At 40.2% G+C, this 144,179-nt stretch overlaps 3 protein-coding genes across 9 annotated transcripts; 2 read left to right on the forward strand and 1 right to left on the reverse strand.

Moving 5' to 3' along the window:
• Nucleotides 1-30,377: 30,377 nt before the first annotated feature.
• Nucleotides 30,378-44,090, reverse strand: LOC128611039 (coagulation factor XIII A chain-like). Its single transcript, XM_053630300.1, has 14 exons — nucleotides 43,612-44,090; nucleotides 41,623-41,950; nucleotides 41,398-41,516; nucleotides 41,147-41,254; nucleotides 40,849-41,026; nucleotides 38,621-38,756; nucleotides 38,027-38,130; nucleotides 35,462-35,550; nucleotides 35,157-35,310; nucleotides 34,613-34,648; nucleotides 32,246-32,440; nucleotides 31,794-31,954; nucleotides 30,822-30,958; nucleotides 30,378-30,547 (listed from the first exon to the last, which is right to left on the reverse strand). The coding sequence occupies exons 1-14, from the start codon at nucleotides 43,951-43,953 to the stop codon at nucleotides 30,397-30,399; spliced, it is 2,238 nt and encodes a 745-aa protein (XP_053486275.1). The 5' UTR covers nucleotides 43,954-44,090; the 3' UTR covers nucleotides 30,378-30,396.
• Nucleotides 44,091-52,415: 8,325 nt separating this feature from the next.
• ly86 (lymphocyte antigen 86) lies at nucleotides 52,416-55,397 on the forward strand. Its single transcript, XM_053636211.1, has 5 exons — nucleotides 52,416-52,792; nucleotides 54,147-54,230; nucleotides 54,313-54,441; nucleotides 55,024-55,073; nucleotides 55,217-55,397. The coding sequence occupies exons 1-5, from the start codon at nucleotides 52,663-52,665 to the stop codon at nucleotides 55,298-55,300; spliced, it is 477 nt and encodes a 158-aa protein (XP_053492186.1). The 5' UTR covers nucleotides 52,416-52,662; the 3' UTR covers nucleotides 55,301-55,397.
• A 3,187-nt stretch (nucleotides 55,398-58,584) lies between these two features.
• Nucleotides 58,585-119,060, forward strand: rreb1a (ras responsive element binding protein 1a). Of its 7 annotated transcripts, XM_053636175.1 has the most exons (13): nucleotides 60,413-60,496; nucleotides 83,464-83,530; nucleotides 97,079-97,180; nucleotides 98,009-98,229; nucleotides 102,602-102,691; nucleotides 102,858-103,021; nucleotides 108,054-108,207; nucleotides 108,526-108,671; nucleotides 110,920-111,109; nucleotides 111,234-113,775; nucleotides 113,919-114,083; nucleotides 114,627-115,379; nucleotides 115,475-119,048. In XM_053636175.1, the coding sequence occupies exons 3-13, from the start codon at nucleotides 97,081-97,083 to the stop codon at nucleotides 115,939-115,941; spliced, it is 4,992 nt and encodes a 1,663-aa protein (XP_053492150.1). In that variant the 5' UTR covers nucleotides 60,413-60,496; nucleotides 83,464-83,530; nucleotides 97,079-97,080; the 3' UTR covers nucleotides 115,942-119,048. The 7 variants fall into 7 exon arrangements, with proteins under 7 accessions (XP_053492117.1, XP_053492107.1, XP_053492127.1 ...); XM_053636132.1 differs by lacking the exon at nucleotides 83,464-83,530 and having other exon boundaries at nucleotides 59,966-60,496; nucleotides 108,529-108,671; nucleotides 115,475-119,049; XM_053636152.1 differs by lacking the exon at nucleotides 83,464-83,530 and having other exon boundaries at nucleotides 60,125-60,496; nucleotides 115,475-119,053.
• The last annotated feature ends 25,119 nt before the right edge of the window (nucleotides 119,061-144,179 follow it).

The following is a 144,179-nucleotide window of genomic DNA, read 5'->3' on the forward strand; positions in this document are numbered from 1 at the left end:
TATTAGTTGTAGTGAAACAAATTTGCATTGTTTTCTACTATCAGAATGTGCTATAAGCTATTCTCAACTTGACCTTCCAGCATGTCCTCCAGAAAATTCACTTCACCTGGAGGTCATCAACGTCATAATGACCATATAAAGTGTTTCTGCCTGGAATTTGCTGCTTGGATTGAATTGAGCATAATGTGCAGTTTTGTAAGCATTGTGGGTCAGCAATAGTGTCACATCCTAAATCCTGCACTCAGGTTGCTGTCTATTCAATTCAATTCAATTCAATTTTATTTGTATAGTGCTTTTAACAATGGACATGGTCTCAAAGCAGCTTTACAAAAAGATATAAACACAGGATACAGATTTTAAGTGTGTGAATTTATCCCTAATGAGCAAGACGGTGGTGACGGTGGCGAGGAAAAACTCCCTAAGAGGATATGAGGAAGAAACCTTAAGAGGAACCAGACTCAGAATGGACGCCATCCTCATCTGGGTAACAACGGATAGTGTGAAAGTAAAGGGAAGTTCATTATGATTTTTACATGAAGTCTGTTTGTTGAAATAGTCCACTGTTCACTAAAGGAGACTTGAGTGCAAAATTGTATGTGGTAATTGCAGTCCTAAGGCCATAGCAACAACTGTAGTCCCAGCAACCACCGCGAGAATGTCCATGTGGAATTGAGGTCCAAAACCATTTCCATGATACTTCATGCAGCACCATGGGCGACTGTGGTTCAGGTGGTAGAGCGGGTTGTCCACTAATCGTAGGGTTGGCGGTTCAGTTCCCGGCCCACATGACTCCACATGCCGAAGTGTCCTTGGGCCAAACACTGAAACCCAAGTTGCTCCCGATGGCAAGTTAGCACCTTGCATGGCAGCTCTGCTACCATTGGTGTGTGAGTGTGTGTGTGTGAATGGGTGAATGAGACACAGTGTAAAGCGCTTTGGATAAAAGCACTATATAAGTGCAGACCATTTACCATTTACCATCCTCAGCAATCTCCAGGCTGCACTGCTTGAGGTCATCCTCAGTGGCAGAATGTAGCCGCCAGGTGATGAGAGCTCCATCCAGAGGTAGGGCATCAGGATGGATCAGGCAGGTCTGGAGAGCAGAAAGGATCAGGATCACTGGCATCTCCATAATATCATGTGTGGCTCAACAGAAGGAGAGAGGGAGGTAAAGAGAGGGAGAGTTCATTAGGTATGCTTACTATCCTGTAATGGGTAAACTTGAGTAAACAAAATAAGTTTTCAGCCTAGACTTGTGTGAGTAGACTGAGACTGTGTGTGAGTCCCGAACACTAATCGGAAGGCTGTTCCATAACTGCAGGCTTCGTAAGAGAAAGCTCTTCCCCCTGCTGTAGCCTTCATTATTCGAGGTACCAACAAATAGCCTGCACCTTTATATCTAAGTAGGCGTGGCGGATCATAAAAGGCAAAAAAAATTGCTCAGGTACTGTGGCGCGAGACCGTTTAGTGCTTTATAGGTCAGTAGTAGTATTTTATAATCAATGTGAAATTTCACTGGGAGCCAATGCAGTGTGCATAAGATAGAGGTGATGTGGTCATACTTTCTGGTTCTAGTAAGGACTCTTGCAGCTGCATTCTGGACTAACTGGAGCTTGTTTATGCTCCTACTGGAATATCCAGACAGCAAGGCATTGCAGTAATCCAGCCTAGAGATGACGAAAGCATGAACAAATTTTTCTGTTGTAATGATATTGTATTTCTTATCTTAGCAATATTTATGCGATGAAAGAAGGCTATTCTAGTAATATTATCTACATGATAATCAGTCAATAATCAAACCAAGGTCTTTTACTGCTGCACATGATGACACAGAAAGTCCATCCAGAGTTACTACGTGATCAGAAAGCTTACTTCTAGCTATACGTGGTCCTACTACAAGTACTTTTGTCTTGTCAGAATTAAGTAAAAGGAAGTTAATAAGCATCCAATGTCTAATGTCCTTTACACATTCCTCAACTTTATTAAGCTGTTGTCTGTTGTCTGGCTTTGCTGAAACATACAGCTATGTATCATCAGCATAACAGTGGAAGCTATCTGTTTCACTCCATGTCTGAGTTCTCCAGGTTCTCTGGTTTTCAGTAAGTTTTTACTTACTGAAGTGTGTCACCTCACACCTTAGATTTAGAAAGTACTTAGTGTACTTAATCCAGCATGACCCTGACCAGGATACATCGGTAAATGAAAATGAATAAAATGTTAACAGGGTGCACTTTGATCTTATGACATCTGACTTAGACTCAATTGCTATAATATTTAGGGTGTATGTTGAAACAGGGTTTCAGTGGTAATTTATTAACCAGTAGTGTGCATTTTTGACCACTACACAGGTGCATGTTCTGTATATATGAAGTCCTTTGTGGTTTCTTATACTGGCCACTAGAGGGCACAAACTTTTAAATAATCCTTAAATCCTTTTTCTAAGAGTATCACCTGAAAATAAATATTCATAAGAGTAATGAATGCCTACACGAAAGGTGTCAAAGGATAGATTGATGGACTTTATTGATCTTCCTAAAAGGAAATTTGAAAAAACTGGGAGCTAAACAGGGCACAGATATTATGCCTGTTTATCTGAAATGTATTCCAACCGCAAAGCCTTTTGTAATATCTGCTAATGAAGTGGTTTTCAGTCTTGGAGTTTAGAATATTTTACTGTTTTTGCTCTGAGTCACACACTTAGGGTGACTCATAAATTATTGGATTGTGTGTCTTTAAATATGCAAAACAGCTGAACTCCAGGACCAAGACTGGAAATTCTACTAATCTTTATAAATATGATTGTAAATTTTCCAGCTACATAATAGCTTTACATACTTTCACTGCATATTCATACAAACCTTATACAAACAACTGAAAAAAATGCATATGGCAAAAAAAAACAAAACAAAACACAACAAAAAATCACCTAAGGGCAGTTTGCCCTGGTGTATAACAAGAAGAGTCCACTGTGACAAGTCAGTAAAACAGATTTTAGCATGAAGAAGGAAGTGGAACTTGGCCATACTTCACATTATTATAGAAACTGAACCAAAATAGGAAGTTTCGCATCCTTGTTCATTTTGTACCATTTCCTGTTCAAAATAAACTGGAGTGAGGAGAGATCTATGCTTTGAACTGATTTACAAACACACTAAAAGGTGAATGTTTTAATATGAATTTATACAGTGTTGTAGTGATCCTGAGCATGTTACATCTACCTTCACGGGACACAGGAAGACTATTGGCCTGATCTGAAAGGCAAATACTGAAACACTTAGCGAGCCATGATAGACCATGATGTTTGTCTTAGGAAAACAGGAAGTTTGTTCAGTTCAGTCTTACAGCCTTAACTAATCCAGTCATTAACAAAGACATGATTTAGGCCATGTACATTTCCTCTAAAGTTTTTTTTTTTTTTTTCTAGTTTTCGTCCCTCACTTGTCATCACTTTCAGAATAAAGGTACCCAACTACACCACTGCTTCTTACTGAACAGTCTTACATTTTACCTTTTAGAATATGTTTTCACCTAGGAACGTGAAGGTAGTGTATCTTAACTAATTTAATGTACATAATTAAACCATTGCCACCTCACAGCTTCAGGTTCCTGGTTCAATCCTGAGCTCAGGCTATGTACTGGTCTGTGTGGAGTTTCTGTCCATGTTCTCCCCATTGTGTGGAGTTTCTGTACAGGTTCTCCCCATGTCTGTGTGGGTTTTCTTTGGGTTCTCCATGTTCCAAACTCAAACGGGTAAGTGGACTGGCTATTCTAAAGTGCCCCTAGGTATAAATGTGTGTGTGCATAGTGCCCTGTGATGAACCCCAGTCCCATGCACACAGTCACCTAACATCCAATGTTCCGGGGATAGGCTCTGGATCCACCGTGACCCTGATAAGGATAAAATAGTAACTGTGGATGGATGGATGGATGGATGGGTGGCTGAATGAATGAAGGACACTCAGATGAGTTACAAATAGAACCCTTAAATATCTAATATACCCTTTCCCTAAAAGTTTTTCTATTATTGCAAGCTACCGATGTAAACTAAAATATGAATTCATTATAATACACACCAAAAAAAGAAAACATGTTCTCAAAATCTGGAATGATCTGAACCATTAATACAATGGGTCGTGTTATGATATAATATTGTTTATTACCACTATATTGTATTTATATTTTTCACTAACTCACATCAAGTGATTGTTTATTAACAGAATGGCAGTTTAAGTACAAGTATTAAAATTCATCTCAACTTAATTCATCTCAAACAACGTAGTGATCATCTGATGACTCAAATTAGCAGAGAGAAGCCAAACTTCTTTACTTGACAACACTCGCTTTAAAGATTTAGATTTATCCGACTTTGTCCTTCCAGACCCCTTACAGGATGTAGGCTTCTCGCTCAGCTCCTGTACAGACATACGGACACAGCCATATATCAAAGCATCTTTTCTCCTGAGTGAGTTCACTTGCATCCATGCATTCAGAATTACAGAGGATTTTATCTTTGTGAGAAACTAAAGTTGATGTGTGATCTATAGGGCAATCCACTGATGAACTTTATATATCTATGGTTGTGTTTCACAATGGACTAAACATGTTCCACATGGACGAGCCCATCTGCTTACCCAATTTCCCTCGTTTCACCTTCTGTGGCAACAGGAGAGGAGGTAAGAGTCAGTTTCTTGTGATATATGTAAAGAAGAATACTTTTAATCATACTTTTTGGGACAAAAAGGCAACAAACTATACATGCGGTGGGGTTTTGGGGCATGCTCAAGGGTATGTTGTTTCACCCTTTGTACCTTTAATATATTTCTTTCTCCAGGGAAGGTGTGAAATGTATCACCATTAAAGCAGATTTAATGTACAAGTATAAGGCTTTATACCAGCTGTAGCTATTATTTAAATATCCAGTTTACTCAGCCTGCAGCAAGGTGTTTTTGTTTACATTCTTGTGTAATTGGGCTTGCAGTGAAGACATAATGTAGGTGATATAAACAAAAACCTAAATTTTAAAAGACTTCCAAAGTGTCCATCATTAATGCTATAATGGATTTAAATGTTGCTTCAGAAATGCCTTTTTCTTTTATTTCTTCATTCATGACCCAGCACTTAGTAGGAGCTCAGTATAATAAAAAAAAAATGCAATTTTCAATAGAAAAAGTTTAAAGGACACAGAAAATAGTTTCTGTCATTGCTTATTGGTGCTGTGACTTTTTCATATTTCAGAAATGGTTACTATTCAGACGTCTTTGCCAGGACTGAAGTATCCACTAAAGGTCTGTTTAGTTTTAACGACAAAGACTTTTGTATAGAATATCTCTCTCTCTCGCTCCCTTTCTCTCATTATTCCCCTGACTTTCTCTCCTTTTGTCTCTCTGCAGGGTTCCTACAACATACATACTCCATGGCATAAAACAGAATGGCTTCCAAATTGGTTGTGTGAATGCCTCAGCTAAATTTCAGTGACATCTACAAAAGAACGAATAGTTAAAAGTGTATATTATTTGGAGTTTGTTCACAAAATGCTGTCCTGACCTTAATAAATAACTTAAATAAAAGCTGTTTAATAATAATATTGGATTGGAGTGAATTGCAGCGTTACTGATCTTTACAAGAGATGGCACCACTAACCCCTTAGTCTTTGCTTTCTGTGGTTAATTTTAACACTCCCCTTTCTCTTATTTAGCATGCACACCCAGGGTCTCTGATACGGATCAGTCTATTTTTCAACAGGCTTCATTTTCACGCTCTTTTCTGACTTTCTTAGCAAACAATTTTCATTTGGGTTAACTAGTTATATTAGCCAATCCCTCTGGCTGCTAACTGATTACCCTAACGAAGTTCATTCATTCATTTTCATTATTTTCTTTATCCTATCCTCACAAATATACATTCGACACAATATTTTCACAAAGTTTACTAAACTGATGCAAAAATGTAATAGGGAAGAATTGCTTTACTGTTTTTTTTTTTTTTTTTAATATGCCTTGATTATTTTGTTCAAATGTTAAATTCAAATGACTGAAATGCTGAATACTCCAATCCACAGTTATGTGTTTGTCCCACTAAATCGTTCAACAACAGCTTTTATACAGTACACTATGTAGCACAGCATATGTTGAATCGTAAGCCACTTTGGGATTCTAAAGGCTTTCTAAACTTTTCAACTAACAGCACTTAAGAATTGCTGAGAGTTGAGGCGATGGATGAAACCTAGAAATGAGTTTTTGCGACTCTGCTCTAACGTGGGATGCTCTCAGAGTTTGCTCTACCCTGTGAGAGGTAGCTGCTCTTTCAGCCTCAGTTCATGGAGGATAAAGGAAACCTTTTGTTCCTGTGAAGGGTTGTTCCTTAGCAACAGCGTTGCATTTGGGAGCCGTGGCAACAGGTCAATAAATAACATCACTCTCAAGTTTCCCTCTCGGTCTTAGACATTCATCACGTCTTGTTACTTTACAGGACCTTATTGGAATTGTAGCATGGTGTTATTAGTGGTTGTATTTTTTCTTACCTTTCTATGGTGCTGCTGATGGTATAAATACCAAACTGTGAAGTTACTACAAGAGCTCCACTAAACGTCACATTGGAAATAGAGATCACTAATTTTATGCTGCATTCAGTCTTCAGTGTTCATTAGCCATCACTAAAATAACTTTCAATAGTAGAATTAGACTGGAGGTTTGGGTAAAACGGTGCATATAATGTGCACAAATAAGTTACTCATTGACTCAAATAGTCTAGACTGATCTTAACTGTGTCCTTTGCTGTGTGAATAACCTCTATGAATTTTACTGATGATGTTTTGACATCATTAATGATAGATAATACAGAGCTGATGCACAGCTGAAGAAAGGACTTTTATCCAAAACCTTTTGATTCTCTGAAAAACTTTATGTGCCACACTTAATTCTCACCACATTCACCATGTTTACTGAAGTACAGTGCATTTACTTTACTTAATGACCACTCATGACTTTATTTCTAAATTCTTGCTTTAGTTTTTCCACAGTGTTTAACAGTGAAAGCATCTTTGAGTCTCAAAACTGGTTGGTAAAGTGGCAAACAGAATAAAAATATATGATGAACTATATCATGGTCACAATATGGAAGTGCATTAAAATGGAAACTAAATGGAGCTAGGCATCCAGGGTTTCATCTAATCAACTATCATGCAAGAATCTCCACAGTCCATTAGGGTGTTGATAAGCTGGTAGGTTTCTTCTTAGCACATTATAGACAAGTGGGAACCTAATTTCAGTGAACAGAACTAATACTTAATGACTTAATCGTTGACAATGCATTGTCATTTTCCAGCTTGTAGGCCTACTCATACTAAAATGTACACATACACCTCATTATTTACATAATAGACAAGTAGGATAAAATATGCTCTGTATAGGCTTTAAAATACAATCACCTACTTTATCATGTCAGTGAATTTAGACTATTCAATCACAGATAAATAGGCCTTGTTTGGACTGTGTAAACAGGGATTAGTAAACTGAAATAGGTGCTAAATGCGTTTTGTTTCATCTAGTTGAAGTGTAAACAAATTTCAAACATTTTTTTTCTAAAGTTTGTGTGAGCATCTGATAAAATGGCCTCTAGTGGAACCTGTTTGGTCCTGTAGGCTCAGGTAGGGAGAGCTGCCAGCGTCGGAGATGGAAGAAGAAAAGAAGGAGCATAGCTCAGCTCTCATGGTTGGCAGATGTAGCCTTTTTAATCCTTGTTGCTTTATGTTTTGCCCTCTTTCAAGTTGTAAATAGTCTTCTACAGGTAGACATGAACTTTGCTTATGTGTAGCTCAGATGGAGTGACTTGCTTTGAAAACCATGTGCATGGGGAAGAATCATGGCGCATCTGGCAATGGCATCTCAGTGGCTTATAAAAAAAAAAATATATATATATATATATATATATATATATATATATATATATATATATATATATAAAAATCTAGATCGATAGATCTTTTTTTATTACTTGTTTTTTTTTAAAATAACATGACTTTTATAAACTATGTAACATACAGGTATGGAACATAAATGATCAAAAATGTTTCTGAACACTATTTTCAAACTTGCATACTACTATAAAATGACTTTGAACAAGAGAACTAGGTTGTAATAACGTGTACTATTGTAATAAACCTCTCTCTCTCTCTCTCTCTCTCTCTCTCTCTCTCTCTATATATATATATATATATATATATATATATATATATATATATATTTTAAGAGGTTTAACCATATTTATGGAGAACAGAGGGTACGTCACACCACCACGACTTTATAGAAAAATATTACTTTATTAACAATTAAAAAAAGAAAAAATAACCATTAAAACATTAAAGAAAAGTTCAAACATTTACTTTGTACACACTCACTAGGCCAACCAGCAATACACAACTGAAACTCTAACTCTGCACTGCACTCTTGTGGTTATTACATGGCACAATAGAAATTGTGAAAAACACTAATCAGTGTGAAAAAATCAGCCCTTCCCCAGTCTAGCGTACATGGAGTAACATGTTCATATAATCTTTAAAACTCACAACCACAACATACACATAACAGAAAATTAAAATATAAAGCATGTGCTCTGGAGACTGCAGTTGTTGGTCTGACTCCCTTTCATTGTTGGTAGTGTTGAGTGGAAAAAAGGGGTAGGTGTATTCCATCATAAATGGACAGAGAATTACAGGAACATAAAGAGCTGGTGGCTCAACTTAGGGCTGACAATGAGAGATTGCAACAGAAAAGAGCATCTGAATCACCAGGGGCTGGTGTTGCTGGACCTAGTACCTCTGTTACAGTCAATGCTTCCATATTGCCACCAGTGACTAGCAGAGCTACTCCAGTAAGTGATAGGTTTGTATTCGTGCCTGGAGATAGGAGGTGCCCAAAATTTAGTGGTAGGTCTGGGGTGAGGTTTAATGAATGGGTTAAGGAAGCTAAAGCATGTATGAGAACCCGTTATTTATCCCCTGCAGATCAGGCCTTCTTTCTTTTTGATCACTTGGAAGGACAGATACTAGAAGAGATACAATATCGTTCAGCTGAGGAGCATGGGGACCCTGAGAAAATTATTGGAGCATTGCATGAGTTGTATGGGTGCCCATTGTCATATGTGGCCTTGCAGTAAGCTTTCTTCTCCCGGAAGCACCAAGAGGGGGAAATGCTCTTGGAGTTTTCTCTCATCTTGATGAGCCTCCAGAGAAGGTTAAGCAACAGTCGCCAAATGTTATGGTAAATGCTGAAACCGTGCTTCGTGATCAATTTGTTGAACATGTGAATGGCAGTACTTTGAGACGAGAGCTTAAACAGCTGGTGCGCTGACAGCCTAATTCCACTTTGCTAGAAGCACGGAGTGAAACCCTTCGATGGGAGCTGGAAGGCAGGCTGGGGGGTGCTAGGGCTCGAAGTTTATCTGTCCTGTTGGCACATGGGATTCAGTATGGTGTTCATGGGGATTCGTCCTTCGTTTTAAATGTCTGAATTGAGTGAATTGAGGATAATGTTGGTACAGCAGGATCAACTAAATCAGCTCATGCAAAGCTTTGTTCGATTGCAAAGCCCAAAAATGCGTAGTCGAGTTCCTCGTAATGGGCCCATAATTTGTAGATGGTGTCAAAAGCCAGGCCTTTTTGCCCGAGAGTGCGATAGGGAGCAGGTTCCCCAGCACACCCCACATTCCCTTATACCTTTTGCTGGGGGTAAGCAGTCTTCCACTTCTGCGCACCCAGAAAACTAGTGCCCACCGGGCTTCAGAGCCACAGCTCGGTTGGGGGTTTTATCGGCTTTGTATTGTCAAAAGTTTGGGTTTCAGCGTCTCATTTGATGTCTTCCTGTCCTCATCTTGTTGGGTCTATAGGTGGAGTGCCGGTGCCGTGTTTGAGTGATATAGGCTCGATGGTCTCCACCATTACGGAAAGTTGTTTTCTGTGGCATTTTGAACCATGGGGTCAGGAGCAGCTTAGGTCATGTCAGTGGCTAAAGCTTCGTGCTGCCAGTGGTCTGTCCATTCCTTATCTTGGTTACATGGAGCTGGACACTGAGCTCTGTGGCCAAGTCATTTCAAATTGCAGGGTGCTTGTTGTAAAGACCCTCCTGGTGGCGTGTGAGACTGGATTCCGGGGATTCTCGGAATGAATCTTCTGAATCGATGTTACCAGGAGCTCTTTTGGTTGACGTCAGCCTTCGCACCAGATTGTCGTGCGAGTTAACCTTTTGCCAGGTGTTAAAGCAATGGGCTTTGTACGTGAGCACCCTGTCCAGTGCGATCCCCAGATATCTTGGGTGAGGGCAGTGCTCAATTGCTACACCATTCCAGGTGACACTCAGGGCTCTCCTCGCTTGGTGGTTGCGCAGGTGAAATGCGCAAGTCTGCGTCTTTGAGGGGTTATGCCTGAGGCAATTGGCCTCATAGTACTGTCCTAGATGTTTCAAGGCCTCAGACAAGGTCGACGCTACATCTTCGAAAGAACTGCTCTGCCCTGCTTAGGCCAAGTCGTCTGCATACAAGAAATGTTGTCTGGGGCGGACATTCGTATAGATATTGAACAGGGTCGGGGCCAGGACGCTACCCTGTGGAAGACCATTTTTCTGACATCGCCAGTGACTCTTCCCCATTTGGAGATGGACTTGGAATCTGCGGTTGTGGAGCAGCTCGTTGAGAATTTTCATGAAGCCTCTCTCCTTGGTAATATTTGTGACTTTCGTAAGCAGTCCCTTGATGTTTACCGTGTCGTAGGCAACAGATAGGTCGACAAATGCCACGCCCGTAATCATACAGAATTCGAATTTCCCATGATATTACCTTGTTGGAAGAGACTCCAATTAGGCAGCGTTTTTGGTGGATACCCCATCAGAGTACGAGGTAGTAAAGGCCCATATAAATCAGTTGTTTGAAGCTGAGATCATTAGAGAAAGCTGCAGTCCATATGCTTTGCCGATTGTGTTGGTTAAAAAGAAAGATTGAAGTCTGTACATGTGGGTAGACTACCATCAACTAGGAATGCTAGAACTAGGAAAGACCCGTTTCCTTTGCCCCGAATTGATGAGTCCCTGGGCTCCCTGAGTGGTACTTGTTGGTTTACGACTGTAGATTTGGCCAGTGGGTATAATCAGGTTCCAGTCACAGAGAATGATCGGTTTAAGACAACTTTCTTTACACCTTTTGGACTCTGAGTGGAACCATATGCCCTTTGGCCTGTGTAAATACCTCAGACACTTTTCAGGAGGTTAATGGAGACTTTGTTCAGGGACCAACAGTGCCGATACCTGGATGACGTGATAGTATTTTCTGCTTCTGTAGCTCAACACCTGGAGCGCTTGGAGGTAGTACTGAGCTGGTTAAAATGCAAAGGACTTAAGGTCAAGTTAAATAAGTGTGCATTCTTCTAAAGGGAAGTGAAGTATTTGGGCCATGTCATATCAGCTGAAGGGGTTGAACTTATGGGCCATGGACATATCAGATGAACTGATCATGCAAAGATTGAGGCTGTAGCTGAATGGCAAAGTCCATCCAATGTGTCAGAGTTATGGTCAGTTTCTGGGTTTCGCCAGCTGTTATCTGCACTTTGTGAAGGAGTTTGCCAGATTGGCGGGCCCCATGCATAAGCTGGTTGCGGCATGTGCTGGATGGGGACCCCGAAACTGAACCAACCAGGGGTTTTTGGAGGCTTGGACAGAGCAGTGTCAGGTGAGCTTTGAGGGACTGAAGAACAGGCTTTCTACAGCCTCAGTGTTGGCATATGCTGACTTCTCCCAGCCCTTTATCCTAGAGGTGGATGCTGGCCATAGTGGGCTTGGCACAGTCCTCTCACACAAGCAAGGAGGTAAGGTGTGCCCTATTGCGTATGCCAGCCGCAGTCTTTGCCCACTGAGCGCAATATGACCAACTATAGTACCATGAAACTGGAGTTTGTGGAGCTCAAGAGGGTAATGACCGAGAAGTTGAGGGAGTACCTGCTGGGCCAGAAGTGCATTGTCTATACAGATAATAATCCTCTTAGCCACCTGGCATCTGCTAAACTGGGAGCTACTGAGCAACGTTGGGCTGCTCAGATGGCCTCATTTGACTTTGAGGTTCGGTATCATTCTGGGAGGAGCAACTGGAACGCTGATGCTCTCTCTAGACAGAATCAGTTTTGTCAAGTGACACGGGAGAGTTTCTTACCAGGGACTGTAAGAAACTGGGACTCACCAGCAGTGGTGAGGCAGGCAGTGTAGGCAGAACCAGTAGTACAGGTTGATCATGCAGTGATTACAGAATTGCCCAGCTTTTCCTGTGAGGACCTGAGTTTGCTACAGGAGGTGGATCCTGATATTCAGAGGGTTTGGGCATTTCCCCAAGTCTGTGTTGACTTTGCTTCGACAATGGGATTGTCTCTTAAAAAAGGATGGAGTCCTTTATTGCTGCATGTCATGCTCTGATGGGGGTGAGGAGGTGCTACAGTTGATTTTGAATGTGGCTTTAAAATGTGACGTACTGACCCAGTTGCATCAACACTATGGACATCAGGGTGTTGAGCGTACTACTGAACTAATATGTCAGCGGTGTTATTGGCCAGGGATGTCTGCAGAAGTGGCACAGTGGTGTCGGGAATACGAGCAATGTCAACTGGCTAAAGACACACAATCACTTGCCCCAGGCTTTATGGGTCATGTCTAAGCTTCTAAGCCCAATGAGATCTTAGCTTTTGATTTTTACGATGCTTGAGCCTTCTCGTTCTGGGCATGAGAATGTTTTAATGTTAACAGACATGTTCAGTAAATATATGCTGGATGTCCTGACTAGAGATCAGTGGGATGAGATGTAGTACAAGCGTTGTGGTTTTTTAGGTTCTGGGTCCCAGGTCGTATCCACTCTGACCAGGGCCAGAATTTTTAGTCTGCCCTTATGAAACAACTCCGTAGGTTTTATGGGATGGAAAAATCTCGTACAATGCCCTATCATCCGGCTGGTAACGGCCAATGTGAACGGTTCAACCTAACCCTTCATAACCTTCTGTGCACTCTGCAAGCTTCCAGGAAGCAGGATTGGGCATCTTGCCTCCCGCAGATCTTGTTCTGCTATAACATCACTCCTCACCAGTCCACAGGTGAGTCTCCATATCTCCTGATGTTTGGTCAGGAACCTAGACTCCCTGTTGACTTCCTGTTGGGTAGGGTTCAGGAACCTGGCGGGGGGGGGGGGGTGTTCATGAGTGTATTGTAGAGCATCAAGCAAGGATGCATGTGGCATTTGAGGGGGCACAGGAATGCTTGAAGGTTGCTGCTGAACATCGTAAGAAGCAACATGACCAACACGTTCGTGATCCACCACTGAGGGAGGGTCAACTGGTTTACCTCCAGGATCATAACGTGAGGGGTTATCATAAAATCCAGGACCTGTGGAGCCCAGTGGTGTATCAGGTTGTGCGGGCACCAAAAGATGGAGGGTCTGTGTATGCCGTTGCACCTGTAGATGATCTGGGTAGGATTAAGCATGTCATCGTACTCTGATGAAGACTTGAATTCATCAAGGTTCCCCAATTGTTGTTCCTCCTGAAAGCCCCCCAGTTAGACATAAGTCTTCATCAGGGGACCTGGAAGAACTGGACCTTTAGGTGGCCATTCCAGACGAGTCTCAGGTCAGGTCAGGTCGAATTGTGGTTCCAGAAGCAGCAGTGCCACCTCCTTCAGAAGTAGTAGGGCCCTCTGATGTAGTATCTCTGCCCGAGGTATACAATGAGTTGATCTGGGTCCCACGGGTACATCTCTTTTTGTCCCCCGAGGCCGGTCTAGGGATGGTGTTGGAGCTATGCGAAGAACGAGATGAGACAACATTCTAATTTCCACCATCTTCCATGAGCAGTGGAGAATGTAAGGGATCTTTCATTCCAGGGTCTTTATCTAGTTATAAATTCTGGGTTGTTTAGGCCTTGGGACTGATGCCAGTGGTTTGTAACCCATCGTCAGGGTGACGATACAAAAATAGGGGGTAGAATGTAGTGAGGTGTGTGCCGTGATTAAAATGTCACCATTATTAAATATGTGGCCAATGAGCTATCACCCTACCACAGTGTATAAGCTGTTTATGCCTCACGGAGTGCATCATGGTCGAAAACCCGCCCCTTCCTTTTGTTGCTACGGGCTATGGAGGCATGTTGCTTAGCTGTTTGATGCTAAATGTTGTCCAGTCATATCATGCAATTTACTTGTTTAGTGTGACGTTGGGCTACCGAGACTGTGCCGCTCACTCAGTATGGTGTGCCGTCAGGGCTTCGATCTGTGTAGCATGGCAGTTTAATGTATCCCCAGTCGGAGCGCCAGCTGTTGCTGTCACAACTATTAAAGAAGCGATCATATGATTTTCTTATGTGCTGTCGCGAGATTATGTCATCAGATCACGGTAGGTAAATTGTTCAGTTCTATTATAAGAGCTAAATGATCTCATATGCTTTCCAAATTGAGGTTGTAACACCTGTTTGTTGTTCTTAGGGTCCTTTATTCTGCATGTGTTAAGGAAGGCTGAGTGAGTTCGGTTGCTTTGCTTTAGCTCCTCCCCCTCACTCTTTGAGCCACGTTGCTGCTTTTTGGTGTCCAGTCAGGTCTCTGTCTAATACGCAAGTGACTATCTTAATATTTTTCCAATCTTAATATTTTTTTCTTTGCATGTTGGAACTTTAGAACACTATCACTAGGTGAACGCTTGATATTAACAGTAAGCAAGCTGTGATAATAGTTTTATTTCTTGCTGCGGGGAGCTGTTGATCTCGTGGTGGAGTGTAGGGATGGCAGCTCACCTGAGCGGTGGAGCCAAGCCTCTCTCACTCAGTCACAGGGTGAGGTGTGAGGTGAGTTCCGAGATCATGGTGGAGCAGGTGCTATTGGCAGTAGGAGAGTGTATTGGATGTGAAAACATTGTGTCGGTATCTCGAATGAATAAAGCTGTGGTGGTGTTTGTAGAGAGGGAGCTCATGCACCATCTGATTGAAGATGGAATAAAGGTAAGTGGAGAGCTTTGTTCCGTCATGCTGCTGGGTGAAACAACAATAAATGCTACAGTGTCAAACATTCCTCCATTCATTCTTAATGAGGATATCGAGCAGGAGTTGTCTCTCTTTGGTAAAATAGTGAGCAGTATGAGAATGGTTCCGCTAAACTGTAAAAACACTGCGCTGAAGCACGTCATCTCTTTCAGGCACACAGTGCTCATGTTTTTTAATGAAACCACACTAGACATTTCATTCAGAGTATGGCATGAGGGAAAATCTTATATGCTGTATACCAACACTGGGAGTATGAGGTGCTTCGAATGCTGGGACATTGGGCACAAAAAGTTTGTCTGCTCACTGAGAGGAAGCCAGGCCTAGCGGTGTCGGGGTGGAGAGGCAGGCTAAATTGAGCCGCAATGTGGAGCAGTCAGAGACTGATGGAAGGCAGGATGCTGACCAAACCACTGCAGGGGCAATTGCACCAAACAGTAGTGAACAGACAAGGGAGGAACAGGTAGCTGATGAATGAGAAGGTATAAAAGAAAGTGAGGAACTAAAAGATGGGTGGGAGAGGCACAGAAGTGGAAAGGACAATCCATGGCACAGGCACACAAGGAGCAGAATGGGGGGGCCAATGTAGTGGGAAGGGAAAATTTTCCAGAACTATGGAACCAATGTCAGTGCTGGAGTAGCAATACTTTTTTAACAAAATACTAAGGGCAACCAACAAATAACAGAGATAGAGCGGGGTAGGGTCTTAATGGTGCAGGAAGAAAAAGGGAACAGAGTTCGTTTTCATAAACGTTTATATCCCCAACAATGGTAGTGAGAGGGTACAGCTATATCAACAAAAAATGCACTACAACAAAGTGGTAGTAAACCTTTAGTGATATTGGGAGGGGATTGGAACTGCACCATAGATTTTACCCTAGACAGGAACAGGGAGGAACCACACCAACAATTTGATAAGGCACTTGAGGGGCTTTTCAGTCAGTGTGGCTTGCTTGATGTGTGGAGGGAGAGAAACCAGGGAATTAAACAATACACATGGTTCAAAGTTACGGACACAATGATCACTGCAGCAAGACTGAACAGGTTTTACGTTACCAAAACAAATGGAAATAGATTCTATAAAGCAGTCAGGAGCCCTACCAGGTTTTGGGATCACCATTTAATTACAATAGACCTAATGATGTTTCATAAAAAGGCATAGACCATAATGGCACTTTAACACAAAACTGCTTCAGGATGAGGGATTCTGTGGAAAACTCAATGTTTTTTGGGATGAGTAGAGAAAAACAAAAGGATTTTAACAGTTTGGTTTCCTGGAGAGAGGTGGGGAAAACACAAATTAAAGTTTTTTGTCAGAAACACACAGCACACACAGCAGAGGCAATAAAAGGTAAAATTCAAGAACTCGAGGCAGATAGGACTTTAATAGAAAGTAAAATGATTTGTAGGAAAGACCCAAAGTTTACTGGAGTAAACTTTGGGTTTACTGGAGTAAACTTTGGGTAAAGTTTACTTTTTTTTTTACAGAGTAGTTTACTGGAAGGAAGGAGAAAGTTTTTAACTTCTCTTCTTCATGAACAAGACAAAACAGCCCTAATAAGATCCTGCATCTACAGTATCAAGGACATGGACACCCCTAGTGCCTTTTTTTTTTTCCAACTTATCCAGGAAGGTAAAATTACAGAACCAGATGATGTACCTCAGACGAGTAGACGGAACCATAATAACAGATAGCCGAAATGAGGAGAGAAGCCACAGAATTTTACACGGACCTCTACAGTGCTGAGACCTGCAATCCATCCATCCATCATATTCAGGGAGCTGCCCAAACTGACTCTGGAACAGAGCATTTTGCTGGATGCAGGTCTTGATCCGCAGGAAGTGACCACTGCTGTTCAGCAGCTAACAGAGGGACGTGCATCTGGAATTGGACTACCAAATGAATTGTACAAACATTTTTGGGGACTCTTAGGAGTGGATTTATTTGAGGGTTTCAAGTGTTCTTTTAGCATTGGAAGGCTACTAGTGAGTTGCACAAGAGCGGCATTGTCATTACTTCCAAAAAAAGGAGACTTGGGATGCTTGAAGAACTGGAGACCTGTGGCACTTCTATGTGGTGACTATAAAATCTGGTCAAATGCCTTGCAAATAGACTAAAACAGTGCATGCACACAATAGTGCACAAAAGCCAGTCACACTGTATACCAGACCGCATGATAAGGGACAATATCTTTCTTGTCAGAGATGTAATTGAATTATGCAAACTGAATTCATGTGAATTAGGTCCATCACTAGATCAAGAAAAAGCTTTTGACAGGGTTGATCACGATTATTTCAGGCACATGAAGCCTTCGGTGTGGGAAGAAACTTTTTATTGTGGCTGAAACTGTTATATTCTGAGCCCTGTTTTACACTCAAGGTTGGAGGTGGTCTTAGCTGTCCAGTCAGAATGGGAAGAGGAATGAGACAGGGGTGCCCGTTATCTGGACAACTTTATAGTCTGGCGATAGAACCACTACCATGTCGGCTCAGAGCAGAATTACAGGGACTGTCAGTGAGAGGAGTGCAGGAAAAGCTGGTGTTGTCAGCATAAGCAGATGACATTAAAGTTTTTATCAAAAACCAGAGTGACATTCAAACACTGACTCACAGCCTAGCTGTTTATACAGGAGCTTCTTCAGCATGCATCAAGTGGGGTAAATGTGTGAGATTTTTAATAGGACAGTGGCAGGAACAAGGCTATCCCACTCTACCAGGCAATCTCCAGTGGGGAAAGTTGGGCTGAAATATCTGGGAGGTGTTTTTTTTTTTTTTTAGTTTATTTATTTATTTATTTTTAGGAACAACAGATTTTCAAAACAGGAACTGGGAGAGTGTAGTGGAGAAGGTGTGTGCCATGATGTCTCAATGGACCTGGGTCCAGCCCCAGTTGTCCTATAGGGGGAGAGTACTGGTTGTCAAGAACCTGATTGCCTGCATGCTGTCACATCATTTGACTGTTCTCGAGCGTCTAGAGACATTGATCAAAATAAGTCCAGAAGAGGATTGTGAACTTCTTCTGGGCTGGACAGCACTGGACTCATGCCCCTTTTCTCTACTTGCTGCTGCAGGAGGGGGGGCAGGGCTTGAATGACTTATGTCGGATCAGAACTTTCCGCCTGCAGACGGCACAGAGGCTACTCTATGGGGAAGGGATGGCATGGGCCGGCACAGCCTGTGCCTTAATTCAGTGCAATGAAGATCTGACTTACGACAAACATCTGTTTCTGTTGAATTTGAGGGAAATGGACTTATCAGCAACAACAACGTTCTACCAGTCAGTACTGAGAGCCTGGTCTTCAGTGCTGAACATAAGCAGGACCAGCACACAACCTTTTCCAAGTACCGAAGAAGAGCTGTTGTTCCATAACCCATTGATACAGTCAAAAATGCTATCATCCTCATACATCTGACAATGCGTACAGAGAGCAGGACTCACTAAAATTAAGGAACTCAGGTCACAGAGGCTCTCTGGCTGGACTGAAGGAGCCATACTGGTCAGAACTGTTGGCACCGGACTCTTCCTCACGAGAATGCTGGAGGTCCCTGTACAAACCGCCGATAGAGAAGCGCACAGCTGATCTTTAATGGCAGATAGTGCATGGGGCCAGGGCCGGGGCCATGGCCACGAACATACATGTGGCACACATCGACCCAACTAGGGGCAGGGAATGCATCTTCTGTGGTAAGGAGGAACTGAAACTGTAGACCACTTGTTTTTGCATTGTGGAAGACTACACAGGTTGTTCTCACTACTTAGAGCTTGGTGCTGATGATTGGGAATCACATGGGGCAGAACACCTTTATGTATGTGGGCCAAAATAGGTCCCAAAGCAAAAAATACATGGTTTTACTAAACTTCATAATAGGTCAGGCCAAGCCTGCTGTCTGGCTCGCTAGGAAAAACTAAATGTACGGGGGAGGCACTCAGGAGGCAGAAAAAAAAATCTAACAGCATTAGTCAAAACTAGACTTAAAGTTGAAAATGCTTTTCTTGAAATGACTCGAAGGTTGCAAGAATTTTGTGAAGTACGGGCATTGGGTGACGTTTTATGCTCTGTAGATGCAGAAGTTTTAATATTTTAAAAAGAAGAAAAAAAGAGGGGGAAGTAAATGCAAGTTATTTTATTACCTCTGCTTTGTTTCATACACACTTTATCTATCCACTATGTTTCACTAGTTTTGGAGGAATCTAAATGATTAATAAAAGGAAAATTTAAAAGTCTCTCTCTCTCTCTCCCCATCTCTCTCTGTCTGCTTATCTCTCTCTGCCTGTCTGTCTCTCTCTCTCTCTCTGTCTCTCTCTAAAAAGATCCCCATCTAAAAATATTGTGCTGTCTAATGTCCCTCCTTTTATCTCTGATGAGATAATCTCCAAGGAACTGTCTAGGTACAGGTGACTGGTCTCCCCATAAAGAAAATCCCCCTTGGCTGTAAGTCCCCACTGGTTAAACACCTGCTGTCTTTTAGGAGAATGGTTTTCATGATTCTTAAGGATGGAGCAGAAGAACTAAACCTAGTGTTTAAATTCAGTGTTGATGGCTACGATTACAGCATATTTGTATCTTCGGATGCAGATATATAACGTCTTAAGTGTGGTAAAACAGGGCATCTTGTCCGGGTCAGTCCTGAGAGACAGAGTGACCCTGGTGTTTCTGAGCAACCAGGGCAGGACGTAGCTGGGCCCACTGGAGCCGTTCCCCCTACAGCTGTTGCTCAGCCCACTGCTGAAAGCCCCGGAGATGCTGCGACATCAGAGCCCAGTGAGAGAACTTCAAGCCCAGCCTGCTGCCAAGGAGCCCACGAGGGCTACACCAACACCAGAGAAGCCCTGCTTGTCTGAACTGGCTCCGGAGAAGCATTGCTTGGTTGAACTGGCTTCGGAGAGGCCTTGCTTGGTCGAACTGGACCAGGAGAAACCTTGCGTGGCAAATAAAGATGCAGTGGATTCTGACGCAGTGCTGGAGATACCCAAGCTGGCAGAGGCAGGTACATGGGTGCAGAGCAGTCACTCAGAAGCACCAGTCACTACGCCGAGGCAGGGGGATGGGGGAGATGCGGAGATGGAGGACGAACCCATGTTTAAAGTGCCAAGTAAGAGGAAAAAACGAGATAAGAGACAAGGGAGCAAACAGCCCAAAAAAGACATTAAAGTAGATGAAATAGAATCAGACAGTGATGATTATGTGTCAGAATACACTGGATTCCTCAAAGTGTCCTTCATCTACCCAAGGAGGAGGGAAGGCAGGGGCTGGTCCACGTAGCCAGCAGAACTGCAACCTTTCGACTCCAGTTCATCCAGAGACTCCTCACTGGACCCAGGAGTTTGGTATGGAGAGCAGCAGCTGTTGCAGTTTGCAGGCTGTTGCACACGGTAGGAGCACTGGGGTTGGACAGAACTTTGTTTTTAACGGACACAAGAACACTAGACGTTGCCGAATTACCAGTTTGTTTAAATTTTTTTTTATCATGGGCTTTTTAAAATATGGAACCTTTTTAAAAAACAAAGCAAGGGGTGCAGAACATCACACTGGCTGCTTGAGGAACCCCTGGTTCATGCTGGGTGATTGGACATCTCTGGTGTGACCACTGCTTCACTATCCAGGGTTCTGGTCTCCTCAGGGATTGTTGCACTCTGGCAGCTGGTGAACATCACAGGTACGGACCCGTCACAGGCAGAGGACTTAGCAGCGCGCCTGGGACTATGGTCCCTATATGTTGTAAATAAGCTCCTACATCACTGGAGGTCCACCCTAAAATCAGAGGAGCGTGCTCAGCTGATGGACCACAAAACAAGCAAGACTGGTCTTACAGAGGAAGAACCTTTTCCCCAGCTGGGCATTGCTCCAGACCTAGATGGGTGTTCAGGCCCCCTCCTGCAGTTCAGAGGTGACATGAACATTGAGACAGTGTCCGGTAAGCTTCTGTACAAAGCCTGTGTGAATGTTTTAAATAATAAAAAACTGAATGGGATAGTGGACACCCCATGGTGAAGTGTACTGGATTTTAATGATATTAAACCAGAGTGGAGGGCAATATACAAACCACCGTTAACCCAAAAATTTGCTGACCGCCAATGGAAGATTTTACATGGAATTGTCTGCAAATTCTTTTATCTCCATTTTAAACCCTGAAGTCACACAGGAATGTCCATTTGGTTTAAAAAGAGAGACTGTTTTTCCATGCTTTTATACATTGCTCCAGGTTGCAGTCATTGTGTTTTTTGAAAACAACTTGGTCATTTTATGTGGATTTTACTTTTCAGATTTTTATCTTTGGTTTTATGTATGTCAGAAGAAACAGGTTCAAGTGTCAGCTGATCAATTTTATCTTTGGCCAGGCCAAATGGCGATCTACCTGAGCAGGAAAAACAAAAGTAGCACAAAACACAGACTGCAATGCCATAGGAGTTCTCTCCAGACAGGAGTATGGGGGATGTTCAAGGCAGTGTGGTGTTGTGAGGAGGCTCTGTGTTCTGCAGTGGAGGGAGAACTTTGTTTTGCCCCAGCATTAGACTGATAATGTTCATAACTGTTCGTTGTTGCATTGACCTATATGTTTTTTTAATGCTCCTTTAAATAATATTTATTTATTTATATATTGAGTCACCTTGACTTTAATGTGCATAATGTGACTTTGTTAAATAAATTATTGTAAAGTTAAAAAAAAAAAAAAAGTCATCTCTCTCTGTGTTGCATGCTGGAAGTTGCTGGGTGAGAGTAGCGTGGGGAGCGTGTGAGAGCGACCGTCACAAACTTTTTGTCTTTGGTTTTCTTACCTATTCGGGGTCACTTTTGCGTATTATATTATATTATATTATATTATATATATATATATATATATATATATATATATATATATATATATATATATATATACACATATACACACACACACACACACACACACATACATACACACACACAGTATCACACAAAAGTGAGTACACCCCTCACATTTTTGTAAATATTTGATTATATCTTTTCATGCGACAACACTAAAGGAATGATACTTTGCTACAATATAAAGTCGTGAGTGTACAGCTTGTATAACAGTGTAAATTTGCTGTCCCCTCAAAATAACTCAACACAGCCATTAATGTCTAAATCGCTGGCAACAAAAGTGAGAACACCCCAAGTGAAAATGTCCAAATTGGGCCCAATTAGCCATTTTCCATCCCCGGTGTCATGTGACTTGTTAGTGTTACAAGGTCTCAGGTGTGAATGGGGAGCAGGTGTGTTAAATTTGGTGTCATCGCTCTCACACTCCCTCATACTGGTCACTGGAAGTTCAACATGGCACCTCGTGGCAAAGAACTCTCTGAGGATCTGAAAAAAGAACTGTTGCTCTACATAAAGATGGCCTAGGCTATAAGAAGATTGCCAAGACCCTGACACTGAGCTGCAGCACGGTGGCCAAGACCATACAGCGGTTTAACAGGACAGGTTCCACTCAGAACAGGCCTCGCCATGGTCGACCAAAGAAGTTGAGTGCACGTGCTCAGTTTCATATCCAGAGGTTGTCTTTGGGAAATAGACGTATGAGTGCTGCCAGCATTGCTGCAGAGGTTGAAGGGGTGGGGGGGTCAGCCTGTCAATGCTCAGACCATACGCTGCACACTGCATCAAATTGGTCTGCATGGCTGTCGTCCCAGAAGGAAGCCTCTTCTAATGATGATGCACAAGAAAGCCCGCAAACAGTTTGCTGAAGACAAGCAGACTAACGACATGGATTACTGGAACCATGTCCTGTGGTCTGATGAGAACAAAATAAACTTATTTGGTTCAGATGGTGTCAAGCGTGTGTGGCGGCAACCAGGTGAGGAGTACAAAGACAAGTGTGTCTTGCCTACAAGCATGTTGGTGGGAGTGTCATGGTCTGGGGCTGCATGAGTGCTGCCGGCACTGGGGAGCTACAGTTCAGTGAGAGAACCATGAATGCCAACATGTACTGTGACATACTGAAGCAGAGCATGATCCCAGCATGTATTCCAGCATGATAATGACCCTATACACACCTCCAAGACAACTACTGCCTGGCTAAAGAAGCTGAGGGTGAAGGTGATGGACTAGCCAAGCATGTCTCCAGACCTAAACCCTATTGAGCATCTGTGGGGCATCCTCAAACGGAAGGTGGAGGAGCACAGGGTCTCGAACATCCACCAGCTCCGTGATGTCGTCATGGAGGAGTGGAAGAGGGCTCCAGTGGGAACCTGTGAAGCTCTGGTGAACTCCATGCCCAAGTGAGTTAAGGCAGTGCTGGAAAATAATGGTGGCCACACAAAATATTGACACTTTGGGCCCAATTTGGACATTTTTACTTAGGGGTGTGTACTCACTTTTGTTGCCAGTGGTTTAGACATGAATGGCTGTGTGTTGAGTTATTTTGAGGGGACAGCAAATTTACACTGTTATACAAGCTGTACATTCACTACTTTGCTACAGTGTAAAGTGTCATTTCTTCAGTGTTGTCACATGAAAAGATGTAATCAAATATTTACAAAAATGTAAGGGGTATACTCACTTTTGTGAGATACTGTATATATTGTAGGGAATTTAGCCAGCGGTGGGACGAGCACAGACACACAGGAGGCCGTTTTAGGCTCCGGGGGGGCGGAGCTTTCACTCGCGTCGAGTTCATCTGGAACAAACAGAAAAAAAACACACAGCAGCGGTTAGCGGACATGCACGTGTCGCAAAATATCGCCCAACACACGCCAGCTACTTGCGCACACGTTCAGAGATCCTCCTCTTCTGTTGTGAGTGGAATACCGCCCTTTTATATCCTCCCTTCGCCTGCTGGATGGTGGAATTCTTTCCGTGCGGTGCACCATTCACGAGCCGTGGGTGTGTCTGCGGCCCCGCCGCCACGTACTCTCTGGCCGTCCAAAACTTTGGTGGCGCTCAAGCGGCACTGTCTCTTCAGCGCCACCGCGGCAGTCGCGGGAGGAGCGATCTTTGTTTCCTGTGCGCCAGCCACCGGCCCGTCGCCACAATATATAAAATAAAAAAAGTGGGGGAGAAAAACAAACTCTCTCCGTTGGGAGAGGAAGGCCCGTGGGGGTGAGATGGCGGCGAGGCCCAGGGACACGCTGTGCGGTGAGCCCCAAGGTTATGGTGGAGCAGGTGCTAGTGGCTGTAGGTGAGTTGGCGGGATTCACAAATATAATGTTGGCTTCACGGATGAACCAGGCCGTCGTGGTGTTTGTAAAAGAAAAAGCAATGGTAGACCAACTAATTGAGTATGGAATCTCACTAAGTGGAGAATTTTTTTTGTTTTCACCGCTGGCTTCCATAATTAGCAGTGTTACTATATCAAATGTCCCACCATTTATAGCTAACGAGGATATAGAGCACGAACTTTCTCGGTTTGGAAAGTTAGCAAACGGCAGTAAAATGGTGCCACTAAATTGTAAACACACGGAGCCATGTCTTTCAGGTAGCACGTGGTGATGTTTCTGAAGAAGCCCTCATTAGAGATCTCCTTCAGAATTAGACATGGAGGTAAATGCTGTATGCAAGCACCAGGAACATGAAATGCTTTGAATGTGGAGACATCAGGCACAAAAGGCTTAGCTGCCCACACAAAGCACAGGCTAATGAGGAAGCAGGGCCGAGCAGTGTGAAGGTGAAGCCGGCAGCATAGAAGGAGAACACCAGCAGACCGGGGTCAGTGCAGGGGGCATGGCTACTGCTCAATCTGCTGCTCCTGCTGAGAGTAGTACTGAGAATGAACAGTCAGGAGAAAATAATGAACCTGAACCTATGTGTGAAGCAAATTCTGCTGAGGCAGCTGGAGGACAGCGTAGTTGAATGTGGTGAAGTGGGTACACCGAGTGGTGACGTGGTAGAGGGAAATGGAGTAGGTGCTACATTAATTGAGAATAGTAGTGTGGTATTAGAGAATGATGGTTTAAGTGCATAAAATGAGGAGGGCAGTGAAATGATTAGGGAGGATACTGAAAGTGTCATAGAGAACACTGGTGTGGTCAGTGGAACTGTTATGGGAATTGGTGATGTGGTTATGGAGGATGATGAAAATGTTACAGATGTCGATAAGGAGCATGGTGTTGTCTAGGCAGGGAGTAACACAAGCATTGCTGGTCCTTTAAATGTACTCACTAGATGAGATGAATAATTTCTTAGAGGAGACTTTTGGAAAGGTTGAAGACGTAGCAGACTTTTTTCCAGATACAGATAAATTTTTACTAATCAGTATCAAAAGGTACAAAAAGATGCCACCTTTAAGGAATTGAGTCAACAAAAGAGATACTGCTTGCAAAAAATGGCAACAAAGCTACAGAAAGAAAAGAAGAAAACTATTTTAAAAGCTCAATAAATAATGGCTAAGTCAAATCACATGCATCCCTATGGTTTCTGTACAACTGTCCTCACTTGCTGTCTTTTCCTCCTCTTATTCCTTTTTATGGAGAAGCTGAGAGTAGGAACTCTTAGTATTAATGGGGCAGGGACAGGAATAAACAAGCTGTAGTCAGAGAATTTATTAAATATAAAAACATTGACATGGTTTTTCTACAAGAAACACAGTGACAAAGAAAACAAGACAGAATTGGGGATGTGATGGGTAGATCAATTCTTTCTTAGTCATGGAACTAATTTTAGTGCCGGAGTAGTAATTTTATTTTCAAAAAGATTAAAAGCAACTATTATACAGCATATTGAGCTAGACTGGACTGACATGGACTACTACAGCCTGTCTACTCTTGCATCGAGTAGAGAACATGGGATATGACAGACATTTGTTTATCCTGAACCCAAGTGAGGTGGATGTGTCAAGGACAACTGTGTTTTATCAATCAGTTCAAGAGCATGGTACTCTCTTTTAAAGGTAAACAGGACAGGCAACCAACCATGTTACTGTGTAAATGGGGAGCCCTTATTTAACAATCCACTGATCTCAGCACAAATCCTGACATCGAGGAGCATTCGCCAGCACCTTCACAAAGTTGGACTAACCACCCTTGGAGGATTTAGGGCTGGCGAAGCTTGGAAGTCTCCCACCGTACTCAGTGAGGAGACAGGAATCCAGTCCCGTCGTCTGCTACAGGGGATGCTGAGAGAAGTGATCCTAGCACTGCTTCCAGAGTTTAGGGAGGCTCTGGAGGAGACTGACAATGCTTCCCCTACCTCTCCATTTCTGCAGCAGTTGAACAGCAGGAGGAAGAAGACAGAAAACTACTCTACAGCACAGCTGACGGACATTGAAAATGCTTTCAAAAGGACCTCTCTGGCTGGCGTGAAGGAGTCGAGGTGGTCAGACCTACTAGTGCCAGGCTCTTCCCCATGAGGCTGCTGGAGGTCCCTGTACAAGCCCCCTATAGAGAAGCATACAGCTGATCTACAGTGGAGTGCTGTAGCAAATCCTTTGCAAATGCTTCTGGAACATGTAGCACTGCTAAATACCCGCCACCATTATCTAACTATACAAATACAATCTATCTAGCTATCTTTGTTGCCACACAAAGCCTAATGGTCTCCAGAAACACAAAGCATCCCAATCTTCCCCTGAGCGCAAAAAGCCAGTCACATTTCCCAGCCAAGACAATCTCCTCTTACTTCTTGTCCCTTAATTATCCCACACTCCAGGTGAGTTTGATCATTCCTGCCTTCAGTCAATGGGAAGAAAACATGCTGTAGAAAGGTTCAGATAGGCGGGGCCAATGCCAAACAAAAAAAAAGACAACCCCCCCAGCATTCATCACACTATTTTACATGTAAAACATGTTAATTCATCTTGCATTCTAAAAACATTCGCATACGAATTATGTAAACTGGGACGAAGTGCGCGTCATGTTGGCCATGACATTGTTAAATCTCCAGCTCTCAGCCACTCATTGAACAGAGCAGATGTAGAGTGAGGGGTGAATGCAGTGGGAAAGCAAGACCTTGCGCTTGCAGGACAGTACTGGCGACATTTGGAAAGTTGTTAAGGTTTGTCCAAAAAGTCGCTAGATTTGTCACTAGGCATTTTTTTTTTTTTTTTTTTTTTTTTGCCAAAAAAAAAAAGGCACTACAGGGGTCTGAAAAGTCGCTAAGTTGGAAACGCTGGTCTGCCCTGATAGCTCGATAAAAGGCAGGCTAAGCTCTGCCTCTCCTCAGAAGAAGCTTTGCTTCTTTCCCTCCTCTCTATATCTCCTTCTCTCTCTTTCTCCTTTCTTTCCTTAACCCATCATCACTCCTTCACTCAGTCCCACACTCCCTAATCACACCACCATCTCCATCATCATCCTCATCCTCATGTCTCGGCGAAAGCACCCAAGCCCCAACAAAGTCAAGCGTAAGTTACAGCACTTATTTATTTCTCTTTCATGCGCTGATCATCACATCCGTGTGATTGTTGCAATGTATCATTGCGTGCTTTGGTTTTTAAGTATAGAGTTGAAAATGCAGAAAAGTTATCTTGAGCGCTCTCTCTCTTTCTCTCTCTCTCTCTCTCTCTCTCTCTCTGCGCATGTGCGGTGGAGGAGCGAGCGTGGTGCATAGAGCGCGTGAGCAGTTTGGCGTCATGGCAAAGTTTTCTGCAAGTTTGTCTTTTTTGCTTTCTTTCATTCAATTATTGAATGTTTAAGTTATAAGTGAGTATCAGTGACCGGTAAAAGTGTGTGCTGGAGAACGGAGAACAGGTGGAGGAGGTGCTGCTAGTGGTCGGAAAGCAGGTAGGGTGCGAGAACATCTACTCTGCATCCCGAATGAACAAAGTGCTGGTGGCTTTACTAAAAAAAGGAAAGATTCATCAATACGCTGATTGAAAAAGGAATATGGCTAAAAGGTGTATCTCTCTCTCTCTCACACACACACACGCGCACTCTGGTGCTTCACGCTCATATAGCGTGGTTGACGTTTTCTCATTTGCTAGACAAGGCTGACCCGACTCCCCCTCTAGCACAGCGAGCTAAAAGCGAAGGGGAATGACTACGCTCGTACCATCCGAACGCACACTGTAACGACATAGAGACCACCGTGACCGCACACCTGTGTGTGAGACCTTCAATGCTCCTTCCAAAGCCCATACAACACTACCGCATGCTATACTGTATACCAAAACTTAGACTACTTAGATCACCTATGGCAATTAACGGATTGCAGAAAGGACTGCAGCATCAATATATGCTTATCTATGCTTAGGACGTGTCCTATAAGTAAAACAAGCATATGGAGATGCATCACTCAGTCTCCGTCCCAAACCGCATCATTTCTAAATTGCAGTACTTTTCTTTAAACAGGATGAGGTTTGGGATGGCAAGAGTAAATGTCTGGACGTGTAATTACGGATGGATTTATAAAGCAGTAATCATTACTCAAGCATTCACATACCTTGTCTTGATTTTCAGGATGAAGGACGCTGGCCAGGACGCACCGAGTGCACAGATCTAGTTAGGTTATAATGTAGATCTACTAAACGTGAAATGTTGAGTGGATTTAGTTATATTTAGATTAAGCCTTTTAGATTGTATTAACTTTCCACACCGATTCATTCCACTGCGTTGAACAGTAATCAATCATTGCTATCTACAGTTCTAACAATCTAATACATAATATATATATATATATATATATATATATATATATATATATATATATATATATATATATATATATATATGGAAAAGTTATGAAAAAATAGGAACTCAACCTGGCAACAAAGACTGTCCAAAAAAACATCTACTATTCACAGGTATCCATAATTCCATGTAGCATGTTATACTTATTTATCAAGTTATATAGCCCGACTAGTTTGGTTTAAATATACTTTTATAAACGATTTAAACCATGAAAAGGCAACTATGTTCACAACTAGGGCGAGCTGGTCTCAGGGAAGACTTTGTAATGTAAACCCCCAGGCTTTTTCAGCAGCATAGCACTTCAGCAATTTAGTTTTTGGATGAAATGTTCATCCATCATCATCCTGGATAAGACTTCCTCGTGTCGAAAGGGCTTCCGTAGCATTGTTTATGTTTGGTAATATTTATAATAGATGGTGGGAGGGGAAACGGTGTTGCTGCTTTTATTAGACACAATATACATTTTAAATGCGTTCATGTGCTCAGTGTTTACACCCTCTAGTGGTGAGAATTTGCAATGACAAAGTTTTTGTGGTAATGTCAAATCACTGTAAGCATGATGACAAACATTTGTCTCCAAATTGCTATGAAAAGATATGATATGGTGTGGAGAGTGAAATATATATGCTGTCAGGTATGAGCTTGTCAAAACCCAGCAGACAGGATGAAAGGACTTTTATTCACGAAGCACAGACAGCAGGCACAAACTGGGGCTGTTGTGTAAGGGAACTCATCAGGGTGATGAAAGCTCTAGCATCCTCAAACTATTTGATATTGATTAGTGATTAAAGCTTAACCTCCAGACAAAAGCAAGACAACCCCAAGTGTGCAAAAACAGAAATTAGTGATTATAAGGGATGATATTCATGAGAATCAAGGACAAATGAAGGGCACTGGCTCATCACAGATTTGCAGATGTGTAAATATATTCCAGCATTCAATAATACAGGCTCTGTCTCTGTTCTCATATGGACATGTGGGCATGTCACAGAGTGTGTATATGGAAATGAAAGCAGATATTATTATTATATTTTATATTATTACTTTTATGTCAGTTTTATAGATTGCATTTTATTTTGTCTACCTTTTGTTTCTTTCTATTTTTTTTAATCACACTGCAAAGCACTTTGATGGTAAATGTTGGAAATGTGCTATTTAAATAAAGTTATTATTATTATTATTATTGATACTACTACTATTTATTATTATTATTATTATTATTATTATTATTACTTCATTGGTAATGCACACAGACTTGGCATCAATATTCAGGTGTTCACAATTACAACAGAAGATTTGCTTTATGCCTGAAATTTATTGTCAGTATGCATTAGTAAACATAAAACAGCAGTAGAAGTGTGTAAAATTAATGCAGCGTCTTCATTCATTAAGTGTAATAACATATCAAATAGTAATTGTGCATTCTTAATTAACAATTTACTTAATTGGGTGTCATAGCAATTTAATATAGAATAATTATGCAGACATTTCTGAATAACAATTTTTTTTTCACTGAAACATTCTGTAAGCAATCTCCACAAGTAATTGGTATGATATTCATTTAGATCAATACTGATGATTAGCGGATTAGATGAACAAAAAAAGAAAGAAAAAAACATTTTGGGGAAAAAGACTTATTGTTTACCGACACCCAGTGTCTCTCTGTCTCTCTCTCTCTCTCTCTCTCTCTCTCTCTCTCTCTCTCTCTCTCTCTCTCTCTCTCTCTCTCTCTCTCTCCCTCCCTCCCTCCCCTGGGTGTGCATCTTCCTGTTTAGTTGTTTTCAGGCTGTATGGTGATGTCCAAGTGTCCACACACGTTTCTCAGAGTAGTACAATCCAAGCAGGCCACTAGCGTCATGGTGCCGGTCAGCTGAGGCTTGAACGACTCAATCCATTTTATTTTAGAACCTCGTTGAATGATGCTAAACACAGGCAACACACACTATGTATTATATTACACTTGGTATACCACAGCACTGTTGAATGTTCTGTATTGGAAAATTGCTGTGGTATAAGTGGGACATGCTGTAATAGGAAAATAATCAACTCCGGGGTGCTACCAGTAACTCCACCTTACTTCTGGTTGCATCACACCACCCCATTATTTCCCTATAACAGCATGCCCCAAGTATTTTATTACTTACATAATCAATATTCTCTTCATCAATTTTTTTTCACCTGTCAATGAGTTGTTACCTGTACTTTTTGGTTTTCACAGGAAAGAGGTTCATTCCCTCCATGCGCACAGTGACCTCGGTAAGGTCGTAGCCAACTGTGTTAGTGAAGCCCACGATTGCAAACATATCCTTTCCAACCTGGGACAGTTTGCTCACCTGAAGGTCAGTAAGTATAATTACAATCAAAATAATTGTAAAAGCATTCTTTAGGGCAGTGGCCAACAACCCTGTTCCTGGAGACCAACCATAATCGTGCCCACCTGACCATCTAATCATTGATTTTAAGAAGTTCTTCAACAACTAAAACAGGTGTGTTAGATTTTGGTTGGTGATGAAACCTGCAAGAAGGTAGATCTCCAGGAAAAGAGTTGGTGACCACTGCTTTAGAGCCACGGCTCTACACATTACAGAGGTTTGCCATAATACTTTTGTTAATACTGCTGCCACATATAGTGTTGCAATGTCCAATACCTTGATGATACTATGGTTAAAAAATAAACCACATGATCATTGATAACGTTTTATATTATATCATATATTATATGGTTAATTGTAATGCCAAGGTCAGTTGCAAATCCTAGAGGACACAAGGAAGAAGTACAGCGGTATATACAGGTGCATCTCAACAAATTAGAATATCATGGAAAATAATTTTTTCCCATAATTTAATTCAGAAATTGGAACTTTCATATATTCTAGAATCATTACACAGAAATTGAAATATTTCAAGCCTTTTTTGTTTTAATTGTGATAATTATGACATACAGCTCATGGATTATAAATTATACATTGTTTATTCTAATATTTTGAGATACTGGATTTCCATGTAAGCCATAATCATCAAGATTAAAACAAAAAAGGCTTGAAATATTTCATGTGTAATGAATCTAGAATATATGAAAGTTCCACTTTTGAATTAAACTTTTCTATGATATTCTAATTTTTTTTTAGATGCACCTGTATGTATGTATGTATGTATGTATGTATGTACCTCAAGGAGAAGTTCCGGGGTGCCCAGATGGATTGGTTCCATGGCAGAGAGAGACATGGTGGTCTCGTTAATGAAGCCATACACAAGAAAGCACAGGAAAGACTGGCCTATGATGATGTTCTTGTACTCATCTGCTGCCACCATGATGACCTCCTGCTTAGCTATGTAATACACACACAGAAACACAGTCTCAGAAGCTTTATCTCATAAATAACACACTTGATCAATCAATCATGCTTCCACATAAAATAGTAAACTGTTATGTTGTTAATAAATGCATTTTAAAATATTCCAGCAGTCTCTTTAACAGAATAATATTAATTAATATCATCTGCTTTTAATTATCACTGACACACAGCGAAGTAGTGAAAACCAGTATTGCTCTGTTTCTGAGAAATCATGAATTTTTCATTATGTTTTTCATATTGTTTGGGTATCATAATCTGACTCACATTCCAAAGGCTGGAGAGCCATCTCATGGGTGAGGAACATGAACTGGGTCCGGGTGGCTCCAGTGTAGAATTCCACTTTGCCAGTGATTTTGCAGGTGATGGTGCGGGGCTCATTGCTCAGGTTGTTAAATGTCATGGTTAACATTATGCCCTTGTTGTTTTTGGTGGCCTGGGTGTACAGCTGCACATCAGGGTCTAGCAGTATGGAGCAATAGAGTACACAGGTGAAAGGCTTACTTTACTTACTGCCATATTGTTTAAAGATTTATATAAATTATGACAACAAAAGGAACTAGAAACTCCAAGTTTAGTCATATCAATCCATTATATACATAATATAAACTGACCAAGAAAAAAAAACTGCCAAGGTTCACATAGCATAAGCAGGAAGTTTTTACTATCATGCAAATTAGTCAGATATAAAAGTAAGACAATGTTCATTAATGTGAATGTGAACAATGCATGTACAATGATACATTTACATCACGTGTTCATTCATTCATCCTTACTAGATTTGTTTATATTTTGGGAAAATAAACTAAATCAGTTGTGCAAGCATGATTAAAAAAAAACACAGTTCTGCAAACCTACACGAATATTTGGAGCACTAAATAACATACTTCACTTACATTTTGTTCATAAGAACAATTGTGGCACATTAGGTTTTGTGTTGTTTTAGGTTTGATACAGGTTTTTATTTTCTTAGGATAAATTTACATTAAATAAATGGTAGATTTCACTGTGAGATTTAGCTAATTAACCATGCAGACATTAAAAAAAATATCTTTATAATGGGTGCCAATAATTCAGACACATATATATTCATATATACATAACTAGGAGATTTTGGAGCAATGTATCTCCAGCGACTTGCAGAATCTATGCCTAGGAATATTGAAGCTGTGCAGGAGGCCCATGGCCTTTCTAAAACACTTTCTGTGATTTTTTTTTCTTTTCATTTTTCACCTATCAACTGCTCGGCTTATACATTCTCCAAATGACCTGCAAGAGACGTTCCAACTTTCCGTGTGTTTCTAAACAATTCATAATAAATAATTGGTGCTTATTCTGAACATTAAACTATGGGAGAGAGGTGTAAAATAGTGTGATAGATTAGTTTGATTTCCATTAATTGCTCTGCACATTAATAAAGAAACAAATCCAATCCAAACTTGTTTTCCTCTCTCTAAAGGAGCTATCTTCTTTCAGCAGGTGCTGGTAGCATCTGATACTCCTGATTTGTCACATAATGCCCAAAGGGGAGAGGAAGAAAGAATGTGAGCTAGGACAACATCGAATCATTTTGGTTTTCCAGATGCTGAAGATGATAAATGAACCTCGAGGGATGAGCTAAACTGCTTGAATTAATATTTGATTAGACTTAAAAGCCAAAGTGAGAAAAAAGGAGAGTGCAGTGAGAGCTGGAACTGGTCCTGTTACCAACACTAGACAATGAACTCCAGTGATCTAACAGAAAAGTAAGCTCCCCCCTTGAGCCCTCACTGATTTGTTGAAAGTATAGTCTCTAACAGCATACAACAACTCTAAGTGCAATATTCCTGCATTATAACACAGTGCTGTTGAATTCAAGAATATGATTGGACAGAGGGTGTTGAATAATTTTCTAGAACAGCAGCTTTGACATTAGTGCCGGCTGTAATTTAGTTCACAGGTATATAGTAATTTTCTCAATCTAATACAGTTTCGTTTTTATAGTAACAGCTCATTCACATGGACTTGTATGATGGATATTCCACATGATCTAAAACTAACAATGGACAAATAAAAAACAAACAAACTTTTGGTGAAGCTTTCCATAAGGAGATGATTATTTAACATTTTTTGGAAGGAGTCTCCAGTGTCAGCACTTTGTAACAAAGGTAAAACTGTTCCTTTAAGTTATGATTTCTTCCTGACAAGCTGCATGTTTTTATTGTTAACTTCAAGAGACAGAAAAAAAGAGAGGCCTGTGATGGAGTCATCATTTATAGCTCCTTGTTATGGCTACACTGGATTCAGCATTACTCCACATCCCATAATACCATACAGCCTACAAACATGGACTCCAACTCCCAGCACACATGTTCAAGTTCACCTGATTACTGATCACAGTCACCAGGACTCTCGTTTCCACTCACTGACTGCGAAGTATATGCTCAGTGTTTTCATGCCTATTGTTAGTAAGCGTTGCACTCAATTAAAGTCTACCTGGTTTTTGATTTTGTTTCTTATTTTTTGGTTTCCCAATGTTAGTCTTTGTCTACTTCAAGTTGTTTGCTGATCACCTGACCCTAACCTGTTTCCTGTGTACGAGTTTGCCTATCGATTTTGTGTTGTTGTTAAGCTTTACTAATAATGTGGTCTTACCCTGCACTTGCATCTGTGTCTGCCGCCGTGACATGCCTGTAACGTAAATGATGACAAATTGTTTCATAGACATTTCACAATATCAGTATATATGTAGCTATTAACGGGTAAAAAGTATATGTTGTTCATTAATAAATTAAATAATAATAATAATAATAATAATAGACACATTGTTATAGTATAAGAGGAATAAAAAGCAAACTATAACAAACTGTTATAGAAAAAAATCTCTCTTTTTTTCTCATAAGCTCAGATAGTTTGTTTCATTGAAAGACCATTTTATTTACATCTTTTTGTCACTGGGAATGCTTGGGTGGCATGAGAGCATGAGGCATGACCTTAAAGAGTGTGTTTCTTGACCAAAAGCATGAGTTTGCAACCCTGCTGATATCTCTACAGATATCATTATTACTGTATTATCTACTATTACTATATCACTATTGCTATACTATATGTAGTATGAGAGGTTTGGGTTAGGACTAATAATTTCCTCAACTGGTCAATACAGTAATAATCATAAATGTGAAAGAACAACGCAACTTACTCTTAGTATATTTGTAAGAGTTTGTGATGTCGTTATAATCATTGGAGCCAATCATTTTGGTCAAAACCAACTTTCCGACATAGGTTTTGTCCACATAGATGACATTCAGGTTTTTGTACTTGTCTCTTTTATAGTAAACCACATCACTGTTGACCTGGTGGTGAGAAAATATTTGACAAGATCAGGCGTGCATATAATGCTTCTTGGAGATATTATATTATAAAATAGTTCCTTGTGAATAAATGTCATAACACAAACTATGAACTTCAATAAGTCAACGCACATAGAGCTGATATACTGCTCACCTCAGAAAACACAAATTGTGCATCAAACGCATATCCCAGATGGTCATTGTGGATGGCTTCAGCAGCTGCAGGACCACAGCGGTAATAACCTAGCTTAAACAAAAAGAGTTAAACATTTGTATTACATCTGATGTTATAAGAACATATACAACACTTTTTGTATTTTGTGTTCATTATTTTATCACATTTTAGTTTTCAAAGCTTTTTCACCAAAAAAAATTATAGACCCAACCCTTTGGTAGACACTTTTAAAAAGTGCTCTTTTTAAAAAAAAACAAAAAAAAACATTGAATGATCATAGGTCAAAAACCAGCTCGGACACTAGTGTCATCTGTAATTCAGTTCACAGGGTTTATATTTATTTATGCACTCTTTCTAATACATTTCTATGGCAACAGCTCATTTACAGGGACTTGTATGACAGATGTGCCACATAATATAAGATATAATAATAAGCCAATAAAAAAAAAAAAACATTTTATTTAACAAATGAAAATGTCTAATCATTGATACAGTGAAGCTTTCTGTAAAGAGTCTCCAGTGTCAGCACTTTGAAACAGATAGAGATAAAACTGCTCGTTTAAGTTAAACAACTACCGGAAAATCTTCTGGATGACATTGTTTGCATTTTGCACTTTCTCAGTAAGATGACAAGCTGCATTTTATTATATTGCTAACTTCAAAAGAGAGGAAAATGAGAGGTTGGTGAGGGAATGGGGAACTTGCTTTGTTGACATTCTACAACATTAGACTAAATGTGTAAAAAGATATACACTGGGGGAAATAAGTATTGAACTCTTTTTTCAGTAAATATATTTCCAATGAGGTTATTCACATGAAATTTTCACCAGACTTTGGTATTAACTCAAGAAATCCATAAATATAAAGAAATCCAAACATTAAAGTCCATAAATAAAGTTATGTGCAATAAAGTGGAATGGTTTACACAGGAAAAAAGTATTGAATACACTAACTGAAATATATTTAATACTTAGTGGAGAAGCCTTTGTTTGTAATGACAGCTTCAAGGCGCTTCCTGTATGAAGAAATTAATCGGCCGCAGTATTCAGGTGTGATTTTGGTCCATTATTCTAAAAATATTGTCTTTAAATCTTGTTCAGTTGGATTCAAGTCAGGTGATTGCCTGGATCATTGTCCTGCTGGAAGGTCCACCCACATCTCATCTTCATCATCCTGGTGGATGGCAGCAGATTCTTCTCAAGAATCTTCCGCTAAAGGGCTCCATTCATCATTCCTTCAATTATATGATGTCTGCCAGACACATGCAATGAAAAGCAGCCCCACACCATGATGCTTCCACCTCCAAACTTCACTGTTGGTATAGTGTTTTAAGGGTGATGTGCAGTGCCATTTCTTCTCCAAACATGGTGTGTAGTATAATAGCCAAAAAGTACAATTTTGCTCTCATCTGACCAGACTATGACCTCCAAGTATTTCATAGGCTTGTCCAAATGAGTTGTAGCAAACTTTAAATGAGCTTCGACATGCCTTTTCTTTAGTAATGGAGTCTTGTGGGGTGAGCGTGAACAGTAGAATGCATTGCCTATTGTTTTCTCTGTGATGATGGTACCTGCTGCCTCCAAGTGTTTCTGGAGCTCTGTCCGAGTGGTCCTTGGCTCTTGGGCTACTCTTCTGACTATTCTTCTGACTCCCTGGTCAGAAATCTTGCGAGGAGCTGCTGTGCATGGCCGGTTGATGACGGAGTGATGCTGCTTCCACTTGTGGATAATGGCCCCAATGGTGCTTACTGGAAGATTCAGAAGTTTTGAAATACGTCTGTATCCGATTCCATCAATATGTTTGGTAACGAAAATCCTTTTATAGACCATCAGTTTACTAACCAGCTGATATTAATTTGCACAGATAGGGGGTATAATTACTTATGGATTTCAGTTGGTTCCTTGTCTGACCTTGCATTGGAGAACTGCTTTTTCTTAACGTGTTCAGTACTTTTTTTCCTGTGCCATTCCACTTTATTGCACATAACTTTATTTATGGACTTTAATGTTGTGAATCCTTTATATTTCTGGATTTCTTGAGTTAATACTGAGGTCTGGTGAAAATTTCATGTGAATAACCTCATTGGAAATGTATTTACTGAAAAAAATGTTGACATGTTACATACTTATTTCCCCTACTGTAAATAAATATAGGTAAAAATGGTTGAATTTATAGCTGTACTGTCTGTTTAACAGATGAATCAAACACCTATAAAATATAAACTTGGTAACAGCAACAGGGTGGTAACAGGCCTCCTTATTATGTGATATTTTTTTTATAGAAGGTATTGAAAATTAACACGATTAAGAAAATATTTTATAAATTGGTTATTATAAAAACTGCAAAAAAAAAAAAAAACAATTATAAAAACTGCTCAGTGTTTTTTAAACGTTGAATGTTTAGTGGAGACTCTGCCTGATTCATTTTTGCACATGGCTTAAAATCAATAGAGATCTGTAGTGAGAGTTGTTGATTTGTAGATTTGCATGTTTGTATCGAATTTCTCCATTGGAAATGTGTGACTGAAAATGGGTGAAGTCCTACCCTCGCTGATTTCCTGAGGAGTGGAGTCCACCACCTGCCAGCCTGAGTACTTTTCATGCATGTCATGCCTCTTCAAAAACACCTCATTCCAGCAGTGAAAGTTCCTGCAAAGACAAATTATGTTCCATATCATAAATGAACTAGCCAGACTAAGTGATTTTCTTGGCACCACCACCACCAGCAGCATAAAGTATGGACAATATAGCAAAAGGGCTACAATGTTTCATGCAACAACCCATGATACTCAGCCCTCAACCTCATCACATTACCTCCAGTAAAGCATCTATTCCCACTCAGTTACTTGATTGCTAATAATATTCACTTGCAATAACGCTACTCGCTTTAAATAACCCAGACTCTCAGTGTTACCTCATAAAGTGTCATCCCAGCTTTGCGTCGGTAATCAGTCTAAGTTTTGCCTGGATTTATTTATTTATTTATTTATTTTAAATTTACTTGACTATGCGTCACATTACTGATTTATTTTAGTCTAATTTATGTCTGTTTGCTGTTCGCCTGACCTTGTGCCTGTTTCACATTTCTGAGTGTTGACTAAGTAAAACCAAGAAACCTCCACTCATCATATTATCTCACCAAATGGTGTCTGAGACTTCTCTGTCCAGACTCCCATCCTCGTTTAGCACAATGTTAGCCTGCAGGTTACCATTGTTGTCATGCGCAGAGCAGTAGTTGGTAATCACCCTCGCAGGAAGGCCAAGGCACCGTAGGACTGCAAGCAACATTGGGTTAAAAAACAGCTCAAGCATCATACAGTATGAGACTTCGGTCTACATCATACAGTGTAAAATATTGGTGTATGTCTGGTGTATAAGTATGTTCCACGTCTAGTGGTCTATCTTCTACTACACAGAGAATAACAGTTTGGTCTATGGCCTACATGATAAAGTATAAGACAATATCTGTTGGTCTAGACACTGTTGCATACAATATCCATGTCTAGTGAACCAATAACTTTGTAGCAACACTGAAGCAAACCCTTAGCAGAATAGAAGATTTGCCAGGAACATCATGATGGACACCGATACAATAACAACTATTCACCACTTAACTTCAGTGTTGTGGACTCAAGTCACATGACATGGACTCGACTTGGACTCAAGTCACAGATTTGCTAACTTTTGACTCGACTTGACATTATCAAAGAAGACTTGGGACTTGACTTTTACATCAATGACTTCTAAACCAAAAATCAAAAACTAAACATTTAACAGTTGATCGACTACTTTCAATTAATTACAATTAATTTTCAGTAAATTGGCATCAATCTTCATTTCCAAAGTCAATGTTCAACCAGCCAGACAGCCCATCAATTTGCACTAGAAAATGACTAGATTGAAAGATTCCCCAACTTCAGAGGCACTTTGTGGTAGCCATGCTCTTGATGTTAGTAGACTTCACCTAAAAAGATTGTGTTGTTGTCAACAACACAATGGTGGCAACATGTTGAACCAGTGGTTCTGGAATATCAGATGTAATAGCAACAATTTAAAATTTTGTTCATCATTTGAAGTTGCACAAAGCAAATCCCAAAGCGAAGCTAAATTGATCTGAGAGAGATGGGTACCCTCAGTGAATAGTCGACACCTCATCTTATGTGAAATGGAACTGAAATATTCCGCTTTTATAGTTATGGGTCTTCTAAAATACCCATATATTTCGACTGAATTATAAAGTTCAGCTAGAAAGTGATGAGCACCAATTTTTAAATCGCTTGCACAATTTGGGTAAAATTTACCATACTAATTATTACTCTTGCTTAAAAATGTTGATAAAGAGCACATTATGACTTGTTTAGGACTCAAAACTTAAAGTTAAGGACTTGTAACTTGACTCAGACTTATCATTCTTAATTTGGGATTTGTCTTGTGATTTGAATTCAAAGACTTGAGACTTACTTGTGACTTGCAAGACAATGACATGTTCCTTGCCCCTCTGTATAAGTTATCTAGTTATTCACTTTAAGGCATTTATTTTTATTGTAACATCTAATTCACAGGGATTTGTACGCAGACAATCGACATGAAATGTGCAGTCACTTAACAAATGAAAACATCATTGATATGTTAAAAGAGGAATAAAACATAGGTGTGCTATTATAGGAAAATAATCATATTTGTGGTAGTAACACACGCTACATGGCCGAAAGTTTGTGTATTGACCAATCACACTCTTCTGGGGTTTTCCACTAGATTTTGAAGCTTGGCTGTGGAGATTTGTGCTCATTCAGTAACAACAGTATTAGTGAGGTCAGGCAATGAGGAGGTGAGGTCAGGGTGAGGAGGTCTGGGGTGCAGTCGGTGCTCCAGTTCATCCAAAAGGTGTTCAGTGGGGTTGAGGTCAGGGCTCTGTGCAGGACACTCGATTTCTGACACTCAAACCTTAACACACCATGTCTTCATGTAGCTCATTTTGTGTACAGGGGCATTGTCATACTGGACCAGGTTTAGTTCCAGTGAAGGAAAATTATAATGCTACAGCATACAAAGCCATTCTATACAATTGTGTGTTTCCAATTTATGGCAACAGTTTGGGGAAATAGTTTACATGTGGGTGTGATGGTCAGTTGTCCACAAACATTTGAGCATAAAGTGTATCATCACTACACCCTGTCATTGATTAACAGTATGCCCCTTGTGTTTTAATCTTTACTTCATGACTACTATAAATTATTCGATAACCACAGTGAAACTAATAGGAATGGTTTGTATTTGCCAAATTGATGCATGTAATTCTGATCTGCTGTTGTGGAAGTTTAAAGGGTTAGCCTATACAATATATGAGTTCATATGTGCTATACTTACAAGTGTTGAACACTCCAGCATACACCCAACATTGGCCAAACTTGACAGGCACACCGCCTTCCGAATAATACTGGTGCAGAATCTCTACACTGCCTGTCCAGGCTGTGGGCGCAGTACCAAACATGAAGTCACCACTCCAGCTACCTACTAGGACTCCATCATCATCTTGGGAGTTGATCTGAAAATGTATAGACAAAAGTATAAATGGTAAGCAATGTTAGAATGTTAACCAGCAACTGTGTTTTCAATCTAAAAACTGGATGGAAATAATGGGAACTTGTTTTACTAAATGTTATACCATAGCTGAGGCTTTCCGAACCACTTTTACAGCATCATCTCTGTACTGGAGGGGCATTTTCCCAAAATCCAGGATGAAGATGCAAGCTTCCAGAATTCCACTCTGAAACTACAGGACAAGGTATCTGTTAGATAAATACAACAATTGCTATGTATATGTACAGTATATGAAATTTAGGTTAGTGATGTCCAAACCCAGCAGACTGCAAGAGTATTTCCATTGTAATGTTTCTGAACAGTGTAACTTCTTGCCTGTCCATAATTCCATGGTCGGCTGCCAATATTATTATAGTATCCGTTGAAGATCATTCCCACGTCATTCAGCACATACTCCTGCCGCTCTTCCTCATTGCCCAGGTAAACCTGATCCTCTGTGAGGCATCAAGCACACAAATCAGCATTGATATTTTCAGCTAAATTGGATAAATGAGAATTAAGTTGAACTTCATCATAAAATGCTAAGACAGTTGTGCTTACTCTGCGCCCAGGGGTTGAACAGCACGTAGAAGTCTGTTGTCTGATTTCTTTGAGAGCGTTGTTTTCCAGCATTGGTTATAACAGTTACATAAGTGCTATACAGACCCACAATGCAGTCAGCGGCTGGTGTGATGCCCAACTTAGTCTCAGTGTTAATGGTCTCCACCACACGGATGCCCCAATTACTGATCGGGTTATTTTCACCAGGGGTCAAGCTGATTAACGTCTTTTGGGTACGGATGGGGTTCATGCCTATAAGACAAATGCAACACACAATGTTTCGGACTGAAGAGCCAACACTGTAAAACAATCTTATTATACTCAAACATTTTCAACTCCTTTGAGTAATTACAGAGAAAGGAATCTACCAATGACAACAAAATTCCATGCTCACATTTCTACTCCTCCAAAGACTTTAACTTCTACTACTTATACTACTCAGCATCCTCATCATTTTGTTGTGCTTCACCTCAAACACCCTCATATTTGACATATTTTATGTCCTTATTTGTACTTTTGCTTTAGATGATATGGGTTTATATAAAGGGTTTCTGACTCATTCTGTTTCCCAAATCAGACCAACCTTATAAGATCAACCTGAGGATCCCTATATCCCTGTAAAACAAACCAAATGTTTTTATAAATGTTAATTAGGAATAGTAGAACTCAATGCTAATGGTGTCGTCTGAGATGCCTCTGATGCAAACAAATTTAGTCCCTCTTGTTACTAATTTGTACTAAAATACTCTTCAAATATACCTTTACCAATGGATCAATGCCAAAATGTATTTAGTTTATATGGCGGTAGCATGGATCTGTCCACACAAATCCTACATTTAACCCCTATTTTTGAGATATTGCACTAACAATCAATGGACTGACATACAAATAGTAAAAATCATAGATAGCCAGAAATTGGAGTTGAGTTCCTGAATATGAATATGTAAGTAACATCTTTGTATAACAAACAGGAAGCATTCTACTGAAGAAAAACAGTTTCAAACGGTTGACTGTTGATCTTGCCGTGACATTGACCCTGTTCAAGGTCAACTCCAAAATATATTTAGATCATCTCCTGCTTTCAATAATAATTCAATATAAATCCTACACACATTTAACCACTTGTTCCTTTGATATAGTGCTACCGAGAATCTTGGACAGATGCACTGCTGGAAGCACAACCTTGTAACAGAGGCATGAAAATGGCTGCACAGAACCTGTCTATTATCATCTACTTATAATGTGACCCTATAAATACATGCATTTTATTTATTCTTCAAATGATTAATGCTAAAAAATTAAATAAATAAATAAATAACGCTCACCTTCACAGAGGGTATGTGGTGGTTGTTCTGATGTGTGTGGCTGTTTTTGACTGCTAGCTGACTTTTATCTAATGACAAGCTGGTCCATTGTAGACATGGTTAGCTAGCTAGTAACATTATTTATTTTAATCAGTTTTGATTTGAGTTTTGATTTGATAAGGCACATGGCTTGAATCTTCACAGACTCCAATTATAATAATTACCGTTAACACTTTATTATAAAGTCCAAAAATACACATATATTAATATTTAACTATATGATCATAATGAAGCATATACATTAACAGCCAACTGAACTGTACGTATATATGAATAGCCTTTAGTAATGGTAGTTAAGTACTGACATTTTATTAGCTCATCCTGTTAATTAATATCATGACTTACACAGTAAATAAAAATAATTTACTTTGCCTTCTTGTACACAATGAGGGTAACCAAAACTTTAAGTTATTTAAGTAACTTTGGATAATCGAAATAAAAAGCCAACACCACTTAGAAGTTGCTTCAAGACCACATATTAAACCAGTTTATCAATGTGATGTTAGAAAAATGGTTATGATGTGATTTTCTTCAGGAGGTTGATCCATTTAAAAACACATTGTTATTGTGATTTGCACACCTTATAATAAAGTGTAATCCAAATGCATTCTATAATAATAGAGACTCCTTTATCCTTTTCATTTGAGAACAACAGGGGCACTGTTTCATATTTTATATAAACAGAAAGTAGAGGCTCACCAATCAGGAACTCAATAAAAAACAAGTCTGTTTTCGGGTCAAATTGGCGATTGAAGACAATGCCCATGATGAACTCTTGACCCCGACGGATGATCAGTTTGCTGAGCTTATATGCATCAGTGTGATGGGCAATCCTGTTTATTTCCTCATCCATGTTAATATTCATCACAGCGAGATTTCCTGAAAAAACACACACATGCAATGCTTTGAATAACAAATACTCAATAAATTCAATTAGCAGACAAATACCATCATTGTAGGTTAACATAACTTCACTTCACTACTCTTATCTACCCTTAACCTTAGTAAACCCCCCACACACACACACACACACTTTATACCATACCACCAGTAGGCATGGGGGCCCGAGGTGTTGCTTCTTCAAACATTTCAAATGCAGGCATGATTTTGTTCTCTCCATTGCTGCAGGAAATTGGACGGTTCAACCGGCCTCGGTTTTTCTCACATGTGTCGAATATCGGCATGTTGTCAGTACGCAGGTGGTCTTCACTCTGTCCTGTGCTCAGATTCAGAGATTGTAGTAGTAGTAATAATAATAATAATAATAATAATAATAATAATAATAATAATAGGAATACAGTTATTAAGAAGAGAAGAGGTCTATGAGCAAGAGGACTTTTTGTAGGTTCTGGTTATGGATTGGTTTCATTCCAAAAATTTTTATATTCGTGAAACAACCTCACTTGTGTAATTGGCTAAATGAGATCAAAAACTGCAGTAAAATACCTACTGTGCATCCATTATTGTCTTTGAGATGGTGAGTGTATAGGAAGAACTGTATTGGATTCTACATTGGTGAACAAAGCTCATCACTGAAAACAGTTCTACAACTCTACACCAAACTAACACAGAAGAACAATGGCACAAAAATGCAAACAGTATCTGAGCAGTCATCATGTTTGATCTAAATAATATTTAAAATATCCAATTTCTTCTTCTATTAAACCTGGCATCAGGTGGAAAGAGAAAAAAGTGCATTTTACTCTAGTTTTCTTTAACTAATACATTGCGAAAGTACTTTTTTTTTTACTTTCTACTCTACATCACAACATTTCTCTATAATCATATATTTGTAAAATCATAACTGGACTTCTTAGCATCAGACAGCTTCAAGGAGTTGATCTGAATTCTTAACAAATCTAAACTTTATCAGATGTGACAGCAAGAATGAGACCTAATACCTGTCTCTATAATCTGTCTGCTGCAACATACACTTTGTATTTGTATTGTGGCAGATTGCTATTAGTATTAAGTTAGTTTGTATGGTCAGAGCTATTATGATGCAAGCTAAATCTGCAATATCAGGAATAAAGCTGGCGTTGGCTTAATGTGTACTTGGTTCCCTGGTGAAAGAGACACTAATTTACGGTAATTTTCTAAAATTATTGTGTGATTTTACTTCTTTTCCTTTTGTGAATCTTTGTTGTACTTTTACTTTCAAACTTATACAAATACCTTTCTACTTTACTTCAGCATTTCTACTGTACTTCAGTATTTATCTACATGGGTAGCTGCACTTTTACTACAGTTAACAATCTGAGTACTTTTAACACCTCTGTCTAATATACAGCACTCCTTTATTGACTCAGGTAAGACAGGGCTCTGTTTCAAAAACATATTCACATGGGACACTAGTCTGATTCAGTGCCAGAGCACCAAATATCACTTTAAAATGAATACAACCTCAGTAACAGCAATAAAATATTAATAGGAAATCACAGACTCACCCTTCTTGCTGAACTGTATAATGCTCTGTTAAGGATGCTGTGCGGAGCTGTACCAAACAGACCGCATGCCCAGTTATATAGGGTACAAACACACTCCTCCCCTCATGCAAATGCACAGTTCTTAGGGGGGAAAAATGAAGAAATGCAGAGTCAGACTTCTGAGGAAAGCAAAAAAAGTTTATTTATGTGGTTGAATGGACATGTAATCTAGTGATGTTTCTTCTAAAATATTACTTTTTTGGACTCCATCAGTCAGGTTCAACACTCTCAGCGGATCTAATACTTCAATCATAAAGTAAACAGCACTTGTTGCTGCTTTCAGTTAAAATGATGAAATGTTACAGACTACATAAAAATAAAAATGACATGCTCATAATTTTATAACACTGACCATGTGTGAGGAGAACAAAATATCTCAAATGTTACAACCCAAGCTCAGAGTTAGCACTTTAATGTGATTACATTTTTGGGAGTAAATTTAAGTATGCTTCAGGGTTGGGGGGGGGGGGGGGGGGGATGTTATAAAGTTTATATTGCTATGACCGTTTAAAAGGGATCACACTATAGAATAGGCTAATCAGTTAAACCTTTCTGTGTGAATAATTATTGCACACCTACAGTGAGGGAAAGAAGTATTTGATCCCCTGCTGATTTTGTACGTTTGCCCACTGACAAAGAAATGATCAGTCTATAATTTTAATGGTAGGTTTATTTGAACAGTGAGAGACAGAATAACAACAAGAAAATCCAGAAAAACGCATGTCAAAAATGTTATAAATTGATTTGCATTTTAATGAGGGAAATAAGTATTTGACCCCCTCTCAATCAGAAAGATTTCTGGCTCCCAGGTGTCTTTTATACAGGTAACGAACTGAGATTCTTAAAGGGAGTGCTCCTAATCTCAGCTTGTTACCTGTATAAAAGACACCTGTCCACAGAAGCAATCAATCAATCAGATTCCAAACTCTCCACCATGGCCAAGACCAAAGAGCACTCCAAGGATGTCAGGGACAAGATTGTAGACCTACACAAGTCTGGAATGGGCTACAAGACCATTGCCAAGCAGCTTGGTGAGAAGGTGACAACAGTTGGTGCGATTATTCGCAAATGGAAGAAACACAAAAGAACTGTCAATCTCCCTCAGCCTGGGGCTCCATGCAAGATCTCACCTCGTGGAGTTGCAATGATCATGAGAACAGTGAGGAATCAGCCCAGAAGTACACGGGAGGATCTTGTCAATGATCTCAAGGCAGCTGGGACCATAGTCACCAAGAAAACAATTGGTAACACACTACGCCGTGAAGGACTGAAATCCTGCAGCGCCCGCAAGGTCCCCCTGCTCAAGAAACCACATATACATGCCCGTCTGAAGTTTGCCACTGAACATATGAATGATTCAGAGGAAAACTGGGTGAAAGTGTTGTGGTCAGATGAGACCAAAATGGAGCTCTTTGGCATCAACTCAACTCGCCGTGTTTGGAGGAGGAGGAATGCTGCCTATGACCCCAAGAACACCATCCCCACCGTCAAACATGGAGGTGGAAACATTATGCTTTGGGGGTGTTTTTCTGCTAAGGGGACAGGACAACTTCACCGCATCAAAGGGACGATGGACGGGGCCATGTACCTTCAAATCTTGGGTGAGAACCTCCTTCCCTCAGCCAGGGCATTGAAAATGGGTCGTGGATGGGTATTCCAGCATGACAATGACCCAAAACACAGGGCCAAGGCAACAAAGGAGTGGCTCAAGAAGAAGCACATCAAGGTCCTGGAGTGGCCTAGCCAGTCTCCAGACCTTAATCCCATAGAAAATCTGTGGAGGGAGCTGAAGGTTCGAGTTGCCAAACGTCAGCCTCGAAACCTTAATGACTTGGAGAAGATCTGCAAAGAGAAGTGGGACAAAATCCCTCCTAAGATGTGTGCAAACCTGGTGGCCAACTACAAGAAACGTCTGACCTCTGTGATTGCCAACAAGGGTTTTGCCACCAAGTACTAAGTCATGGTTTGCAGAGGGGTCAAATACTTATTTCCCTCATTAAAATGCAAATCAATTTATAACATTTTTGACATGCGTTTTTCTGGATTTTTTTGTTGTTGTTCTGTCTCTCACTGTTCAAATAGATCTACCATTAAAATTATAGACTGATCATTTCTTTGTCAGTGGGCAAACGTACAAAATCAGCAGGGGATCAAATACTTTTTTCCCTCACTGTATATTTAACAAAGATATATTATTTGATAAACCTGTGTTTTGTTAGCAACTGTTAGATATATGAAAGCAGAGTATTTTTGTGATTTTTTTTAAACAAAATATCAAAAGTTAAACAATAAAGACATTTTTTCACAGCCTTCTTTGCTCATATTTACTGAGGGTGCCAATATTAGTGGAAGGCACTGTAATTTTGCCTCTTTTTAGAAATAAATACTTAAAATTGGCAAAATTTTCTGTCAATAGAACAGGACTATTTCAAACTTGAAATGATTACAAATGGCTTGAAATAGGTTTAATAATCTTATATTTAATTTATTTTAATCTTATAATAGGAAATACTAGATAAACTTAGCTATATTCAAGGTATTTCCACTTGATGTAATTTTATTGCATTGTATACTTTATTTTTTTTTTTAATTCTTTTATTATTATCACTGTCTGATGGTATTCATTCATTATAACTACTGTATGGCTTAGAGGGCTTAATCGCAATTTTATTGATTTACATTTGTTAGCAATTAAAATGGCAAATCTTCCACATTATTCAAAGCATGTATGGACATTCTATGTTATTCATTAAAAAAATGTTTTAAATGCTTATAAGGGTTTATTTGACAATTCCATTCCATGTATTTTTGAAGTTTTAAACAGTACAATTTGTTGTTAAACCTGGCATGTAAATAACAATATTCAAAATGTTAACTCAATTGTAAAGGAAAAACAAAGTATAGAGAGAATTATAATCCCAGTGTATCATTATTATTATTATTATTATTATTATTATTATTATTATTATCATTATCTGCTATCAACATAACACACATGTTGTTCAGGTAACATAATAATCTCTCTTTTTGTTTTGTGTTAATATAATATTTGGGTTTTGGTGAACTCAAGAGTTATTAACACAAGATTAATTAAATGTAAGCTTTAGATATATTGTTCTTACAGTGTTGTGGTTACCTAGTTTTTGGACTTGACTGATTTTATGATTACTCTCTCTCTCTCTCTCTCTCTCTCTCTCTCTCTCTCACACACACACACACACACACACACACACACACACACACACACACTCTCACTCTCACTCTCTGTGTATGTGTGTGTGTTGTGAAATGACCCATCAGGTCACTGTGACATGTGTTGTCTTAAGCAGTGATGGAAATATGACTTCCCCTAAAAAACGTTGCAAAGCCATGTCACTGAATTAAGTGTCAGCAAAATCGTTTCAGGGACTGAACATGTATATTATCCATAAAAACTCAGTTTTTCCAATGTCTTATTATATAAACACTCATATATAAAATTTTATATGCTGCATTTTAACCTGATTGTTTCATCAAATACTGTATGCTACAGAGCAAAATATGAAGAAGAAGCCTTTATTTGTCACATATTCATTACAGCACAGTGAAATGCTCTTTTCACATATCCCAGCTTGTTAGGAAGTTGGGGTCAGAGCACATGGTCAGCCATGATACAGTGTCCCTGGAGCAGAGAGGTTTAAGGGCCTTGCTCAAGGGCCCAACAGTAGGAGCTTGGTGGTGCTGGGGCTTGAACCCCCGACCTTCTGATCAGTAACCCGGTGACTTAACCTTTGAGAAAAACTGCATTTATTGTCCAATTACAGTTGGACAGTGCTGTATCTATATGCAGAGCCGTTTCTAGCAATATAAGCAATATTAGCAGTTGCTTTTATAAGGATAAGGGCTACCAAAGGTTCACAAACAGCCCCTCTCTGTGCTTGGGCCTCAAAAAATTTGGTTGTAGTATTTCTTTTTTTTTACAATAAACAAAGCACAGTAATAAAATAACTTTCTAGAAAAGTAAACACTTAATGAGCAAACTAAGGATGACAGCAGCAAGGAAAAAAACTCTCTGAGATGGCTTGAGAGAGAAAGCTTGAGAAGAACACCTGTAAGTCTCTCTGTACATGTTGTCCTTGGTCAGTAATACTGTATTTTTTTTTTTTCAGCTAATCGGCTTTTCATGTTCACTGTAATTTTACCTTCAGTCCTCATTTTGCAGTTATGAGTTGCACTGAAACAAATTTGCATTGTTTTTTACTATCAGAATGTGCTATAAGCTATTCTCAACTTGACCTTCCAGCATGTCCTCCAGAAAATTCACTTCACCTGGAAGTAGAGTCAAAATCTCAGTCCTCTCAGCAGGGTAATGATACATCAACGTCATAATGACCATATAAAGTGTTTCTGCCTAGAATTTGCTGCTTGGATTGGATTGAGCATAATGTGCAGTTTGGGCAGAATTATGGCTCAGCAATCATGTCACATCCTAAATGGTGCACTCTAGTTGCTGTCTGTTCAATTCAGTTCAATTCAATTTTATTTGTATAGTGCTTTTAACAATGTACATTGTCTCAAAGCAGCTTTACAGAAATATATGAACACAGGATACAGATTTTAAGTCTGTGAATTTATCCCTATTGAGCAAGCTGGTGGCGACGGTGGCAAGCAAAAACTCCCTAAGATGATATGAGGGAGAAACCTTGAGAGGAACCAGACTGGGAACCAGAATCCAGACTAAAGGAGACTTGAGTGCAAAACTGCATGTGGTAATTGCAGCCCTAAGGCCATAGCAGCAACTGTAGTCCCAGCAACCACAGCGAGAATGCCCATGTGGAACTAAGGTCCAAAACCACTTCAAGCAGCACCATCCTCTGCAATCTCCAGGCTACACTGTTTGAGGTCATCCTCAGTGGCAGAATGTAGCCTCCAGTTGATGAGAGCTCCATCCAGAGGTAGGGCATCAGGATGGGTCATGCAGGTCTGGAGAGCAGAAAGGGTCAGGATCACTGGCATCTCCATAAAATCATGTGTGGCTCGACAGAAGGAGAGAGAGAGAGAGGGAGAGGGAGGTAAAGAGAGGGAGAGATTATTATTTATGTTTACTGTCTCCTATTACCTCAGTGGATAAGACTGTGTACTTTGAATAAAAGAAAGTCTATTCATGGTAAGCTTGAGTAAACAAATATGTTTTCAGCCTTAGACTTAAACACTTAGACTGTGTCTGAGTCCCGAACACTAATTGGAAGGCTGTTCCATAACTGCGGGACTTTGTAAGAGAAAGCTCTTCCCCCTGCTGTAGCCTTCACTATTCGAGGTACCAACAAATAGCCTGCACCTTTTGATCTAAGTAGGTGTTGCGTATCATAAAAGACCAAAAGTTTGCCCAGGTACCCTGGCATGAGACCGTTTAGTGCTTTATAGGTCAGTAGTAGTATTTTATAATCAATGCAAAATTTTACTTGGAGCTAATGCAGTGCGGTTAAGATAGGGGTGATGTGGTCATACTTTCTGGTTCTAGTAAGGACTCTTGCAGATGCATTCTGGACTAACTGGAGCTTGTTAATGTTCCTAATGGAACATCCAGACAGGAAGGCATTACAGTAATCCAGCCCAGAGATGACGAAAGCATGAACTAATATTTCTGCATCATGTAGTGATATTATATTTTTTATCTTAGCAATATTTCTGAGATGAAAGAAGGCTATCCTAGTAATATTATCTACATGAGCATCAAATGAAACACTGGGGTCAATAATCATACCAAGGACTTTTACTGCTGCACCTGATGAAACAGTAAGTCCATCCAGAGTTACTACATGATCAGAAAGCTTACTTCTAGCTGCAAGTGGTCCTAATACAAGTACTTCTGTCTTGTCAGAATTAAGTAAAAGGGAGTTAATAAGCATCCAATGTCTAATGTCATTAACACATTCCTCAACTTTATTAAGCTGCAGTCTGTTGTCTGGCTTTGCTGAAATATGCAGCTGTGTATCATCAGCATAACAGTGGAAGCTGTCTGTTTCACTCCATGTCCAAGTTCTCCAGGTTCTCCAATGCTAGTAAATGGATTGACTATGCCAAATTGCACTTACATATGAATGAGTATGTGAATGTCACCCCATCCAGGGTGTATTCCCTCCTCAATCTGTGATCTCAGGACAGGCTCCAGATCCACTGAAACACTTACACCTTAGATTTAGAGTACTTAGTTTACTTAATCCAGTGTGACCCTGACCAGGATACATCGGTAAATGAAAATGAATAAAATGTTAACAGGGTGCACTTTGATCTTATGACATCTGACTTAGACTCAATTGCTATAATATTTAGGGTGTATGTTGAAACAGGGTTTCAGTGGTAATTTATTAACCAGTAGTGTGCATTTTTGACCACTACACAGGTGCATGTTCTGTATATATGAAGTCCTTTGTGGTTTCTTATACTGGCCACTAGAGGGCACAAACTTTTAAATAATCCTTAAATCCTTTTTCTAAGAGTATCACCTGAAAATAAATATTCATAAGAGTAATGAATGCCTACACTAAAGGTGTCAAAGGATAGATTGATGAACTTTATTGATCTTCCTAAAAGGAAATTTGAAAAAACTGGGGGCTAAACAGGGCACAGATATTATGCCTGTTTATCTGAAATGTATTCCAACCGCAAAGCCTTTTGTAATACCTGCTAATGAAGTGGTTTTCAGTCTTGGAGTTTAGAATATTTTACTGTTTTTGCTCTGAGTCACACACTTAGTGTGACTCATAAATTATTGGATTGTGTGTCTTTAAATATGCAAAACAGCTGAACTCCAGGACCAAGACTGGAAATTCTACTAATCTTTATAAATATTATTGTAAATTTTCCAGCTACGTAATAGCTTTACATACTTTCACTGCATATTCATACAAACCTTATACAAACAACTGAAAAAATATGCATATGGCAACAACAAAAAAAAAAAACTAAGGGCAGTTTGCCCTGGTGTATAACAAGAAGAGTCCACTGTGACAAGTCAATTGAACAGATTTTAGCATGAAGAAGGAAGTGGAACTTGGCCATACTTCACATTATTGTAGAAACTGAACCAAAATAGGAAGTTTCGCATCCTTGTTCATTTTGTACCATTTCCTGTTCAAAATAAACTGGAGTGAGGAAAGATCTATGCTTTGAACTGATTTACGAACACACTAAAAGGTGAATGTTTTAATATGAAGTTATACAGTGTTGTAGTGATCCTGAGCATGTTACATCTACCTTCAGGGGACACACAGGAAGACTATTGGCCTGTTCACACTGCGTGCGACTCAGACAAGATCCAAGTGATATACAGGAGCTGCGGTGAGATCAAATGCGTACATATGGAATTGCACATTGTGTGTGTGTGTGTGTGTGTGTGTGTGTGTGTGTGTGCATTCAGTGATTGAAAAAATAAAACCCTTAAACCTATTTCTTGAGCTGAATTATGTAATATACAATTATTCTGATCAAACATATCCCAAAATACGGGAATAGTATTGAATTATTGGATTTGAAGTTGGTTTAAGTGTTATGCAATGATCTGAAAGGCAAATACTGAAACACTTAGCGAGCCATGATAGACCATGATGTTCGTCTTAGGAAAACAGGAAGTTTCTTCAGTTCAGTCTTACAGCCTTAACTAATCCAGGCATTAACAAAGACATGATTTAGGCCATGTACATTTCCTCTAAAGTTATTTTTTTCTAGTTTTCGTCCCTCACTTGTCATCACTTTCAGAATAAAGGTACTTAACTACACCACTGCTTCTTACTGAACAGTCTTACATTTTACCTTTTAGAATATGTTTTCACCTAGGAACGTGAAGGTAGTGTATCTTAATTAATTTAATGTACATAATTAAACCATTGCCACCTCACAGCTTCAGGTTCCTGGTTCAATCCTGAGCTCAGGCTATGTACTGGTCTGTGTGGAGTTTCTGTCCATGTTCTCCCCATTGTGTGGAGTTTCTGTACAGGTTCTCCCCATGTCTGTGTGGGTTTTCTTTGGGTTCTCCATGTTCCAAACTCAAACGGGTAAGTGGACTGGCTATTCTAAAGTGCCCCTAGGTATAAATGTGTGTGTGCATAGTGCTCTGTGATGAACCCCAGTCCCATGCACACAGTCACCTAACATCCAATGTTCCGGGGATAGGCTCTGGATCCACCGTGACCCTGATAAGTATAAAATAGTAACTGTGGATGGATGGATGGATGGATGGGTGCGTGGCTGAATGAATGAATGAAGGACACTCAAATGACTTACAAATAGAACCCTTAAATATCTAATATACCCTTTCCCTAGAAGAATCTATTTATCTATTATTGCAAGCTACCGATGTAAACTAAAATATGTATTCATTATAATATACACTAAAAAAAGAAAACATGTTCTCAAAATCTGGAATGATCTGAACCATTAATACAATGGGTCGTGTTATGATATAATATTGTTTATTACCACTATATTGTATTTATATTTTTCACTAACTCACATCAAGTGATTGTTTATTAACAGAATGGCAGTTTAAGTACAAGTATTAAAATTCATCTCAACTTAATTCATCTCAAACAACGTAGTGATCATCTGATGACTCAGATTAGCAGAGGAAAGCCAAACTTCTTTACTTGACAACACTCGCTTTAAAGATTTAGATTTATCCGACTTTGTCTTCCAGACCCCATACAGGATGTAGGCTTCTCGCTCAGCTCCTGTACAGACATACGGACACAGCCATATGTCAAAGCATCTTTTCTCCTGAGTGAGTTCACTCGCATCTGTGCATTCAGCATTACAGAGGATTTTATCTTTGTGAGAAACTAAAGTTGATGTGTGATCTATAGGGCAATCCATTGATGAACTTTATATATCTGTGGTTGTGTTTCACAATGGACTAAACGTGTTCCACATGGACGAGCCCATCTGTTTACCCAATTTCCCTCGTTTCACCTTCTGTGGCAACAGGAGAGGGGGTAAGAGTCAGTTTCTTGTGATATATGTAAAGAAGAATACTTTTAATCATGCTTTTTGGAACAACAAGGCAGCAAACTATACATAGGGGTTGAGAGGGGGGTTGGGGCATGCTGAGGGGTATGTTGTTTCACCCTTTGTACCTTTAATATATTTCTTTCTCCAGGGAAGGTGTGAAATGTATCACCATTAAAGCAGATTTAATGTACAGGTATAAGGCTTTATACCAGCTGTAGCTATTATTTAAATATCCAGTTTACTCAGCCTGCAGCAAGGTGTTTTTGTTTACATTCTTGTGTAATTGGGCTTGCAGTGAAGACATAATGTAGGTGATATAAACAAAAACCTAAATTACTAAAATACTTCCAAAGTGTCCATCATTAATGCGATAATGGATTTAAATGTTGCTTCAGAAATGCCTTTTTCTTTTATTTCTTCATTCATGACCCAGCACTTTTACAAATAATGTGTCCTGGAGCTCACTATCATAAAAAAAATGCAATTTTCAATAGAAAAGGTTTAAAGGACACAGAAAATAGTTTCTGTCATCGCTTATTGGTGCTGTGACTTTTTTTATATTTCAGAAATGGTTACTATTCAGACGTCTTTGCCAGGACTGAAGTATCCACTAAAGGTCTGTTTGGTTTTAACGACAAAGACTTATGTATAGAATCTCTCTCTCTCTCTCTCTCTCTCTCTCTCTCTCTCTCTCTCTCTCTCTCTCACTCCCTCTCTCTCATTATTCCCCTGACTTTCTCTCCTTTTGTCTCTCTGCAGGGTTCCTACGACATACATGTCCATGGCATAAACCAAAATGGCTTCCAAATTGGTTGTGTGAATGCCACGGCTACTTTTCTGTGACATCTGAAAAAGAATGAATAGTTAAAAGTGTATATTATTTGGAGTTTGTTCACAAAATGCTGTCCTGAGCTTAACAAATGACTTAAATAAAAGCTGTTTAATAATAATAATATTGGATTGTTATGGATTGGATTGGATTGCAGCGTTACTAATCTTTACCAAAAGATGGCACCACTAACCCCTTAGTCATTGCTTTCTGTGGTTGATTTTAACACTCCCCTTTCTCTTATTTAGCATGCACACCCAGGGTCTCTGATACAGATCAGTCTATTTTTCAACAGGCTTCATTTTCATGCTCTTTTCTGACTTTCTTAGTAAGCAATGTTCATTTGGGTTAACTAGTTATATTAGCCTATCCCTCTGGCTGCTAAGTGATTACCCTAATGAAGTTCATTCATTCATTCATTTGTTTATTCATTCATTCATCTTCATTAATTTCTTTATCCTGTCCTAATACGCCAATCTTGGCAACACAGACAGGATGGGATTTCAGTCTATCAAAGAGATCACACACACACACACACACACACACACACACACACACATTGAGTGTGAGTATAATCATAATCATGATCTAATGATCTTAACATGTTCTGCAACACTCTTTCTATTTGGAAATACATCACAGTGACACATTCCCACTGGTTCACCACCTACTCTGTTTGGTCTTGATTGATTTAATTTTCCTATTTCAACAAACAACAACACACAATTACAACACAACAGTCTATTATGTCGATTATATTCTGACTTACGTATTCTCAGAACCACACATGCACATACCCGCACACCAACTGCTTATTATTTGTGATTGATGAGCATACTAAACACGCTCAGCAACCAAGCTTGTTGGACAGAATTCATGTGATGTGAAATAGTACAGTACATTCTCTCTCTCTCTCTCTCTCTCTCTCTCTCTCTCTCTCTTTAAACAATGTGTTTTCAGTGGAGAATATGTCCTTGTTTGTCTAATTGCTACAACATTTCAGATATGGAGCAAAATTGTACATTAATCCTCATCTAGCAATGATGTTAAATGGGGTAATGATGCCTAAATATCTCAACCCATTGAGTCAGGAGAGAAAAAAAGTGAATGTGCATTATCTGACCACTGAGTTGACCGAGTAACAAAAATGTAAATAAAGCAATACGCTTCAGTAGGTGGAGTGTAGCAAGTTACTCAGTAATCATACTTAGCAATCATTCTTTTGAGGGTGCTTTGACTGTAGGCCTATACACCTATTCAGAGGAAAATATAAAATATAGAGGATTATATGGAAGTTGTTCATCTTAAATTGGCTTAAGATTTTTTTTTTTTTTTAAAAGTGAAAAGCAATATGACCCAATTCAGTGAGTTTTCCTCAGTTCTCTCCTTTTCAAGACATCTCTGGGTTACTACTTCTAAGCTGGAACTTATATTTCTTACATTTTACTTTTTTTTAACACAAAGCTTTCTGCCAAATATTAGCATTATAGAGAGTAACAGAAACATTTTAAACCATTTAAAACATTCACTACATTATGTATTTCTAGACTGAGTCCTCTACAGAGCTGGCAATGAGCAAATGTAGCCTGAAGCCACTGTAAGACACAACATGTTAAAAACTTTGTACAAATTTATTTATATGTAGACACTATAAATCACGGTTACTGGATTATATTATATCAAGCTTGTGCATTATAAAGGGACCTGCATGATCATGTGCACTTAGGAGGTAAACAGCTGTGTTTAGGAGTTGTGTTGTGCAGCTACATGGTGAAGGGCTGCAAGGCAAAACACATGGAGACAAACCGGTTTATGTGCCCCCCCCCCCCCCCACCCACACACACACACACACACACACACACTTTCTTAGGACTTTAGTTCCCCGAACTAGAGCATACTACTCATTTGTTGTTACAGCAGGAGAGTTTTATCTAATTTGACACATTATATTTCACAAATATACATTTGACACAGTATTTTCACAAAGTTTACCAAGCTGATGCATAAATGTAATAGGGAAGAATTGCTTTACTGTTTTTTTTAAATATGCCTTGATTATTTTGTTTATCTGCCCAGACTGATTGACAAATTTTGAATTCAAATGACTGAAATGCTGAATACTCCAATCCACAGTTATGTGTTTGACCCACTAAATCATTCAACAACAGCTTTTATACAGTACACTATGTAGCACAGCATATGTTGAATAGTAAGCCACTTTGGGATTCTAAAGGCTTTCTAAACTTTTCAACTAACAGCACTTAAGAGTTGCTGAAAGACTTGAGGCGATGGATGAAACCTAGAAACGAGTTTTTGCGACTCTGCTCTAACGTGGGATGCTCTCAGAGTTTGCTCTACCCTGTGAGAGGTAGCTGCTCTTTCAGCCTCAGTTCATGGAGGATAAAGGAAACCTTTTGTTCCTGTGAAGGGTTGTTCCTTAGCAACAGCGTTGCATTTGGGAGCCGTGGCAACAGGTCAATAAATAACATCACTCTCAAGTTTCCCTCTCGGTCTCGGACATTCATCACGTCTTGTTACTTTACAGGACCTTTTTGGAATTGTAGTATGGTATTATTAGTGGTTGTATTTTTTCTTACCTTTCTATGGTGCTGCTGATGGTATAAATACCAAACTGTGAAGTTACTACAAGAGCTCCACTAAACGTCACATTGGAAATAGAGATCACTAATTTTATGCTGCATTCAGTCTTCAGTGTTCATTAGCCATCACTAAAATAACTTTCAATAGTAGAATTAGACTGGAGGTTTGTGTAAAACGGTGCATATAATGTGCACAAATAAGTTACTCATTGACTCAAATAGTCTAGACTGATCTTAACTGTGTCCTTTGCTGTGTGAATAACCTCTATGAATTTTACTGACGATGTTTTGACCTCATTAATGACAGATAATACAGAGCTGATGCACAGCTGAAGAAAGGACTTTTATCCAAAACCTTTCGATTCTCTGAAAAACTTTATGTGCCACACTTAATTTTCACCGCATCCACCATGTTTACTGAAGCACATTGCATTTACTTTACTTAATGACCACTCATGACTTTATTTCTAAATTCTTGCTTTAGTTTTTCCATAGTGTTTAACAGTGAAAGCATCTCATGCATTGAGTCTCAAAACCGGTTGGTAAAGTGGCAAACAAAATATAAACACATGATGAACTATATGGTAAATGGTCTGCACTTATATAGCACTTTTTTAACCTTAGTGGTTCCAAAGCAGTTTACACTGGTTCTCATTCACCCATTCACACACACACCAATGGTTGCAGAGCTGCCATGCAAGGCGCTAACTTGCCATCAGGAGCAACTTGGGGTTCAGTGTCTTGCCCAAGGACACTTCGGCATGTGGAGTCATGTGGGCCGGGAATCAAACCACCAACCCTACGATTAATGGACAACCCACTCTACCACCTGAGCTATATATCATGATCACAATATGGAAGTGCATTAAAATGGAAACTAAATGGTGCTAGGCATCCAGGGTTTAATCTAATCAACTATCATGCAAGAATCTCCACAGTCTGTTGAGTGTTGATAAGCTGGTAGGTTTCTTCATAGCACATTATAGACAAGTGGGAACCTAATTTCAATGAAAAGAACTAATACTTAATGACTTAATCGTCGACAGTGCATTCTCATTTTCAGCTTGTAAGCCTACACATACTAAAATATACACATACACCTACTCATTATATACATAATAGACAATTAGGATAAAATATGCTCTGTATATGCTTTAAAATACAATCATCTTTATCATGTCAGTGAATTTAAATGATTCAATCACAGATAAATAGGCCTTGTATGGACTGTGTAAACAGGGATTAGTAAACTGAAATAGGTGCTAAATGCTGCTCTGGATGAGGGATTTTTGTTTCATCTTAGTTGAAGTGTAAACAATTAAAAAAACAAATCCTCTAAAGTTTGTGTGAGCATCTGATAAAATGGCCTCTTGTGGAACCTGTTTGGTCCTGTAGGTTCAGGTAGGGAGAGCTGCCAACGTCGGAGATGGAAGAAGAAAAGGAGGGGGAGGATTGGCATGGCTCAGCTCTCATGGTTGCCAGATTTCGCCTTTTTAAATTCTTGTTGCTTTATGTTTAGCTCTCTTTCAAGTTGTAAATAGTCTCGTACAGGTAACCGCGAACTTTGCTTAGGTGTAGCTCGGATTGAGTGGTATGGGGGATTAGTTTTGTAATACGTGTGCGAGAGATGGGGAACAGTCATGGCGCATCTGGCAACCAGGGTCTTAGTGGCTTTTAGCCTAGTTGATGAGCTGTTAGACACGTGGATGGATGGGGGGCTGTATCGTGCTTTGAAATGGAAATTTGAACATTGGGGTCTGAACAATCCAGCGTTTAAAAAGTTTTAATTTTATTTACTTGAGTGACATATTCACATGCATTTATTTCGTCAAATGAACTGCATTATAAACCGACCTCGTGGCAACCTTGTGCACATCATCACGTTTCTATCCATCCAAAATGAGTGCGTAAAATATGAGTGCGTTTGATCAATATTTTACGTGCGAACTCTTTATTTGTCATATTGACCAAATATTTTGGCTCACAAGTTATATAAATGTTAATAGGGCATAATGCAGAGAGGGTAGATTAGATGCCACAGGTGGGTTTCCTCTTTTTATTGTTTGAACAAGTTGAGTTTTCTTTTCGAGAGAGAGAGAGAGAGAGAGAGAGAGAGAGAGCGAGAGATGCTTGGAGCAGCCTCGGTCCCCTTGGAGACTCCGGCAGGAGCGCAACACGTGATGAGAGAGAGACACCGAGAGAGAGAGCGAGAGAGAGAGAGCTGAAGAGGACGCGCGGAGAGAGAAGAGAAGAGAAGTGAGGAGAGGAGAGGGGAAAAAACCGACTCGGAGTGCGTTTTCCTCTCCTCCCACCCTGACACATCTCGATCTCGTCCTGTGGGGGGGATTCAGAAGAAGAGGAGGAGAGAAAACACGGACTTAACGAACTTTTTGCACATCCTCGGGAAACGCCATTTTGATTCCTCTCCGGAACAGCTTTGCTTCTTTCCCCCCTCTCTATATCTCCTTCTCTCTTTCTCTCCCTCTTTCCCTAACTCATCATCACTCCCAGTCCCACACTCCCTAACCATCATCATCATCATCCTCATCCTCCTCCTCCTCATCATCATCATGTCTCGGCGAAAGCAGCCAAACCCCAACAAAGTCAAGCGTAAGTTACAGCACTTATTTATTTCTCTTTCATTCGCTGATGATCACATCCGTGTGATTGTTACAATGTAGCATTGCGTGCTTTGGTTTTTAAGTATCGAGTTGAAAACGCGGAAAAGTTCTCTCTCTCTCTCTCTCTCTCTCACTCTCTCTCTCTCTCACTCTCTCTCTCTCTCTCTCTCTCGTTTGACTTCCTCGTTTCGCCGAGGACCTGATGCTCATCTGCAAACCTGTCCACATCACTTGTGTATACACATACACTAATTTTATTTAACACCATTTGAAAACTTTCCAGGCCGTGTGTGTGTGTGTGTGTGTAAGTTTGAACGGAAGGATGGCGGGGGGTTCAAAGTCTGTTAGTTAGCCGCTGCTAACCGAGTGGAGCATCCGTATCTCTGTACGCCTTGCACTTTGATCCGACACTTTTACTATTTATTATTTGTGTTTTTTTTCCACTTTTATCGACGTTTACATGTTTATTCAGCAGCCGTTAAAAAACACGACCCGTGTTTTAATTTGTCTTTTTTTTTTTTAATAAAAACTTTATTCCGCGTGTCATTATTTCACCTCAGGAGTTTGGACGCCAGGTCGGTTTGTTTATCATTTATGTATTTATTTATTCAAAGTTTTTTTTTTTTGTGTGTGTGTATGATTAGTTTACTCCTCGGATAAATGTGTGGTGTTTATTTGGTGAGATGACTGTTTTATTTGGATGCCGAAAACTTGTTTTTAATTTAAAATATCGCCTTGTTTTTGTTTGTTGTAGTAGCTTCCTTAAAAAAAAGTTACTGTTAGTTTAAAGGAATGGATGAGGCTACGTTCTAAATCCCACACTAGCGCACTAAGTAGCACGTCCTTACTAGGTGGAGTACTATTCTAACGTTGGCTACTATTCAGTACTGTAGTGTGCGGTTTGGGACGTGGCCTGTGGTCTCTGGGGAAACGGCATCGCCTGAGCTCATTTCTGGATGCGTCGTTGCTAAGTGTGGAACATTGCGGGTTCAAAACGACAACAGAGGGTGTTTTTTCAAGTGCTGTTGCTGGAGATGAGGCGATTCGGCGATGTTGTAAGGTTTACTGGAGAAACCGGTCGTTTAGTTGGCCACTTTGGGAGGAGGAGGAGGTGGTGGGAGGAGGAGGTGGTGGGAGGAGGAGGACAGATCCGGATGAGCAGTTCACATTCCATTACGAAATTCAACACTGCATGAGAGAGCAGGCCTTTAGCAGAAGTGCGCACACGTTATGCATAGAGCAAGCACACCATGAGCACTTTCTGTGTTTTCTTCCCAACTTCTTCTCATTTAGTCTCCCTGCGTGCTACACTGTAATGTTTTCCCTGCTCCAACACACCTGACTCAACATATCAGCTCATTCCTGGAGGCTCCATGATGTTAAAGTGTGTGTGTGTGAGAGAGAGAGAGAGCAAGAGCATCAGCACACCTATTAGTCTGAATCAACCCGAAATAATGCTTTTGGTTGGTTGGTTTGTTATTTGGTTTCATCATTTAAAGAACCAAAAAAAAAAAAAAGCATCGGTTGTTGGGAAGAGTTCTTGTAAAATTATTTCATTCACTTCTCAGAAATATAGTGATGAGGGGGGGAAAAACGCTAACAACTGAATCACAAAAGCACTGGAAACACTTATCTCAATCAATAATATTAATCAATAATTATATAAAAAAATTCCAGTGTGGTCCAAATATGCAGAACACTGCATTTCTGCGGTGCAACAGCTCTTGTCATTTGGCTCAGTTCGTGCCTCGTGGTTTCAGTTTCGCGGCGCACATCAAGAGAAAAATGTCACCCGCAACCCAAAATGCTTGGCATGTGCTTGGGTTCACTTCATGTGTTCAGCTCAATAAGAGTCTAATTGCATTCTCACTGCAACCAAACCAAACCACTCTAGCGGTACTCTATATGTATTTGAAAGCACCTTAATATGTGCATGTATCGAGAAACACCACTCTGTAGGATGACGTGTGGCACTTCTCAGAGGCTAGAAATGAAAAAGATCCTCGCTCTTAACGTGTTTTGTTAAACCAGTAGCTTCGAAAGACTGAAAAGACAGGTCCAACTCTGTGTTTCCTAACCTTGCTTGTGAATTTGCTTCTGTAACACACCCTTTTTTTTTTAACCTCGTGAAGCGCGGATGAGTCGCGTCAGGTGTGTTAGCTTGCTGATCGATCCGGTACTCGTGGATAATGTGCAAAGGCAGATGTTTTAGGTTTTTTTTTTTTTTTTTTAAATAAACCTCTTGCACATGTTTGTTTTGAGCCCCTGCAGCAGTGCTCAAGTGAGGACATGCAAATTTGAACTTAAGTGACAGGAGTAAGAGACTCTAATGTAGTTCCTGTATTATAGAAAAAAAACCCCACTGTGATGGAAAACAATAGGCGCTAAAAACCGAAACCCGTACTCCAGATCTAGCCTTGATGCAGAGACGTGTGTCTTTGATTGCAGTTGTTTGTGATCCCAGTGGCCTCTGGTGCTGTTAAAATAGTCTAGATAGCAGCTTTTTGTTGTTGTTAAACTTTAGCTGTTTTCATCCCATAGAAAAGGTTTTTTTTTTTTTTTTTTTTTCTTTTCGTTGCTGCCTGGGAGCTGCTGGCTCTCCGTTTTTGTAATTGCGAGCTGTGTTTGGGTGTGCAGGCCTAGGCTGGATGTGGCCTGCTCCATTGTGAGGTCTGTTGACAAAATATACAAATCGCAGGTTTCTGCTGAGAAGAACAATACCACTGTAGCTGAGTGAGAGTTCAACTCAAAATCCTCCTCATGCGTCCTTAAATAGGCAATTAGGAGAGGGCCAGAACGAACTTGTAAATATTTATCGTACGATTTAGATGCACAGGTGATGCCAAGATGAGACGGCTGCATTAACAAAACCGCAGGATGAATATTTAAGCCGAGCTACAGCTACAACTACAAATTTGATGTCTGGAAGAGCGTTTCAATGCCAGAAATGCTGTATACACGCGCTGGAATTTCTCTTCAGTGTTTCTGTGATTTGAAAGAGAAACGTGTTGAGTTGTGTAGTGTATGATGTCTAAAGGATCTCTGTCTCCTTTTGGCTTAGACTAGTTAATTAAATACACCTCTCCCCTGTTGGGATTCAGAATTACCCAGGGTACTGGCATTAGCAATTACTAATTCATTTAAAGTCCAATCCCCAGACGCCCAGGCTACTTACCCAACCCCCTTTTTTTAGGCAGCCAAACAATTGCTGGATATCACTTTGCATCTGCGTATTATATTCAAGCACAGGATTTACATGGAATGTTTGCTTTGTTATTTATTTATTTTTTCCTTTTTTGCATCTGAAAACAAATTCAGTTTATACACCTATCGAAGAGTGATTTGTCAGTCTGATTATTTCATTTTAAAAAAGGAAATGAGATTAAAATGATCCTCTCAACGAAACTTGGGAACAAATCAGAAAGTTTCCGATTGTATAACTCTTCTCTTTAGGGTTTTGGTGGGTCTGATGCAGAAGGTCCTGTATTACCCCCGGGGTATTGATGAGCTGGCCCTTTGGCTCCCAGGCTATATTTATCTTGCCTTTTTTAGATAAGATTATATTCCTTCTCACTGACGGCGGAGAGCGGATGCAGGGACTGAGTTTGTGTGTGCAGTGGGAGAACGTGGGATGGAATGGGCTGATAAATCAAAAAAGTAGACACTATTGAGCTTCAATCTTTGTATTTATTTGCTGATAAGGTGGCTGTCTTTCTGGTAAACCATAAAAATTATGAAAATTTTAGTGCCGGTTGATTGTTGAATTTATGTTCAAAAGTTAAAGAGTCTTGCTTCAGCCTTGAGGTGTAATATGCAAGCTGTTAGAAGAAACGCTGTAGTCAAAGCGGTGATGAATTGCTCATTGGTGTTCATTTGAATGCACACAATGGATTAACGTATACTCTGTTCATCTCATGTAGCCTGTTGATGAACTGAAAAGATGATTCATTTGTGTATGTCAATTTCACAGCAAAACCAATGCTCAGAAACCTATGAAATAAGCATGCTAGATACCCAGAGTATGCTTTTAAGAGGGGTTAATAATAAGTCTTGTTATAAAGACAGTTGCGAATGAGGATAAAATAGAGTGAATGTGAGCTGCAACTGGAAAAAAAGTTAAAATAAAAATGTGCTGCAGCATGGTTTGTGGCCAGACCACTCTGGGGGTCCTCACAAGAATAGTGCTGGACGCAGACATTATGGCAATGGCTATATTTGTGGTTGTCCCTGATGGCTTCTTGTGGCCTGCACTTCATCATTGGTAATGTATAAATCAGGTCACATGATGGCTTGCTTTCTCAATAACTCTTATTGGTATTAGTTTAGTTGTGTAAGGACATGGGTTTCACTTTGATGTTATTTCTAACATATTCCATTTAATTGTGGTGAAAAAGTCACATGTTGTCGCCTACTTCAAATTTAAACTGTGGCCTGTTTGAACATGTTGTTTGTACCACAGTTGCTTGCTTGATGCCACATCATTTTTTTTTTTTTTTTTTTAGATACTTCTCATTCTGTTTTTGAGGCTTTTTGGCCATTCTTTGTTCCCCTCTTTTCATTAAACTCTCTCAATACTTTTGCTGCCATAATTTGATGCGCAAAGCATCTTGTTTTGAGGAACTGTATGCAGAAAACCTTTCATTATGACCGTGACTTAATCATCTGCCGTTGAGCAGTCAGCAGACCGAACTGATGTGCTCATCTTGATGGCTCATCAGCTTAGTTTTTGACGACCTGGTCACAAAAGCCTACGTGTCAGTTAGGCTCACCTCCTCCTCCTCTTCCTCCTCCTCCTCCTCCTCTTCCAGCACGTCGTGCCTCTATCACCTTTTCCTAACAACCCCCTTCAGCTCGAATAGGCAAACAGAGCAGGTATTTACTGTGGGTCCAAAGTCTAACTCAAGGGCTGTCACCGATGTGAAAGAATGCCAGCGTGGAGGAAAGAACAGAGCAGGAAAGAACAAAAGATAGAAGAGAAACAAGCAAAGAAGAAAAATGCAGAGAGGAGAGGGTCGTCAGGAAGTGAAACTGCCTCTTAACTGAGGTGGACAGGGAAGTGATGGAGGAAGTGGAAGAACAATAGTGTTAAAGCAACCGGCCCTTGATCGTTCACCCGTGTCCTTTTCACATGGCTTATACTACAGCTATTTCTTCCCTCTCTCTCTTATTTCACTCGAAGGCTAAATAGTGTCGAGACTGATGGGAGAAAAAGACAGAGCTAAATGGAGAGTGCATTAATGACAGCCTCTTTTACTGTCTCTTCTCTCTCTCTCTCTCTCTCCCTCTCTCTCTCCCTGCATTGGATTCTTTTTCTCTTTTAGAAACTCTCCCTCGCTCTGTCTGTCTTCTCTTCAGCCTGTAACTCTCCCTCCCTGCCTGGCTTTCTTGCTGACTAAACAGTTTTGTCAGCTGGCAGTTGTGCGCAGGCTGAGGATTTGCGATAGCTTCTGGAGGTTGGAGCGAGGGGGAGGGGTGGTACTCCCAGGCAGCACTTGTTGCTCAGTGGAACCGAGAGAACGACGGAGGGAGGGAGGGAGGGAGAAAGAAAGAAAGAAAGAGGGTGGGAAGAAGGGAGGAATAGAGTGAGACTGCAGGAAGGAAGGGGGGGGGGAGTGGCAGCAACAGCATCGCCCAACCAGTTTCTACGAGACCGAGGGAGAGAGAATGCAAATGTTACACCACTGAATTGCCTGTATCTTCTTACAGCCAGATTGTTGTGACCGCAATCAAAGTTATATAGTTGTGCTGTAGTAGACAGACTTCATTTTCTTTTGTTTTGACAGACTTGTACTCTTTTTATCTATTCATTTTACTCTCAAATCCCTTCTGCCTTTCTAGCCTAGCAAGGCTCTGTATGCCTAAAGTTTACCCCTGGGTGGTACGGTGTGTTTTCTATATCTGACACTTTTGAGGACAGGCAGCAAAACTGCTGAGTGTCTTTGTGTAAACAGTAGTAATCTAGACTGAAGGAGTCCTAGGCCATACTGCCACTCAGCCTAGATAACAAACTTAGTCCAGGAGGATGAGCTGCCCTAATAACAGCCTACCTGAGAACCATAGTGCATGCTGTGAAGAGATGTGGTTCAGCTGATGTTGACTGCATCTTGAGAAGATTTGTCTGGAGGAGTTGTTTTTTTGTTTTTTTTTTGCCCCAAACTTAGCACAAGTGTATTGTTAAAGTTTCTTTGTGGTTACATTCTGTTGTGAAACACATAATTATAAGGGTGGGCTTTTGGTGTTACTCTTCTGCAGTAACCCCACTGTCTCACAGCCATGTTTTTTTTTGTTACCTTTTCAGCGCCCTAGGTGCTCTATGCACACCCACATACACAATGTCCTGCTTCCCCACTCACACTGTGCTGAAAAGGTACCATTGTTTGTTCTGCAAACACAGGACACACCTCGTCTCCACGGAAACAGGAGCGCATGCCCCTACTTTTGCTACTCCTTTGGTTTGTAAAAAAGTTGAACCACACACCTATTTACAGCCTTTCAGGGAACATGTTTTTTTTTTACCTGAAAGAAAGCATCCCCTAGCCAGTGGTACAGCTATGGGGGAGGGTAAATAAGGGTGGGGTCCATCAGTTGTACCTGAAATGGAGGTGGAGGCTCAGAGATAGGCCTGAAGAATGGGATTGTGGCTTGCTGATGGGGAGGGGGATCTGAGGAATTTGACACTCTGAAACTTCAGCTGCACTTTTTTTCCCTTTTCACAAAAGTCTTGCTAAATGACCAGAGAGGACAAGGAACTGTCAAATATGCTGTGTCTTTGCTTTTCAAAAAATATCCAGAAGCAAGCCATTCTGAGAAATTGCTATGTCATTGCCTGTTGGTCCCATTTTTAAAACTTTATCAGCATGTTGCTGTTTCAGCCAAAAAAAAACGTTGTTCCTAATAAATTTTTTTGTTCATGAAGGTCTTTTCCAGCTGAACAATACAAACAAGACATTCACTATCTTGTTCATTGCAGAACTAACAGGGACAGGGATTTCCAGTTCAGTTTGTCTTCCTTAAATATGTGTCAGCCTGGTCTTGCAAATATAAAGCAGTGGCTGAACTATGGGCTGGGAATGACTGTTATCTGGACGCCACACCCAAGCCCTGCTTGCATCTCTGACTATAGCAGCGACTTCTTACTTAGTCCAAATGAATATACAGAGCTTCAGTTAATGCTTTCATGTCATGCCATTGCAGAGCACGTGAAAACAAAACCTCCTCAGTGTCGGGTCAAGCAATTTGACAGAAGACTGTGAACACCCCCCATGTGTTGGTACATAAGCATTAGAAAGATGCTGGACACAGATGCAGCCAGTAGTGTTTCCAAAATAAATGCTGTTCAGTGATGCAGCCCAAGCTGGTGAAGAGGTCGGGGTGGGGAATGGCTATTTAAAGGTTGTGTGTCTAGGCCTAAATTTGGGTTGCGGTTATGTGGGGGTAGGTAAAATGTAAAGATGTGCCTGGCCCACTAGAGTAGGGTTAATGGTACACTGTCAGCCTCCCTTGAGAAACATGGAGTCAATAGGCCTGGCTTTGTTGCCACACCTCTGAGGAAGGAGACACAAAAGGGAGTGATTTGGACTCTTTCTCCTGCTTGAAACCTGACCTCTTGATCAGGATCTGAGCACATAAAGAACGACCACAAACCCTGCCCACCTTCAACACCTATTCCATATCAGTAATTCACACTTATCAAAAGAGGCCTACCTGAACAACACAGTCTTGTTCAAGTGCAGCTCCCTGTGCCCTACCTTTCACATATTTGCTCAGTTGCACTCAATTTGTTGGGTTCCTCACAATACAAGTAATCTAATTCCAACCTCGTAATCTTGTTTTATCAGCTTCAGAGTTGTGCATGGAATATTTTATGGTGTGGTGGGTAAGAAAAGTACATGCAAATGCAGTAAGTTCCGACTTGTCTGTGCCTGCAGTCTAGATTACAAAAGGGATGAGCTGTAACCACCATTTCTCAAAACAGTTTCAGATGAGAATTAGTCACCAGGAAGTCAGTTAGTTACCTTGCTTTTCTCCATCATACTTTGCCCTGTAACCTCAGCATCAAGCAGACCATTTCTTTCAAAGGAGTTATCATTAACCACTCAGTTAAGCCTTGACTTGTGAACTTTGGTACTAAGTATCAGGAGGAAAAAAAACTAGAGCAAAGATGGTCATAAAGTTCAGGGGAAAAAAAGAGAATGAGATAAGTAGGTTTTTTTTTTTTTAAGATAGGCTCATAAGTAGGAGGCTGGGTCAAGGGTTCTTCAGAGATTTTTTCCACTGTTAGTTTTTAAATGGCTATTAGTCATATTACATTTATTTTTTTTGTATTACCTTATCCGTCCATTCTTCCTAGGAGTTGGTGTACTGAACATCTTTTTTAACAGTCACATGCAACCCTTGCTGACCACTCTTAAGATAAAATAGGCCAAACTATTGGCTGAAATTTCTGAATGATTTAAGACCACCATTTAAGATTAAAGTAGAATCTATTTGCTTACTATTAAGTAAGTAAAGGCCAGAGAGTAGTAGAAGTGATCTAAGTTTGTGGTCTTGTGTACCAGATTGAAATCAAGCCAAAAGATTTTGTGATTTGTGTGATTGGATGGGGTTAATACGTATCCGTATTAACTCAGAAACAACTTCTTGTTTTAGGCAGATCTGAGTTCAAGTAATAATCAATCACACCTGTTGGTCAGTAAGTATATTTCTACTTTGGACTTGTTTCTGATATCTGTATCTGCTTATCTTATATCATTTCAGAAAGATCACTTAACATCTCATCAACTAGCATGAGCAACCTGAATACCAACACAGCAAAGCCTCAGGGAGGTGTTGTGGCACTAGTTGATGACCCTAGACATGTTTCATATTGCTCTCAGGAGTGTGTAATTAGTTCTGAACATCCATGTGTTTGTAAGGTTGTGGTTTCCTCTGTTCATTTCATCCCTCAGTAAGGAAATGGCTTTTCCCACCAGACTGCAAGTCTTTCAGATATTTGCTGAAAAGGAAATGGTGGATACTGGTTGTTGTTTCAGGATTTTATAATTAAGAGAATTGCAGGTGGAGAATGAATGCAGAATGTCCTCTGGCCTGTTTGCTTTGGTCTTTGGTGGACAAAGACCGTCTCACCAATCGAAAGTCAGCCAGTGATCTATGTTCCCTTCCTGCATCTCCATTCCTGCACTAACCGTTTTCATTCTCTCAAGGCCTCACTGTGTTGAGAGTTGTAACCCACCCACCAATCTGTACCCAGGCTGGTGCTGGCTAACATCTGATGGAACTCTCTTTATCACCCTGTTGGCAAAACATTGAGGGGGCCTATACAGATGGAAATGAGGCCTTTACAGTCCCGCAGCCGAAATGCTACTGCCCTAACGCCTCCGCAGAGTGCCATTGGATTACAAAAGGGACCGGTTTGTCATGAACCCAACCCGTGACTGCTGCGATGCTGAACGACAGAGATCTTGATGTTCCTCATTCAATGTTCTCTTCCTGTACATTCTTTCATGTTGGTATCAGTTGTGTTTCACATTGCTGTCTTCTGTGTCTTGAACAGAGTTAACAGCTCATTAATGCCACTTAAAATAATACTAGTAGCACTGGAATGAATAGCACAATCCACTGATGCGGCTTTTGTCAGGTACGCTTAATGGTCTCTTGTGTGTTACACTATTTATCGAGTGCTAACTGCAAGGCACTTTTCTGCATGAGGATTTCTTCTGAGTGATGCTCGTTCTCCTTGCAAAAGTCACAGTGCATTGGAAATTTTGTGGATGACGAAATTGGGGATGTGTTGAAACAGCTTTTGTCAAAACCGTGAGGTTGCAATTTGGCGCTTTCTTAAGAATGTCGTCTACTCATTCAGAGCATCCCATTCAAACCTGGGCATTGCATCCCATCATGTAAAAAATATCAATAACCAGGGCTTTTTAAAATGCTCTCTGAAGTTCCAGAGCTTCCAACCCCCTGTTTCAGATGAATTACTCCCTTGTAAGAGCATGTCCTCAGGCAGAGGCCTATGTAGAGAGAGAGAGAGAGAGAGAGAGAGAAAGAGAGAGGGAGACTAGCACAGTGACTGTGGAGTGGCAAGGAAAAAAACAATGTGACTCTTATTTCAGCCAGAGCAGAGGAGGGGAGAGCAGAGTACGCGATGTGATGCCGCAGAGTCGCTTCAGTGTAACCAAGAAGTTTCAGCATGCCCACATGCCCCCCGAGTTTGATGGATAACCCCCACTGTGATGGCTGATCTGCCTGTCAATCAAAGCACTCCCATAGCACTCCCTGGCTGCCTAGTCTCTAGTCATTTGCTGAAGGGTAGTCATGTGATTTGGTTTTAGGGGGTAGGTCCTGAAAGGTAGGTGGGTGAGAGCTTTCACTGCAACAGTTGGCTGATGTTATGGCCTTGTACTTTGGCCTCCATACTCACTTTGGAGTTTAGGTCATATAATATCATAACTGAAGCCAAACTGGTGTGGAAGGAGGGAACGAGCAAGAAAGTGACGACTAGAAGTAGAGGTGTGTGTGCAATTACTCATCTGGGACTGCAGATAACGTTGCAGTTGTCCTGGCGGTACAAGGACAGGTATTGACTAAGTACAGTGCCATCTAGTTGCTGAATGAGTACTTTTTCCTCTTCGCCCAAGTGGTTGCCTTCTTTAGTAGAGGGAAAAAAAGGTCTTGCAGGCCACAAATCATGTGTGCTTGCTCAATGCGTGTATGCGAGAGTGTGTGTGAGGGAGAGAGAGACAGACACTGGGATAGCCTCAGTCTCAGTCCAGATGAAGGGTGTATTCTTCTTGCTTTCACAAAGAACTCCATTATAGCATGCTGTAAGAGGCGTATCTGCCCAGTGCTCCATTAAAACTAAACCCCCCCCCCCCCCAGTGGTTTTCCTCCGTCTCGTCTCCCAAACGGACAAGGTGGAACCCACAGACGCCCGGCAACACAACTCTCCAACTTATACCACTACTAATAGTAGTCTGGGCATAAGTCCCCTAATCGCCGTGAAGGTGCAGAGGTTAGGATTTTCAAATTTAAGAACCATGAAGAAGTCAGGAGACTTTTGTTGGGATCATGGTGTGGGAAAACCTAAATTCATTACAGTAAAGCTCGGTTCTTATTAAAAAGCTTTAAAAAAAAAAAAAAACCCGGTTTGAGAAAATATTTTGAAAGCCGAACACATAGTCGGACAGTCTATACCCAGATTGTTATTACAGGAGATTTCCTGACAACTACTACTTTGAGTTATTTTAATAAGATGTTGGGAGATACAGCCGTTTGCTTAGCTGTAGCATCAGTAACCATAGCTAATCCAGTTCTTTACAGATTCTTCGCAAAACTAAAACAAAGATGCATGTATTTTTCAGAATGAACTTGGTGACTGTTATGGAAGTTTTGTACCTATTTTTTTTTCATGAGCAGAGACGTTTGAATCTACTGAATCTATCTGAGATCTGCAGTTCAGGGAGCACGTTGTGTGTTCAGGGCATATTGGGGCTCTGTTCACGTCGGCGTGTAATGGCTTGTCGGCTTAACGGGGCTGAAAAGCCCTTCGAGCACCCGATCCCTCCCTCCATCATTGTCTTTTCAGGTGTAGGGAGACTTTTGGGTTTTACCTCATGAAACTAGCAGCCACGCCTTAACCTTGCTTCAAAAAGAGATTATCCAAAGCATCTTTAGTCCTTTAGTTTCCAGAGACATAAAGACAGAGATACAGCTGTGAGCTCAACGTCAGTATGACTTAACCAGAGCTAATCTTGGCCTATTACATCTCTGTTTTTCAGAAAGCTCTGGCCAGTACCTGATGTGTAATACCCATCAGCAAATGTCCTGGCTTCTCTATGCCATTCCCATGCCATGGGAATGGAATGTAGTATTCATACCTAGTCATCGTTCACACCTTTAACCTCACTGCCAATCATTGTAAATGTTTGTAAATGCTTCACTCTATTTAAAATGCTGATTAAACCATTTGTAGGAATGTACCATTTTTTTTCACTGACATAATGTCATTTTTAGATTAGAGTAATTATGTCTATGTTCCTTTTTTGACCAGCACAGAACCAGGCAATACTGCCATAGTTTAGCTTAAAAATTACATTTCAGTACTAAATCTATAATACATCATCTGTGTTATGGCTTCATACATGTCCATCAGAGAACGAGTAGAACAAGGATTAAAAACATGAACGCAAAGATAATGTTTTAGTTACTGGTTCCAAGGACGTGACCTGCTCCATGCTGTGGGATAGAGATGGACAATATGATGTTAGAAACAGTTGAGGCAAGGTGTACTTTCCATAAAAGTTTACTTTAGTGTGCTTTATCATAGCTCATATGCAATGCTATAAGACAGGGTGAATTATAGGGCCTTATTTATACATTTGGTGTGATGGTTTATCTAATTAATAATCATTCCACAGCATTCAAACACGTTATCGTTTTCTATGTCCACTCCATTCCAGTTCAAATGTCCAACATTTCGTTCACTGCTTCATATATCAGTGAGCTGATTGCTTTTAGAATGTGCTCAGACAGACAGCTTCAAGATAACTCCTGCTAAATTATGATTGGATAAGCATGTTTGGAGTTAGCTTTAAAAACAGACCAGAGCCATTGAGAAACAGCCATGATTTAAACAAAAGCTTGTATCTGCGTTTTGCAAAAACTTATAGAAAGAAAGTATTTCCATAAACCATAATACAGGGGTTCTTAAATTTTTGTAACTTAAAAAAAAAACCCATAGCAAACCTACACTACTGGTCAAAAGTTTAGGAACACTCATTCCTCATTTTTATTTTATTTTTTCCACATTTTAAAATAATAGTAGTTATCAAAACTCTGGAGTAACACAAATGGAACTATGGGAATTATGTTGTGATAAAAAATTGAAAATAAGTCAAAATAATTTAGTATTTTAGTATCTTCGAAGTGGACACCCTTTTTGCCGAGAATTTCCAAAAATGTATTCTTGGCATTTTCTCGACCAATTTCTTGAGGAATTTCCCTGAGCTGCTTTTTAAACAGTATTAAAGGAGTTCACACCTACACTGGACACTTAGTGGCTGCTTTTCGGAATATTTCGCTCCGAGTCATCCGTTTAAAAAAATATTTATTTGTAAATAAAATGTTAGTTTTCTAATGAAAACACAGATTTTCAAACATTTAATCATACACCATCAGATCAAAAGCTTTTTAACATGAGAAACATTTCAGTCGAGTGTCCACAAACTTTTGACCGGTAATGTCTGTAGTACAGATTTATTCAAATGTTAGACTTCATCGTTTAAATGTGTACAACAATAGTCCCGCTGTTCACCAGAGCCATAGACCTTTTCCTTCCTGAACATTCCACAGACAGAACACGTTATAAAAATTGCAGTTAAATTCAAATTGATATTATTTACAGTTAATGATCATATCATCCATTTCATTTCAAACCTCAAAAAGGTTAATATCTATAAGAACCTGTTAATAAATATAATAGCTTTAATAATGAGGGGTTGTGATTTCCACCACTTAAACAAAATGAACAATACCCTGGGGGGGTCACCTGACCACACTTTGAGAATGATGCAGTTTTAATATATATATATATATATATATATATATATATATATATATATATATATATATATATATATATATATATATATATATATTAGTTATCCTCCAGTAGTTTGTCCACTGGGCATGGATGGGGCTGTCCTGGAGGAGTGATTTATGGAGTGGAGCCATCACTGCCGCCCTTCAATGAATGCACCATTTGTTGCAGATGGACAACTGTCAGAGAAGAGCGCTGAGGCCTGCAGCGTCCTCGCTGTCATAAATGCAGCTGAGGGAAGGAGGGAACAGGGCTGAGGGAGGGATGAGAGAGAAGAGGGCGGGAGGGATTCCCATGTGACTTCTATCCAGGAGTCTTGTTTCATTGATGGACCAAGTTAAGCATGACTAACCACAAGACACAATGGTTATATATATTAAATGCATCTTGTACACGTGGTTTTAAACCTCTGTGTCTGATGCATGATTTGAAAAAGCCACTTGATTTCTATGCTCTCATTGGTGCCTTGCAAAAAGGCATACTGCTGTAAATAGAGAATGTCAGACAGCTGATTTTCCTGCAGGAACATGTCTGCAAAACAAAGTCATCAGAAGAGTGTCGGTGGGATGGGGGGGGGGGGTGGGGTCCTCACTTTGTGTTTCCCCAGTGATTAGCACCTCATGGAGACTATTCCCGCTAACCTCACTATTCCCTCTCTCTGTCTGTGTCGAGCTGACTGGAAGGCCTTGTAGCCTGACATCAATGCGAGGATTTATTTCTTAAAGCGAATTGAACATGAGTCTGCGAATGGCTGCAGTGTTTTAATGTTTTGGAAGGATAGTGATGGTCTGTGAGCAAGCCTGCAAACACTTGCGTACATATACGTGCTCGTACCATCTGTAGCGTGTGGTGGACAGTGTATGCTTTTTTTCCAAGGCAGCTGTCAGTGGTACACCAATCTGTCAGTGCACAGTCTGCATCTGTACTTCTGCTTTGTAACTCACACCGTGTGTGTGTGTGTGCTAGTATGAGCATGCCTTCCAAATCGTCCTTTGTTGATCTGACCTGCAGTCAGTCTCTGGTGAGGAACCCCTGCTCTTCTCCGCTCTACGTTCCTGTACATTTGCATGGACATGGAGAGGAGGCTGAATTTGAGCCTGTCTCCTTTCCCTAGGCAGGCTCATATGACCAGACAACCTCTGCATCGTTGCTCCACTGCGAGCACAGCCAAGCCTGGGCAGCGTACACGCTATTCAGGCCCAAATAAAGACGTACTGGCTTGAGGGAGGGGAAAAAAAAAAGTGCCCGTCGCTGGCACCTGTTGCCAAGGACCGTCAGTTTACAGCCATGTTTAATTCCAGAGCCAAGAGCTGCTGTGCCAGCAAACCCTCTGTAGTGCTAAAGCACAGCTTGTCAGCAGAGTATCAAGTCTGCATGATGTTAAAGCGAAGGAAATATGTCCCGACATGAGTTTATATTTGGTAGTTTCATTGTTACGATTTATTGCCTAACACGTTATCATAATAAGTCTGTAGTGAATGTACTTAATGCTAGCTAGTTAGCTAGCACACTAGCGGTTCAAATGTGTTGTTTCGTTTTGGTTATTTTTGATGCTGCATTTATTACTGGTTACGTCAGTTCAATTTAAAAAGGTTTTGTAAGTTAAAAGGCTCACAATTTAAAGCCATTCCAGATTTAATGCTGTAGACTAGCATTGTAATAAAAAGAATACTGCACAACTGGCAGAAAATCGCACATGTATGGCCATAGAATAAAGGTTTTATTCATCTACTGCGTTGTTTGTTCCAGCAGCCAAGATAATCCACATTAGGGTTAGCATTAGGATTTTCAATGAAATCTGAACGATTTGCATATGTATATGTATTCAGTTCTGTCTTAGCTACATTGTCCTAGCAGACGTTTGTGAATGATAGGTCATCTACGTTATGAATTACTGATTTACTGCCCATATGTACTGCAATACCCCAAATCCTGAGCAAACATAATTGCTATTTAGTATAAAACTTTGATCATACTATGGTGCCAAGAGCGCACTGTGTTAAGAGTTCAAAGGAAACCAGCAATGTTAACAGCTGGTAAAAAAAAAAAAAGAGCCGTGGCAGAGTTTCTGTGTTTTTTTTTTTCCCTCCCAAGAGGAGCTCGTATTGATCTTGATAAATGCACAGTAATTGTAATGCGTTGCTGGTGAGTTTTGATCGAGACGCGTGCAGCCATGACTCGCTCGTCCAGATCATTAATTTCGTATATTTCGTCATTGTTTGTTTAGTAACGGTGAATTTCATCTTCAGTACCTAATATTAAACATTTTTTTTAGGTTGGATTTGTTTCCTCTCACTACAAGCGGTCATTTTGGTCGTTTTAAAAAGTCGCTCCCAGCTTTCCGACATTGTTTCCCCCCATTGCCTAGTGTAGCTTTTAGTGTGTACTGTAGATGACATAATGGTCATTTTTACAGCAAATAAGGAGTGTTTTGTTTTATGCAACGTTTGGCCAAGTGTAAATAATGCAGAATGAACATTGTTCTTGAATAGAATTGCACTGAGAAATGAATTAAGATAAGTGGGCCTCGAGTCTGGGTCCCTAACCTCCGACGGAAACATTCTCCGCCTCCATTTTAAATAAATATTAAAATTGTACTTACCTGTACATTTGAACCATGACTGAATCTCAGCAGCTTCGCATTTAGGAGTTTCATCATAAATCATTACTAGTGTTTACTCCCTATTAATCACTAGCTTGTTGGATTAGATCGCTATAATGGTAGTGACTGATGAGAATATAGTGTTTGCTGAATTGTAGAATTTCCAGACCAACACGTCCTTAGTCGAACATTAGCAGTCTGTTGGAGAGAATTTTCAGAGAGGCCCACGAGCATCTCTACAAGTCAGGCCATGTCTCTGCAGCTTTCCTGTTAATCTCCAGACATGGCTGCGGTGGCAACGCTGCTCTCGCCATCTCTCATTTTTACGTCTTTTCCAATTTTCTCTCAAAGAAAAAAAATGAATACACCTCCATTTATTCACCAGTTTAAATAGAATTTGCTTTGGCTCTTGGCTGAGGTTTGGGGAGAATATCTGGGAAGATGAACTGGAAGTGTAAATAAAGGTCGTGGTGCTGACTGAGCTAACAGGAAGACCTAGGCGCTTTGATGTTGTTCCTGTTCGTTCCATGCAGTAGGCCAACCTACGTGACTTTATTAATGCACAGTACACGTATGTACTCAAGGACACCGAGACAGGATTTCTGCACAGATTTCTTAAAGTTTGCTAAAAGAACAGAAAATGTTCACATGTGCAGATAGTGTAGTTAAAAATTCCGACAGAAAATATTCAGACACAAAAACTGTTTGGGTGATGCTCGGAGTCAGCTCGGCCTTCACTGTTTTCTTAAAGCAAGAGAGCGAAAGCTTTTTTTTTTCTTTCTTTTTTTCATTTTAAGCTGAGAAAAGGAGAAAGGTATTTTGGCCCTCATGTAACGTTTGAGTAAACAGTATCTGAATAAGTCTTGGTATGTGTTAGTAAGTGTGAGTGTGCCAGTGTGTCTGCCTTGATAAGGATGTTCTTCCCCTCCCTCTTCTTCACATTGTCCTTGCTGTGGAACGAACACAAAGTGAGAAAGCGAGTGAGTCAGGGAGGGAGCCATTGACGTCGCTCAGTCGCTGTAGAAAGGAGGAAAACCGGACTTTCTTGTTAATCCAGATTTACCCATCAACTTTACTTTGGTGCGCTGCTGTACACACACACACTTTCAGCTTTTAACTTTCATCTTCTACATCTGCTTTTTTCATTGTCATAGAGTGCTCAGTCTGTGTCCACCAGTGTCTCCATGTTCACCATTTCTTTTCCTGCGTGTGTGTTTGGTGTTAACGCACAGTGTGAGGCTGAAGATATGGGCAGGAGGAGAAACTGTGATATCTCGCTGAGCCAACTGCTCTCAAAGCCGTCGGTTCCTGCACTTGTCTGTGCCTGTCATCCTGCACAGAAACAGCACAGCAGCATTCTTTACTCTCTCTTGCTTTCTCTCTCTCTCTCTCTCTCTCTCTCTCTCCTTCTTTCTTTCTCTCACTCTCTCCCCCCTCTCTCTCTCCCTCTCTCTCTCTCACTCTCCTTCTTTCTTTCTCCCTCTCTCTCCCCCTCTCCCTCTCTCTCTCTCTCTCTCTGTCCCCCCCCCCTCTCTCTCTCCCTCTCTCACTCACTCTCTCTCTCTCTCTCTCTCACTCTCCCTCTTTCTCTCTCTCTCTCTCTCACACACACACACACGGTAATGCTCAGTGTCAATCAGTAATGTTCACCTCACACAGAGACACTAATAATAACATCGCTGTGTCTCCAATTACAATTATATTATTGGCAAAAATTGCTATGTCGCTGTATTTACATAAATAGGACCGAATAAATTTAGAAAGAGCGCACGAAACGTGTAGGTCATTATTTTGCACGCGATGTTTGCACGGTATCTCAATGCATCTATGACTTTACTGAGCAATACAACCAATACAGGTGATACAACAGTGCAGGTACAGCCATACAAATACCACAAGTGTGTAGTTTGCACTGCATTGCAGATGCAGCTTTTCAGGTGTCTGCGTGCATCCTTCTGTACTTCTGTGCAGAATGTTGACTTTACTAACAAATCATTAAAAACACTGATTACCTGGTTCAGTTTTGTTGTGAGGAGAAAAATATATGGACTTTAGGACCATTGTAGGTGAATGACACCAGCATGTCATAAGGTATTTCCATCTGAATATTTAGCGAAAATTTAATTTAGTTTCCAAAAAGTCCTTCCTAGTCATTGGCTTCTTATTCTAGGCTGCAGTCATGTAAACTGTTGTAAAAATGATCAAAGTAGAGAGAACTTTACTGTAATCATCTCATATTTAAATGTTGAGCAGAAAAAGGTGCTAGTCAGACTTGATTAAATTTTTTAAAACAGCAATTAGGCTCAAATGCGATGCTATCGCAGGCCCCGTTCACACCTGGCATTAACATGCATCCTGGGTGATCGGATCGCATTCGGACACCCGAGACACAGCTGTTATGACTGAGCACTTGTGATTGGATTTCATACATCGTTTCCACAGGAGAAATCCTGTCCCGCACATGTATTACGTCAGCCTTCTACTGCATGAATTTTCATTAAGAAATGTCTCACAAATTATATTTCATGCACCTTTACAGGTTGTTTCAAACGTTTTAATTCTGCATTCTGCACTGCATTTAATTTCAGGCAGAAATGTCCCCATGAATCCTGTGTGTTTCAAACATTTTTGTAGGGATGCTCCGATCAGGATTTTTGCTGCAGATACCGATTACCGATTTCTCGTCATCATGAAGATCCCGATCCCGAACGTTCAAGCTTTATATAAGTGAAATGTAAGCGTTCTGTTGACAGTCACTGTTAACCTTTTTTAAATTAAAAAAATATATTTTTTTAGATACAGTAATACCACAGATGTTGCCGTGCTTATATTATTCACAGTAATGTTTTAAATTGTTGTTTTAATTGACAATCAAATAAATAAGCACAGTAAATATTCATTACAGCAACCATTTTAATAGGCCTTTAAAAATACACGGTAAAAGGTGAATACTTTCATTGCTTCTTGAGACCTGGTAATAATTCCACACTGGTGATGACGTGAGCGCAGCGCTAAAGTTTAATGTCCTTGCGTGTTTTACGGCATCAAATCGGGATCGGTCCGTGAGATCGGCCAAATTTAGAGACTACCGATCGAGTCGTTGAACGTGATCCCTAGGAGGAGCATCCCTAACTTTTTGATTTTCAAACAGTACGAACTATTTAGAACATTTTAATCACATCGTCTGTTGGCGAATCTTATAAACGAACGAGAGACGAGATGACGAATGAAGCTATGAAAAAAGCGTTTGCTTACGTCTCTACTGTTATGGCATCAGTTTTATCCATTAGCCCAGTGGCAGAGATCTCCACTGTTCAGCGCGATTTCCAAACAGTCTCGTAACGATGACATATTTTCTGGCTAGGGCGGTAACATAGTCGATTATTGATCTGTCGTTGCTGCCTGGGATGCATCGAGACGCATTCACGTTTACACTACAAATATTATACAGCCACATGCCTCCCAGACCACGTCCCAGAATGTGGTTTGAGTGATCAGTGTGTCTTCGGGACGCATTTGACCCCGTTCACACCTGTATTTAAAGACCATTTGTGACCTGATCACCCAGGGCGCATGTTAATGCCAGGTGTGAATGGGGCCAGAGCTGTAAATCCAAACAGCCAATAGCCACAATGTTAACCAGAGACCTGATGCTGCTTGCTGTCCTACAGCTCCTGACACATTTGGACTAAAATTGTTGACATCTGTGGGACCCATGGGCCGGTTTAAGAAACAGGGCTCTTGCAGGTCATATCCAGATGTTATGTAAAATTTAAGCGTATACTGTATTCAAAAGGTCTGCAGAAAGAAAGAAAATGCAAATCATCAGCTGCTTCCATCGAGGATTTTAACTGATTAAAAGAGCACAAGGTGTAGACACAATCATATGTCTAACGCTGAATACTGCCGTACTGAGTAGCATGTGGTATTGTGGTAATATTTCATAATCTGTGGTAGCTGGCAGGCCTGTTTAGCAAACATGAAGCTTTTATGGTTACGATGATGCCAGACCACTACCTAAGACCCCGTCTTAAACTGCAATCACGTGTACTAAAAAGTGCATAATCGCACATGATTAATCACACACTGGTGGAAACGCCTGGGTGAAGGATGTGCACCCATTGTTGTGAGCAGAGTGTCTGCTGCCTTTTGCTGAGGTTTTGTAAATTTAAATCAAATGTAAGCAATATGATCATTATTCAGGGATTAGCGCTGATTATAGCTAGCAGAGTACGTCAGCGTCGCTCCAGTGCCAGCACTAATCACAGCTGCACGTGTCTGTTTGCTTGTTTTCCTGCATCCTCTGTTTCACAGCCTCACACTGCTGGTATTCAGCCTGGTTTGGGCTGGAGATGATGTAGAGACTGGGTGTGTTCTTTGCGCGCGCACACACACACACACACACACACACACACACACACACACACACACACACAGGCATGTCTTAAGACCTTTGCAACCTAAAATGTCTCCTCCACCCAACCATTATAACTACCTCTGTGTGTCTCAATTAGGCAGTCTTACCAGCCACTAATCTGATAATCACTGTCCTGTCTCTCTCTCTCTCTCTCTCTCTCTCTCATCCCTCCCTCCCTCCTTCTCTGCCTCTTTTATTCCCCTCATCTATCCACTGCTCGTTTTTTTTTTTTTTTTTGTCCAAATATAATTTTTCCTTTCCTCCAAATCATTGCCAGGTTTTAGATCAACATCCGTTCTTCACTTAAAAAATCATCAGGGTTGGGTCTTTAAACGTCACGCATCCTCTCTCTTCCTCCTTCTCAGTCCTCTTCCTCATCACCCTCTCCTCCCGTCTCCTCCGTCTTTTCAAAAGCTCCTCCACAAAGAAGATAAGCTGTTAGTGGCCCCGTAAATCTGTCCTCCTCCTTGTCTGTACCCATCTGTATCTCACTCTCTTTTATACACACATTTGCATAAACACACAGACAGGAACTGAAGCTAGATGAAGGACTTCAAAGCCAAAGTAAGAAGAAAGAAGTCTCAGATTAGATGTAGAACTGGAGGACGGACGTATGACGGCGTGTTAAATGACTAGTAGAGTTATTTATGTAACAGTTTAGTGCTGCTTTGTTGTAGACCAAGGACGTCCAGTGTCATCTGTGCGGTGTTGCTATACTTTATAGACCAACACTAAGCTGACATTGTATTCTGCTGAATCAAATTGCAGATGCTAATTTGATTCAGATGGGCAAGATGTGCAAAGTGGCTCAAGTACCAAGTCCACAACATAACCGGGCTCAAAGAGTGAAGTTTAGGCATATTTTTGTTTACCGTACTGTTGACTACAGCCAGCTAGGGCTGGTGGACATGACAAAAATATCATATCACGATGCATATCACGATCTATAATTTAGCTAACAATCTGTCTGCAAAACAGACAGACGATACATTTCTTTAATTCTTTAAAAACACAAAGAAGATTAAGTTAAATAGAAACATTACGCCAAATCGACGACATCCATTCAGTATGATTTAATTTGTAATTATTAGAAATAATTTTATAAAAAAGTTTTTAAACCACACCAATGATATCGCAAAACAGTGTATCGCTTAATCATTTATCATGATATCGATATAATATCGATATCTCGTCCAGCCCTACAGCCAACATCCACAACAAAAGCAGCATGCAGAAGGAGTTACAAATTCCTCCACTGCAAAACAGCCAACAAGACCACTTTGGTTAAGCATCTGGCCCAGCGGCGTCTCGGCCGACCTCTATAAAAGATTCAGTGGCTTCATAGTGGGGCGCTTTCCTTAGCTTTTTTTTTTTTTTTTTAGTGTTTAATAGTTTTACTTCACCAACAGTGATTTTTTTTTTTTTTGTGCATCATTACATTGCAATTGGCATTTTATATATATATATATATATATATATATATATATATATATATATATATATATATATATATATAATATAATATAATATAATATAATATAATATATACATGCATGCATACATACATATGTTACACACATTTCCTTTCATTGTTGCTTGACCCACACAGTGTGTCCAGTGTTGCAAACAGACTCATAAATAAATAAAGCATTTCTTCTGTTTTCATTTCGATAATAGTCCAGTTTGGGGTAATAAAGTATGGAGAAGCCCTGATACCACTATAACTAAATGTATTGTGCATGTTTTAGGTAGATTAGATGACATTTTTGCTCCGACGCAAGCATCTTGACTCCCGAGTCCTGATTGGTCAGTGTTACATGAAAACACACCATTTCAGAATTGAAAGTAGTCCTGTTTGAATGAGTTATTTGCTTATTTGTTTTATTAATCTTATTAAGAGCTTTGTATTAATGAAAAAAGTTAAATATTGTGAAAGTACACCTGATATTGGTATCAAAATCAAAATTCTGGTGTCATGACTGCTTGAGTAACCAATTATAAAGATTGGTTTTAAGGGTTAGGAGTAAGGATTTGTTTTGTTGTTTGGTGCTGGACGTCAATCTTTAATATTTACATGGTGTATTAACACAGTAAGCATTACTATACGATTTATGACTGTATTAGCTGGTCACAGGAGGCGAGAAGTTAGTTTTGTATCCCCATTTCTTCACTTGCTACATTATACAAGCAGGTCTTGTGTAATAGCTGCCTATTATATTGAGGAAGGAGTATGCATTGAGCATGTGTTGTCTTCCAAGCACCTTCCTTTTCTGTGTGTGTGTGTGTGTGTGTGTGTGTGTGTGTGTGTATTAAACCCTGTCTGTGGTCTTCCTGCAGTGTGAGCCGTGGGTGCTGACGCTCAAGGTGCACGGCGGTCCGTCTCCACAGCCTCACTCGAGGACTGGTAAATATCCCTCCCTCTCGGGCCGTGCCTCCTCAACCTCACACACAGCCTCAGCACATCCTCAATTTCTGAAAAAAAAACAAAACGAAAAAACACAGCATGGACGAGCCTTTATGGAACCTTGCTTTCTGGGCAAGCATGCAAAGTATCGTCTGAAACTTTACCCCAGAGTGTCGCTGTGTTTGATCTTTTTCACACCGTTCCTTGTCAGCTTACCAGCTCTGTTGCTTTTTTTTTTTGTTTGTTTTTAATTATTTTCAGTTCTTACCCCAGTGACATTTCATGCCTCTGTGTCTCTGCTTGCTGCCCTCTTTTGCACGCAGAGAGACTGCACTGTGCACGCGGCCTGTCATGCTCGTTCCTCCACCCGAGTCAGAGAGCATGCGCTCACTCCTTCTTCTTGCACTGTTCGAAAGTTGCAAGTGTTATTCCATTTTCAATATGAAACCTGAGGACCTGCTACTATCTGATGCTGACATTTTCCCCGTAACCAAACGAATCTGCAGCCTGCTGATGCAAAGTTATGTAAAGCACCACAGGCATGATGGAGGTTTAAAGATCACTTGTCCTATGTTCGCATGTAATATTTGTGTTTACCCCCCATCAACGACACTAATACCAGTCCAGGAGTCTAATATCTGCCGGATACTGATACTCAGGTCCATGCTACTAATTAATAAGTAATGTAAAGACATCATATTAAATTGTATTTACTTCAGGTTTACTTTTCAGAATCTTATTAAAAGCTAGAGAACAGTCCTAATATTGTTGATTTTAGAGCTGTACTAATCTTTGACTGAGCATCAGAGTAAGGCTGATGCCGTACTGAAGTGTTGGATCGGGATGGAGTGAAGTTGGATCCGTTTGGAGCTGGATGATTCATTTTTTCCAGTCCACAGATGTATTTTATGGTGTGAATGTGTGTGGTGTTGACATGAACACAGAAGACAAATTGTCTTAAAGCCCACTGCCGTCCCGTCTCTGATATTACACACAGCTCAGCAGCCAGCTTGGTTACCAATGGGATGTCCGAGTCAGTTCGGGATCGGTTATCAGATGATGATGATGTTGTAACAGACACTTCAAATACTTGGAGCATGGGTCACACGACATTTGATATTTTTTTTTGTACACTTTTCTGGCCACGAGCTTCGGGATCTTAATAGTTGCAATATGTTCAACTCTCTGCACCAGTGTATACAGCAGCGTTTCCCAACCTTTTTTTCAGTCACGGCACATTTCAAAAATTAAAAAAAAAAATTGTGGCATCCTACACAAACACTAATGCTAGACAGCGTTAGCTACATGAGGATGAAGTTGATGGTCCAGAAGCATCTGGAGCTTTTCTTTTAAGAAATCTGTCCATGTTCTTTTGCACTACACACGCATCGTCACGCGCTAATTATTAGGATAAAACACACGCATACGTTACGCATACTGATGTTGATGTGCTGCTGACAGGTCAGCGAGGGGGGTCGAGGGGGAGGGAATTATTATTATTTTTTTTTAAGATATAATTTTATGTTATTATTGTTATGCGTGTGTCTGTCTGTCTTATTATTTCTATGTCATTATTTCAGACATCAGATATTTATCATGTATATTAAATATTTTATACACATTTTAGCATGTTAGAAATGTTTGAAGGATTTTTACACAGCACCCCTACTCACATCAGATGGCACCCTGGTTGGGAAACAGTGGTATACAGTAAATGCAGTTCTGTGTGCACAGACACCGTGAGCTTTTGAGCGTCAGACATGGTCACTTGACTGATAGACGTTTTAGTTGAAGCACTTATTTGTGAGTAAATCTTGTGCGTTTGCCAATAGGATATGGTCTGAAGTGCCGCTTTCTTTGTAATTAGGCAGTTCTTCACTGCGTTTATTGACAAAACGTACCAAAGTCTCCATCTGACTTGGAGTGTCCCAAGGATTCCCTTCACCAACCTTAAGGGGGTGTAACTCAAGATCATCTGCATGGATGAACACACTTTTGTCCTTCTTGTAGCTATGTGTTTAAAGGTTAAAACATTTGTTTGCTCTGTCTTTGTTGCCAGAAAGTTATATGATCAGTGCTGGTTTCTAGTCCTGGTGCACTTGTACAGATGATGATACTCTGCATGTAGTACAGTTGTGGCTCTGTGCTGCCCCTGAGGCGTCTGTGCCGTGGCATGCTGACAGCCAGTGAGAACCTGTTTGAGCGGCTGCAGGCAGAAATGCAGAGATGAAGCATGGAGATCCTAGATACAATGGTCTCTTTAAAACACACACACACAGGGACAGAAATACTACCCTTATACACCGATCAGCCATAACATTAAAACCACTGGCAGGTGACGTGAATAACATTGAATATCTCGTTACAATGACACCTGTCAAGTGGTGGGATATATTAATCAGCAAATGAACATTCAGTTCTTGAAGTTGATGTGTTGGAAGCAGGAAAAATGGGCAAGCGTAAGGATCTGAGTGACTTTGACAAGGGACAAATTGTGATGGCTAGACGACTGGGTCAGAGCATGTCAGACCAAAATGGGAGGTCTTGTGGGGTGTTCCCAGTATGCAGTGGTTAGTACCTACCAAAAGTGGTCCAAGGAACAACACCCGGTGAACCAGCGACAGGGTCATGGGGGCTCAAGGCTCACTGATGCACATGGGGAGCAAAGGCTAGCCTATCTGGTCCGATTCAACAGAAGAGCTAATCTAGCACAAACTGATGAAAACGTTATCGCTGGCTATGCTAGAAAGGTGTCAGAACACACAATGCATCTGTATGGGGCTGCGTAGCCGCAGACCGGTCAGAGCGCACATGCTGACCCCTGTCCACCACCAAAAGGACCTACAGTGTTCACATGAGAATTGTGTGTGTATATATGAAAGCACATCACAGGATAAGGCTTCCTCTTGTTAAAACAGACTTCAGCAAAGAAAACTCTACTCTCTCATTAATATTGTAAGGTTAGATCAGCTGACTGCTTGTAGCAGAGGTGCAAAAGGAGAAGTTGAAATGAGCTTTAGTGGGAAAGCTGTTCTTTTCCTCACACTGGGTTATAAAGAGGGAACATGCCAGCAACCTTAATGAAACCATAAAGAATATGAGAGGATTAGCCTGCTTTTCCATAATGACAGACGCTGCACTGTGTCCCTGTAGAGCTGTGGAAACCCTGCTCTCTGCTGGAGACGCTGCTGCACATGGCTGCCGAGTTTCTCTGCCATGTGGTTGGAGCACACAGGCACACCCTTCATTCCCCCTTAGCACCCAGCGAAAGGAGTGGAGCGAAGGACAATGCTATCTCAACAGCTTAGATGAGTTAAACAGTAGCCTGTGTGTGTGCGTGTGTGCTTAGATAGCCACGTATGCTTGAACAGTTGTTTCTGTTCTGCTCTGTGGACAGTTTGAGCCAGTCCTAGACAGGAAGCATTTAAATGAGTGCATTTTCCCACAGAACGAGGTGGCTTGCATCAATACTATGTACAAGTGCACAAACCAATTCATTTACGCACTTGTACATATGCATAAATGTGTTAAGCGTTAACAGTACTAGACATTCATGATGAACAAGAAACAATAAACAGTTAAATTTGCTTAACGGTTGTGTTTTTAATTTGAATTATTTCACTCATTAGCTTCAGTATTCAATTCAATGCATTTAAATATAACAAATAGAATGAACATTTGCACTCCATGAAATGAAACGTTTTTAGCTATCTAAAGTGATTTTACTTCTGATACAGAAAATAACTGTTGTATGCTTGGATTTAAGGTTGTTTTTACATACGCAGTGTTTAGTCAGTTTGAGTCGAGCCCTGCTATGTCCAAGACCACCTCTCTCAGGCCCTGTTTACACTAGTGCGTTTTTGTTTTAAAACCGGCGTTTTAGAATGAAAACGATCCTCGTCCACACTGGCGTTTCCGCTGTGTTTCAGAAACGATCTCCGTCCACACTACACAAACGCATGTCACATGACCATTCATGCACACTGGGCATGCGCATACAAGTGTAAACAGGAAGTTGGTTGCTAGTCCAAATCGGCATTCCATGTAGGGCTTACGCCGCTTGAAATGAGATTTGTTGGCGATCGCTCTAATCATAGCTCGCCTCTTACGTATGTACGCAGCTGCAGTGTTATAAAATAAAGAATTGAACTGCACAATGGCTGCTAAGAATGATGACAAAGCCAGCAAAGCTTGCGGTTCAGTCTCCGTGTTGTTGCGTATACGATCGAGGTAGCATAACTGTCATATGGTAGGGGCTTGACGAATCAGGGAAGGATACACAATGATCCAGAAGACCCAGTCAGGGGGTGAATGTGGGCAGAGCCACGCTTTCGTTTTCAAAAGTCTTCGTTTTGGTCAGTTTACGCTGAAATGTGAGCCCGGAGTTTTCAAACTAAAACGGTGTTTTCGGCGTTTCCAAAAGTCTCCGTTTTTGAGGGTGGAAAACGCCGGAGTAGTGTAGGCGACAGGCTTAACCATAGCACAAGTTACGCATTTTAAAACGAAAACGCACTAGTGTACACAGGGCCTCAGACTCCTAGTGATTGCAGTGAGAAAGCGATTCAACCATGGAATCAATCCAAATACGGGAAGTCAACCAAACTTGCAGTGCATTATGGGTGGCAGGCAACAAATTTTGTAGTTGACTGGCGTGGAACAAACTGAGCCAAATGACAGCCTTTTTTTTTCCCCATCGCGATATTTCCATAGAGTCTAATAAAATCTAATCACAGAGGGATGAAGTGCCATATTTAACCACCGTGTTTGTTAGAGCATTTCTAAAGAGCAGGATGAGTTGAAACTATTTACACAGATGTATGAATTAATATTTTTTTTTCCCTGTTGCAGCATCACACTTGTATTTTGTATTAAACTGACCAATAAAAAATAAAACACGTTTCTCTAATTAGTGCAGTAATTTGCTCTGATGTAAGCTGATGTTTTCCTGCGTTACGCTGAATTCTAGGACAAACAAAAAGTCCATCCAGATCTTCTTTTTTTTTTTTTTTACTTTTTCATTTCACTTACAGTTTTTTTTTTTATTTTTTTTACAAAGCCTGATTGTGTTATTCAGCACAGTAAGTAATTTACAGAGGCTTATTCCTGTCCGATTGAGGAAAACTGGTATGCGATGTACAGCAGTTGTGTCAGAGCAAGGTGTTAGACCTTGTGTCAATAAATCACCACTGAGATCACTGAGAAGGAGATGGAGGAAGAGCACGATATTCTTTTTTTCCCCTATCACTGTGTCCTAGCCTGGCCTCTGATCAACCCCTCTGGCCTCTGCCTCTGCAAACATGCCTCTACGTTGATACACTGATCTTTGCCCTGTGAGAGAGAGAAAGACCGAGCGAGAACAAGGGAGTGTGTGAGAGAGGGGGGGGATCTAGGAATGGAGGAGTGTAGATGGAGACAACAGTAAGGCGAGTGTATGAGGGTGAAGTGACTCCCCTTTACCCTTATCACTGTTAAAAACTCGGTTGGTGGAGTTTAAGCGAATGAGATAGGATCAGTCTGGCTGCTGGGAGTGAGTGTGGAAGAATGGCACATCCCTCTGTGTGTGTGTGTTTAGGAGTTGCTGGCTCACAGTTAAATTAGGCAATACGTTAACAACATTTACCAATAACATTCCACTGCTCACTTTTATTGTTATGACTTTTAGTAGGATTTTGTGCCAAAGAACTTTTTTTATTCCAGTAAGAAGCTTTGACTGTAATTTGTTGGATTTGTGAGCAGGACTGCGGAAAATGACATGATGCAAATATTGTGATAAATTCCCTCTCAGAGAGTCATTTAGTGCTTTATTTATTTATTTATTTATTTATTTATTTTTAAATTTTCTTCCCACCCACAACGTTATTCACAGTAACAGTAGCTGATTTTTTTTTTAATGAATTAATTTTTTTCACTTTTTCTCTGTTAAGAATTGATCAGTTTATCCCGTTTATTGTTTGGATTCCGATACGGTGATGAGCATCATTTCTCTCCTGTCCTCCAACTGGAAACCGAGGGGGAAAAAAAAACCTTTAGGCTTTCACAAAGCATTTTGTAAACATCTTGGATGTGATCAAACTAAACTCATTTGTAACCTCGTCTTTATTCGGAGATGTGTCCAAGACTTTAGCGCCGTGTTAACAAATTCAACCAAAACACCAGTCTGTATAAACGGAACGTGAGGTGTTGTCCATTTAAAAGTCCTGTTTTTCAGTTTAGTGGCACTTTTAAATGTAGCTTCCTTCTGTTGTCTAATATTATAATGGTAGCATTGTTTTGAGTGCAAAGCAAGTATCTAGAATTTTGGAGTAATTTCCCCAGCACTTTGTGTGTGTGTGTGAGAGAGAGAGAGAGAGAGAGAGAGAGAGAGAGAGAGAGAGAGAGAGAGGACTGTTGGCATGTCGAGGCAGGATGCAGGCGTGCGCAGGCCTCAGTAGCTCAGAGTGACTCAGTGGAGACAAGAGAACAGCAGCAGCGGCAGACATGGATGACTCCAGCTTTCCCATAGGACCTTACACACACGCACACACTTCTGTTCCCAGCCATGTTAAAACAGAACGGTGTCTTTGTCAGGTTTTGGTACTGTGCTGAAGTGAAGTAGCTGTGGCCAGCTTTTTTCCTCTAATACTGTATGAGCGAGAGAAACAGGGAGAGGGAGTGAGGGAGGGCAAGGGCCGCTTCCTTCCTCCATCTCCTCACACTCTTCTGCTTTGTGTTACCGATACACAACACTGTTCGAGTGGGGTTGTATCCATCCTCCCCTCCACCACCTCTCTGCCGTTTACCCCGAGTCTTTTTGAGAAACATGGTGTCAGGACAGACACACAGGAGGCTGTAATAAATAGCCAACATATGGTCACCGGATCTGTGGCCTCGCAGGCCCCTCACCCCTACTCCCAATCTACACATCTCTCTCTCTCTCTCTCATCGTGATGAGCTTTTCATCGGTATGTTGAGCCTTTTGCCTCCGTAAGACACTTCTTTTTCCCTTCTGGCCATCAATCCAGTTTTAAAGTTTTGGGAAAACTTTTTTTGCTAAAAAAACCAAAAACAGAACTTGTATGGTTTTCCACTGACTGAAACGTGAGGCAGAGCTACTGTAAAAACTCTACTAACAGTAGGGTAGTGTTCAGTGCTGGTTGGTTTTACATACGCATTGTAGTATGAGTGAATATATATACACCGACATTGAATAAAAAAAAAAAACAACCACCAAAAAAACCCAAACCAGAAGCTCAGAATAGTCTGGTTTCTTGGTGCCATGTTTGTGGCATGAAAAACAACGCTGGGCTGTTTTGTTTCTCAGCCTGGGTAGAGTTTCAGCTTAAGTTCTCACTGACTAGAACATGAACTGAAATATTAAAAAAAATATATAAGTTTAAAAAAAAATATTTTTTGCAGCTTCAAGGAGAACGGTGGTGCATTGAGAACACCTTTACAAACTTTGTTTTTCTTCTGAAATTAAAATCCGTTTTTATGATCCAGATTTTATGATTCAGATTTCATAGAAATGTCCAAATCCCGGCAAGGAAATTGTTTGCGTCAGGAGTCTTATTGTGTCTGATTTAAGCAGGTTCTGAGGCGGTCGAGTCAAAGGGACACTGTTAATTCAAGTTCTTGGATTCATCGGAAAAATGTCCTTAAGCGCTGTGTTAATGGTGCAGGCGCTCTCAAATGGGAGAAAAATGAACTAGCACCCTGAGATCAGATGGCGCCTGTTTGGGTCGGTTATTGTTTTTAAAAGTGCAGTGGAAAAACTGCTTTTCTTCTTCTCTTTTTCTCTCCTCCTCCTCTTATCCCTCAGTTCTTCACATGTGGGTGCTCTCCTCTCAGCAGGTAAAAGCTCACAGCACCTCCCTCCCCACACCCTCATGCTCTCTCTCACACACAGACACCCACACACCTATATACACACACACACACACACACACTAGCAGCACCATCCTCGCTCCTGTTAGCTTTGAAGTGCATGTGTCGCTTTTGGCAGTTTGGCTCTGAGCCATTGTCTATCAGCCAGGTTTAGAAAAAGCTCACGGCAGCTCCAGCATGGGAACTTCAGACAACCAAGACAGCTACTAAAACAACCTATCTGCATTTCTCCTGGAGCTGTTCCACTTTTAAGTCGAGAAGGAAAAATTCCAGCACGCAATGAGAATTGCGCTAGTTCTGATGCCACAAGAGGCCGAGCTGTGACTTTGGACCTTGGCCAGTATTTATAGTTAAATTTAGATTGGGAATGAAGGCTGGCTAGTCTAATAAATAACCAGGTGTTGTTTCGCATGTGGCACAGTCACATGTAGCAGCACTGGAGAACAGAGGACATCTTTTATTTTGGTGCTGTGTATGGGCAAGCACCATGGTCAGGGTCTCTTAGTAGTAAACTAGTTGAAGACATTTTCTCAATACATGGTACAGTTTTGGACATGATTGAATATATATAGATAAATGTAATTAATTTATATATGTGTGTGTGTGTATGTATGTATATATATGTGTGTATATATATATATATATATATATATATATATATATATATATATATATATATATATATATATATATATATATATATATATATACATACACACACACATACACATAACATGATAATAAGTCTTTATTGATCACATATACTGTACATTACAACACAGTGAAATTCTTTTCTCCACATATCCCAGCATGTTAGGAAGCTGGGGTCATAGCGCAGGGTCAGCCATGATACAGTGCCCCTGGAGCAGAGAGTGTATATATATGTATGTGTATATATATGTATGTATATGTGTGTGTGTATGTATATATACACACATATACATACATTATATTATACATATGTGCATGTGTGTGTATGTATTGTTACGACCCTGGTCTAGGTTCGAGGTGTAACATAAAGTATAAACAAATCTGTATGTGTGTGTGTGTGTGTGTGTGTGTGTATATGTCACTAGACAAATGTACAGTAAATAGTAAATTTATTGCTCATGGACAAATTTATTTTTGAATGAATGTGTCTTTTTTATTAGTAGGTTTAACGTGAAATTATGTAGTTTCCTCAAACAAATAGTTTTCATTTAAATCTTTGCGTATTTGGGAACTTGAGAAAATGCCAAGAATGTGAAAAACATCAGGATTACTATTAATGTTAATATCTTCACTATTATTCTAATAGAAACCGTTAGAAAGGAAGAAACCACATCTATTAGTTGTTTTTAACAAGAATAAATTGAACCGAGCGAGCCTGATGAATTCATTTTAATGCCCTGTCAGCTCCTTGTTACTTGGCAATGAGGATATGAAACGACTTTCTCATAAGAGTGCTCCGATGTATTTCATCATAGTTCACACTAATGTATCATCCACCACAACTGATGCACTTCCAGAAGTTTCTCTTTCTCCCCCTATTCTTTGTATTGACTACATGGTGTGTAGTGTAATCAAATGACTTTTTTAACCCATCTGGAGCCTGTATGGTGCTTGTGTGTGTGTGTGTGTGTGTGTGTGTGTGTGTGTGTGTGTGTTGGATGATTTAGCACCGCAGGAATCGTATCTCCTGATTGAGCCGTCAGTGCCAGGATCATTAGATCTCCTCCACCGCGGGGTCTCGCACGTCCCTCTCATCATCCCCCACTGCAGACTTTCTTCACCTCCACTCTGCTTCACAGGACGTCAGAGCCGTCTACACAGTATGGAAACGAAATTTCGAAATTGAAATTGAAAATTAAAAAAAAAAAAAGTAAAATTGGTTGGAAACGGTTTCACGTGAGAAACGGCTGCGTACTACCCATGAGGAGCTCGTGCCCAAGTCCCCACCCTGTTAGGAAAATCCGCCATGATTATTGATGACAGCTGAAATTTGGTGGTCAGGAAACAATGCACTTTGGCTGCTTTAATTCTTCCCCTGACATTGCAGCCTCACAGGGATCTTTGTACACCCCTCTGGAGGCAGCTCATGCCGGATTGGGGAAATTGTTAGAGACAAGTTTTTCTGACTGTAATCCAAGTGAGCACTTCATAGATTCCTTCATGCATCAGTTGTTATGTCGGTGATGCTTTGGCAGTGCCATGAGTGTAGTCATGCCAGTATTGCTTGTTAGAGAGAGAGAGAGAGAGAGAGCGAGAGAGAGAGAGAGAGAGAGCGAGCACGAGCGGACAGGGAGAAAGGAGGGAGGGCGCTGTGGTGGGGAAGGGGGCATTCTTTTCCAGAGTGTTTGGCAGAATGCGAGGACTTTTCCAGCCTCATGTGCCTCTGTTTCTACTGAACACAAGCGAACACATGCGCACACACTCACACCTCCATATCGCTCTCTGCATGACCTTTGTAGTGTCACCTGTGGATGGTTTCTTCTTACAAGGATGTTTAAGAAGCAGTGTACGTGTGTGTGTGTTGTGCTTCAGTGAGAGTGATGGGTGGGAACAGATGTAGTAACAGTAGCACCCCCACTCTCAAACTTTCTCCTGGCTAAGCTGCAAGAATCTAATAACAAGTGTGTGTGTCTCTCTCTCTCTCTCTCTCTCTCTCTCTCTCTCTCTCTCTCTCACGCACTTACTCATCCGTACACACACACATAGAATCGTACAACTCTAAACCTGCCCCAATGTTGGGAATTCCTCAACTTTTTCTCTCCACTTCCCCTAATCGGACAGTTTGCCTTTTTGATATGCATTTTCAGCTTTTTGTTTCGATTTGGTACATCACTTCTTTGCCCCATCCCCCGCTACCATCATCTGTTGCCGTTCATTTTGCAGGCCATAAAAGTGCCAGTGTGGTGAGCGCGCGTATCGCCTCCTCCGAGCTGGTGCGCCGCTGAGCTGATCCTCTCTGATGATACCTTTACACTTGTACCCTTCAGCTATAGTGTAGCTATCTAGAGTGTATATCTTTTCATACTGTCGAGTTTGTGCCACGTCGAGAAGATCTGCTTTTTATTACACCCTCTAACTGACTCCAGAAAGAACAATGTAGTGTAGATTTGAAGATCAAATGCATCAAACTTGATTAAGGAAATAGGGAGTCTTTATGTGCAGTTTATTTTTGATTATGAAGATACATATTCCTAATGATAACAATACAAATGGCATTGCGTTAGAGAGAATAAATTCATCGGCGATAGATTGATGCCGGAAATATCCACCCTGCAGTGACAGTCTCTTAGGCCCTGTGTACACTAGTGCGTTTTCGTTTTAAAATGTGTAAGTTTTACTACGGTTCCGCCTGTTGTCTACACTACTCCGGCGTTTTCCACCCTCAAAAACGGAGACTTTTGGATATGCCGAAGACCCCGTTTTAATTTGAAAACTCCGGGCTCGCGTTTCAGTGTATACAGACCAAAACAAAGACTTTTGAAAATGAAGGCGTGGCTTCGCCCATATTCGCCCCCTGATTGGGCCTTCTGGATCATTGTGTATCCTTCCCTGATTCGTCAAGCCCCTACCATATGACCATTACGTTACATTGATCGTATACGCAACAACACGGAGACTGAACTGCAAGCTTTGGTGATTTTTCTTGGCTTTTCTTGGCAGCCATTGTGCAGATAAATTCTGTATTTTATAATCCTGCAGCTGCCTACGTGCACAAGAGGCAAGCTACGATTAGAGCGACCGGCAACAAATCTTATTTCAAGCAGCGTAAGCCCTACATGGAACGCCGGTTTGGACTAGCAACCAACTTCCTGTTTACACTTGTATGCATATGCCCAGAGTGCATGAATGGTCATGTGACATGCGTATTCGGTCGTGTAGTGTGGACGGAGATCATTTCTGAAACGCAGCGGAAACGCCAGTGTGGACGAGGAAAACGCACTAGTGTAAACAGAGTTTTAGTTCAGCGACAGTTATTTAATGCCTTATTTTGATTAAATGCTTATTTAATCAAACTTACTCAAACAACCCCTTGGCGTAATGCTAGATATTTTTTACGTCACTTTCCAAGTTCTTTATAAACTAGTTATACACACACACACACACACACACACACACACACACACACACACACACATCCATCCATCCATATATATCTGTGTGTGTGTGTGTGTTTAACTAGTTTTTGATGTTAAAATTTTGCACTGAATCTTACTTTTAACACACTTGGTTCATTTGGTTCGATCGGACAGATTTTTCCTCTTTTTCAATATTAAAGTTATGTAATTTTCAAGTAGATATTGAATAAAAGTGCCAACAAACTCGGCAGATTGTTTATAAACCTTTTTATATTTTATATCACAAGCATGTATCATAGAAATGTCCTCAAGTATCATTATATGATATTTTTGTAATATCACCCATCCCTACTCCCAGTCCAGGGGTGGTGTGACTGTGTACGTGTGAGTGTGAGTCGAGCAGACCTCACTGTAACTCTGATCTTCAGTTAAAACACGTGTGAATTTACCAACATTTGTCCTGTTGGTGTTGAGTAGCATCTCCATCCATCACACTGAAGCGTCATGGCATTCTCATCATCTGCACTGACCAACACACACACGCACACACACACTCCATCTCTTTGTCCGTCTGTTTCCACTCTCTGGTGAGGAGGAAGTAGCCTGGACCGGAGAAGAGCTTCCTGTGGGGCCGTAAACGGGAAACGGCAATTAGTTGAGGGAGAAGCCTGTTACTTCACCGTTCTCCTCTCTCCGTCTTCTCTCTCTGACTCTTCTTTCTCTTTCTGTTTTGTCTCGTCATCTTTCTACCATTACTCCACTTTCTTGCCCCTCTCTCTTTTTTTTTTTTTTTTTCTCCCCCCCAACACTGGGATCCATTCCTCAAGTTGTGTCAAATCTAACCTGGACTTTTCTGTTGCAACCCGGCTCATACCTGACTACATATGTGTAAACTAGGGGCTGTGTGTGTGTGTGTGTGTGTGTGTGTGTGTGTGTGTGTTTTGTGTGTGTTGCCTCCTAAGAAAGCACTAAACACTTAATCTAAATCTGCTTTAATGATGCTGACATCAGTTTCCACCAATCACATCTCTCTATATTAACCTATGAGGATTAGGGAAAAAAAATAGATCTGTACCCTGTGCCTTCAACTTGAGGAAAACTCCCAGCAGTTTAATATTTAAAAGTACAGGCCCCTCGATTCACTGAGGACAATATTTGTTTTTGACCTCTCGTGCTATCACCCTTGTGCTTGTGCTAGAATCGGCCATGCTTGTCAGGTCATGAGACAGACAGATGCACATGCTCATGCACACGCGCACACACACACGCTCATGCTCTGCAGTCAGGTGCTGGAGTCATAAAGCACACACAGCACCAGGGCCATGTCAGGGTGTGTGTGTGATCTGTCTCACATCTGAAGCATGCATGTCTGAAAAATAAAAGTTTCAGACTTCTGATGCTGACTTTTCACAGCTGTCCTCTGGTTTGATGTTGGGTGTGAAAGATTAGTCAAGACGCAACTCCCTAATAATAGATATTATACATTTTGAAAAGTCCCGGTATCTGTGTAGCTTACTGTGCTTCTTATGGTGCAAGCTTCTAAACACCTCCAAGCATGTCCATGCACAATCTTTCTCTCATCTTTCCTTTCTAAACATCTCTTATCTCTGTGTTGCAGTGATGGAGAGTTCAGCAGAGGAGAAGAAGACCAGGGAGGAGGTCAGCTCTGCCATCGGCACCATGGAGGCCGAGCAGACGGAGGAGAGAGATCGACACGCTGGTAAGACACTCTGGTCACACGTATACACTACCGGTCAAAAGTTTGTGGACACTTGACTGAAACTTTTCTCGTGATGTTAAACGCCTTTTGATCTGAAGGTGTATGAGTAAATGTTTGAAATCGGTGTTGTAGAAAAATTATAATTGTGCCGACATATTCATCTCTTTCATTAGAAAACTAAGATTTTATTTACAAATAAATATTTTTTTAAACGGACGACTCTGACCGAAATATTCCGAAAAGCAGCCAATAAGGGTCCAGCGTAGGTGGGAACTCCTTTAATACTGTTTAAAAAGCATCTCAGGGAAATTCATCAAGAAATCGGTCGAGAAAACACCAAGAATACATTTCTGGAAATTCTAGGCAAAAAGGGCGTCTACTTTGAAGATGATAAAATATTAAATTATTTTGATTTATTTAGGATTTTTTATCACAACATAATTCCCATAGTTCCATTTGTGTTACTCCAGAGTTTTGATGATGTTGTTGTTGTTATTATTATTATTATTATTATTATTATTATTATAAAATGTGGGGAAAAATAATAAAAATAAAGAATGAGTTTGTCTAAAGTTTTGACAGGTAGTATATGTATCACAGTATTTTGTTTTGCTCATCCTAAAGTTGGAACAAACAATACATGAACAAATTGTCAACGCGACAAAAAAAAAAAAAAAAAGGTAGAACAGAGGAGCTACTTGTTAATCTACTGGAATTACACATCATGTTAGTTACTGTAATAAAAATGACATGGCATGTTGTACAGTTATGTTAAACAGCCTGTTTGTGGCACTCCACATCAGCAAACCATCTGCGATTATTCCTCAGCGAGTCCGAGAAAGTCGGCGGCGAGTGTTGCGGATGCACAGATCCGTGCGGAGAAAGGGAAAGAGGGAGTGGATGGAGCAGACCTGTCATCCATCACCTCGATGATGAGCACTGTGATGAAAGCAGCTCAGCTGAATGGAGGGGTGGTGGTTTCCAACAAAACCCCCGCCAAGACTTCCAGTAAGAGCCCCAGCGCCAGCCGGTACGCCAGGAAGAGTCAGGTATACATAAAGCCTCGTGCACTCTCTCACTCTCACACACTCACACAAACAATCTAACCACCTTGGCTAAGCCTTGCTTGTGCTCAGGAGCTTCTATACACAGTACACTGTTGGAGGAATGAAAAAGTTCGATGTAGCACAATAGATTTGTTCTGTGTTTTTCCCCTTTAAAGGGTGTATGAAGTTTCCTTTCAGAAACAGCTCCAAGTCAAACTCATTTTGAAAGCTATAACAATTAACTATTTAAAAGAACCCTTAAGGAACTGCAAGTGAGATCATACTCGCTTGTTCCCACACGCAAAGCTTTATAAACTCACTTTCACAGATGCTCTTGTTTGTTCATTTAAAGCCTGTAAAACCTATCAGCATGTTTCTCCTGATTACATTTACACCACTTACATCAGCCATACAGTGGGCTTTTGTAAACTCTGAGATAAGTAAAACTAAATCAAACATCAAAATCTGATGTAGGTGATGTAACCATGGAAAAGGAACCGGTTTAGGCCAGCACGTACAGGACTGTGCAAAAGTTTTAGGCACATGCAAAGAAATGCTGTAGAGTGAAGATGTCTTCAAAATAATGAAATGAACTGTTTTTACAGTAATAATAAAAAAAAGAATACCATCAAGAGCAATAAACAGTAATAAATGAAACAAAGTCAATATTTGGTGTGACAAAAAAATTAAAAATAGTGGTCTCCGGTAGAATTAGTGCAGTTTTATAAGGAAATGAGCTGTAAGTTTTATTGAGCATCTTGCAGAACCAGTTACGGTTCTTCTGGAAACTTTGACTGTCGCTCTCGCTTCTTATTTTTGCAGCAAAACCCAGCAGCCTTCATTGTGTTTTTGTCTGAAAACTGGTCTGTTATATAATATCCTGCTTTCTTTACAGACATACGAACATTTTTCTGTAATGTTTAATTTTGTGCTGGTAAATTAATGTTTGGGAACCGACAATGTTTTTTGTACTGACTCGATAATGTAGAAGTCATAAAATTAAAAAAAAAATCTATAACAAAGTTCATACAAAAAAAAAATAATAGGGTGCCTAAAACGTTTGTACAGTACTGTATTAAAAAGCGACGCAATTGATATTTCTTCGTCAGAGCTGGCACAATTTTGTCCAGAACCAAAACGAGTGGGAAGTGCGGGTGGGGAAATTTGTCTTGTAGGTGAATAAATATAAGAAGCAATATATGGCAATATATTTGAACGTAGCTAGTTTTAGGACATCTGTGTAACTCGATATAACCTGCTAAGGGAGTAAAGCTAAGCAGAGCAGCCTCATATCCAGGGCAAAACTAAATGTTTAGAAATAAAACTAATAATAAAAAATTATTTCATATAAATAGGTAGAAAAGCTTGCTAGCTAGCCAGTGTAGTCAGATAAAATCCAGAGTGGTAATACCATTACTATGGGTTCACTGAACAGCTTTTTTCTTTTCAGATCAGCACAAAAAGCACCCTAGACAGCACATGTTCTTTATAAAAATGTGTGTGTGCATGTGTTCCTTATCCAGACTGTAAAGTCATTAACCAGATCTACAAAATAGGGTGGGGATAGTAACGGTGTTCTACACTGTTTCAAAAGTACAAGAGAGCTCGACAGATATACGAGATGTCCATCAGAATCTCAGCTTGGCTGAGTCTTGCAGCTGATACGCTGCATACAGGCACAGCTAAACCATACGCCATTTTGTACCGCGTCAGCTGGAACGATGCAGCATTGCTTTTGTATAGTTCATTGGATCAGCAGCAGGTGTGTGTGTGTGTGTGTGTGCGTACGTGTATTTCTGCATTGAGAGCTGTTGGGATGACGCAGGTGAGATAGTGTGTGTTCACCCAGACAGAGTGTCCTCATGTGTTGAAGCGGACGGACACATGGTCCTCTGCCCCTCAATCCTCCTTTTGTACACGAAGCTCGTCATCACATGGTGTCGATTAAAGCGTGCACTTCAGGCCAGTAAGTGCCCTCATGTGGGGATAACAGGTGTTAATTCTGACCCCACAGTACCCACTCAGCCCCCCTTTGCCCCCCCAAAGTCTGCTCCTCTACAGTTTTCTCAGTTTAATGGAGGAATGGATAAAAAGATAGGCTTTAACATGCATCTTCAAACTATTAGCCAGTAGGACTGCCATAAAATGAATTATTAAAATTAACATCTTAATTACTTAATGAATTTTATATTTTGACGGAGAGTAGTAGCTGTACACTGTGCATTTCTATCGCATAAACCACAGTAGATAAAACTTTGACTTCTTAAGTAAAGAATATTACAAGGAGGCAATGGCATTTTTATCATAAAGGTTTCATATGCATTTTTATTTATTATTTATCTTGCCATTAGATTTGACATTCCCCACGTTATCTGAGATCTTTAATTGCCCTTCAAGCAAGGTTCTTTTTTCATTTAAACATCCTACAATAATACTGAAGCAAATAAATGTAGAACATGGGCTCTTAAAGAACACTTGAATGCTGTTTTTTAAATTTTATTTATTTTATTTTATTTGCATTTTTGCTCATTTTTTTTCAGTACATAAATATGATTTTGAATAATATTCAAACAGTAACACTTGTCCAGGAAGTTAGTGACTTATTGTGAAAGCAAGTACCAATATGGTGTCTCTTTCTCAGGCCTCTTTTCCTTTTTTGGGGGGGAAATCAGAAGAGGCTTATGGTGTGTTATGTAATTGGCTGAATTAATTTCACATAAATCAGCATAAATCACAAACTGTGCACAGAGGACCTGCTCAGCTCAGATGTAGTCCTAAACACACACACACTGACAGGTGACCCATCAGGAAGTTCTAATAGTTCCAAATTTTTCCATCTTTGACTAAAATAAATTAAATAAAAACATGGAAAAATAAATAGTATATATTTGGAGAACGCTTGAGGCCTTGGTTCTTTTGAATCCTCTTCAGTTTGCGTTTCTGTGTGACGGTCACTGATCTGTAATTGCAAGTCACCATAACTAGCGAGTTCTTACACCAGCACATAGATTCTACTCTGGCAGATTTGTATATTTAGATAAACATCTACAGATAGATATAGAAATATACTAAATAAGAACTGAATCAAAGAGCTGAAGCTTTATGTAAGGACTGTGCCCGAGTGAGGCCAATAAAAACATTCAAAAACGGGCTGCTCTCACATCCTAAATCACTCTAAATAAGTGGTTTATTTAAGGACAATGATGTTTTGTGTTCCTTCTAATCCTGAACCCATCCAACTTGAAGGGAAACGTATGACTGATATTACTAAGGCCAGTAAAGCTGTTTAGGAGAAATGCTGGATGCAATTTTTGGGCACTGAACAACGGTTTATTTTTGGAGATACTGATAGTGTGCATCATTTTTTTTGTTGGTTTCACCCGAGTTGACCTTTAGCCCTGTGGGTCTGTCTGTAATTGGAGGGAATACCTATACAGCACAAGAGTCTGAAACTCTGAAGTATTTGTTCCCCTGATTGATTGTGTGTGCATGTTTTTGTATGATTTCGCTCTGGAGTTGTGTGCGTGTGTGATGGCATGGCATGGCGTGCAACCTGGATGTGGCCTTGTGGGAGTGTAGTAAGAGTCGAGCAGGGCTACAAACCGAACTCAGAGTTAATGATCTGCTCTACTGTCAACATTAGTGGGAGGGAGCACATGGTGTTGGGTTGCGATGATCTGCCACTCAAGGTGAAAGAGGAATACACACACACACACACAGACACAGCTTACTTTCAGGATGCTCATTTGACACACATTCACACAAATGTACCTTTAACTTGAACGGTCACAGAATGGTAAATGGACAGTTCCTTTGAAAAGAATATGGTTAAAACAAAACTAGAAGTAAAGAGAGTTGCATGGTATATGTAGGGTGCAGAAAGGGTCACAGTTTAAGTCTGATTTCACACTAATGAATAAGATATCTGGATTCGTTTTGTCGACTCGGACTGTCCCGTAGAACAGCAGCCACGCAAGTGAACGAGAGGCCAGATCATCATACTCTTATTTATCTAGCTGCGTATTTATTCAGCCGAGAATCTTATAGATACAGCGAGGATCAATGAAACAGTCAAGGACAGAAGACAAGGCCACCAGATGGGATTTTACCCACACTCCCTACTGTTATTAGCACAGGCTGACCAAGGCAGAATTGAGGGGAGGGGGAGGGGGGGTTTAGAATCTTGGAATTGGAATCTTGGAATTGTTTATATTTGTTCTGAATTCAATGTTTGCCAGACTGAGGCACATCATCCAAGAGTCTTAGGTGGTTTTCACACTGGGCATGTTTGCTTCATAATACTACTACTACTACTACTACTACTTCTACTACTACTAATAATAATAATAATTGTGTGTGTGTGTGTGTCTTTTAGGATGCCAAGGATGACACCTCGTCTTTCATCTGCCCACTGTGTGACAAAAATTGTCAAACTCAGCACCAGTTTACGATGCATATTCGCCAGGTAACACACACATACACACACACACACACACACACACACACACACACACACGTACATTTTAAGCTACATTCGAGATTCTACCACATTGGTGAGTATAATGAGGCGTTGTTCTTTCTTTCTTTCTGTTTCTTTCTCTCTCTCTCTCTCTCTTTCTCTCTCTCTTCAGCATAACACTGATACTGGAACTTCAGATCACTCGTGCAGTATCTGTGGAAAGAGCTTGAGCTCGGCCAGCTCTCTGGATCGCCACATGTTGGTGCACAGCGGTGAGAGGCCATACAAATGCTCTGTGTGCGGCCAGACCTTCACCACCAACGGCAACATGCACAGGTCAGAGACACAGCAACCTCTTTACGGTCTTTGTTCAGCAAGATGGTTACTGCTGCGTGTCTGAGGCCTTTAGAGACGATATGTCTGGTATAACACTCTCTCTTTTAGAGAGTTTAAGCTAGGATGGATGCTGCTATACGGTCTCTTTTGGCTCTTTCACTTATGCAGAGTTTAGTCTTTTTATTTGGGCAGGTGTAAACACAGCTAACACGTTTAAGTGGGGACCTTGAATCGGTCGGATACTGTTTAATTGCAGTGAGAAGATGATTCATCAGGAACTGAACCAAATATGCTGTTCTACAGGTTATGAGTGTTTAACATGCGTTATGCAAAATAGGTGCCAGCGGACAGAGTTGGAGACATCCCAAGTGAGAAACGAAAGGAAATGCCGATAACAGTGCACAATAATACTGGTCCTTTTTTAAAATCTTCTCTTTATCTCATTAATGAATTTAGTCATAAATTATCGCCACATTTTTGTGTTCGGTTGATACAGTATCAATGATTTCTGTGCAAGATTTGAGACCAAAGATTAAAAGACTCACTCTCTCGGTGAGAACGTTTTCAGCGCCTGTACTCTCTCACACACCCCTTAAAAGCGTTTTACTGCTCTGAAAGCAGTTCAGTCCAAATAGAAACAAGCCACATAGATTCTACGACCAATAGGTGAGAACGCACCATTTGAGACTATTCTGATCCAAGATGGCTGCCACTTATTTACCACAGTATTTTATACATACTGAAGACCGAGAGATTGCTCAAGACAAGGCACTGAAACATTTCCATAAAAAAAGGTTTATATTGATGGGAAATGCTGAAACAGTTCTGTGATGGAGCCAAGAGCACACGTCTGAACAGTGCTGCTGAGTATTTATACAGGTGACTCATCTGTGGTGGTTAAGCAGGAGTTTGTGTGTGTGTGTGTGTGTGTGTGTGTTTGACGAAGAGAGAGTGAGACAGGGATGTGAGTGAGTGAACTGGACCATCCAGACAGACACCTGTGGCTTTCTGCCTCATGCTTAGGCTCCCAACAATGAGGTCTAATCCCAAGATTAGCAATGACTGTGTATCCTGGAGTATTCAGCATTTGTGTGTGTGTGTGTGTGTGTGTGTGTGTGTGTGTGTGTGTGAGGGAGGCATCTCCCACTCTGATGCAAGATTCCTACTGGCTCACATTTTCTAGCTCTTGTCTGAAGGCACTTCATACGTGACAAGTCAGGGCCGGTTTCTGCTTCTCCGTTGAAGTGGTTTTGCATTGGGACACAGAGAGGAGGGGGTGTAAGGGTGTGCATGTTGTCTACAGTGCTGCATCAGTGCTACATCTGCATCAAGCAGACTAAAGCGCTGATTGGTTGAGGTAGAAGGGTGTGTCCCTTCTTTAGCATGTTGTATCAATATATATATTGCTTATATAATTCTTGCTCATCAATTCTTGTGCATATATATAAAATAGAATATATATATATATATATATATATATATATATATATATATATATATTCTATTTTAGTACAAGATATCCAGAGTTGACAGTGTTCTGTGGAGAAAGCCTGAACGATCAAAAACTGTTCCATGTCTGGCCTAATTTACTACCTACAACACGGTGTCCATGATTTAGAGCGAGAACGTAAACAACTGCTGTTGCTTCTCCATTCAGCGAAACGCTAGATGTCCAATTAGGTTTTTTTTTCTTTCTATTTTTTGCCCCCTAGTGGACACGTTCATGTTTTTCGTGAGCGCTTGTGCGCGATACCTTAGCGTGTTAACAATTCCACGGACGCAAAAGTATAAACCAGGCGTCGGTGCGTTGTGAAAATAACGTTTCCCTGATGCTGGTTCAGCAGAGTAGAGTGGTTCAGTTTCCTCACTCCTCTAACACAGCTAATTGGCTATTGAAAGGCTTTCATTAGCTAATGAGGTTAGACAGGAATGGTTGAGTAGGGGAATGTTTAAACAGTGAACGCAGTGTGTGTGGGTGTGTGTGTCTCTTAGAGACAGAAATGAAAATCTCTGGTTGATTTACTTTTGAAAAAATGAATAGAAAGTGCAAATTTGATTGGCAGAGCTGGATGCAGATTAGAATAATTTGTATGAATAGATGAATGTGTGTACATATGGAGGAATTTGATAGAAAAGCTAACATTTAGATATTTATTCTATATTAATGTTGCATAATACAGCATTTGTTAATTGTTCTGTCAGTATTGGTGTTTGCAGTACTGATGATTTTCAGAAACCTTTTTATGATGCAGACCAAAATGTATTCATGACATCTCTCTAGTTTAACAGTCTTTTAAACAGATTTCAAGGCATATTGGCATCGCAGTGCATAGCTGTACAGTCGCAATATGCTATCTTTGTCTATATCCTGTAATATATCTTAGAACGTCTATCGTGCGAAATGTACTAGAGTAGTGAATTATGACCAGATGACATAAATATAATCAATATTCAACACCTTTTAATTGCGTGCCATTGATTGCGAGTGTGGTAATGACTTCAGTGTTACTCACTGTGATGGGTAACCGGTTAAACACGATTATACGTTTAAATAAATAAGAGTATTTTTTTATAACTGATTTGCTGGCGCTTGGTTAGCAAAACCTCAACAACAATTAATGCATATTGTGATGCATTACAAAACATTTTTGCTGAGAGTTATTTCCTTAACATCAGACATCCATTTAAAAAAAAAACTAAATCCAATCATTGATTCCGTCTTTCTTTGTAATTTGTTCTGAACCTCGCCCTGATGCTGCACCGCCACACTGCCTGCATGGGTTACACATGCGACAAGTGTGCCACTGAGATAATGGATGGGCGTTGGTGTGTGTGTGTGTGTTTACAAGGTACTTTTGAATGTGCACAGGACAGAGACAGTTTATTATGAAAGAAGGACTGTGCATAGGAAACGGACGTCTTTTGAAGCGCTTCCCTCTCCGTTGTTTCACATGTGGTATCTTCTACCAGCAGGTTGTGGTGGTGGAGGGGCAAGCACCAACATCCTCCCTGAAGCTCAGGTGCTGATTGTTTTGAGACATGGAGGAGGGGGATTGAACGACAGCGAGAGATAGAGATAGCGTACCCCCAAACTTTTTTCACCTGATTGAACATTGAAAAAGAGAAACGTTTTCTCCTGGTTTTCAGTGCGAGGCGGTTAATCAGACAAGAGCTGCTGAGAGTTATGCTTGCTGATGAGTGATGAGTTGAGAAACTGGTCTGTTTGCCTCCCTTTACTGTGTATTATTGTCTCTCACTGTGTCGGTATGGCTGTAAGAATAATCTTCCTCCTGTTTATTACTCATTGGCTGATCAAGCTAGGCAGTATTGTTTTTTTTTAATTAATAATGAACATTAGTGAACTCTGTAAAAGAATACACAAGTCAAAGTTTTCATGCTGTTGCAAACCGTGATGCACAAGGAAGTTGTCTATGTTGTTGGCAAGGAGGCCACCATTTTGTGCCAAAGCATCACATGAAAATGGGGGCAGGGAGGAGGGAGTCACCGTTGTCAAGGAGGGAGAGAGAGAGAGAGAGAGAGAGAGAGAGATCGCAACTGACAGAGGAGGGCAGCCACATGCGAGCTGATTGGCTGCTTTTATTTGCTTAAACTCCTCCAGCGTTGGTTACACTGCTAAACGGCCACAGAGTTAAGGGTAGTGCCCTTGGTGTGACATTGCATTGGGAACCTGACCACACAGCGCCCCCTGCCTTTACACTGTGGTGCTGTGTTGGAATGTCAGGAATGGACTTGTTGAGGCATCGACAAGTTTTATGATCCTTTACAGATTAGCTAGCTGACTCCTATAATTTCTAAAGAAACACCCATGATCCAAAGGCAGGAAGCCTAGAACAAATAAAACTGGGTCTGAGTTTAACGCTGGGGAAAATGAGTACACTTGTTTTCATGATAGCATGGTCGATGCTTTTCTGTTACTAAAGTATATTCAAACTAATTAATCAGCTTAAACTTATCATATACTTGTAGGATGCCTGTGGTGATCTCCATCCAATCATGGTTCGCTGATTTGGCAGTCTGCTGTGATTTATCAAGCTCGGTGTCAGAGTCCAGAGCAGAGAAAGAATCAAATCCCCAAATGGGCGGTGAATTCTCTGCCTGCTATTAATAAACTACTGAGTGAAAGATGAAACTCTTGAAACTCAGATGACCAGAGGTTGAGATGGCTGCCCCTTTTCACACATGCACAAGTGCAAATCCACTTTATATGCAAAAATATAGCCACAGATGGTTAACCGAGAAATGTGTAAGAGATGCACATAGTCAGTACAGGTTTTGATGCTCTGTGTGTCATTGGAAATACACACGTCAGTACAGGCCTGTTACATAACACTTCTATAAACTTTGATCCTTTGCCCAGGTCGGCTTGCTTTAAATCTTTCTTACCTCTAATTGGCATGGAGTATGGGAGCCATGAGAAGTAAGAAGACACGGGAAAAGAAAGAGATGTTGGGGTCATTCGAGGGTAGAAACATGCTTTTCCTTCATGTTTACAAATCAGAAAGCTCCATTTTGGTTTCCTGACTACTAAAATGAAGAGGACTTGCCTCTGGGTCTCTTCATGGAACATTGCCTATTCCTGTGCATGTTATCCATGTAAGGGCATACTCATGCTCTGGGATAATTGCAGGAGGTTTTAGCCCATTAGTGCTTTTCCTCTTGGTGCCATTTCCATCAGGAAGCATGAAAGATTCCTCGGTCCAGTTTTACTTGAAGATTATCCATCAACCAGGCACTCCAAATGAGCAACCCACCCAGTTGGCTGGGTTATCTGATTCGCAAACGTTCTTCCGTTCAAATAGAAGCCATGCCGGTCGTTTAAGCATCAAGTTCAAATCTCGGCCACAATGAAATGTATTTATTCAAGAAAATTCGTGACTGCTGATATTAATGTAGGTTTTAATTTCCCTTCTAAAACAAAATATGTTTATAAGACGCCATTTTATTTATTTGCAACACACTGAGAAGTTCTACCATTTTTTTTTTTTTTTTTTTTTTTTCCCCCCATTTGCAGGCACATGAAGATCCACGATAAAGATTCTTCCCTCTCCAGCTCCACCAGCCCTCCACCATCCGGTAAACGGAAACGCCCCTCTGCTGTTATTTCCAAGAAGAAACCCAGCCATAGTGATGATGGAGAACAAGCTGATGAGCCATCCAGCAAAAAGGTTAGATTTGTGGCTGTTATATTTAGTGCGATTTTTGCCACATTTGAATCGGCCAATACTTGTTAGACATCCTGGATTAAGTCAATTGACTAAGGATAAATCGATTCTATTGTTGTAACTATTTTTATTAGGATATAAAAAGTCAAAGAAGCTCCTTAATTCTTACTTTAATTTATACATATGGATCATGTCTGGATATAGATGCCTAAAAATCTGCTTAATTTGCATAATCGATGATGTAATTACTCATTACATACCTACTACCCATACCTTCCAACATCAGCCTGTGTGACTGATACTGCTCTGTCTTTGCTATAGCAGGTTTTAGAAGATGGTGGAGTGGATGACCAGACTGTGAGCAAGGAGCAGGAGGAGCAGCTACCATGCCCCATTTGCTTCAAGACTCTCAGCTCCAAATATGAACTGGAAACTCATATGGAAATCCATCCTGACACTGCATTCAGGTTTGAACAGCACCTGTGCACAAGAAAGATATTCTCTTTCCCCAACTATATGCACTCCTACAGAACATACTACATACTGATTGCACTAAACCTCAAAAGTTATAAATGATGAAAAATTTAGTACATATCTATGCAGATTATGGCAGATTTTTTTCACTGATTCTCCATACATTACATTATATATAATATAATATTCAGGAAAGACTACTGTGTCTTTGCATTGAGAGCTGTGCTGATAGAGGACACTAGAGGGTGGAGGTTTAGGCAGAACTGCAGCAGTTGCTGGGAGATTATGGAGGCCTTCTTTGTGCTGAAATGGTCATAATTTAACACATCCGAGCAGAGAGTCCTCTTGCATACCAATTGGGGTGTTGTTTCCTGGGCTTGCCTATAGCTTGACTGCAGTTAACTGCTGCAGTTTTCCCCATCATTAAACATTTGAAGGACTTCTGATGTCCTGTTTGAATTGTAAATTGAATTAAAACGAAGCAAAATGTCATATTTCGAGGTCTCCTGAATGGTGAAGGGTCATCCCAGTTGCTTCTAATGGTGTTTATGCATTCCCAGTCAGAAGAAGTTTAACAGATTCATCCCTTCCCCCCATTTGGCCCCTAGGCTCCAGAGTTAGGGAGTGGTGTTGAGCAGAGAGGAGGAAATCAGGGAGGAAAGAGGAAGGAGGGGGGAAAGTACCATGGAGGGAGGGTGTGTGTGTGTGTGCGTGGTGAGGGGATTTAATGAGTCACAGAAGTAGACTTTAGGACGCAGTCGGCTGGACCTCTCTGTTGGGGGGTGGGGATGAGTATCCTTGGAGACATCACAGTCCACAGACTCCGGCCCTAAAACCCATTCATGCAATGACCAACTTCTCTAAACACAAGTTAATGGGTAGCTTCATGTAGCTGGTTCATTCTGAGGTGAGCCTGCCTGGATTCAGTTTCACAGCACCGTTATTGTATGGAAGTAGAGCAAATTTAGCACTAATCCTGTGTAATCACTTCAGCTAAGAGAGCTAGTTAAGAGGATCTAGGCTGCAGTGAATCGGGTACTTAATACGGCCACAGGCGTTCTAATACAGGGATGCTCACATGACTCGTCATTTGTCCCTCCCAGTTGCACGTCCAGTCACATACTCAAGAGAGTTAGCACTTTGGTTATATGAGACTCCCTTGGGGAGGGATGCAACATAAACAAAATGTCTCAATGATTCATTACACAAAGGGAGAACAGGTTTGGCAGTTAGGTTGCTGTATTTTTCATTACTAGCACTCACAAAAATGTGCATCCAAGTTAGCTAACATATAAGCCCTCAAACTGCCATGTTGTTGGCCTGGTCACACCGTTGTGTATGCGTGTGTGTGTGTGTGTGTGTGTGTGCGCGCGCGCATGTGTGCGAGCATGCATGGACTTTTAGATAAAGGAGCTTACGGTCACCACAGACACCTCGGGACAGTGGTGAGAGGTGTGGCCATTGATAAGAGCTGTGTGCAACGTCATAGACACTAGCCAGCTGTCTCTCATAGTGCCTGACAAACAGAAAGGGAGAACTGTGACAGTTATTGCTGGAGTTATCCATCACCAACCATCATTCAGTATATTTGCAGCTCTATTTTTACCCAAATATTACCCCACATTTTCACTGACATGTTTGCAGTTGTCCGTTACAATTTAATAATGCTTGATTATAGAGCTGCAACAACAAATCGATAATAATCGATTACGAAAATCGTTGTCAACGAATCTCTGACTTTCTTCAGTTTATTGTTTGTCACCGTTACCTTTTATTCCCAGTTTTTTATCATATATAAGTATTTATGCATAATTTTTTATGGATGCACAAAAAGCACTGAATTAAACTATAGTCCTAAATTAATAACATATATTCTGGTGTGTGTCTGTGTGCATTGGGTTCTTTTCAGTCTTGTATAATTGGACAAACAGTTGTGTAAAGTTTTAGTCTGAAGTTTATATTTGTAACACTCAGTTTGTGGATTTTATTTTAAATAAACAAAAAAATGATACTGAAAGTTTGACACCCCCAACTAATCCATAATCGGCCAACTAATCCATTATGAAAATAATCGTTAGTTGCAGCCCTACTTGATTACAGTGTTTCTAAACCCATCTAAGCATCTTGAGTGTTACTCAACAGTCACAAATTTTGGTTAAATATAATTATTATTTTGCATTAAGGATTAAACAGTCTTTGTTTAGTGAGGGTCCATGTTCTAAAATCTGTTATTACTCGTAGGTGTGATCATTGTTGCATCTCATTTCGGACACACCGAGGTTTGCTCCGTCACAATGCTGTCATCCATAAGCAGCTGCCAACTGACCCCAGTGGACGCCCATTCATTCAGAACAACCCCTCCATACCCTTAGGCTTCAACGATCTAGCTTTTATTGATTTCTCCTGCCACAAATTTCCTGACATTGCCCAGGTAATTACCTGCACTTATGTCTGTCTGCTCCAATTGAATGATACCCCTAAAAGTTTTTATTATGTGGTAGTTAAGTTCATTGTGATTCTACTGTATAGTAGTAATTAATTATTCCAATCAATAGGTTTGGTGTGAAACCAATCTACGCCGCTGCGCCAGCAAGCTTCATCGATTTGTGTGTGAGACCTGTGATAAAGCTTTCCCTTTAAATGCGGCATTAGACTTGCACAAGTCCACACATGACACTTCTGAAACCAAGGAAGAGTCTGTTTCCACCCAGCCTTCCAGTACAGAGTCCCCCACATCTGAGAAAAGTAGCTTCATGGGCTCTCTGGGTTTGCAACACATTTCTCAGGTCAAACCTGTACCCTCAGAGGACGATGTCTTGCAAGCAAAGCTAGACAGTATCCGAGTAATTCATGTGGAGCCATCATTGGTCCAAAAGGAGTCTAGCTTTCTTGGTGAGATTAGCTTGTCCCTGGTGGATCCATCATCTCTCCGGGGTCTGCCCCAGCACGAGGCACTCAAACTCCTTTCTTTACAGCCATTTCAGACTGGTTTTCTTGTCCAGCCAGACGGTGGGATGGTAGTAAAGCCAGTTTGTGGCGAGACTGGAATGGAACTGGCTGACATACAGCAGATCCTCAAAGTGGCTTCTGCTGCCCCAAACCAGATCAGTCTCCCTCCCTTGTCCAAGGCACCATGCAGTGCAGTGCAGTCAAACTACAAGCAGATGCCCCCACTCAAGCCAAAGCCTCTGGTGGCTCCCAGGACCAATATGACAACCTCCACTCCTCCTCCCCTTTTAAGCACCCAGCAGGCATCACTTGGTTGTATCAGCCCCAGTCTACCACCACCTGCTGGCCAGTTCCCAAAGGCTGCCAAGGAACTGTCTCCATCTTCATCTTCATCATCTTCTACTTGCACCCAGGCTTCTGTTGAAAAAATGCAAATGGAAGCTGATTGCATGGGTGATGCCCACACTCCCATGGACACAGATGACCAACAAATTAAGCAGGCAGAAGACAAGATAAGGGAGCCATCTGGAAAGAAGGGAGCAGGTCGCAAAGGTTCATACCCCTGTCGCTTTTGTGACCAGGTATTTGCATATTCAGGGGTACTACAGGCACACATGCGTTATCATCTGGGTATCTTGCCCCACCAGTGCAATATTTGTGACTATGTTGCTCCTGACAAAGCCACACTGATTCGTCATCTGCGCACTCACAGTGGTGAGCGTCCTTACGTCTGCCGAGTCTGCCATTACCCATTCACTGTTAAAGCCAACTGTGAACGCCACCTTCGCAAGAAACACATGAAGAACACTCGTAAGGAAATTGAGAAAAATATCAAGTACGTTACCTCATCCACGTCGACGCCCGATGAATTAGAACAAACTGGCTCAGGTGACACTGTCTGTCATTTATGTGGTGAGGACCTTAAGACCTACCGAGCCCTACAGATCCACGTGCGTATCCACAATGGTTTCCAGAGAAAGCCATTTGAGTGTAAATGCTGTGGAGCGGCCTTTTTGGCCAAGCGTAACTGTATCCACCACCTACTGAAACAGCACCCTGAGATCAAAGAGCAGGACATAGAAGAGCATATAGCTACCATCACTGTTGCTCCATCTCAGACAAGCCCTAAACCTTCTCCACTCAATGGACTGCCACCAAGTGCTTTGCTTTGTCCCATTAAAATGGAGGATCTGTGTATCTATAATGCAGATCAGGACCAACCGCTGGACTTCTCAAACAAAAACCGGGGAGGTAACAATGCTGGAAACATCACTGTTTCTCCTCGAATCAAGATGGAGTCTTCCACTTATGATGATTCCATGGAGCCCATTGATCTCTCTATTCCCAAGAATCCAGATAAAACGATGAAGTTAAATACTGATGCAGTGTTGCAAAAAGAAGTAAAAAAGGAGCAGACATTCCTTAACATAATGGATCACACACCTGTCCCGGGCCTACAAACAGACAGAGCCATTGATGAGAAACCCCAGCCGCTTGGGTGCTACCAGCTTCCCACTGCCTTGACCACTGTTGGTGCAACCAGTGCAGCAGGTCGTGCCTCGCGGTTAAAACCCCTGCTACCTAAACCAAATTCTGCTGGTGTGAAGGAGCTCCCACCATTGGCCTCCATTGCCCAGATTATCTCTTCTGTCTCTGGTGCCCCCGACCTCCTGAAACGAGATAGTCCTAATGGCTGTCCTGATTCTGCCTCAGACACCTCAGCTGAGCAGTTTCCCCAAGAGGGATCCAAAAGGAGAAGCAATAAAAGACAAACCATCAACACAGCTAGGGAAAAGAGAGAAAAGCCTACAATGAATTCAACAGACCCTAGTGTTGACCTAGAGTCCAGTGGGGAATTTGCCAGTGTGGAGAAGATTCTGGCCACCAGTAATGCCAATAAATTTAGCACCTACTTAAAAACCAACATAATGGAACTAGAAAGGAAAGAAGAAGAGCAATCATGTAATGGTGACAAGAAGGAAGCAAAAGATGAAAAACAGACGCAAGCCAAGCAGACCCCACAGCCTCAGCAGTCCAAAGGGAAGAAGAATGCATACTCAAACTCCGTGCAAAAAATGACTTGCCCGTTCTGTCCCAGAGTCTTTCCATGGGCCAGCTCACTCCAACGCCACATGCTGACACACACAGGTAACATGCAAATACTCTCATTCAAAGATTTTTGAATGTCTGTATACTGAAATATCCTTTTATTTTTAAAAATAGTGACAGGTAAATTTAGCTTTTTTTTTTTAACATGTGGCATAATTTGGTCAATTCGTTGTGTGGTTTAGGTCAAAAGCCGTACCCTTGCCCTAAATGCGAAGCCCTGTTCTCAACCAAGTCCAACTGTGAGCGCCATCTTTTGCGCAAGCACGGTGAAACCAATAGAATCCTCCGGCAAAATGGTGCATTACCTAAAGCCAAGGAGACAGAGGAGTGCTCACCAGAAAGTGCCGGTAAGGAGATAGTGAGATCTAAATTTTTATAACTGTTATCAAGACCAGTGTTCTGGAAATTATATGCAGTAAAAGTTTGTGGTTAAAATTAACGAAAAAAATGGTTAAAAGTAACGAAACTGGTCTGTAACTTTTATATATAAACAAATATATACATATAAACAAACTTAAGAATAGAAATCAGTGTTGCATACCGAGTCAGATTTGGAATTAAATGGGGACAAAATATGAAATAGATACAGAACTTCCATGTTTATTGTCTGTAATTGTAAACTTTGTCAGATTGCTGCTTGTAAGATAATCAGTTTTTGAGAATATGTACATATTTTCTACAGTATGTTAGATGTTATGTCTTACACTTACTTTGGGATAAAACAAGATGTGTACAGCAAATGCAAGAATAAATTCAATTATACATTAAAGTTTATGTAATGTCATCACGGGCATTGCTCATTTAATTTTCTTTACAGGCATTAAAATGTGACCCTAGATTTTATATCCTTACACTGGCAATGTTTAATGTATTTTAATTTTGTGTTTTAGAGAGCATGTCTGAAACGGAGCTCCTTAGCGGTGAGGCAATGGAGCTGACAAATTCTGGAGCTGAAAAGCCAGCTGCATCGGATGCTGAGAAACCCTCCCCAGCCAAACCCACAGAGGCAGCTGCAGTAAAGCCTCTCCTCCACCAGGGGGAGCCAGAACACCAAGATGTGCAAGAGTCGTTGAAGAGAAAAAGCACAGTTAATGATGACGATACCCACAGCAATAAGAGCCTGGACCTGAACTTTGCCAGCAAATTAATCGACTTTACGTTCTCAGAGAGCGAACAACACGGGTCCTCTCTTGCAGTAGACAGCGATTCACATGAACCGGAAGAGTCCAAGCTGACCTGCAAGAGCTGCAACAAGAGCTTCAGATACCCTGCCACTCTGGCACGACATGAAAAAGTTCACGTGTTAGAAAGTACAGCCGATGTCACTAATGTGGACTCCAAAGTGGACGACGCGGCAGAGTCTTGTGAACCGAAAAAGGATGACGTAGAAGACGAGGTAGAGAAAGTGGAGCGAAACGGGATGGCAGAAAGTGAAGGAGCAGGAAGTGCGATGGACAGTGGCTCTGAGGACGACAGGGAGGAGAGGAGTGATGAAGAAGGAGCTGCGAGTGAACCAAAGAACTGTGAAGGGGGGGCTGAATTGTCTGGGGGCAAAACTGACAAGAGGAAGAAGATATGTGGGGTGTGTGGCAAACGCTTCTGGAGCCTTCAGGATCTGACAAGACACATGCGCTCTCACACAGGTAAGAGCAATTTGAATGAATGCAGGCTCGAGCCTAGTTTCTGTTATAGCATAGATAACTTTCTAACGGATGCTTCAACCCTCGTGTTTCGGCAGGTGAGCGGCCCTACAAGTGTCAGACCTGCGAGCGCACATTCACCCTGAAACACAGCCTGGTCAGGCACCAGCGTATCCACCAGAAACCCCGTGGTGCAGATGGAGACATGGGGAGAGCTGGAGAGGAGGAGGGATTCAGCGGGGGCTCAGGTAGTGAGAGGGAATCCAGCACGAACCCTCCATCTGAAAACGATCGTGAAAGCACGAAGGAGAAAGAGCACGAGTCTGCCTCCGCCACAACTAGGGAGCCGGAACATAATAAAGAAGCTTCCATCACAGACAATGTAGAAACCACACCAGCTATAGAGACACCCAAAGATACTCCAGCAGAGGAACTAGCCTCAGATTCACCCACAGAGGTGGAGCAACCAGACGGATTTCTGCAAGACTTGCTGGAGATCCATTCCAAGCCTGATATTGAGCGCATCCTCCCTACCAGTGAGCCTCCTCTCCTCGGGGTGGAGTGAAAAGCGTAACTCCAGTGCGAGTGCCATACAATAAGTACTTTTGTACTGCAAAACATTTTTAAACAGCAACAAAAAGACCATTTACAAGTGCCTTGCTACTTTATTATTATTATTTTTTTTTTTTGCTATATCTTTATCTATTACCAGATGATTTAGTTGATTTTTAGAGTATTTTATAAAAAACCTTTTTTTTTTTTTTTTTTTTTTGGAAAATGTCACATTTGAGCAATAAATAAATGAAACAATTTGGTATAATGATTTTTATATGATTAAGGGACTGAACAGAGGATGGTCATATGAGGTTGCAAACAAGCTGGCACATGGCTACTGAAACTACTGTGTGACGATTTGTGCATACGAATATAACTGGAATATGTACAACTGCGCTTATTTTTTAAAGGGCTGTTCATGGACTCAAATCCACCTTTCAGCTTTAGTGATAGAAAGGCCTCCGGAATACCTGAAACAATTAATTGTATTCTGGCTTTTGTATGACATAACAGAGGGCACGGCGAGTTGCAGAGGCTTCAGTCTGGAAGGCAAAGCTGTATTATGGGTAACCCTCTGAGTAGCGTGCAACAACATTCAGCATATAATATCTGGGCAATATTTGCCTATAATAGCATGATTTTGTTTCCAGCTACGCTGACCATGTCAGACATCATGTTTTAAACTTTTTTTTTTTGGGAAGAAAGTCAAGGACAAGCTTTTTATTATTGATGGAAGTGCAGTGTTTTTTTTTTTGTTTTGTTTTGTTGTTTGTTTTTTTTTTTTGTTTGTTTGTTTTAATCTAAAGGGCTCAAGAAAAAGGGCTCTAGCTCCAGTATCACCTACAAAACACAAACAGATCTCAACAGAAGGAAAGTCCTGTGTCCAGGTTAAATGTCTTCCAAAACCCTTCTACTTCAGGCCTTACTTGTGTTTCTCCAGAGGTTTAACACAGGCCTCCTGCGTCCAAATGCTAGTTTTTCTCATTACTTGAAAGTTGTCACCCTGCTGCCTCCTGTCTGGCTACGGCACCAGTTCCAGGACCATCATCCTCCTGAGCATCTCTCCTAATAGGATATCAGGTCAATCATATGATCACATGTGGAGTTGGGTATTTCTGTCATTTTACTTTTCTCTCAAATGTGTAAACCTCAGACTCAAAGCGAACCTCAAAGAGCAGCAAACCGAACTGATTACGGCATTTTCCAGACCAGTCCTCGCTGACTGGACGAGTCCCATTTACCACAGTCACCTCCGGTGTTTTACAGGAAACAAAAACCTTTTTGAATTTGTGGCGTGAGCGCTAGGAAACAGAGTATTAGCAAGCGAGCATTTCTTTGACAGGTGATGAGCAATCCGGTATTGGATGACGTATTTCCTCACCGCAGTGGCCACTGGCATAAGACGGATGAACTTGAATGAAAAATGCAATCTCTTACTCAGTCTGCGTGTTGTATTCTGAGACTCTGGTTCTCCTAATGCCTTTTCCTGGGTTGCTATGTGTGAGTGTGTTGCATGTATATCCGTGTGTGTGTGTGTGTATTCCTGTTGAGAATGCACACAGACTGTTTTAAATGTATTTATTGTAACCCAGTGTGGTTAAAGAAGTAAAAATATGGAGAAGCCATGTATTAATTATGCTGCAGAGAGAAATGTTTCAGATTCAATACTTTATTAGCCCAGCTGATCTGGGTCTTCTTTTTCCCCTAGCAATAATCACTATTGATCCAAAGGCTTTATGTAGATGTTTTTAATGTTTTATAGACTCTGTGGTCTACTTTCTCTCTTTTGTTGGCTATCATTATTATCATTATTATATCAGTTTGGATGAGATATGAGGTTTTTCTTTCTTTCTTACAAAATATACAAGGCATATAAAACTGTGAAATGTATTGTTTTTCTCTTCTGGGTAAATCTTTAGGGTAGTTTTTGCATGTTAACCATTTTATGTTCTATTAAATGGGTATTTTTCTGTTCCTTCCTTCTCACACTGTCTAGCTCTCAGGGTTTTTACATGATGCTTATTTGAAATGTACCTTCCTGAGTTGCAAATATTCTCCCCAACTCTTGATTTTGGAGCAAGTCGAACTGTCAATCACTACTTCTAGCACTTGACTGTGAATTAAAACAAGTGGGTGGATATACTGAATCCATGCACACCCACATTCCTCTCATCACTTTGCTTATTTTCTGGTTGTTTTTTTTGTTTGTTTTTTTTTCCTGGTTGTTTTCTTCCTGGTTCCTTCATGCCCTTTTCTCCTTCCCCTATGGCAAAAACTAGAAATCAGTACAGTCTTGCCACCTACAGATTGATATTAAAGGGAGCTTCGCATCGCTGCTACACACAAAAAGTAATTCTACTGGACTTGAACAGAACCAGAATCCTTGATAGTATTTTGGTACACTACTCCTGCTCTTCACATGAGTGCTTTTGAAATCAGAAATTTAAGCTGTTCTGTATCAAACCTTTAAAGCAATAAAATTGTATTAATGCAAAATGATGTTTCGTGTGTCAGCTTTGGTTATAAATTTCTGTTTGGTACAGTTTTTTCCCCCTCTAACAGGACCATAGGCATATCAGGCTGTTGTGGCTTAGTGACTAAGACGCTTGGGGTGCTATAATGTTACTCTGACTCCTAATATGAGAAGAAAGGAATTCCAGTGTACTTATAAAAACAAATACGTTTAGTTAAAGTTGTTCGGCTGGCTGACAGGATCTACAGGGTGTCTCGAAAGTCTCCATGCATAGGGGAAATTAACCCTTTTTTTTTTTTTTAAGCAAAATGTCTTCTAAACTTTTTCATACTTGGTTTATATTTTTCAGACAGCCTTTAAGCATGCCTTTGACAAAAGAACGTATTGAAATCATTCTCATGGCTGGTTCTGCAAGATGCTCAATAAAATGTACAGGTCATTTCCTTATAAAACTGAACTAATTGTACTGGAGACTATTAATACAATTTTTTAAAGCAAAGGGTTGTCACCTAAAATATCAGCTTTGTTTCCTTTATTTCTGATTACTGCTCTTAATAGTATTTTTTTTAATGTAGGAACATTTAATTTCATTTTTGGTGAAGGCATCTTTGCTCTTCAGCATCTCTTTGTATGTGCCTAAGACTGTACAGTGTCTTGTATATATTAATCAATGACTCTGGAACCTAGATCGATCTATCTATCTATCTAGGATTTGTATATTTATTATTTATTATTGTTATTATTTGTATATTTTATTATTTCTATACATCTAGTAAATTTCTTTTGGTACAAAATCAGAGGTGCCCTACTGCAGGGGTTCCCAAACTTTTCCAGGGCAAGGACCCCCAGATGGCATTAACATTTGACCGAGGCCCCCCTTTTGCAAGATGTCTTTAAAACACATTAAAAATACAGACTTCTGAATATATCCCCCTTTTTATTAATCATTAATAATAATTACATCTTTACATTACATTAGGAATTGATTGTGTGTATGTGTGTGGTTGTCTGAGAGTGAGAAAGAGAAAACATACTAGTGGGAGGGATGGGCACACCAAATTGTTGAGGCCCCCCGGGTGCCCCCTGTCGGCACCCACTTTGAAAACTACTGCCCTACTGTACAAATGGTCTAAAATCACCCCTACTTCCACTTTTCATTTTGGCGCCCCCTGGTGAATATCTAGTGCAAGACACTGCTGAAATAATCGACAACATCAAGTAATCTCGAGGCTTTGCTTTTTTATTAATTGTTAAACATATGAATGATATACTTCAACACTATAAATACACGCATAATGATATGAGACGGAATACTTATGTACTAATTAATAGGTAAATGCAAAAAAAAAGAGAGAGGAAAACGTCTTGATTGTGATTGGCATTCTGAAAGTAGCTCCATGGAAAGGGATCATTTCATTGAGCGGTGGTTAATAGGCGGGACGTGACGTCTAATACATGGTCTGTTGCTGTTTTTTTATGCATTTGTTATCTATTTTATATAGATTTAAAACGATATCTATATTGAATATTCATGTTAGCAGGTGTTTTCCCATTAATTAATTTACAAATCAATTAATTAACTTACATCAGTATTAAATCTAGAGGTAGTAAAATTTCATCTTAGTACACAAAGTTTTGAGAGAAAGAGGACGTTTTGACAAAACAAATCCTTAATCTGCAACCAAAGTGTTTCTGAGGCTATAGGAGGTGAAACCAGAAGATATTCCCAGTGGTTGATGGTGTAACAGTTTTTGTCAAAACATAGTAGTTTTTCCATAGATTTTTCCATTTAAGGCTGTTTTTTTCCATATGTTTCCTCACATAAGCTCTACTAACAACAAACAGCAGTCAAAACAGAGATATAAGTTATGTCCAGTGGTAGAGTGTCTTGACTGTGGAAAGCAGAAATCTTTCATTCTTGTGGTACACAGATGCTCAGTGAAACGATCATCCAGTCTCCTCTTGGTTTAACGGATATACAACAGATTACATGTCTGACTTGAGAGACAATAAACAACTCCTGCAGTGATGCATGGTTACCAGTGTGTAGCAAATGTTTTTATACTTCCACCAGTTTTTATTGATATTTCAGCTTTGACCTGTCAGTATTGCGTCCTCCAGAATTACTCTCACCCTTCATTAAATCACTATACACAATAAACATATTCATTCATTCATCTTCAGTAAGCGTTTTATCCTGGTCAGGGGTGCGGTGGAGCTCAAGTATATCCCAGTAACACTGCATGCAAGCTGAGAGAACTCCCTCGGATGGGATGCCAGTACACTGCAGGACCCCAAGTACACACACATTCATACACTCTTTCATACTGAGGGCCGATTTATTGTAGCCAATACACCTACCAATAGTGTAGACAATAAACCGGAGAACCTGGAGGAAACCCAGGCAGACACGAGGAAAACATGTGAAACCCCCCTAACTGATCAGGATCGAATCAGAGAACCTGGAACTGTGAGGCAACATGATGCTCTAAACATAACACACACCAAATTAAAATTTACACTTAAAAATGAGAAGAAACTAATTGCAATCTAAGAGAAAAAAAGAACACTTACATTACACCTACTTACTAAATTGATAGTATTTACTCCCAAGCAATATGTGACAAAATGACTGACACCTTTACAGTTAAAATTCTTGAAAGGTGGATATTTAATCTCATTACTTATAAGTATATTTATTCTCACTATTTGTACATGCTTTCAGATTTATTTTTTAAATAGACCTAGTACTTTTCTTTTGGTAGAAAATTAACTCCATATTTCTAACAACTAGTTAACAAACTAAAATCCAGATAAATAACACAGAAATCCAGAATTAAAAAACAAACAATCAAACAAACAAACAAAAAACAATCTCATAAAGATTTGCCAATATTATGACACCTCTAAGAAATATTTTAAATAAATGCCAAAAAAAAAAAAATATTTCAAAAGCTTTTGAAAGGAATTTCCTTCTTACTATTTGTACATATTTACAGATAATAATAAAAAATAGATAGATAGAGATCTAGTACTTTTCTTTTGGTACAAAATCAACTCAATAATAATTCTAACAGGTAGATAATGAGAAAATAAATAAATACATTTCTGAATCCCAAAATGGTTCCCTCCAGCCTACAGAGGTGCCCTGCATAAGGGTATAAAATCTCCCCTACATCCAGTCTGACCAGAGGACGCTCGGGCTCTCACTTTGGCGCCCCCTGGTGGATATTTAGTTGTAATTAAATTACACGCCTTTTAATAATAATAATAATAATAATAACAACAACAACAACAACAACAACAACAATAATAATAATAATAATAATAATAATAATAATAATAATAATAATGTATAAATTATTATTAGAAACATAATTTTTTATGTTTATATTTTACAGGATACATTTACTTACTAATCAATACGAAAATGTACTGTAATAAATTAACAACAACAACAACAACAATAATAATAATAATAATAATAATAATAATAATAATAATAATAATAAACCACAAGTGTGTCTTTTGTTGCTTGACTGTGATTGGTCTTCTTAAAGGTGTTGCAGGGTTCCATGGAAACGGATCATTCCATCTAGCGGTGGTTAATGGGGGTGGGGGGTGGGGGGAGAGCAGATGTTCAACAGACTGTAATTGTTCATAACTTGTTGCTTCACAATGATGTTTTAATTCTTCATTTATTTTTGACCTATGATCTAGATCTTTATATATTTATCTTTTAAATGAATATATCCTGTACATTGCTGAAGCTATTCATTTAGTTAGCAGGGCATTCATCCATCCATATATCCATCTCTGCAGACAAAACTTCACTACTATTAACTTCACACTGTTAAATGTAGGTGTAATAAATATTCAGTTCACAAGTACACAAGCACAAATTATGTTTTGGACAAAGTCTGTCATCACCTGTGCTTCTGAGGTGAAACCAGTAGATATATGGCTGTAAGCTCTGACACTGTTAATGAGATCTACCATAGCAACAACTGGCAATGCCAACAGGGATGTCAAAATCTGATCCATTGGAGTGAATGCACCTTAAATCACAGATATTTTCTTCATGCCCTTGTTTCTCTTACTGTTCACTGCTGCAGTATACTATGGAAATTTCCAGTGTGGAACACTTGAAGAAAAGCTAGCTTGACTCCCAGGGCACCCACATGTGTCCCACCTTTCCCGGCTATTCGGACCTGCCTGATCCATCCTGATGCCCTACTTCTGGTTGAAATTCTCAACCAGGATGGCCCCACATGGTGCAGCCTAAAGATCATTGAGATTACTGAGGATCGTACCACTTAAAAACAATCAAGATGGCTTTGGACCTCAATTCAAATGAACAGTTATGTTATGATGGCTAGGACTACAATTGCAGCCTTAGCACTGCAATTATCACAATCAGTTTTGCATTCAAGACTCATTCAGTGAACAGTGGAGAAGTTCAACAAAACAGACTTCATGTAAAAACTGTAATGAATTTTCCTGGTTACACAACTGCACTATTTGATCATGTTGTATTAGCACATTTACAGAAGGGATTTATTTTTATAATTGTACCCATATAATATAATCCGTTATAATTCGTTGTCACCTAGATGAGGATGGGTTCCCTTTTGAGTCTGGTTCCTCTTAAGGTTTCTTCTTCATACCTTCTCAGGGAGTTTTTCCTCACCACCGTCACCTCTGGCTTGCTCATTAGGGACAAATTCATACATTTAAAATCTATATCCTGAATTTATATATTTCTGTAAAGCTGCTTTGGGACAATGTCTTCTGAGTGTTCTGAGGTCTTCAGAAATCTACTTTGTTCGTGCCAAGATACACTTCCACAAACATATGTTGTGAAGATCAGTCTTTCCTAGATCCCACTTCTTTAAATAAAAACAGGGCGCTCACTCACACCTGACTCTAATTTCACCTTTAAATTAATTGCTAATCCTAGAGGTTCACATACTTTTGCCACTCACAGATATGAAATATTGGATCATTTTCCTCAATAAATAAATGACAAAGTATAATTGTCTCATTTGTTTTAATTAGATTCTCTTTATCTAATTTAGGAAGATTTTCTAAAGGGTTTGCATACTTTCGAGCACCACTCTCTCTCTCTCTCTCTCTCTCTCTCTCTCTCTCTCTCTCTCTCTCTCTCTCTCTCTCTGTGTGTGTGTGTGTGTGTGTTTTGCTGGAAGGGTCTGACCATGATTGTGATATATATTTGTCCTGTCACCCTGTTAGCTGTGGTTCAGTTGGTTGTTGACAACAAATCAATCATTGTGATGCAATTTTCTTATTATTTTTTTGTTTAAGAATATTGGGAAACTTATTGATTCCCCTGTCATTTATACTTCATTCCATCCATTTTGTACAATGCACCAGGTCCACTGGCAGCAAAACAGCCCTAGAGCATAATGCTACCACCACCATGCTTAATGGTTGGTACAGTGTTCTTTACTCCTCCAAACATACCTCTGGTCATTGTGGCCACACAACTCAATCTTTGTCTCATCTGACTATAAAACTTTCCTCCAGAAGGCTTTTTCTTTGTTCATATGGTCAGCCGCAAACTTTAGACGGGCTTGAAGGTGTCGAGTTTGGAGCAGGGGCTTCTTTCTTGAACAGCAGCCTTTCAGTCCATGGTGATGTAAAACTCGCTTGACTGTAGACAGTGACACTGATATTCCAGAAATTTCCAGTTCATGGCAGGCCTGTGCCTTGGTGGTTCCTGGGTTTTTCCTGACTATCCGAACCAATTTCCTCTCAGCTGAGGGTGATAGTTTGGGTCTTCTTCCAGACCTTGGCAAAGTGGCTACACTTCCCAATAACCTGTACTTTTGTACAATTGTTTGAACTGATGATCTCGGAATCTGCAATTGTTTAGAAATGGCTCCAAGAAATGGTGTAAATCCACCATCTTCTTTTTCAGATCTGCACTGTGCTCCTTGGACTTTCCCATAGTACTGTGTGTTGGTCAATCCCATGAGTGCTGTCAAACAAACCCTTTTTATGTTGGCACAGAGAAGAAGATCATGATCACTAAATTAAAGGACATTTCGAAACTTTCAACACCACTGAATTAATAATCTCAGTGTTTGTATGTATATTTTTGACCCTGTATGTATAATTTTGGTCCTGTGTTGATTACAGAAAATCCCAAATGAATTAAAACTACTTGTTGTTGTTATTTATTTATTTATTTATTTTTATTAAAGATGTACCATCATTCTGTCCCAGAAAAAGAACAGTTCAAAGAAATTATTGAAAGCCCAATATTGCCATGACATTCATGTCCATGATGAGTGTATGTAAACTTCCGACCGCAACTGTATAACCAATCACACATATATGCATGCTTTAGAACAATGGGAGGAAACCAGAGAACCTGGAGGAAACCCACACAAACACGAGGAGAACATGTGAAACGCTATACATTCAGCAACCTGAACTCAGGATGGAACCCCGGACCCTGGAACTGTGAAGTATCAACACTACTCACTATGCTGCTGTGCTTTTAATTCATTTTTTGGTTACTAATTAAAACTGTCATGGTCTTGAGCTCATCTATAAAGCCTCTTTCCGAGTGCCACATCTGCGACTCATCATCATCTATCAAAACAACACATACACCATGCTTTAAAGGAAGATTTATTTTTGTTTAAAGCTGTCTCTCTAGTAATCACAGGATCCAGCCTGCTTGCGGTAATGAATTGTGGGATTATTTTTTAAGACAGAGTTGCATATTTTTTTTAAACATACATTTGAAAATATACAGTGATAAGATCATAGTTATATGATTATTGTGATTTGTAGGTAAAAGGGGAATGAACTTCTTATTTATCATTTGCAGACTGTGTGTAGTGCATGAGTAGTGATTGAAGTCCTGTTCAATTCTGCTAAAACAGGAAGTGAATGAAGACAGATGTGTTTTATCACTAAAGGAGAGGAGGTAGAATTTTAGTCTTGGAAATGGCTGAAACATATAGGATATATCATTCATTTTATGTTTCTCTTGCAAGTCATACATTTTATAGTAGGGTTTCTCTTATTGACCACATTGTCATGTAGATCAACCAATATTAGGCTACATAACTGCAATATAATTTTTCAGTTGGATTTAAATGATAGTTAAGTAATATTTTAAGCTGCTCCATTTTTTTCCCCCTTCTTCTTCACTGAACCAGAATGTGGAAATGACTATTCGCACTAACAAATTGTTCATAACGAGTACATAGCACTTGCAAGCTTTTGTTTTTGTTTAACAGAGAACTATTCGGGTGATTGAACACGCTTTAAAGTAATTAAAATTCATGTACCGTGGAAAATGAATGAATTAATTTGCACAGTAGAATGTATGTGAGGGGTAATGGGACTTCAAGTCCACTAGGTGGCACACAGGTAATAGAATAAGACCTCACAGCAGACTACTGCTTTTTTTCTTTTTCATTTTAAGCTTATTTGTAACCAGCTCCTGGCTCATGTTTATCATTATGTCCTGGCTTGTGTGTAATAATTGAGAACATTAGTCTTTCCCTCTCCCGCAGAATTACATTTTGAGGACAAATGGGCAACAAATACCCTACACTCGGGACCAAGACTAGCTCAGTTATGACTTGACCTTTAGAAGTGAAGAAATAGAGTTTGGATTACAGATGCATCTACAGTTCCTACCAGTCTTATTGATCTAAATGTTTCTTATTTCAAGTAATAGATGATATGATCCCTTTCTCTCCTCTGTCTTCATTTTGCAGTTGGACGTGCTTGCTGAAAATATATGGCAGGCTCAGAGAAAGTGCAAACAGCTGATTGTTGAATGGTATAAAGGACTTTGAGAAGCTATAAGGACGAACAGCCTGAAACACTAATGCTGGTTTTACAAGGGCTAGAGTATAAGTAAATATTTTAAACCTAAGAGAGAACCTAAGTAAATAAATAGTTGTATATTTTTTATGCTGGTATACTGTATAGTGCGATACTAGTATTTACACTCACTTTAATAGGAACACAGGTACACCTGCACATTCATGCAATTATCCAGTCAGCCAATCATGTAGCAGCAGTGCAATGCATACATTTATGCAAATACAGGTGAAGAGCTTCACTTAATGTTCACATCAAACATCAAAATGGGGTAAGAATTGTGATCTCATTGACTTATTGACTGTGGTATGTTTGTGCTAGATGCTGATTTGAGTATTTCAGAAAATCTCCTGGATTTTCATATACAGCGGTATCTACAATGAGTTTACAAAGAATAGTCTGGAAAACAAACAAACAAACAAACAAAAACATCTGCAGGTGGACATGCCTTGTTGATGAGAGATGCCAGAGGAAAAGGGCCAGACTGGTTCAAGCTGACAGGAAGGTTACGGCAATTCAAAGAAGCACTCTTTACAACTGTGGTGAAAAGAAAAGTATCTCAGAATGCACAACATGTCAAACATCTCTTGAGGCAGATGGACTACAACAACAGATGATGTGCCATGAACAGGAATTTCAGACAGTGGGCACAGGCTCACCGAAACTTGGTAGTTTAATATTCGAAAAAGACAAGACGATGTTTTTCTAATCGTCAGCTGTACGGCTTCAGACTGGTAGGGGATGCTCAGTACACCACTAAAATTTTATGTTATGAGACTGCTTAAATCTCAGAGAAATACAGTACACATCAGTTGCCATGAGTGTAGGTGTGTGTTTCTGGGGAGTTGCTCTGATCAGTAGGTGGAAGCAAATAATGACATGACAGTACATTTCTAGGATGTGGAAAGGAATTTATGGCTGGAAATTCAAAAATTTTAAGTAACATATACATTCATGTCATACTAAATAGTATGCCAAATATTTTTTTTTTTTACCATTTAACCAAATAATTAATTCACACTTTCAGTAACTTCTATATTCTGGTCAGGGTGGCAGTGAATCCAGAGCCTAGCTCTGCAACACTAGGATTGAGGCAGGAATAGACCTTGGATGGGATGCCAGTCCACTGCAGGGCAGCATGCACACACATTCACCCACTGACACATTGACACATATGGGTAAATTATCTTAATCAGTCCACCTACTGGTGTTTTATTGGGAGTTTTGAGAAAACCAGAGATCCTGGAGAAAACCTGTTAGAGATAAGGAATCTCAGATTATGTCCTTCAGTCCTCTGTCATCCTTTTAGCCTTTTTACTTCTCTTAACTCTTACTTCTGTGCTATGAGCGAGAAAGTGTGACTGACCACAGAGTATTCAGGCCTGGAGAGTCTAAATGAACACACACTGACACATACTCTTCACAGAGACGTCCAGTTTATTCGTGCAGAACAGGAGTATTTATACACAGATAAGCAGCAGTGCATGGGCGTGTTTCTACTTGTGCAGGTGCTAGACAGATTCAGACAAAGCACACAACACAGAGTCATACTACAAAAATAAGTCTTTTCAAGGTATAGAAAATACATGTGTCAGCTATAATAAAGGATGGTAGTTGATCAGCTTATTCAAAGTGGTAATTAAGTGAATATATTCATCATAGGTATTTGATAGCAGTTCATAATATAAGAGAATACATGATATAAGAGAATCTCCTTCAAAACCCATGTGGAGAACATGCACAGAACTTCCACATTTGATAACCTGAGCTCAGGAACAAACTGGAGATCCAGACGTTGTGAGGCAGCATTGCTGCCCATGGCACCACCATGCTGCCCACTAAATCCACCCATCCATCCTTTTGCCATACCGTTTTCCCTAGACAGGGTCATGGGGAGCCTGGAGCCTATCTCGGGAACTCAGGGAAAAGTGTGGGGGGCACACTGGACGGGGTGCCAACCCATCACGGGGCACAACTGCACACACATTCACACACCCATTCACATACTACAGACAATTTGGAAATGTCAATCAGCCTACAATACATGTCTTTGGACTAGGGGAGGAAACACACAGGGCAGAGGCGGAATTTCAATCACCAACCTTAGAGGTGCGAGGCAAATGTGCTAACCACTAAGCTTGGGTTAGTGTCAGTGCAGAGTTTTGCTTCTCGTCCCCATGTCCATGTGGGTTCACCTCCTAAAAACATGATGTTAGGTGGACTGGCTACTTTATATTGCTCCTAGGTGTGAACGAGTGTGTGATTGTGTGTGCGCATAGTGCTCTGGTGTCAATTCAGGTGTCACGCCCAGCGTTCTCAAGATACACAGCGGCCCAGACCGGGATAACGCACTTAATGGAAATAAATGAATGAATTAATAGAAAAATGACAGGTAACCGTTTGCCTTGGACCAAAGAGAGACAACAGCTTGGAGTGAAAACAAACCTTGTAAAAATGAATTAACTTCACTGTCTTTTTAATGAATGTGAGAAATTACTTCTTACAGTGTAGTTGACAGACGGGAATATAATAACTGTGGTGTAATTTGAATGTCACAAACAAAAAAGAGCCATTTTCTGAACTGCAAATAACCATTTAAGCATGCAACATTGTCACAGTTCTATAAAAACACTGACTTTAAGGGGAAAAAAATTAAGAACCCTTTTTCCACAAGACGTTTGCTCTTCCAGATGCTGTTGATGCAAGGGTGCACACACACACACACACACACACACACACACACTTGCAGCTAAGTGTCTTGTTGCCCAGCCTCTTGACAGACAGATGGGGGTTGAAGCTGTTCTGGGTTTTGGGTGATTGCTCCTGCCACTCAGCTCATTTCCCAATCACTGCAGCTGCAACTGAGCTTCAAATAACTTCAGTCCACTGTCAGTCCAGAGCTAGGATCGATGTTATTGAATATAAAATGGCCTCACGGTAAAAGGAGTAAAAGTAGAAAACTAAAGCAAAGTTACCACTTTATTAAGTTTACGGAGACTCTCAGTAAAAATGTGTCTGCAGCCAATTGTGGCATATCAGATATTTATGAACTCAATTAAGGAACAAGGTATAAGGTCACAAAGTATGTGGAAGAAACATAGTGCCATAAGGGGATCAGAATTTTAGTGAGGTTCACACTGCAGAAATGTGACTCACTTCATTTTTAACAAACAAAAGTTTTGGAGACTTTCTGACCCCAAGATGCAACTAACTTCTGCAATTCTCCTTGGAGATTTTTCGGCCACTCGAACCACCCTCTTTACAGTGCATTGAGACAATAAACACACACGTCCAATTCCAGGTTGATTCATAACATTTCCAGTTGACTGGAACATCTTAATTATTGCCCTGATGGTGGAAATGGGCATTTTCAATGCTTGTGCTATTTTCTTATAGCTACTTTCCTTTTTGTGAAGCTCAACAACCTTTTGCCGCACATCACAGCTGTATTCCTTGGTCTTACCCATTGTTATGAATGACTAAGGGGATTTGGTCTATGTGTTACCTCATATTTATACCCCTGTGAAACAGGAAGTCAAAGTTTAACAATTTTCTGTTCCTAGTCACCCAGGTGTAAAAAAAAAAATATACTTCAAATATATTTTTCTCATATGAATTAATAGGGGTGCCAATAATTGGTGCCTATATTTAACAAAGATTTTTTTTCATAAACCTGTGTTGTGTTTGTAATCGTTTGATATCCATGAGAGCAGAGTATTTTTGTGAATTTATTTAACAAAAGATCAAAGGGTTAAACAATAAAGACAATTTTTCACAGCCTTATTTGCTCATATTTACTAAGGATGCCAATATTAATGGAGGGCACTGTAGCCAGCATGGTTCGATATGAACCCTTTCTGATATGGGAACATTACCGCTAAGGTTAAAAAGAGCTATATAAGTGCAGACCATTTACCATGTACCATTCTGTAATGTATCTCTTCTGTCTTTCCATCCGTCTTTCTTTCTGTTATTCTGTTTGTCGTTTTTCACTGAAACTGTCTCACATGCAGAAAACAACAAATTCCTTTCTCCCATTCTGTACCAAAACCATTCCCATGGCACATCACTTCCGGGAGAAGAAATAATTTTTCACACCTGAATGGAGACTGAGGATATGCTGCTGTTTTCAAAACACAATCTCAGACAAGGCTGGTTAATTCTGCAAGATACATGCGACTGTATAACGAATGAGAATGTGAGTGTAAAACAGAACAGAGATGGTTTGTGTGAGTGTGTGAGTTTGTGTGTGTGTGTGTCTGTCACCGGAGCGTTAAGAAAAGTGTGCATAAGCACTTTCTCAGCACCTGTCAAACCTGTTCTCCAGCTGCATCTGCTCTCCCTGGTGTCTTTCAGCTGTCACTTATATGTTTCCAAACTACCTCACACAGCACAAAACTTACCCTGCACTTCTTTTCTCTCTGCAATCCACTTCTGCCTGGCACACACACAACACACACACACACACACACACACACACACACACACACACACACACACACGTTTGTCCTACAATCCTTGTGAGGTCCTTCCACTGGCATAAATATTAATGCTGTGCCAACACCTAAACCAAATCACCACCTTGACTTCTGTAACCAAAAGGAAACCATTTGTCTCTTGAAGCACACACACACACCCACACACACACACTCACACTCACACTCTAACGCTCTAACATATGCATTGCTGTCTCGTATCTCTTATCTCCTGAGCATACCATCTCGCTTGTATCTCCCATATACATTATTTCTGTCTTAGCCTGAGGTGGGATTTACTTTACCCCACTCAGTCTGGTATTCACTTCATTCCCGTAGCTCTTTGTGCAGAAAGTAGTTTGCTCTCATTGCTACAGCACAAACTCCTGATGTTCGTAATATTTTATAGGATTCGACAACTCCAACTTTGTGATATATGAATAAAGCTGTTACCGTCCCAAAGGCGAAAGACAAAAGCCTGCTGTGCTCATATCAAATTCGAGTTTTCTCTGAAGTGATTTCCAACTTTACACAACAAGTCAGCATAATTTTCTGTCGGTATAATTTGGCCAAAATGGCCACATCAGCATATAAACATGGTAGCGATCAGAACATCTGCCTTTCTTTTATAGTTGTTTTTTTTTTTTTTCTAATTTGACTTTAATGAAGCAATTGGTGAGATATGATCTGATCACTGTGAGATAAAATATGACAAGATATTTGAGACAGTTATTGTTTACTGATATTTTTACTGCAAGTGGAACTAAAATGGTTTCTAAACACTTCATTTAAAGCTAGTGTTCATAAAGCTACTTTTTTCATGTATTATTTTTTCATGTACAGTGAGGGAAAGAAGTATTTGATCCCCTGCTGATTTTGTACGTTTGCCCACTGACAAAGAAATGATCAGTCTACAATTTTAATGGTAGATTTATTTGAACAGTGAGAGACACAATAACAACAAGAAAATCCAGAAAAACGCATGTCAGAAATGTTATAAATTGATTTGCATTTTAATGAGGGAAATAAGTATTTGACCCCCTCTCAATCAGAAAGATTTCTGGCTCCCAGGTGTCTTTTATACAGGTAATGAGCTGAGATTAGGAGCACACTCTTAAAGGGAGGGCTCCTAATCTCAGCTTGTTACCTGTATAAAAGACATCTGTCCACAGAAGCAATCAATCAATCAGATTCCAAACTCTCCACCATGGCCAGGACCAAAGAGCTCTCCAAGGATGTCAGGGACAAGATTGTAGACCTACACACGTCTGGAATGGGCTACAAGACCATTGCCAAGCAGCTTGGTGAGAAGGTGACAACAGTTGGTGCGATTATAAGCAAATGGAAGAAACACAAAAGAACTGTCAATCTCCCTCGGCCTGGGGCTCCATGCAAGATCTCACCTCGTGGAGTTGCAATGATCATGAGAACAGTGAGGAATCAGGGAGGATCTTGTCAATGATCTCAAGGCAGCTGGGACCATAGTCACCAAGAGAACAATTGGTAACACACTACGCTGTGAAGGACTGAAATCCTGCAGCGCCCGCAAGGTCCCCCTGCTCAAGAAACCACATATACATGCCCGTCTGAAGTTTGCCAATGAACATATGAATGATTCAGAGGACAACTGGGTGAAAGTGTTGTGGTCAGATGAGACCAAAATGGAGCTCTTTGGCATCAACTCAACTCGCCGTGTTTGGAGGAGGAGGAATGCTGCCTATGACCCCAAGAACACCATCCCCACCGTCAAACATGGAGGTGGAAACATTATGCTTTGGGGGTGTTTTTCTGCTAAGGGGACAGGACAACTTCACCGCATCAAAGGGACGATGGACGGGGCCATGTACCGTCAAATCTTGGATGAGAACCTCCTTCCCTCAGCCAGGGCATTGAAAATGGGTCGTGGATGGGTATTCCAGCATGACAATGACCCAAAACACACGGCCAAGGCAACAAAGGAGTGGATCAAGAAGAAGCACATCAAGGTCCTGGAGTGGCCTAGCCAGTCTCCAGACCTTAATCACATAGAAAATCTGTGGAGGGAGCTGAAGGTTCGAGTTGTCAAACGTCAGCCTCGAAAGCTTAATGACTTGGAGAAGATCTGCAAAGAGAAGTGGGACAAAATCCCTCCTAAGATGTGTGCAAACCTGGTGGCCAACTACAAGAAACGTCTGACCTCTGTGATTGCCAACAAGGGTTTTGCCACCAAGTACTAAGTCATGTTTTGCAGAGGGGTCAAATACTTATTTCCCTCATTAAAATGCAAATCAATTTATAACATTTTTGACATGCGTTTTTCTGGATTTTTTTTGTTGTTATTCTGTCTCTCACTGTTCAAATAAATCTACCATTAAAATTATAGACTGATCATTTCTTTGTCAGTGGGCAAACGTACAAAATCAGCAGGGGATCAAATACTTTTTTCCCTCACTGTACTTCCATTCGATTTTAATACATTTAGTTACATATATTTTAATGTTTTATATTATTATTTTATTTTATGTTACTGCAATTATTTGTTAAATGCTATCATTTGCCTATGTGCACAAATACTATTTTATTTTTCCTTTAATTTCTGTTTTTTTCACGCCATAAAGCAATTTATGAAAGGATAAATGTTTATTATTATTATTCCATCCATTCATCCATCCATCCATCCATCTATCTATCTATCTATCTATCTGTCACAACTTCCATAAACCTATATTAACATTTATAATGGCTTACTGCAAGTCATCACCTGGCACAAAGACTGCAGTTTCGATGTTGAGTTTATGTAAGGGTGAGGGTGAGGGTCTGAGGGTTTTTCTTGATATTTGATGGCCTGACCTACAGTAGAATGTTATGAAAACTGACATAGTGAACTTGTGGTATTATTACTGAAATAGTAATAATACAGTAAAATGTACATGTTTCTGCACAGTAATTGCAGCAGTACTGCAACAGTAGTTCAGAATTTTCACTTTGTCAGTAAAGCTATATACAGTAAATGTTTAACTATATTCACTGTATGTCAATTGCGATGAAGGTCTTACCTAGGTATCATGTAGCTCTAGGAACTCTGTCCATGAATCAAATCTAAAAACAAAACAAAACAAAAACAAACTATAGCATATAAAGAAAAGGGCTAGAAGAAGGAGTGCAAACAGTTGAGTGTTATTAGTAATCAGGTGACTGTGAGTGAGAGGAGGTGCTTTACTGGAGGTCATGTGACAAGGTTGCAGGCTGAGGATCATGGGAATTGTAGTCCCAGGTGTGATAGTGTAAACAGTCATTTCTTACGTTATTTATATCTTTATGGTCATATCATTATGTTCAGCTCAGTTTGACCTGATAGTTACACATTAAAATAAAAAAATATGTATATACTCATACTCATCAATATAATGTGTCTATTTCTGTAAATATTGTTTGTATTGCTAATAACTGGAGTGAATCTAACACCCAGCAAACAGGGGACGTCCCCCCAGACGTTGCGAACGTCCACTTAGGTCCGCATTTGGTCCGGTTTATAACGTTCGCTGGCGGACGTTCCGAGGACGTCAGAGTCATAACGTAAAGCATAACATTACTGAATGTGTTCATTTCAGCGAAAGTCCCCTAAGCTTCCCGAATGGCCACTGGACATCCTGTGAATGTTCCCTTCAACGTCAGTCGGACGTCAAGGGGACCCTACACATGGATGTTTGGGGGACGTTTGTAGAGGACATTTAGGGGACGTCCTGGGGATCTTTTTTTGTCAGCTGGTTATGTATTGGCCATTTTAAAAATGGATTAGACAATTGTATTGCTATAAGATATGTAATGACTGTAATGTCCGATGGGACACCTAGTACTAAGTAATGAAGAGAACATAAGCGATATATGCCAGTAAAGAATAAATAAAACTACTACTACTACTACTACTAACAATAATAATACAACTAGGAAAATGCACCAGCTCAAGATAACATGTTTTAAGCTACATTTTAACACAATTAAGGGCTATGAAACAGCCACAGTACGATTAGACTTACTGAACACTTTAAAAGAACATTTATGCAATTATCCAATCAGCCATGTGACAGCAACACAATGCATAAAATCAGGCAGATACAGTTTAATAGCTTATAATTAATGTTTACATCAAATGTCAGAATGGGGGGGGGGGGATATGATCTCAGTGACTCTGACAGTGGCATGGTTGTTGGTGCCTGACATGCTGGTTTGAGTATTTCAGAAACTGCTGATCTTCTGGCATTTTCACCCACAACAGTGTGTAGAGTTTACACAGAAAAAACATTCAGTGAGCAGCATTTGAGTGGGTGGAAATGTTGACTTGATGAGAGATGTCAGATGAGCATGTCCAGATAGGTTTGAAATGTCAGGAAGGCTACAGTCACTCAAATAACCACTCTTTACAACCATGGTAAACAGAAAAGTATCTCAGAATGCACAGCATGCTAAACCTTGAGGTAGTTGTGGTATAACAGCAGAAGACCTCATTGGGTTCCACTCCTATCAGCTAAGAACAGGAATCTGGCTCACTGAAACTGGACAGATGATGATTAGAAAAACATCGGCTGGGCTTTATTAATCTTCTCAATATTGTGGTTGATAGGAATAAAAAGCTCTAATTGCTCTGTTGAATAAATATAATATGTTTATGTAATGATACTAGATACTAGTCCAGGCTCTTGTTATCTCTAAACTGGACTACTGCAACTCACTGCTTTCAGGCCTCCCAGCCAGCTCCATCAAACCCCTTGAGATGATTCAGAATGCTGCAGCGTGCCTCATCTTCAACCAGTTCAAGAGAACCCATGTCACACCCCTCTTCATCTCCCTCCACTGGCTTCCTGTAGCTGCCCACATCAAGTTCAAGGCCTTGATGCTCACCTACAAGACCTTGTCAGGAACAGCACCATCCTACCTCAACTCTCTCCTGAAGGCTTACGTTCCCTCTCGCAATCTGCGATCGATTAGCGACCGACGTTTAGCAGTTCCAACTCAGCGTGGCACAAGGTCCCTTTCCAGAACCTTCACACTAACTGTTCCTCAGTGGTGGAATGCACTTCCAATCTCAATCCGGACCGCAGAATCTCTTACCATCTTCAAAAAACAGCTAAAGACCCACCTCTTCCATGAGCACCTAACCAACTCATAATAATAATTTAAAAAAAAATTTTTTAAAAATGCACTTACAACCTTACTCTGCACTTTGCTTCTTCTGGAATTCAATTAATAGATCTTGTATGGTAGCACTTCTTGTATTGTTCTCTGCTTGATATATCGCTTTGCTTGTATCTTTCTCATTTGTAAGTCGCTTTGGATAAAAGCATCTGCTAAGTGAATAAATGTAAATGTAATGTAATGTGCTTAAAATAGTTGGATTATGTATAAAAAAAAATACAAGTTGATTTCACCTAGTCTAGGTGAGGTGAAAACATGAAAAATGTCTCGCTATAGAAAAAAGGTTTGCTCTATATGATAAAATAAGCATGGTACTGATTTATTCTACTTCTTATACATCTTGGCCTTGTATCTAAGCCAAGATGCCATGTTTAAACTAAATAAAATCTATTCAATCTAATATAAGTGACTAAATGAATTAAACTCATAAAATGCACATACACTGCAATCATAATATAGGTCACTGGTTTTATTATAATTATTTTTTTATGCTGAAATGGCTCCCTTGGTGTAAAGAGTTTGAAAAACTCTGGTTTACTGTAAGGACATGCTTTTCTCAGAAGGAAATAATGACATAAATCCTTGCATATTTGCTGTCACAACCCCGCCACTGTCTTCCCTTCATGCTGATAATCAAGGTTATAGTGAAGAGACTTTGAGGACATAAATAGTGTGTTTGTAATTCAGAGCACACACTCACGGTTGCAGTGTGCAGCCACAACAAACCGCTGAACAGGTGAGATGTGTGACAGACTGTAAAATGGGCCACGTTTGGACTCTTTAAAAAAACTCTTTCTTTTTAGCAGAACGTGTATGGATCTGATAGCAATCCTGAGAGACAGCATAAGTTAATGATCAATCAATGTAGTGGTCCATGGCTCATGACACAGACCAGTTATAAAGAGTCACACAGTCACATAGATACACCAACAAGAATGAATTTAACCAGAGTTTAAGGCTAATCAAGAATTTGTTTTATGTCAAGTTGTTAATTTTAATTTATGTTTAATCCTGATTGTCTGCCATGATAGATTTACTAGTCTTAAAAAGTAAACCACAAATGCAAATGGTCTTTTGAGAAAGTCCTTTATTTTCTACAATCCATCTAATATACTGTATGGTGACACTTACTATATCCATTCATCCATCTATCCATCCCTTTTCTGTACTGTTAATCCTATACTAGTATATCCCAGTGGACTCAGGGCACGAGACAGGGGACATCCTGGATGGGGCGCCAACCCATCACAGGGCACAATCGCGCACACACACACACACACACACACACACACACACCCATTCACACAATACGGATAATTTAGAGACGCCAATCAGCCTACAACATATATGTTTGACTAGGGGAGGAAACTGGAGTATCTGGCAGAATCCTCTGGAGCACCAGAACATGCAAACTCTGCTCACATAGGGCGGAGGTAGGAATCGACCCCCCAACCCCTGAGGTGCGAGGGATATGCATGTGCATTCACAGAGAGAAGAAGAGACCTCAAAATATTAGCAATGCTTCTGTGCCATGACATGAAGACACTACAGTGAGGCTTGTGTTTAAATGCCCTTTTACCTCATGTGATGAGACAAGGACTGATGTGGATAATGCTGCTAACCAATGATAACTCAGTTCCCATTATAGATTTATAATTCTTTCAAATTGGTCAGTAATGTTGTTTTTCCTGTAAGATGATTAGGTTATAAATATAGAGGGAGGTATTATGTCTTTCACTGGAATGTGATTTTCAAATTTTTCAGGTAACCAGAAAAGAAACATATTTCTGTTCAAGAAAGTGTGTAGTTTTCTGAACTATATACAGAAGAAAATGTCAAGCTCTGACCATGTGAATGATTTTCCCAGGAAACCACACATGATAAACCTTCTGCACTTTTCCCCTAACCTATAGTATAAAATTGGTCTCTGAAAGTTCAACACAAGAATATATCAGGTCTTACTGAAAAATATGTCCATTAACATGTCAACACCAAATTGAAAACTTTCTGTGGCCACAAAGCCTCTGCATGCGTTCGTTAAAGCTCTCAAAAGGGCTGTGCTGTGCTCCACTCACATGGAAATGGGCCCTTGAGTACACGCAGCAGGACCCAACCCACTGATCTTTGCAATTTATAATTATGGACAAGCTGCTGATTGCACCTGTCTGCACAAGTCACATCTCCAATGCTCTGCTCTCAGAAACAGGCCAAACAGAGTGTGAGAGAGAGAGAGAGAGAGAGAGAGAGAGAGAGAGAGAGAGAGAGAGAGAAAGAGAGAGAGAGAGAGAGAGAGAGAGAGGGAGAGTTAAAAAAAAATCATCTGCCCCCGATGATGATGATGCGATTTTTTAAAGTGAGGCAGCTAAATTGTCTGTGCCATAGCCCTTAATTAAAGCGAGCAGTGAAGGCCAGTATGTACTTGACCTTCTGGAAGTTGTATTTTTCTCAAAGACCATCTAATTGCAGGGTTGACATCTGCACACTTACAGCTGTTTACCATAGCATGGAAATTCAACTGTCATCGAGACATATTTCATTTATGAAAAGTGAAATTAGACCTTTACCTACAGCAGCTGGTGGCTGAATCATTCATGTCAGTGCACTTTCAGTATATATATATATATATATATATATATATATATATATATATATATATATATATATATATATAATTGATTTTCCCTTTTTTAATGCTTTTTTGTTGTTTTATATATATATATATAATATATATATATATAAAACAACAAAAAAAGCAACAAAAAAAAAGGGGGAAAATCAATTAGAGGCATTGCACAAACATAGAGCATAGCCAATACAACAATTTGGAATTCTCTGAAAAAGAAAGAAACCTCTGGTCTACTGAGCATCGATGGGTCAGGAAAAAAACAGCAGTTGCTGACAGAAACTGACAGAGGCCATACCACAAAATGCAAACCACTCATCAGCAGTAAGAAATGGAAAGCCAGATTGAAATTCGCAAAGAAATAAAGAGATGAGCCACAAAAGTTATGGAACCAAGATTAACCTCTACCAAAGTGATGGAAAAACTGTGGAGAAAGAAAGGGTCCATGATCCAAAACATACCAGCTCATCTGTGAATCATGGTGGAGATAGTGTCATGGTTTGGGCTTGCATGGCTGCTTCTGGAACAGGCTCACTAAACTTTACTTATGATGTCACTCATGATGGTAGAAGCAGAATGAATTCAGAAGTTTACAAGAACAGTTTGTCTGCCAATTTACAGAGAAATGCATCCATATTAATCTGGAGGAGTCCCAACTGCTCAACAGATGATGCCATCGCCACCAACCTACGTTTGACCCTCACCCACCTGGACAAAATGGACACCTACGTTCGAATGCTCTTCATAGACTTCAGTTCAGCGTTCAACACAATCATTCCTCAGCACTTGATTGGAAAGCTAAACCTACTGGGCCTGAACACCTCCATCTTCAACTGGATCCTGAACTTCCTGACTGGGAGAACTCAGTCAGTTCGGATCGGGAACAGCATCTCCAACACTACCACACTGAGCATGGGGGTCCCCCAGGGCTGTGTGCTCAGTCCACTGCTGTTCACTCTACTGACTAATGTACAGCTCGAATCACATCATCAGGTTCACGAATGACACGCCCGTGGTGGGTCTCATCAGCAAGAACGACAAGTCAGCATACAGAGAGAAGGTGCAGTGGCTGAAAAAAGCCCATCTCCCACCCCTTATCCTGACAACATTCTATAAAGGAACAATTGAGAGCATCCTAAGCAGCTGCATCACTGCCTGGTTTGGAAATTACACCATATCAGACCCTGCAGCAGACAGTGAGGACAGCTAAGAAGATTATTGGGGTCTCTCTTCCCTCCATCATGGATATTTACACCACATGCTGCATCCGCAAAGCCACCAGCATTGTGGATGATCCCACACACCCCTCACACACACTCTTCACCCTCCTGCCGTCTGGAAAAAGGTACCAAAGCATTCAAGCCATCACAGCCAGACTGTGTAACAGTGCCATCAGACTCCTAAATACTCAGAGCCTGGACGCACACACACACACACACACACACACACACACACACACACACACATACATACACACACACACACACACACACACACACACACACACACACACTGAACACCATCCCAATCCCATTGCAATATTTACACATTTCTGTATTGACTGTATTGCATTTTTGCTGCTGCTACTGTACTTATAAAAAATATTGCATTTAATTTCTTGTCACTATTATACACTTTACCTGACTGCTACTGCAATAACTGCTATGTCCATATTTAGTATACACTTATCTACTGAATACTAAGTCATAGCATGTTATGTTTACGTTTACACCATTTTAAAATTATATTGTTACTCTTTAGCCCCTATCTTTTGCACTACCTGTTATATCGTACACTTCCACGCTAGAACTGTGTACTGGTCAGTGCTACACTGTCTCTATAATAACACACATAATAAATAAATACACAAATAAATGCACATTTATTGCATTGTTGTTTATGTGTAGGCTAAAATGCACTGACGCTATAAATGTCATTTGTAGCTTGTGTATGGCTGTTAATTGAAGTGCGGTTTGATGTATTCTTTGCTGTTTATCAGCCTTTAAGTGCACCAGTAAAACAGCCTAAAATAGTGATATCCTGAATAAGATTTTGACTAGATGACAATTCAATTACTTTTTTTTTTTTTAATTACTGGTCGACTACTCAAAATTAGTTTGTATGTTTTCTTATGGCATCATGTAAATCAAATCAAACAGAATCTAACCACACCGTCCTTGTTTCTTCAGATTCATGAGATCAGACTAGTTGTGCCTCAAACACACTGTATATTGTCATATCTTGAAATTTATATATATATATATATATATATATATATATATATATATATATATATATATATAATTTATTAATTATTATATAACATGATTATATACATCCACAACAACATTTGGATTTCTCTGGTCTGGTTGAGGTTCAACCCATTTGCATTTGAGAGTATTACTGAAGCAATATCATAATTGTAAACATGCTTCAGTAATGTGCATATATATTTTCTTTTCTAATGTGTTTGGATATTGCTGGCGAATTGCATGCTGAATACTCTCAATTCCGAAATTCAATTTCATGCTCCTGTAACTGAGAAATTAATATGTATCATTTCAAATCACCAAACCAAATTGGTCCATCCATAATGTGTGTCTTGTTTGTGAAATGCAGTGGTCCCTTTCTGGAAAAATAACCAGAAAAAAATGGCTCCCGGATGGTTAATAACAGCTGCCTTCTGCAAATGTTGATAAGAACTTTTAGTGAGCCTTGACCAGATGACTAGACGAGTTTGACAGGAAACTGACATTTCTCAGAAAAATCACTGGATTTCTTTACTTGACCGTGTTAAAAAAGATTCACCGTCAACCTTTTTTTCAGCTATCACTTCTCAAAAGCTCCTGGAGGTTGCCATGCAGTGTGAGCTGTGAATGTGAGTCTTTCAGGGAGTGCAATCAGAAAAAAATGTGGGCTCAGTGGGGGTAATGTTCGCCTCAGACGCTCTCATACACAGTCTCTGCCTTTCCTCTTTCCCTTAGTAATGTCTCTGCTATTGCATTTTCCTCTGCCAGCATTGATTACATAAAGACTATTTGAAGGCTATAACTGGATAACCTTCGTGATCACATTCTACAGCTTCATAAAGGAATTCAGCAGTTTAAACTAATGAAAATAAAGAAAATAGAGAGAAATAATTGCATATCTGTAACCTTGGTAGTCTGAGCCAAGTTTATAGCTGCACACTTTCGACTGACGTTTATCAAACTTCAAATCTGTCTGCAAATCCTGGCATGTGATGAAGGTTATCGACTGCTATCCGTCAGTGAGTGACCTCTGGAAGCCTTCTCCTGCCACTATCGAAACCATTGAAGGATCAATCTTCAGAGAGATATGGACTAATGCATCGCTCTGACTGTTGTCGACATACAAGCCTTTCCTCTGATAGACAAAGTGAAAGAAATCAATAAGCAATTTTGTCCTTGAATCCTCTCTGGATCCAGTAAAATCTATTCTCTCGCCTTTTCATCCTAACTTCTCAAAGCTGGTTTTATTGAGGGGGAAAGGCATAAAAATCTTTTAGGAAGCTCAGAGAGAGAGGTTCATTAATCATTGAGCTGGCAAAGCATTAGTAAACTTCACTTTTTGGAAATAAGCCTGACTTTTACACCAGTCAGTATCAAGTCTTTGCTGTGATGCCTACTTTGATTAGCTATACAATCTTGTACCAAATAACAATGCTAAAATATTTTATTTAGAAAAATGGGAAGTAGTAGTAGTAGTTTTGAGCATAGCATGAAAAACAGTGTAGACATGAAAAATCTACAGAGTTTAAGATTAAAATAAAAGAATGAAAGTGCAAATAATGGCATGTCTAGGTTTGGAAAATATCCAACAATGTAATATAGAAGCTTTCATTTGGCTTTGAACCTCAGAGGCATGATCCCCTAATTCCATTTAAAGAACTCATCACCAGAAATACGTTTCGTGACTGCAGATGCACTCAGGTTCTTGAGAGGGTCTTTCCTGCTTGCAATATGCATGATTGCAATTTTACCATTTACACACCCTTATGAAGTATCACTGCAGAATACAATGGCTTCCTGGGAGATGAGCCCATCTAGCCTGATATATTAGGCTGTATTTATTTGGAGCTCAACAGGCGCATGCTGGCCCAAGGCCCTCCATATTGTTCTAGCCAGCCAGCCGAGAAGTCATGTGGTGACCATGAGACAGAGGCTGAAAGATTCAATTCTGCTCACAGCACTGGAAAGAGCTGTTTTTCCCTCCTTTAATAGCTGTGAACTTTGTGACTGCTTTTCAAACACCATCCACCACAGTTTCGGTCCATCTCACCTGAGATTTGTTCTCTAGATAGCTTAACTTTTTAGTGAAAGAAACATACGATTTCATTAAATGCTATAAGTAATACAGTAATACAGCTTTTTTTTGCAATCACTGCAAGTTTTAGACATCACAAGTATCTCTGTCATATAGATTATAAAGCAGTACTGAACTTTTGACAGACCACTATGCAAATAGAACAAGTGATATTTTTTAATACAAGCTGTATAATCATAAATTATATCTGAGTATTTTAAATCCTTCTCTTCAATGCTGTTTACACAACATGGCAAATAATAATAGAGAACTAAGTGTCTTTCCCCTGATAGAACAGTGATGTTACACTAATTTAATTTAAAGTTCGATTTTTTTTTCTCAAACCAGACCTGAGAAAAATATGCATATCATGCAGCCGTGAGCTAATATAATATAAATGTTAATGAAGATTTGTGCAGCTCACTCAGAAGATGAATAATTGAAATATAGCTAATCCACTTTAACTTTTGGAAGTGAGAATTGGATATTGCATTCCATTTTTTATTCATCTCCTGTCAAATGTGGTAATAAAACCAAAAACTCTGAGAAAGGTAAATAAGTTGAGAGAACAAATACTGAAAATCTGCAAATATGAAGGTTGCATAGTGACATTCATATAAAAAAGGGAATACAACAATTTCTTAATATTTTAAAGGATACAGTATGGCATATTGTTAAGTAAATATACTATTGGACATGTAGCATTCTGTTAAATAACTATACTATTTCATATATGTATATAATGTAGTTAAGTAACTACTGTTTTAGATATACTTTAGAGAGCAACGGAGCCAGGGTCTGGCAACGGAGTTGCGTCTTCGTCTGCGTTGTTGTCTTCTACGTCGGCTTCTGAAAGGGAGATTGGCAAGAACGTCAGCGTGATCAACATCAGAGATGTTTCTCACCTCTCTGTGCTGCCATCGACCTTTTATACTCTCCCGGCAACAGCTGGATGGTGGATAACTGCCGGTCCCCTCATTGGCTGGTAGCCATGTGTGTTTCTGCCACCCCGCCTCACAGCGGTGTGCTTTTGTGCTGTCTAAAATATTCAGGGTGCTGTCCATTCAGCACCTGGGCAGCAGTCGTGCGAGGAGCGCGTTGGTGCTTGTGTGTGCAGGCTGCATCCTTGCCGTCACAGTAACTCCCCCCCCCCTCAGCCACGAGCCTACTGCCGGTGACATTCGGCTTATAAAGTGTATGGGCGTGAGAGGCCATCTGCATTTCCATGGTGAGCCCCCGCCTGGTGCTGCACCTAAATAGAGAAGTCCTGTAATGGTAGAAACCACCTGGTTACCTGGCATTGGTGTCCT

The sequence above is a fragment of the Ictalurus furcatus genome, chromosome 1 (genome assembly GCF_023375685.1).
Source record: "Ictalurus furcatus strain D&B chromosome 1, Billie_1.0, whole genome shotgun sequence".
In the NCBI taxonomy this organism is placed as follows: Eukaryota; Metazoa; Chordata; class Actinopteri; order Siluriformes; family Ictaluridae; genus Ictalurus; species Ictalurus furcatus.

What these genes read in the sequence shown, in the direction of transcription:
- LOC128611039 (XM_053630300.1), bottom strand. Translation starts at nt 43,953, where the DNA reads ATGTTAACCTACAATGATGGTATTTGTCTGCTAATTGAATTTATTGAG. An exon ending in GTTCAACCCCTGGGCGCAGA is followed by an intron (nt 41,517 to 41,622) that starts GTAAGCACAACT and finishes GATGCCTCACAG; the next exon opens with AGGATCAGGTTTACCTGGGC. An exon ending in CTCTTACAAATATACTAAGA is followed by an intron (nt 34,649 to 35,156) that starts GTAAGTTGCGTT and finishes TTTACGTTACAG; the next exon opens with GCATGTCACGGCGGCAGACA.
- ly86 (XM_053636211.1), top strand. Translation starts at nt 52,663, where the DNA reads ATGAAGTTATACAGTGTTGTAGTGATCCTGAGCATGTTACATCTACCT. An exon ending in AGTGATATACAGGAGCTGCG is followed by an intron (nt 52,793 to 54,146) that starts GTGAGATCAAAT and finishes TTTGTCTTCCAG; the next exon opens with ACCCCATACAGGATGTAGGC. An exon ending in CTGTGGCAACAGGAGAGGGG is followed by an intron (nt 54,442 to 55,023) that starts GTAAGAGTCAGT and finishes TTTATATTTCAG; the next exon opens with AAATGGTTACTATTCAGACG.
- rreb1a (XM_053636152.1), top strand. Translation starts at nt 60,457, where the DNA reads ATGTCTCGGCGAAAGCAGCCAAACCCCAACAAAGTCAAGC. An exon ending in AAACCCCAACAAAGTCAAGC is followed by an intron (nt 60,497 to 97,078) that starts GTAAGTTACAGC and finishes TCTGTGTTGCAG; the next exon opens with TGATGGAGAGTTCAGCAGAG. An exon ending in GGAGAGAGATCGACACGCTG is followed by an intron (nt 97,181 to 98,008) that starts GTAAGACACTCT and finishes ATTATTCCTCAG; the next exon opens with CGAGTCCGAGAAAGTCGGCG.